This window comes from Rosa chinensis, chromosome 1 (assembly GCF_002994745.2).
Source record: "Rosa chinensis cultivar Old Blush chromosome 1, RchiOBHm-V2, whole genome shotgun sequence".
In the NCBI taxonomy this organism is placed as follows: Eukaryota; Viridiplantae; Streptophyta; class Magnoliopsida; order Rosales; family Rosaceae; genus Rosa; species Rosa chinensis.
Window position 1 is genome coordinate 33,801,648 of NC_037088.1, and position 144,179 is coordinate 33,945,826.

Genomic DNA, 144,179 nt, shown 5'->3' on the forward strand with positions numbered 1-144,179 from the left:
TGAAATTAGAATTTGTATGACAAAAAGAAAGTGAAATGGTTGATTGCATTTTGGGTGTAATAATGAATACAGAAGTCATTGCCTAAGGTAGCTGTTTATGTGAGCGGACAGAATGGGGGGTACAACGTACTGCTTTCTGATGTTTCGGATTGTATAGTAAATATTGTTTCTCTTTCCTAATTGTTAGTTGATTACTTTGAATAAGAACGAAGAGGAAAGTCTCTGATCCTACTGTAAATATTGACATTAAGAAAAGAAACGTTTGTGTGATTCTTTCATATGTTTTTGCTTATTTGAATGCGGTATCATTTTGCCACAATGAACTTGATTTGGTAGTAGCTGATCAAAAGCCTGATCAGGAATGATCATGAATGCAATGATCGAATAGATCGGTTAGTGCCAGGCAAGACAGAATGATACACATACCCATTGATAAGAGCCACATACAAAGTCGGTTATGGAGAGGAAAACCGCTAATAAGTAAAAGAGTAACACTCAAAGAAGCAAGGAAAGAGATGGTACTGAAATTCATGAATAAGAGAAAGTAATCAAATGCATCGCTCACTCCACAGGCTAAAACTGCACTTCCAGCGTAACATATCTCTGACTCGGTTGAGGAAGGACTTCCATAAATATTACCAGAATTCGTATTATCTCCTTGCCTAACATCGCCAGGTGGATTAACTGCAGCTTGGAAAGTCATCGTTGCAATCATGCCGGCCACAACAATAAGCATGCCACGGGTTTCTTCCAGCCAATCAGTTGGGTATTTCAAGTATTTCATTAGCTTGGTCCTCCACCTTGCCTTTGACACTTTTTCCGCTGCATATATCTGTCGTTCATGGTGGTACAGGTGACAATGCTTGCTGATGGTAGGGGTCGTCGTTGTGGCCAATCACAATTTGTTGAAGTTCAAGATTTCTGAAATCTCCCGAGTTGTGCTCCAAGACATAAGACATGATCATTTCATTTGCTTCTCCTCGTATATATAATAGGTATAGAAAGCAGGTATCTTATTGTCTGCACAAGATGTACAGTACTAGTAGTTTGTGAAAATTGGTATGCTGATTTATTGAAAAACGTACAGAGACAAATCAAATTAAACCACCCTAACAGCTTAGCTTCCAATTTTGAGATATAGGACCTTCAGATTAATTTATCCTCTCTAATTGATTATATATGTTTTCAAGAAGACATATCCGGTAAATATAGTTAATATTTAGTAACAAAGAGAACTTCTTTTTAGTCAAAAATCAGAACTTGATTTCCCGAAAAATACGCTATTTAAGTTGTTATAAGTTCTCCATAGTTACATACCTCAGTTTGCTTCAGCACCAAAGCTAAATGCAGGATGGTCTGGCCACCAACAGTGTCTTTTGAGTTGAGGAACTCTGATCTTTGCTAACCCAATTGTTCCACCAATAGTTTCAAGCACTCCAATTGATTATATTTAACACACAAGTGCAGAACTGTTTCTCTTGATCTTTTCAGAACCAGAACAAAAATGGATTCTGTATTCTCAAAAAAATGGATTCTGTATTCTCAAAAAAAAAAAAAAAAAAAGAACAAAAATGGATTCTGGCTTTGCTCGTATTAACTTCTTAAGGACCTCAAGTCGTCCTCTCATGGCTGCATAGTGAAGCGGAATTCTGCCATCTTGATCATGAAACAAGCACACGTCGACATCTGCATGTAACAAAGCTTGAACAATCTCCTCGTGGCCCTCGGCAGAAGCGCAGTGGAGAGGTGAGCTTCTGAAGAGTCCAATTCCTTCGCCAGGTTCGGATTATGGGTGAGAAGGGCTATGGTAAAATCATGGTGGCCGAGCAAAGCAGATACATGCAAAGGAGTTTCAGTGAATGCAGTCAGTGAAAGTTTTCTAAGAATGAGTGGGTTTGTTTCGATCAATTGGTTTAAGGTTGATACGCACCCTGAAACTGATGCCTTGTAGAGTGTAGACTAGCTTTATTATGTTTTCTTCATCTTGTCTAGTTGCCATTCTCTCTCTTTCTAACCCTTATTAACAAGAGTACAAGACGGTTTAACAATTATATAAAGCCGATGGTTCTCCATTGAGAAGCATAACCAGTTTTATATATGTTTCAGAAAATTATGAAGCAATTATAAATTGTACGCGTCAAAAATTAGGATATAATTAACCTTCTCGAAAATTCTTAGGGCTGGCCAATTATACCAATCCAAACCAACCAACCGATTACCACCCGAACCAACAATGTTGGTAACCGACATAGTTGGTTACCGAGATATTGGTACGGTAGTGCCGAACCGATTTCCAGATATTGGTACGGTACTGGTACTGATTTTCAAATAAATACGGTATACCGTACCGTACCGTATATTAAATATATTATTGATTTATTTAAATATATTTTATACCTATCAATCTGAACCGTTTATCATTAATAATTTGATTTCAAATCTTATTACAACCGTTGATTAGACTTGAACTGTCCAAAGTCCAAACCCTAAGTGAGACTACAGAGTACAGAACCTAATCCAGTTCCCATTCCCTACTCACTCCTCAGCCGCTCAGCCCCTCGACTCCTCGAGGACTCGAAGGCTTGAGGCTCGAACCGAGCCCTTTCTCTCAGACTCAATCACTCAAACCCTCTCCTCCTCTCGATTCAATTCAAACACAGAACTCTTCGATTTCATTCGAGGCCTCGAAGGCTTGAAGTTCGATTCGATTCAAAGCTTTAAACCCAGAACTCTTCGATTCGATTCGAGGCATCGACGGCTTGAAGTTCGATTCAATTCAAAGCTTCAAACCCAGAACTCTTCGATTCGATTCGAGGCATCGACGGCTTGAAGTTTGATTCGATTCAAAGCTTCAAACCCAGAAAATCTCGTATCTAATCAGAGATGCATGGCCTACGGCCGAAGTTCGATTAGATTCTAACCCAGAACTCTTCGCCTCTCGACCTCTTCTTTGAAGTTCGTTTCTATTCAAATCTTCAAACCCAGAAATCTCGTATCAATTCATTCGATTCATGGCCTACGGCCGGTGAGTTTTCTCTCTCGTATCAATTTTTGGTAGATTTGAGTTTTCTCTTTGGTTAATCTTTCGATTCTAGACTGAGTAATCTCAAAATTGTAATGGTTTTACTTTTTTGCATCTTGCTGCAGTTAATCACTTAATCTCAAGTGGAATCAGTCTCTTTGAAGTGGAATCTTGATTTTTTACTTGTATATGTGAGTTCTAAACCTGTGAGTTGGGACTCTTTCTTAGTTTCTTAGTTTCTTTACTAATTTATTCTGGGTTTCATGGTTTCTTAGTTTCTTTACCAATTTGTGCTTGCAGGAACAGGAGGACGAGGACTAAGAAGCAAAGTGACTGCACAACTGAAGGTATAATTCATATTATGCAAAGTGACTGTATGAATGTTCATCACTTGTATTTGACTTGAGAGTTTGTTACTGTAATTACTAATTTTCAAGAGGTTTAGGTAATGAAAATGTTATATGTTATTGTTTTCTGTTTTCTGTTTAGGGTATGGTTTTATTGTGTTATTGTTTTCTGTTTTCTGTTTAATGTTTTTGTGAACTGTTTTCTGAACTAAGATGTTTGTTTGTTTCATTTCTTTCTTCTTCTTTTTTGTAGCTATGGGTACTCAAAGTGCTAACCTCAGTCAAGCTAGTAGCTCTAGCCCTTCAATAAGTTCTGCACCTAATATGACGAGTACTGCAGCTTTAGATCATTCCCCTTTAGGACAACCACCCGTAGGTCAAACACTCCCACCTTTAGGTGCTTCTGGTTCAGGTGTTGAATCTGAACCGTCCAACTCACAACCTCAGGGATCAGCTACTGCTGGGCAGAAAAGAAAAGAGCCTGCTAACAAGAGCCCTCTGTGGGCTCATTTTACTAGATGTAAACACCCAACCTCAGACCAAATAGATACTTGTTGGTGCACTTGCAATCATTGCAATGAGAGAGTGTTGTGTGACAGTAAAAAGAATGGGACAAGCTCAATGTGGGCACATACTAGGAAATGCATTAGTTGTCCTCTACATGCAGGAACTGATCCCAAGCAAGCTAAATTGAATAGGGATAATGTGAGTGGAGGAGCCACATACCATAAGTATAGCCGGCCGAGGTGTGATGATAGGTGTATCGATATGATTATCAAGGATGAGCTCCCTTTTAGGCAGGTAGAGAAGGAGGGATTTATAGCTTTTTGCAAAGAGTTACAACCTCAATGGCCAGGATTGAACAGAAAGCAGGTTGCCAAGGGTGTGTTAGATAAGTTCAATTTTGAGAAGGCTGCTTTATTGAGTCAATTGAAGGCAAATGAGACTAGGATTTCCATTACCACCGACACCTGGACATCGATCCAGAATATAAACTATTTGGTACTTACTGCCCACTTTATGGATAATGATTGGAAATTGCACAAAAGGATCATCAACTTTTGTACAATTACTAGTCACAAAGGGGACGAGATTGGAAGGGTAGTAGAGCAATGTTTGAGGCAGTAGGAGATCATTAAAGTGTTTACAATCACAGTAGACAATGCTAGTGCTAATGACTTAGCTGTGGAGTACATGAAGCGAAGGTTGAGGAGTTACAAGACTTTGATGTTTGACGGAGAGTTTATACATTTAAGATGTGCATGCCACATTATAAATTTGGTAGTTAGGGATGGTCTGAAGGAGTTACAAGAAGGGATTGCTGCTATATGGAACTGTGCCAAGTATGTTAGGAGTTCATCAAGTCGTCTTGACAAGTTCAGGGAGTTTGCTGTTTTGGAACAATGCAGGGCAAATGCCAATGTTCCATTAGATGTAGTCACAAGATGGAACAGCACATACCTTATGCTTGAAGCTGCACTCAAGTATGAAGCTGTGTTCGGCAGAATGGCTGATGAAGATTGCCATTTTAAAGCTTATTTCGAAGAAACAGATAGAAATGGTAAAAGCAGGGTTGGACCACCATCTAATGCGGACTGGAGGAATGCAGAAGCGTTTTGTTTGTTTTTGAAGAAGTTTTATGAAGCTACTGTGAAGCTTAGCACTTGGAAAAAGATCACTGCAAATATACTATTGGTTGAAATGGTAACATTGCAGACTGAGATTGACAAGGCTGTCATTGCAGAAGACCCTGTTTTGAAGAGGGTTGCCACTTCAATGAAGACCAAGTTCAACAAATATTGGGGAAGCTTCGAAGTGGTGAACAAGATCATCATGATAGCTAATGTTCTTGACCCAAGATACAAGCTGCAGTGGGCTAAAGTAGCAATGGAAAAGGTCAATGCAAGCTATGAGACAATTCATTCAATACAAGGGAACTTGAAGACAATATTGCTGAAGATGTATGATGAATACAAAGGCAATGAGGCCAGCAACCAAGCTGAACGGTGCATGGGAGAAGATTTTGGATTGGACGGGGATGACATGGAGAGCCTTGATGAAGTCAGCAAGCAAATAGCAAGGGAGAGGATGGCGGAGCAGTCACAATGCATACGAAATGAGGTTGATCAGTATTTATCGGATAGGTATGTTAGCCTCCTTGCAAAGAATTTTGAAATTCATAAGTGGTGGAAGGCCAATGAGTTAACCTATCCAGTCCTATCAAAGTTAGCAAAGGATGTTTTTGCTGTTCCTTGCTCAACAGTGGCCTCGGAGAATGCATTTAGTTTGGGATCAAGAGTGGTGGATCCTTTTAGAGCTTCATTGACACCAAAAATGGTGGAAGCCATTGTTTGCACTTCGGATTGGTTAAAATCTGACCCCCCAAATTTGTACAAAGATCCCACTGAAGATGACCTTGAAATGTACCACACTTTGGAGGAACTTGAGAGGGGTAAGCTACTCATATTTTCTGCTTATTTATTTTATGAATCATGATATTGTTTTTAACCTCCTCTTTGTTATTTTGCAGAGAATGCTTTTAATCAAGGAGTGGCGGGAACAATGACCAATACCAGCTATACACAGTCACAAACTACTGCCTTGCTGCCCTCGCAGCCTACATCTTGAGCTTTCAGCTTTCTTGTTCATTGATTGAAATTGCAGAAACTACCTAAATTCTTCTTCATTGAGTGATGAATGATTGATGAGATGAACTGTGAATTGATGGGATTAATTATTGAACTGTGAATTGATGAGATGAATTATTGAACTGTGAATTATTGAATTATAATTTGTATGAACTATGAAGTGATGATTGATTGATGAGATAAACTGAATTGATGAACTGAAGTTATGTATGACAGGTTTTTTGCTTATTTTTCATTTGCTTATGGTTGGGCCTTTGTTTGGAAATTTCTGACAGGTTTGAGCCTTTACAATTTCAGTTGGGCCATAGCTGAAAGCTGGCCCAATCTTAAACTCGGTTGGAGGCCCAACCAACCGATACCAACCGATACCAACCGATACCGAGAAGTTGGTATACCGACTTTTGTGGCCGGTAATGGTAGCCTATTTTGTGTGCCAAGAGTGTCTGGTACGGTAGATGGTATTGGTCTTGAATGTCCGGTACCGAACCGAACCCACCCCTAAAAATTCTACTGTAAATATCTTGGAGCTGAGAATACGCTTAGGGATCCTATATATGTTTAGCTATCTATAGCACTGTTCATCATAAAAAAGATAAATGTCATATCAATCGTTGAAAATTCTACTTTTTTATTTATTTATCAATTATTGGAATTACTAGTTGAAATAATGGATTCAGGTAAATGCATGCTGTTGAATGAAGAATTTGTGGATTCAGGTACATGCATGCTATTGAATGATGAATTTGTGAATTTAAAAAGTAAAAAAGTAGAACAAAAATTATATTAATTTCTCTTAATTTTTGGGGACGTAGAACAAAAGATTTCTTAAACCAATGTAATTTAATTACAAATAGACTCCACATAACATTTCAAGGATGTACGCGGGACTTAAACATTCAGAAAATACAATACTCTACTCTCCTTTTTTTTCTTTCCTTTCAGTTTCTTTTTTCTTATTGCTAATTAACGAATAAGCACGACCTATACGGGTACAACTATTTTGCGTCTAGCTAGTACCTTTCCTTCCGTCAGAAGTAACTATTATGACATTTCTTATTCCTCTTTCTGCGCTACAACTTCGTTTGATTAGATTCTTAGTCCATGCGGATTGACTTCAACTTTTCTAAGCCTTTTCTAGAACTACACGTTTATAATGAGGGACGTTGTGAAGCGAGAAGAACCAAATTACTGAGGAAATTGAGGACGAAAGAAAACCGAAGAGGGTAAGGCAACTGGAAAAGATTGGATGAGCAATGACTTTGCTACCAGTTTAATTAACATGCAAATCGTATGAGACTAACTGCCATCACTTTCATTGACTAATTTATTTCAAAACCATCGTTAATTAATTGGATTACAACTCTTCCTCAAGCCAGTCATCTTTTGCCAAATCTTAAGATGATGAGGTATTGATGGATCTAAACTTTTAGTTTCAAAATTCTTTTTTTGTTCTTGCTTAGAAAACTTATCCTCTTCGTTACCCCAAGTGGAGCAATATGATAAAATACTTGGCCAAAAATAAATTGGGATCCCATTCAAGTAATGACTTGTATATTCAGTTTAAAGACCACTCCATGTTAATTAAGATAAGCACATTCACTTTGTAGCTAATTAAATGGATCAAAGAAATCAAAATGAATTTGGAAATTTCTAGAGATGTGTATAATTTGATATGAAAACTTACCACCCATAAGCTCCTAGGTTTGAAGTCAACCAAGTTGTGTATGATTTGGTATATACCATATGTTTGCATTTGTAGCTCCTATTATGAATATCCACAGGTAATCCGTTTTCATTATTGCAAGGTCTCAATAATGTCCTATCATTTTAGCTATTTCCCACCTTTTTCTTATCTCTCACATAAGAATCAGAAGCAATGAAAGTTGGTCATAAGCATACAAGTAATATTAGATGCACCGCTAAAACAAGTACGTGGACCAAATATGCATGCATATACAAGTAATTTGACCTATGAACAGTTCATTTTAGTTATCCATGCATACATCGGCATCTGATATTTGTATTCTATACACAAACTGTTTTTTGATATCTTAAATTTTGTTTCTTTGTAAATTTTTTTAACTAAAATTACTGGAAATAATGAGTGTGGTTTACAATTTAGGAGTATGAATTTTATTTTATTATTATTTTTTTCCGATACGTACACAAACTGTTTGCGAACATCAATAATTAAGTGATGATGACAAATTGACAGTTTGTAGCTGCTTCAAAGTTTCGTAAAATGTTGATTGTTGCCTGATGAGGAATGAGTTTTTCAGATCTTCTTCCAATGATAATTCTATCAGTAGTTGTGGTATCAAATTTTGGTACTACAGTAGTGACACCTAATGGTTGGCCTTTTTCCCCTCCCTCGTATTGAAACCGTAGGTAGTAACAAGTTGCCCGGTGGGGTATCACTACAACAGGAAGCATTTTTTCTGATGACTAAATTCAGTCGGAAAATGCATTTTTTGGTCGGAAATACATATTTCCGACCAAAAAGTTCCGTCGGTGGTGGTCGGGAATATTCTCGTCAGAAATGCTCTACTTCCGACCAGTCGTCGGAATAACAAGCATTTTCGACCACATTTTGCCGTCGTTGGTGGTCAGAAAGATTATTTTTTATGTCGAAATATTCAGTCAAAAATATTTTAATACCGTCAAAAATACATTATGTAAACGACGACATCATGTTTCCAACAACATATTTCCGACAACTTACTTCGTCAGAATAATTATTTCTGACTAAAATATTTTATCATTTTTGACCAAAACGTTCGTCAAAAGTAATCATTTTTGCCATCCAAGAAATAATTAATATTTTAACAAAAATAATAATAATAATTCCGATGGGTTGGAAATGAGTTTCTGACCACTCTTGATTGTCAGATTTAATTATTTTTTTTATTTTTACGTCCAACTACCAAAAATAATTTTTGGAAGCATTCTTCTTGAATAAAAATATATATTAAAAAGAGAAATATTTAAAGAGTACAAAATAAAGAAGATTAAGCTACATTTTATTTGAAACAAGATATTCATCATCAAGTCTTACAAAATAGGAAAAGTCATAACAATAAGCGAAAACTAGTAGGGAACTAATAATAGAACATAAGCATACAGTACTTATTTAATATTAGCAAATAACAAGAAAGTAGTATTTCTTGTATTCATCATTTGTCTTCATGATTTGCACCTGAGGTCCCTGTGGTATTTCCCTACCAAAAAAAAAAAGAAGCAACAGAGACAATATAAATTAATGGTTAAATAATTTACAAAGTAATTGAAAAAAAAAAAAAAAAGTACTGGACAGCAGCAACACTATAAGAAGAAAGCAGTAACTAAGAGATCCGAGTGTCTTTACTTACTAGTATTGCATATCTATACCAATCCGTGACCAACCAAATACAATATATATGGTTTCGTTAAAACAAAAACAAAACAGGAAGAAGAATGAACTTAATCAGTTACTTAATCTAATAAAGATCCCTAAAGGGCAATAGGTATTGTTAAACAGTTGCATTAGCTGTAATGTCATTTCCATTTGTATGACGTGCCAGCTCTTTAGAGGCCCACCTGTTTATCATAATGCAGCAACATAAAGCTTTGATCGAGCTTGACATCGATCAAGCTTCCAACACGTTCAACACACTTTTAGCCACGACAGTGGGATCAAAATGATTCTTCTTTTCCATTTTTTTCTTTCTTTCTACATGCATTTGTAAATTGTAATGTGTTAGAATAATGACTGTAACCAAGAAAACCTTTCTCAAACGCATTGTTTAAAGCAAACTAGAATGCTAGCTGTTGCAGATGAGATGTTGCCTCATCGCAAAGAGACACAACTTCTCATTGTATCCCACCCAGAAACTAAGGCAAAATGGACCAGGCAAATGGTTTAGAGCATTATTGTACGAGCTGGGGCATCTATATATCATTTACTAATTTTGAAGTCATAATAATTGAACTCTGATCTTCATTATCACTGCCTTTAAGGAAAACATGCGTCACTAAAACTATAAAGTACGGTGTTCTGCAACCCCATAACCATCTTCTTAAAACAGCTACGACTATCAAAAAGAACCTTGAACAAAAAGCACGAACTACACCCTGAATTCAGGGAAAACAAAAACAATGAAATCCTGAATCCCTTTAATTGGTGATCGATGATCTTATTAACACAGAGGCAAATCTGCAGGCGGAGGCTCTATTGTCTGCAGCTCCCCAACTCCATTGTCCACCAAGAAAACCATGGCCAAACCCCAGTTGATATGTACATCCAAGTGACAATGCATCACCCAAGCACCTATACGTACATTAATATATGTCAAGTACAAATTAATGTCAAGTGCACATGTGTCAGTATTTAGTCAGTGAATTCATATATCAAACTAACCCTAGCTAGCTTATTAGTGATTGTTACCTGGATTGTCAGCTACAAATCTGATGACTGCCCAACCATTTGCGGGCACCGACACAGTATTCCTCAGAGGTGGATCAACAAGATTAAACTTTTTAGTATCAGTCTTGGTATTGAAGTTTCCAAAACCCTCTGCAAGGATGTAGAAATCGTATCCATGAAGATGAATTGGATGGTTCTCTGGTGTGACAATACTTGTGTCTTGTAATACCACCTGCACTCTAGACCCATACTTCAACTTGTATCCCTTTGTTCCAGAACTGGGTTGCCAAAGCGAGCGGCTCACATTCCCAGTGTAATCAAATTTCTGCGGCGGGTTGGCTGGAAAATCACTAGTGTAAACTCCCGGAATGTTTTGCTGGTAAGCTTGGAGAACTGACATGTTGTTTGGAAGCACAAATGAGACATTGTTCATGCTAGCAGTGAAGCGTGTGCCATTGGGGCCTTGGCACCTTCTAGATCGAAAGTGCTTAGGGCATTTGTTGAGTCCGAGACCAATTGTGAAGAAGAGGTTCTCGTCGATTTCAGTTGGGACTTCGACTTTTCTAGGGCTTCTGAAGCTCGTAGTGAAGGCAGATGCAGTGTTTGTGTCATTGAAAACTGGCAGCTTTGGCATTACGGGTTTAATTACTGTTCTACCCTTATTGCAATTAGTAGTGTTGCAACGGACGGACTTGTATTCAAGAATGGCTGTGGTGGTGGTGTTGTCAAATGGAGCGTTTTGTGCACTGAAATAGGCACTTGCCGCCAAGTAGTATCGAGATGGTGGCTGGTCCCCGGTGATTAAAACATCGGTGGTCTGGCCGGGTCCTAGCATGAGAACTTTGGTGGTGAAACGCTTGGTGTAGGAGGCATCAGCACCGACCACAGTCAGCTTGTGGTTGGCAACGGAGAAGAAAAGAGGTTGGTTGAGGGCGGCGTTTATCACTCTCAGTAGGTTGGTCTCACCGGAGTCTATGGGAACTACGACAGTCCCTGCATACGTAGAAATAATCACACCATGGATGAATATTAGTTATTACTTATTACATTCGCAAAATCTGTGTACAAAAATTTATTCCGTAGATGTGTTATAAGTTGTATTTCATTTGTTCGACTTTGATTACTTAATTAGGTAACTCTAGCTAATAAGATTTATTTTAGAGATATATTGAATGGGGATTAAGAACCAAACCTTTGCTGGAGCAATTGTAAAGATCACCAGGTTGACCGTTGATAGTGTATGCATCAGAAACATTCGGAGCTGCTCCTGTGCGAGTTGCTGTCCTCACCACGTCAATAGGGTTAGCGTCCCACCACTCACCGAGAAGAAGTGTTGCTTGACGATTTGGTTTAGGGAATGGATACGAGTCTCCTTGTTTTGGATGAATAATAAGTGCTCCATACACGGTGGCTCTAAGCCATGAGCTATGAGCGTGCCACCACAGAGTACCTTCTTGGCCCTGGACTGTGAACCGGTAGGTGTAACTCCCTCCTGGCCTAATCGGGCATTGAGTTACAAATTCGGGCCCATCCGCCCATCCAGTTCTCATTTGCCGAATACCATGCCTAAAATGTATGTATATATTTCAATAAGTCAATATGTCATGTTGAGTTCTTACGAGAAAATGAAGAAGAGAGATCCAAGAGCAGCATTATTTATGCATGCATGCGGTTTAACCAAACTGTAGTTCGGCCTCAACCATATGGTGATAATTACCAGTGAATTGTGACGTTGTATCGAGCTTTGTTGGTAACTTTGACAACCAGAGTGTCGCCATTGTTTACTACCAGGGTTGGTCCAGGGTACTGTCCATTCACAGTGATGCTGTTGTGGATTTTGCATAGTCTCTTCACTGGTGTTGCTTGGATCTATATCAGTTCCATTCCATAGTTAATTAGATGTTCAGTAACTAATTAATAATAAAAAGAATAGAGTTAACTAAATGATCTCTCTCTCTCTCTCTCTCTCTATATATATATATATATATATATATATATATATAAAACTTACAACAAATTCATGGTGGTGAGCTTTGGGATTGGCCAAGGTCGACATTGCTGATGAAGCAAAGAGGAGGCAAAGGCCGAGTAGGAAAATGCTACTGAGCTCCATTGTATCTCTATGCTTGCTTAAGCTAGCTTTAGTTTGAATATTGAGATGTAATTGGATTAGTGAGTGATAAAGTGATAGATAGGGGATGCTTTATATATAGGAAATAATAGGTTTGTTGTTTGAGGTTGGCATGCAGATTACGTTTTGATTGATGAACTTAGTTCAACCCTACAGGAGTTGTTGCACGGTTGTACCCACTCGCCTATATTTATAACCAATTAAGAATATTAGTTATTTCTATGATAATGAAGGCTTGCTTTATAAGTCTTCTTTCTGATTGAATTAATGAGTTTCTTTTAGGATCTCCTCGAATTTGACCATTATTTATACACACACAAATAAAACATTGGTCAAACCCATTATTCATATTTGTATAAGTTCATTTCCTCAAAACTTTATTTGTACCTCATTTGCACACGAAAGGTTGATAATGTTTGAGCGGAGAGATCAGTGAAAAAATTTTGATTAATTATCTCCACCATGTAATCGAATTTTTTAAGGTTTAAGATTATTTCCTTACTTTTTAATCAGCTTATTTCTTGTGTTATAAAAGCAAAAGAAGTCATGTATATATTGAAACTCTTTTCATGTAAATACATAAATTAATGTGTCAATATTCATCTCTAGAGCTTGCAAGTTGCAATAATATATGCTTGGTCTTGCTTGAGTGGAATTCTATTTAGAGGCACTTTTATTTCTCTAAATAAAATTGTCGCCTTAAAAAGAGAATAAAAAGGCATTGATTTGTCATATACTCAAGCAATGGTTAAGCCTCGTACTTAACTCAAGTGGTAAAGAAAAGTAAGAAATAGAGTTAGAACTAGAATATATTTTCATGTCATTCGATTCTTCCAAGATAACTGAACCGAAACAATCATCAATTTAATAACTTGATTTAAGCAATAAATACTAAGTCGGTAAGGCTATTATTTATATGACTTGATATTTAGTCCACAACATGTGATGGTCACGATCAAAATGACAAACTAGTCTGTTAGAGAAGTAGTGTTAGATGGTTGGGTACAAGGTATTTTTCTATGTTAAATATGGACCAACCTTGACCAAATAAATTAGTTGCCCTTTTGAAAGGAAATTAAGATGATGAGTAGGTTAAATCATCTCAATCTGAAATGAAAGCTATTGATTTGCTCGACCAACCGCAGCATATCTAACATCAATTCCGTTAGTTAAAACACGAGCTGTAGTAATTAAATTCTATTTTATATATGAATTAGGTGGCCAATCAAATACCATATATGGGAACAACGACATTCCTAAGTTATAGATTTAGCCATTTAGGAGAATATGAGATCAAAAGTGAAAGTAAGTTAGTAACTAAATAGTGAAGTAAGAAGCACGTGTTGGGAATGTATGACTCCCACATTGAAATAGTAATTTTTCAAACCAGACTGGTTATTTAGATCGGGTTATCAGAAAAAGCTTTATGTTTACCAATGACCATGAGACTAAAGGCTTGCACCATACCCAAAAATTCCTGCCGAATCACTATAGATCGTAATATATAGAGAAACAAATTAAGTATATGGATTTTATGACACTTTGGATTGTAAATGTATATATAAGGCGGTTTTAGTGTTTATTGTTGTTCTTTCAACAGTCAACAGTGAGACTGTAGGGGCTTTTACGTATTTCGAAATTATCTTTAGCACTTTTGGTGGAAGTGAAGATACTTAGATGAACGTGTTTCTGGGTATCGGGGATTGATAAGTATGTTGCAATCCCTACTAGGCAGATGACAGAAATTCACACAGAAAACAAAAAATTATTTACGCAGTGAAAACCTCAATTTGAGATTAAAAATACTACGGGCTCTTACTCTTGAGAACCTAAAGATGAAATCAATCCATTAGTAGTGAAGAACAAGTTTCTTTACAAACACAATTAATAGCTCTACACTCGGCTATAGTCACTAGACTAACTAGGTGAAGTGTTTGTCTTGAATCTTCTCTTCCTTCTCCACTTGAACGATCTTCTTTAATCACTTCTCTTGCATCAAAAACTCCTCTACTAATCTTGAAATAGAACCATGCAAACGAATGAAAGAATGATGAAACTATTTGACACGGAACAAGAGTTTCAATGATACCTAAAAGACTCTTTCTAAGCAAGCAAGATGCACATAAATCTTGCGTCAATGTCATAACAGAATGAACACTACTTTTCTGAATATATGGAGGAGAAAACAAATCCTCAACAATCAAGACTTTACCCCTAATTGGACTCCTAATAGGAATAGTCTTTTAATAAAAGATTTTCATTAAAATAAACAGATCCTAAATCAATTAGGACTTCAATAATACGATTTTAACAATTGGAAAATATCTTTCTTAAAATAATATTTAAAAAACGAAAGATACTTTCCAAAATCGAATTCCCTAAAAAGTAGGATTGACTCGGGGATTGCAACCTGTGTTGCAATCCCAGTGCATATGCAGAACCATGATATGAGATTACTTGAAGCTTCTCCGAGATCAGTATTTGAGGTCCTTTTTCCAGCTTCTAAGGATGAAATGGGATAAGGTGCTTTCACTTACTTTTGTATGAGAATGCCAACACATAAAACGTACAAACTTTTGTACTTATAGGAAGTTCCTGCTACTAGCAAGTAACAAAAACTTGCACAGTTTAAGCTTGCATCGTGATCGATATGTCATTTACTGAACCTCTAACATTCATGTTCATGAACACATGCTGATAATTAACTGGCTACTATCATTTACATAAACACCCATTGAAGATGCATGTATCAGACATTCAGACCTGTCTGGAGAACTTACATATAAATGCTAGTGTAGAACAATAGTTTCTATGACATAATTTTGCATCGATCGGTGCATTGCCACTAGTCATGGGTTAGTAAGTTGTCTGCTACTATTTTTGTTCTGCAGTTTATTTTCATTTCTGGCTTGAATAAGTAATTTACTTGAGTATTAATTACTAGTGAACCATGACTCATGATATGTACAGAAAGATCGAAAAGACGAAAAGAACGAAAGTCTTCTAAATAAAAACGAGCATGAAGGGAGCATTATATATACTCATGAACAAAACGTACTGCATGTCACTGCCTTTACAATATAAGCCTATATATAAATTAAGTGAGGACTTTGTTAATTACTACCCAAAACAGAGTTTTAAAATCACAATATTAAGCACATGCAAACGATTTTCTGAACAACAGAATCTATCAAATGCATCGAAGTATCGAACTATATTTGTTTTAGTGATTATCGGACAGTGTATATGTACAATTGCATAGGAAGTGACATGCAGCAGTTTTGTTCAGTTCTACTGCATACTTTGTTGGAGACAAACATCCTTAAACGCTGTAGTTGTCTTCCAATCAACTGCACTAGTCCTCTAATCAGATTTCTAAATCTATGGGATACAACTATGAATAAGAAAAGAGCAATCGCTAAAGAAGCGCCACTAATAACGAATAGACCGCGGATGTCGTAGAGGTCAATCGTATTGGGATCTTTGTTATTAATATCCTCATCAGACATGAGAGTTGTTTTTCTAAGAAACCAGGTCTTCTCCATCTCTATAAGCTTTTCTTCCTGTCTCAGACGTTCAATTTGCCTTGACACATCTTGAACCAATTTCGAACCTTTAGGGAAAACCTGGAATGCCAAAAATTGACTACAAATTAATAAGCTGACAAACAAGCTCTATAGATTCAGACTGTGAGTGCTTCAGATGCTCAACCAAACAAGCATGATTATAATCAAATATGCTAAAACTGTTTTGGATTTAGCTCAATTTGTGCACAGTAGATTAGTAGCAAACTAAAGACATGGATGGTCGGTGATTTGGAGACAAAGAAGGCTGGAGCCATAACAGTGTCTCCCATATTTTAGAAGCTGAATAATTTGTAGCATATCTAACGTACTAGAACATTATATGTTGGAACATATTGCATTCCCAATCTGGGATTACCCTCAACATGCCTTTATGTGGCGTCCAAATGAGCCGGATACATGAGTAAATGACACAAAACATGTTTTCCAGTGACCTGTGGAGGCCTGCTCTAATACCATAAGAAATTAGGTCCAACAGAAAACCAAATGGTAATAGATGGACAGGTTGTCTAGGACGTAATATGTTGCAACACAAGGCTTTACATTTTCAGATTCCTGAATCGTGATTAGTCTTACAAAAGCTCCCTTCATATTAGCAGATGCATCAACAAATGAATTAATGTGTTAAAGTGACTAGTAGAGGAGAGGTTACTCACAAAGGCAAAACCATTGGTGATAGACTTGGTTTTAATCATCGAGTAGTCAGCAGAATAGTTTGGGAGGAAGATGTTGATGTATAGAACCTCGTCAATAACCCCAGAAACACCATTATGCTTGCTTCCTTTTGATAAAGCAACAAAATACTCCTCACTTGAACGATATGGCTTAATCCCTTTGAAATTCAAGTTCACTATAACTCCTAAGGAACCCGATTGGTAACCTATATAGTTTCCCCTTGAGTTTAACTGTATCTGTTTGACTGTCATCATTGATGCTAGAGTTGCAGTGTAAGTCGACGTCAATATAAGCACTAAAAACACCCATATGATCACAACAAACTTTGCCAAATTATTTGACAACTTCTCCGCTGCAGAATGAACAAGAAAGTTTATGTGTCATGTTCTTTGCTAGCATCTATAGAACAAATTAATGTCAGAAAACAAGCATAACGTAATTATTGAAGATTACTGAGCACCACGAGAGCAACTAAGAATCAACTTAATCAACTTGCAAACAAGATTTTAATATAAGAACATACAGCAATCACTTGGCACTTGACAGGAAGACTTGTATATAATTGGAATAACTCAGATACAGCACTTACTATAAGTGAACCCAAGAGAAAAGAAGGAGAACCAGAATACTGTTCCAATTTGTTCTGCTGCTGTGCCTCGGAAGTTTTCATTAGTAGGATGCTCAATTATCCAGACAACAAATCCAGTAAGGATAAAGAAAGCAGCAGTTGTTATCCAAAGATATTTTGAAAGTGGTTTAAAGAAAAACCACATGTTTTCCTTGGCATTTGGTACCAACATTCCCACACCTAAGTCAGTATATGGGATTGTAAAATCAACATACTGAGATCTGTTCTCTGTGATAGTAACATCTCCAACAACAGCATCGAATTTCTAGGGTATCGATCCACAGGTACGCCCAATATGCATGTGGCAGGAAAGATCTATAAATTAGAAATTTCTATACAACGAAGTAACTGAAAGAAGACATGCAGTAATGGATAGAGATGATCAAAAATCCTTGATTGGAAGAAAGCATCTAAATCTCAGTGTCAGCATATGTAATATACTACAGATATACTAAATATAGCAAAATAAATTAGCAAGCAATTAAAGAGATCATTTGTATTGGCCAAAAAAATAATGTCTCCTCCTGTTAAGTTTTGTCAATGGATTGTACCGCTTGATATATTTAGATTGCATGGGTATGCAATACATGCATATTAACACGTTAACAAATGAGCTAGTAATAGTAAGTTAAAGCATGTGTACCTTGAGATAAACCTGGTAAACAAGATCATTATAAGTCCCTGCAGAATTTCCATTGGCATCCTCAAATGGAATAAACTCGTATTGCACTTCATACGGCAAAGCTCCAATTGCAGCTTTAAATACATCTATAGAAAAGCCAGTGACATGAGTTGTGTTGATTTCAAGATCATGCTCGACACGAACAAGTTCCTTGAACCCGAATCTCACTGGAACACCAATTCTTAGCTGGAACACCAATTCTTAGTTTAATTGTTTCACTACTACTCAATTCCCTTTTGGATCCTCCAGGCCAGATGACTCTTTCAAGATCAATTGTAGAAGCTAAATTTCTCCTACTATGAATAAGCTGCTGATAGGGTGACCCTTTTCCGGATTTTACTTCTTCTTTGCAAGGCCAAAATCCAATCCTTTTGATCTCACCTTTTCCAATAACATTAACTATCTCAAATGGTTCTGATGGAATCAGTTTCCCATTCACTTATTGAATTTCACCACTTAAACCTTTAAATCTAGTCTGTAACATCTCATTAAGAAGCACAACTCCATCTTTGGAGGATCTAGTTGTAGAATTTTTAAGCCTTGCTTTTTCAACTGCTTTTCCTAGAGCCCAAGTTGCATCATATGCCCAGATCCCATCTGCACTCAACTCCCGAATCGCTTCCATATTTGGATCCTCCATGTAAAACTTCCTCCTCAATCTTGTTGTAAGACTGTGAAGGTTTATTGATGCTGGAATAGACGACTTGAAACCCAGCACTCCTTGCATTGACTCGATAACAGATAAATTCATGGCTTGCAATAAATTCATGCTACTCGAAGTCACAATCCAAGCATACCCTTCACTCCTCATCCCTAACTTATTTGCAATTAAGAAAAGGCGTGGTGCAAGCAAATGTGACACATGCACCACAAATACCTTAATCTTCAATCTCGTCAGCTTTTGGAGCTCTTCAATGATTTCTTCATTTGATGAGGAGGAAGCAATATTGGAACTCTTGTATGAAACACTCCGATGTGTGATCTCTTGGAAAGAGTTGACTAATGATGGAATGAAGTCTTTCTCATATATATTCTTTGTTATCATATAAAATTATAACATCCCTCCATTTGAATACTTCAATAAGCGTACTGATTCCCCTAACTTCGGCAGCTTGATCACTGCGCATGATCTCAACAAAGAGACATTACAGGGAGCTTAGCTGCTTCTCCTAATTCTGCCAAAAGGTCTGCTTCCGCTCTTGTTTGTACACCAATTATTGATTCCACTTTGTGACAAATGGTAATATCAGTTATGTATATTCATCTCCAGTTAGGAGGATTTATAGTATGTTCAGGCCTACAATTACAGTTGGGAGGATAGGAGTTATAGTAACTATTCTAACTATTACAACAGCAAATGACAGAGAAGTCAATAGAGTACAATAACTAAAGGCAGAGAAGTCAATAAAGAATAAAGCCAATGTAGTTGGTCTGCTATGCAGTTGGGATAACTTCATGAATGCTGACACTCCCCCTCAAGTTGGTGCATAAATATCTCGAATCCCAACTTGTTAAGGCATGAATGGAAGCTTTTACTTGACACAGCCTTTGTCAAGATATCTGCCAATTGATCCTCACTTTTCACAATTGGGAAGTCAATAATTCCTCCCTCTAGTTTCTCCTTGATAAAATGTCTATCTACTTCAACATGTTTAGTCCGATCATGTTGAACAGGATTGTGAGAGATACAAATAGCTAATTTGTTATCACAGTGTAAACTCATGGACTTCTTAGGTTTGAAACCCAAATCTCTCAACAAATTTCTCAACCAAAGCATTTCACAAACACCATGGGACATGCCTCTGAATTCAGCTTCGGCACTTGATCTAGCAACAACTTTTTGTTTCTTGCTACGCCAGGTGACTAAATTTCCACCAACAAAAGTGAAATATCCAGAAGTGGATCTTTTATCTGATTTAGAACTAGCCCAATCTGCATCAATATAGCCTTCAATTTCAAGTTGGCCATGCTTAGAGAACATCAACCCTTTACCCGGGGCTGACTTCAAGTATTTGAGAATTCGAACAACAGCATCCATATGATCCTCATTCGGTGAGTGCATGAACTCATGACTTACCACACTCATTGCATATGCAATGTCAGGTCATGTGTGTGATAAGTAGATCAATTTTCCTACCAACCTTTGATATCATTCTTTATTAGTAGGGATCTGATCAAGATACTCTCCTAATTTGTGATTTTGTTCAATAGGAGTATCTGCTGGTTTGCAAGCAAGCATTCCAGTTTCAGTTAGTAAATCTAAAGCATACTTTCTTTGAAATAAGAAGATGCCATGCTTGGATCTAGCTACCTCAATTCCCAAAAAGTTTCATAGACCCCCAAGGTCTTTCATTTCAAACTGTTGGGCTAAGTAATTCTGGAGTAGTTTCATTTCTTCTCCATCATTACCTGTAACCACCATGTCATCCACATAAATAATTAAGGCTGTCACCCTACCTTTCTTATGCTTTAGAAACAATGTGTGATCAGAATTACTTTGCTTGGTCCCGAATTTCCTCATAGACTTACTGAACCTTCCAAACCATGCTCTTGGGGATTGTTTGAGACCATATAAGGACTTCCTAAGTCTACAAACCTTTCCAATGTCGGAATCTGTGGTAAACCCAGGAAGAAGATCCATATACACTTCTTCTTCTAAGTCTCCATGCAGGAAGGCATTTTTCACATCAAATTGATGTAATGGCCAATCCATATTGGCAGCTAGAGATAAGAGAACTCGAATGGTATTGATCTTAGCAACTGGTGCAAAAGTCTCTTGGTAGTCTAGACCATAAGTTTGAGTGTATCCTTTAGCTACTAATCTAGCTTTGTATCTCTCAATTGAGCCATCAGTGTTATGCTTTGCCGTAAATATCCACCTGCAACCTACGGTCTTCTTCCCTTTAGGTAGATCCACCAACTCCCAAGTGGAGTTTTTATTGAGTGCTTCCATCTCTTCAATCATGGCTTTGGTCCATTTTGGATCAGCAAGCGCTTCCTGCAACTTACTTGGAATAGATATAGTGGATAATTGAAGTGCAAAAGACTTATATGACTTAGATAATCTATGAGACGACACAGAATTTGCAATTGGGTATTTGACATTATCTTCTTTGGAAAATCCCAAGCGATCAGGAGGTTGCCCTCGGTTTTTCCGAGGAGGAAGATGGTACCTCTGATTTTCCTTTTCAATTGATGGATGTGTAGGATCAAACAAGTTATTCAGATTACACACTGTATCATGATTAGACTCAACTACAGGTATGTCAGAATAAGAAGGATGAGAGTACGTGTACCTCAGGATTGACCTCAGTGTCGGAAGCCGAGTGGTGTGGTGGTAAATCAGAGAGAGGTGTAGCTACTTGATCTTCTTCATCATTCTCTCGAACTTTGTTTTTCCTTCTCTTGTACACCTTTAACACATTCTCTTCCCAAGCTGGTGCTGTTGGCTCCATCGTTATAATATCAAAATCATAAGACTTCTCTTCCATGTTTATGGACTCCCCCTGAAGAGAAGGAGTAGTGAAATACCTGATATCTTCTCTAAAGGTAACATTCATAGTAACATAAGATTTTATGGTGGGAGGATGATAACATTTATATCCCTTTTGGCTAGGAGAATAGCCCAGAAAGACACATTTAAGGGCACAAGGATCAAGTTTGTCTCGCTGATGTTTATAGACATGAACATAAGCAACACACCAAAAAATGCGGGGAGGAATTTTAAGCATTGATGGCAAGGAATAGTGACTGGAAAGAACCTAGGGAGGAGTTTGAAAATCAAGCACACTGGAAGGGAGTCTATTAATCAAATAGACAGCCAAAAGAAGAGCATCGCCCCAAAAAAATTTAGGCATCTGCATTGTAAGGAGTAAAGATCGAGCCATTTCTAAGAGATGTCGATTTTTACGTTCAGCTATGTCATTTTGTTGAGGGGAGTGTGGACAAGAAGTTTGGTGGAGAATACCATGAGATTGAAAATATGTGTTCATGTCATGATTAAGATATTCTCCCCTATTGTCAGAACGCACCACCTGAATTTAAGCATTGAATTGTGTTCGAATCATAGTATGAAATATAGGGAAGATAGAACACACATCACTTTTATTCCTAAGAAGATATACCCATGACACACCAGTGGAATCATCGATAAAGGAAACAAACCACCGCATGCCAGATGAGGTAGGTATTTTAGATGGGCCCCAGACATCGGAGTGTATGAGTGCAAAAGGTACATCACTTCGACTAGAGCTAGGGGGAAATGAACACGATGACTCTTAGCCAATGTGCAAGTCTCACAATGAAACTTGGACACATTGATTTTGGAAAATAACGATGGAAATAAGTGCTTAAGATAAATAAAGGATGGATGACCTAAACGTCTATGCCATAGCCAAATTTGCTCCTTTGTGCTTAAAACATCTGCACTTGCTTGATGTGCTTGGCTCACCGACATCTCGCTTGCTTCCGAAAAGACCAAGTAGTACAGACCCTCTCTTTCCTCACCACAACCAATCATTTCCTTGCTGAGGAGATCCTGGAAGATGCAATGAGTGGGAAAGAATGTTACGGAACATTTTAAGGTTTTGGTGATATGACTAATTGACAGTAGATTATTGGAAAGAGCAGGAACATGTAACACAGATGAGAGGGATAATGAAGATGTTAATGGGATAGAACCTGCCCCTATAACAGGGGAAGGAATACCATTGGCATTTGCAACACTGTGCTTGGAAGGATGAGTATGTGTATGAAACTGACCGGAATCAAAAGTCATATGATTTGTTGCACCTGAGTCAATTATCCAAGCACTATCACAAGTAGAAGCAGAAATATTTAAAGGATTACCTAAGTTACCTGAGTCAACCAAAGATGTCGATGAAGAATTGTTGGTAGAAGGTTGATCTACCTTTAACACCAAGGATGGTTGCGAGGCAATCTGCAATGCCTTTCCCTTTCTTCCCTTTTCTTTATCCTTCTTTTGAGATTGCTGCTCCTTTTGCTCCAAGCACCAATCTAGGAAGCCGATTAACTTGAAACAAGTCTCTCGGATATGGCCTCTGTCACCACAGTAAGAACACTCTCTTGTTTTAGTGTTCTTCAAACTGGAACCAATTGAGGAAAAGGAAGGTCGAGCAACACCATTTCGCTGAGTTCCGAACACCATCGCAGAGCCCTCATGAACTTCAGGGACATTCATCATTGTAACTTGACGTTGAGCTTCACGTCGAACATGAGCAAAGGAAACTTCAACATCAGGGAAAGGATCCATTCGCATCACATCACTGCAAACTTTATCGAGTTCAGGATCTAGACCAGCCAAGAACACGTACACACGTTGATTCTCAGTTTGTTTCTTCCAAGTAGCAGCATCAGCAGCACATTCCATGTTACTTGGACAACGGTGATCTAACTCTTGCCAAATACCTTGAAGATCAGAGTAATAGGCAGTGATTGGTCTCCCATTTTGACGCATTTGGAAGGCCTTGCAAGTCAACTCATAAACTTGAGACATATCTAAGCCATCATAGTAGGTTTTAGCAACAGCATCCCAAACCGCCTTAGCTGTAGGAAGACGAATGAAGTTGCCCATCAAAGTGGAAGACATTGAATTGATCAGCCAGCCTTTGACTAGAGCATTGTTAGCCCTCCATTTGTTGTAGGTTGGATCTTTTGGTGAAGGTTGTGGGATTTCTCCAGTCAAATATCCAAACTTTTCTCGCCCAACAACATGCATCTCCACAACTTGTGACCAGAGTTGAATAATTGGTATCGTCAAGTTTCATGCCAATATGAGAGGAATTGGAATCGTCACTTTGTACTGTGACAATTTGTGGAAGCTGAGTTGCAGATGAATCACCTTTGTTGGAAACATTGATGTCATGATCAATGAATTAAAAGGCGCGCGTCAGGTGCGCCTTAAGGATTCAAAGGCATGAAGCGTTCTGGAAAAAGCCTCTGTTTTGCAGCTGAGGAGCAGAGGCGGCGAAGGCGTAGAGGAAGGCGCAGAAGGCGGTGAAAACACGCCTTAAGGCGTCGGAAGCGAAAGCCTGATGATTTTTTTTTTTTTTAAGGAAGCCAAAACGACGTCGTTTTGGTTTGTTTGAGAGTTTTGATTATTTAGGTCGTGTTTTGTACAAGAGCCGAACCCCAAATCACTCAAACAGCTTTCCCCGACTCTTCACTCTCAATCCCAATCCCTTAATTGAAAAGTTGATAAAATCATGGAGAGCCCATAACTTTTCTCAAGAATTTGGTTCGAAAGGAGGCTATTTGCAGAATTGGAGCAAGATTTGAAGAGAGTTGGAGAGTTGTAGTTCAAATTGAAGAAAAGGAGTTCAAGGTATGATCATGTTTCGATCAATTTTCCTTGTTTTCTTTGGATGGTTTTGTGTTTCTTTGTTATGTGTTTCTTTGGAATTGGAATTTGGACATCAATCATCTATGTATTCTTAATTTTTTACTGAATAATTGAATATAGTCACTGGCTCACTGCTTTGATGAACCTGCTCTACACTTCCTCTTACAGTAACTATGGCTTGAGTAGTATCTATCTATTACGGTATACCTGGTTGTTTATAGATATGGCTTGAATTTTCTGCATTTGCATTCAAGTTCGTCCTCTGTCTTGCCATTTCTTCAGGGTAAATTTTGCAAGCTGAGTTTGAATCATGAAGTAAAATTTATGTGAAGAATAATGTTATTGTGGGGTATAAATTTAGCATATGCAAAAATTGCAGGTTGGTTTGTAGAACAATGCTTATTGATAGCTTGTTGAATCTGCAGAAATTGCAGGTTGGTTTGTAGAACAATGCTTATTGACAGCTTGTTGAATCTGCAGAAATTGCAGGTTGGTTTGTAGAACAATGCTTATTGTTTTTTGTTACAATACATGTTATATATGTAAGACTAGTTCTATACGTAAATATAGCTAGTTTATACGTAAGGCTTACGCCTTACGCCTCAAGGCAGACGCCTCGCTAAGGCTCTCCCGGCTACGCCTCAGCCTTCTAAAACATTGGTCATGATCATTGACCATTGTTTTTCACAATAACAGGTACGGTAGCAGCGGAAGATTGATTTTGGGATAGTTTGTCGGATTGGGTCGGGGCAGATTTGATAAGTTTCTGATCGAAAAAAAATTGATGGAAAAGCTAAGGTAATCAGCTGGAACAACAAGCTCTGAGATTTCAAAAGCTTGCAGAAGGTAAGGCAACAAATTCTGGGATTACAGAGTTTGCAGGTGAGGTAAGGCAATAAGCTCTGAGATTACAGAAGCTTTGTAGGTAAGGTAAGGCCCAGCAACTCTGAGATTACAGAAGCTGCTGCAAGTGCATATCAGAAATACCTTCTAAATATTTCCTAGGATTGTATATGCTCTGATACCGTGACAAATGGTAATATCAGTTATGTATATTCATCTCCAATTAGGAGGATTTATAGTATGTTCAGGCCTTCAATTACAGTTGGGAGGATAGGAGTTATAGTAACTATTCTAACTATTACAACAGCAAATGACAGAGAAGTCCATAGAGTACAATAACTAATGGCAGAGAAGTCAATAAAGAATAAAGCCAATGTAACAGGTCTGCTATGCAGTTGGGATAACTTCATGAATGCTGACACTTTGATGTTTTCCAAAAGTCCAAGAGCTGAATCGAGTAACAAGTAAAGATTAATCGGAAATTGGCGTATCCGGAAATGGAAAGATATATTTCACTAAAAAGATTGTTGAGCATTTCACACCTACTGTTGTAAAAATACATGTACTTATATAAAATTTTTCGTATGGTTTAGAAGTCGCTCAGGAGATCTCAGAGCTGAGCATACCAAACCCTAGAGGCTTCAGTAGCAGGGCGGCTTCGATCTCCGGATCTCCATTTGCTTTGGGTGACTAGGGCGTCGCAGGCATCGCTCTTTCGTGGCGAAGGTGGTGCAGTCTGGTGGTAGATCAGTTTCAACTTATGATCGGCGCTATCGGGCTTTGGGATTTCAGCCGCATCTGAGGCGGTTTTGTTTGATCGTTAGCACACGGTGTGTAGCTGATGTGCGCGGCGTCGACTTGGGTTGGTAGAGCGGTGAAGCGCTGGTCAGTGCTTTGCCGGAGGCGAAGCAGGCTTCGTATTGGGATCTCCTTTTCCTTCGTTTGCAGGTGCCTCCAAGCTAGAGCTAAAGCAGCTTTCCTTCCAGCTCTCTTGATGGGGGAAAGCCGTGGAAGGCCGCCAGAGGGGTGATGGGTGGAGGCCGCCTCTTCTGAAAGGTCAGAACCGGTCGATCTGGGGGTAGGAGGCGAAGGGTTGGGGTAGTGGGCTTTTGGGCCTCTACCGATCTGGGCTGCAATGCAGGCTGGTGAACTGGGCCTTGTTGGTTCAGTTCCCTTTTCCTCCTACACTTGGGTTGGGCTGGGTTTTGGGATTTCTGGAAGGTGGCCTATCCCATGGCCTGCTCTTTACCTTGTACTGTTCCTCGAATGTTGCTGTGGCTGTGTTGAGTCTTGCGACGTACACCATGAAGGTCTTAGGCGTCAAGATGTTCAATCCAGTGGTTCCATTTTAGGGCAATGTAGGGATAGGGAGTTCTTAATTTCTGCATTTTATATTTGCAGTTCCTTTAGGATTTTAGTTTTTTTTTTTAGGTTCATTTTGGATTTTAGTCGTTTTATTCGAGCACTGATTTGTAATATGAGGTGGTCTTTGGACCTCTGAAGCCTGACCGAGTGAGGTCGTATGATTTTAATATCAATGGATCAGTCTTCCATTCCCCTAAAAAAAAAAATGATTAATTTCAGTTTACCCCCTTGAGGTTTGGGGGTGTCATCAATTCACTCTCTGTACTTTCAATTTTGAATTTTTACCCCCTAAACTTTCCAATTTCAATCAACCGTGTCCAATTTCCACTATTCCGTCCAAATTGGACGTTAAGTTTGACTTTTGAGGGCTAAAATGGTCATTTCAACATAAAAAATTTTTAAAAAAAATTAAAAATTAAAAAAATAATTTATTTATTTATTTTTTTTAAATTTTTTTTCTGTTTCTTCATTTTTTTTATTTTTAATTTTATTTATTTATTTTGTCTTCAACCTATACACCACAAGTTATAATAGGTTTATAAAAACAAAAAAATACTCTACGTGGTTGAAAGCCGCTCGCTGGTCTATGATATTTGTGATATATCTCTGATAAAGTGAAAAATTTTAGGATATATCCCAATAAAGTGAAGACATATTTGTAAAAAATAATTTTACACTTTATCTGTAAATAAATATCTGTATATCCCCAATAAAGTGAAGAAATATCTATGTAAAATCATTTTTGGTCTACGATATTTGTGATATATCTCCAATAAATTGAAGAATTTTATGATATATCCCCAATAAAGTGAAGAAATATCTGTAAAAAATGATTTTACACTTTATCTATAAATATCTGTATATCCCCAGTAAAGTGAAGAAATATCTGTGTAAAATCATTTTTTACAGATATTTATTTACAGATAAAGTGTAAAATTATTTTTTACATATATTTCTTCACTTTATTGGGGATATATCCTAAATTCTTCACTTTATCAGAGATATGTCACAAATATCGTAGACCAGCGAGCAGCTTTCAGGGTGAAATCCGAAGTGGATCTGCGGGGCCCACCTTAGAAGAAATTTTGCCAAAAATTTGGCAGAACTTCCCCTAAAGTGGACAACCCAAAACCTGTAGAAAGAAAATTTACACTTCTAAATCACCCATCCTTATTCTCCTGGAGCCACCCTGCTCCCCCAAACAACATCAACCAAAATCATATGACACAAAACACAACTTAAATAACATTAATTTCCTCAGGTAATCAGAGCAAATCTAATAGCAAGGGTGATCAAGGAAAACCTAAATCAAATAAAAACGCGGAAGCCACGCTGTTGTCTATGCCTCAACTCCAATGTACGCCCGACCTCAACTAATTTTGCCTGCAAACTGGGCATTTGAAACCGAAGGGCCCAGGGGAAAGTAATTGAAAAACACGTTAGCGTGAGTGGACAAAAATAAATAATTTAATATGAATAAAACAAAATAAAACTTCATACTTTCCCACATTTATTTCTTTAAAAAATTCCCGATGCATGCAGCATTTATAAAACACTTAAGAAAATAATCCGAAAAACGTTGAACTCCAGAAAACCGACTAGCCCCGCTAGCCACAACAACAGAGTAAAAGATTGAAATTTCAATACTCGAAAATATAAAACTAGCCCCGCTGGTTAAGAAAACTCAGACTAGTCCCCGCTAGTCAAAAATAGTATAAGTAGGGGAAGATGATAGCCATACGAATGAGCCTCCCAGTCTCAGGTGATAGCCTCCCTGGCTAAAGTTCTCCCATTACTCCCGTAATATACCCTTACGCCACTAAGTGTAGCGATAGGATACCGGGCTACAGAATTACTGTCACAGAGACAATAACCTGCGCCACAAAGGCGGAGGGCTACGGTGATCCCATCACCGCGCCACAAAGGCGGAAAAATCAATGCTAGCATGATAAAATCACCCCTCAGTATGGCACAGGGAAACATAACCGAAAATCCAGTAAATCCAAAATACATAAGGCTTCCCCCATCTCTCGTAAAAGAATTTCCAACGACGTGTCCCACACGCCAAAAGTATCTCCAAATCAATAGCAAAAAGGCGAGAAATAATAATAAATCGTAATCCCCGTAAACCGAAACAAAACCAATTCTAAAATCATCATCAAGGCATTCCCAATGCCAAAATCGAAAGTCGATAAATAAATAGGAAAGATCAATAAATCAACGGCGTGTCCCACACGCCAAAATATTCTCGGGTCAATAATGAATAAGCAAGGAAGTTCAATAATGAACTAATATTCCATTTTGGAAAATACCCTGGAAAATACTTTATTGAAAAACAACATAAATCATAATTTCAAATCCGAGCATAACAAAATTAATATCCGAAAATCACAACCGGAATAATTCATAATCACTTCATGAAAATCGTCAATGAAAGTAATTCCACGAGATAAATCAAAATTTTAAACAATCCTATGCTCAGAAGATAATATGATAATTAAATAGAGCACTAATTCAAGAATTAAATGCATGCATCATTATTTAAAAACAAAAGTCCACTCACAGTACTATTCAGGCGATCACGCATACGAGTTCCTTCGTCGAGCAATAGCTCGGTACATCGCCCTGTACACAATTATATTCCGTGAATAGTTATTCAACAAATTAATACGATTCCTAAATCAATTCCTCATAATTACATCTCCACTTCTCCTCGGATGCAACCCAAATTCGTTTATTTAAAGGTTCCAAGGCAGAACCGAGAGAGATCTGACGCCCGGATTCTCGTAATTCGATAATCGAAACCCTAAACTTCAAAAATTCATAATTAATTCCAAGCTTCTCCAAAATTCACCAAATTTCATATACAAGCTCTACAATATTTATAGGATTTAATGGGCTAAAAACTGGAATTAAAACACAGCCCAACATGCCTCCACGCGCCACCCACAGTGGCGCCGCGTGGGACCCACGCGCCGGCGGCCACCACCTCTGATGGGCACCAAAAATTGACAGTAGCTGCAAAACAACAAACCCAACAAATTTCTCAACTGCAACAAGTCCCAATTTTACCTTTAAGAGCTCGGATTAAGCCGATAAAGAAAACCAGAAATCAAGCTTCGGACCCTAGGATGTTCTTCTTCGATTCGACCTCCACGATGCAAATCGGAGCAAGAGGCCATAGGGGAAACGTTCGCCGGCTCAAGGCGCTCCTACGGTCCCAATTTGGTGGTCGGAAACAGCCGGAAATGGAAGATTTGCCGGAAAAAAAAGCCAAACTGCACCTATGAGGAACTTTGGTTCGATTCAAGGTTTCTCAGCCAAATCGCCACAACCTAAGGCTACTAGGGTGCAGAGGGGAGGGAGGAGCTCTTGTGGTGGCCAGCTGCACGCCGGTTGGTGGCCGGAATGCGTGGAATCGAAGGGAGGAAGAAGGACCCGAAAGGGAAAGAAGAGAGTTCGGGGGAGAGGAGAGAGAAGGAAATGGAAATCTATCACAGTAACTTCCTATATATATAGAAAGTTACCATGAACAGTAACGTTCACATTTTCGCTTATAACTTTCGTATACGAGCTCCGATTTTTACGTACTACATATGCACACGCTTGGTTTAACGTCATCTACAACTTCCGTGAAGAAAACTTTCTCAAATTCTGATCCGAACAAAAAGTCGACTTTTAGGGTCACTAAAGTTACCGAAAAAGAGTAAAAGTAAAACAAATTATCGTTTACTGTCCAAATGACTAGTAAACTGGTAAATTTAGGTTCGGGAAGTTACAATCTCCCCTCCTTATAAAAATTTCTTCGAAATTTCATATTGCCGAAATAGAAGTAGGACGCACATAACAATCCGAAATACAGCATTCTTGAAGAAGATAGTTCGTCGACTATCAAAAATGACGATTATAGTGAACGAAAAAGATGTACAAGCCTGCTCAATTCGTGTAGAAATTAGTTTTAGATCTAGTCCAAGAGTTGGCTAAATAAGATAAAGGAATCAACACTTAAAAAGAACACTCCTAAAGCTGAAATATGACCAGTCATTGTAATCTGATTGATTTCCACCGTCTTAGGAGATAGACTTATTTCCAAACGTCACGGAAAGTCTTCATCAAGTGAGGAATAAAATCGTCAACACCAATTGGTTCAAAATACAACAATCTCAAAACTTATCAATTCTTCCTTAGATTAAACTTTCCTTTCAACCTCAAGTCTAACAACTAACAAAACTCTGATGATCCCCACTACAAAGGCAATGGAAACATGCTCATAATCCAAAATTATCCAAGTCCGAAGTCAAATCCCTTGTCTTCCTAAACCCAATAGCACCATAAACTCACACGTACATGAATTCCGGTGTAAGAGAAAATTCATTTCAATGGTTGGCTTAGATGATACCTGGTAATGATGTCACAAACCACCTATTAAAATTAGCATTCATAAGTTTCTCACAAAAGTCGCTTAGTGACAATCCAACCCATTCACCATCAATATTGTGATAACCGCAAGATGGTCATTGCTAATCGAAAATTCCAAAAGACAGCACTTCCTTAGCTACCATAAAACGTCACTTCCTTCCTTGTTTGTGCTTAAATTCCTAATCGAAGGTCGTTCACGTAAAGGTCCCATAGTTATCAAACATACAATGGTCAGCCTCGAACGAATCCATAAGTTCTTAATCATGTAGGTTATGGGGCCACTACTCTTCCACTGCGCCACTCTGATACCTGACTAAAATCATTGGTCCACCCATGAGATGACATTTTGAGTTGACTAGGAGAACTCATTTAATAGCTGCCCTACTGGCCACACATATAACAGCTTCCTCCACAAACTTTTATAAGCACGATAATGTGGAAAACTTTTCTAAATCAAATGTGTCACAAGAAATTTACTAATTACTAATATCTCCCACAGAACTGCTACTATTTCTCACAAGTCAGTACTCATTTAACTGCCATATCATGTACCACGTCTTCAGAAATCTGGTGCAAGCAAAAATTATAACTATTAGCTCTACTCCAGCTCAACGATTCAAATCCAGAAGAAAAAAGCATCACCCTCAAGTTGTTCTTAGCCGAGGCTACACATCGCTAATAGCCATAGAACTGATATCTAATTGAACGATTCCATAGCAACCCCGTCGAACTCAATCATCCAAAAGAAAGGTTTACCTCCATTCGCGACAGCAAAACCCTATGTTCGAAGCAACCTGTAAACGGCTCGGTAAGTAAGTAAAAGCGCATCGTGTTACGTGAGAGTAAAGCACCTCAAATACTACAGAGAAGAAAATCAACTCTCGAATTTAGGAAAAGAGGTATTGAAGTAACAACGTAATCCATAAGCAAGAAATAAATTATTTCATAGTCCCCAAAAGACTAATCGAGAAATCCCTTATAGAATAGTCCCCAGAAGACAAATCGAAACTCGTTGACTATCGTCGCCCCGCAAGGAAAATTGCCTCCAAACCTTCGCCATAACTCAAAGATTTTAAATTAAGATCATAACCACATCACCTAGCACTTCCACTTGAATTACTATGGACACCCCGTGGGGTCACTACGACCAATTCTTGATTCCAAGTTCAACAATTTCACCCAAATGAATATCCAATGACACTTAATAATACCCTCATGCGCGATAAAAGTGATCGCAACCTTTGTAAGACGATCCGAATGTCCTTGATTTCCAAAACCTTTCAAAACCTCAATTCTCACTTTTGTGCTCTTAATTGGTTTCAAATTCCAAATTATTGCTACAAGGGGCCATTCCCCCTAACCACATCACCAGTTTTAGGATGAAGGACACCCGTCCACATCATGTATCACACCCAGCGATACCAGGATCCGACAGTGGTCCCACCACATTACGATCAAATTCTCAAGTTCAACCCATAAGAAGTTTTACTCAAAATATAACTTAGAACTCTGGTCAAACTATGACCTAGAATACTCCTTGTGTCAACTGGGAAAACCCATGTCCTTAGAGTTACTCTACTTACTACTCTTATAACATCTCAACCACTCCATCTGACAATTGCTCCTTCAAGAACTTACTACATTTCAATTCCTATGACTTCATGATTCAGAAACCAAATCAAACTCCGTATCACATAGTAATTCGTTTGAACCACCATGGATACCCCAACAACGTCACTACCGTCAATCCCCGAAATTGCGTTGAACCATTTCACTTAAAATCAAATGACCAAGACACACACTCTCGTACAATACCATTTACAAAAAGTTGGTTTTATTCCTCCCAATTAAAATACTGCCAAAAATCGTAACTCTAATAAAAAGCTCTACGCATCCAACTAAATACTCAAGTTTCAAATGCAAAACTATTTCAAACTCCATTTCAAAACTTCAAGTGTCCCGCCTACAAAACTTAAAACACAAAATAACTTCAAAAACTCACTTCTCTACATCTCAAAACTCACTACGATCCAAAACTTAAGATGGCCAATTCATAACTCAAAATACCTGAAATTATTCCTGTAGTCCGAACAAAACTAAATCCAAATGTCATGGCTAGGTCAACAATCCAAGATGACTAGTCCAAAGATTTCCGACAACCCCCAAGGACTGCCAATAACGCCCCAAAAATCACCTACAAGACCAATCATGCCATGCAACACATCTCTCGGTAAAAAATCAAAACCACTATTACCACTAGTTCCATTTTCCCAACAGTCCTGATTCCAAAACAATTATCACATCTAGTCATTCGTCTCAAACACTCAAGCATGGAATCGAACTCCGTTCTCGCATCTTAAACCCTGCCCAACAACTTACTGGCACCGAGGAAGAAATAACCACGACATTTCCTCGAATCATACTTCGTAGCACAACTCAAAATTGTAGAGTAGTCTTACTCTACCATCAGCAGGGAAATGTGCAAAACAAGCGAACAATCCGCTACGCAACAAAAACCCTAGGAGGTCGGCGTACAAGAGGCATAGCACCTAAAGGAACACCATCTAGACATGTACCTTACACACTTAATGAGTACATCAGCACCGAAGAGTAAACGATGGGGAACCGAACAAATTCTGATCCGAACAAAAAGTCGACTTTTAGGGTCACTAAAGTTACCGAAAAAGAGTAAAAGTAAAACAAATTATCGTTTACTGTCCAAATGACTAGTAAACTGGTAAATTTAGGTTCGGGAAGTTACATTTCAACTACTTAGAGTATTTTTTTGTTTTCATAAACCTATTATAACTTGTGGTGTATAGGTTGAAGACAAAATAAAATAATAAAATAAATAAAACGAAGAAACAGAAAAAAAAAAACAAAAAAAAAACTAAGAAACAAAAAATAAATAAAAAAGGGAAGAAACCGAAAAAAAAAACTAAAAAACAGAAAATAAATATATTTTTTTATTTTTTTTTTAAATTTTTTATGTTGAAATAACCATTTAGCCCTCAAAAGTCAAACTTAAAATGCAAAATTGGACACGGCTGACGGAATAGTGGAAATTAGACACGGCTGATTGAAATTGGAAAGTTTAGGGGGTAAAAATTCAAAATTGAAAGTACAGGGGGTGAAATGATGACACTTCTAAACCTCAGGAGGGGTAAACTGAAATTAATTCAAAAAAAAAAAAATACATGTGCCTATATAGGTGGTACTAATTACCATTTCCCAACAATATGAATGATTGAATTGACTCCAAAGGTGTTGAAAATTGAAACACAATAAATTGTTAGAAAGAACGAATGGCTCACCAGCTGACATATGTGACTCCAAGTTCTGGCATCAAATTATTGATATGTAACTTATATGACTCCGAGTTTAGACAGCAAAAATTCCCAAAGCTACTACCCAAATAATGGTGAAGAAGACTAGGAGGCTGTCAATGAAAAACTCATCGAGTAGTAAATGACGAGAATGCTCCTGCAAGATTACGCTTGACAAGAGGATTTACACGTCAATGTTTTTAGTACCAGGTAGCAGCCGATTTTTGCTGTAAAAAGTAAATACAGGTGGTCAATTTTTGTACTAACAGCAGAAGAAAATTTACAACAGTATAAAAGTCTCAATGCCTGTCCACAGAAGAAGTTGAAGCAAGACTAAAGTACCAGAGACATTGCCCATTTGTTGAGGTTTGGGGAGTTTTTGTCTGATACACAACTGTAATATATATATATATATATATATATATATATATATATATTCCAAATGATAGTGTTACGAAACAATACAAGCTGGAGCCACTAATAAACTAGTTATAACAAAGTCAACCCAAGAGGCCGAACATAACTTCCACTGTACAGAAGGACAATAAAGGAGCTCTGAAATCCCTGGCACACCTCGAGGTTAGTTCTGCATAAAACATTGTGCATTCAGAAGGTTCGGACTGATATATCCTCCAGAAACCATGCGCAGCTCCTGCAACCTTTTCTATTCTTTACAAGCTGCATTGGCACCCCCTCCCCACTTTCAGAGCTTTACACAATCCGCTAAATTTTACAACTTCAGATTCTTATGCAATTACTACACCAATAAGTTTCACAATGCACAATTCTATGAAATGTGATAAGAATATTATATGAACCAGTTAGAAATACAGAACTTTTGCACAAACAAATGGCCGCAAGTTACAGACCTCTGTAAGTTCCTGTTATGTTCCAGGTAGAAAATGAACCCAACTCACTCATGTTTTCTCACAAATAGCCACAGCTAAAAAAAACAAAAAATGGTGATTTAGTAGGTCTATTCAGATTTGATGCCTTTCACAGTCCTATTTTAGTAGTAAACAGACAAGATTACCCAATTCCTCAGAAACAGTAAACTGAAATAACAAAGATAATTCTAAACAGAGAGCAGAAACAAAATATCCGGCCACACTCTCGGCCCCATCCCATTTGTGCATAAGCCTAGCACCCGCCGAGTCATTAGCCAGGACCAGGATTGTAAACAAGTTACAATCCCAGGTTAGGATCGAACATCCACTTCAATCCTAGCTTAGGATTGAAGTAGCATATGCAATCCCGACCCAGGATCGATAGCACACCTGCAATCCTACACGCCTACATCAATACGAGCGTGTATTGAGAATTTCAAATTCTGAAATTCATGACCCACCTTTCTGTAATGTGGGTTCGATTTGCTAAAAGCGGAATCGTGGGGATTCACGGTATATACGAACTAAGAGCGTTCGTGATCTTCGGACTAAGAGCATCCATGAGCATCGATTTTTACGAACTAGGAGCGTTCGTAGACTACAGACTAAGAGCGTTCGTAAGCATAAAAATTTGACCATATAAACATCATTGGTTTCAATCCAAATCCAAAAAATTTGGAAACTATCAACAGAGACAGTGGTTATAACTCTTTCTCACTAGGTGTACTCAAGAGTAATTGTGATGTCTAGGAAAGGTTTGAACTGAGAGAATGGTTTAAAAGTGAGCAACACTCCACCAAAATCTCGCCTTACCTTACCTGGTCACAACCAAATTGGAATTACCAAACAGATTGAGTCACTACTACTTGTCTATGCTTGATTATCCTTTTTGGATTAAATTTAGAAACTTTGATGTAGTCATTGGCTTTCATTGAAATAAAGTGTCGATTTTGATTCGAACTTTATTCATTCAAGTATGTTTCCCGGAGAGCTAGAATGCCTCGTGGATAGTGCTACCACGCACACCATACTTCAAAATAGGCAGTTATTTCTTGAGATGACGCCTACTCAATCTTTAGTGACTACGATGGCAGGGTCATCTAAATTGATTCATGGTCGAGGACCAGCTCAATTCTTGTTGCCACATGGCACAATCATTAATGTCATTGAAGCTCTCTACGCTCCTAGGGCTGAAAGAACCCTTTTGAGCTTCAAAGATATAAGAGCCAATGATTTTCATGTGGAAACACATTGTGAGAATGGACAAGAGTTCCTTTGCATCACCTCTAATGACTACGGACATAAACGAGTATTAGAGAAACTTATGTGTCGATCTAGTGGGTTGTATGCAACCACTATTCGAGTCATTGAATCCAACCATGTCATGAGAGATGATTTATAGGATTCTGACACATATAGGCTTTGGCATGACCATTTGGGACACCCAGGTCATGATATGATGATCCGTATATTAAAGACTTCACAGGGACATCCATTTTTCAGAACGAAAAGAAGTAAAAATCGATTTTTGGACACCAAAGAGCCCCTGCGCCTCACGGCGCCGTTCACCCCCAAAACTGGCCATCCTTGGCTGGCGCTGCCTTCCCCTTGCGTCCTCAGGGTGGCATTGACGCTACCAATGCTCTTTCTACTCCAAATTTTGCTTCTAAAGTCAATTGTGACTTTGTGGCTCAACCAAAATCATCATTGGTTGTTTCTAAAGCCCATCATTTGTTCTGCAAAGCCTGCTCTTTAGCAAAATTAGGATCGAGACCGTCCTATGCAAAGGACACTAAAGAAAATATACCATTCTTGCAACGAATCCAAGGTGATATTTGTGGACCTATTCAACCACCATGCGGACCATTTAGATATTTTATGGTGTTGGTTGATGCATCGACACGCTGGTCACATGTCATGCTATTGTCCAGTAGGAACGCTGCATTTGCTAAACTCCTAGCCCAAATTATTAAGCTAAGGGCTCACCCCCCTGATCATCCTATTAAGTCTATAAGGTTAGACAATGCTGGAGAGTTTACATCAAAAACTTTTGATGATTATTGCATGTCCATTGGGATTGAAGTTGAACATCCAGTTCCTCATGTTCACACCCAAAATGGTCTCGAAGAAGCCGCCATTAAACGACTACAAATGGTTGCTAGGGCAGTGGTAATGCGCACCAACCTCCCTATTTCTGGTTGAGGCTATGCAATATTGCATGCAGCTGTGCTTATTCGTCTGAGACCCACTGCCACTCAACCCTTCTCTGCGTCCCAGATGGTGACTGGGTATGAGCCGAATGTCTCACACTTACGCATATTTGGGTGTGCAGTTTATGTGCCTACTGCGCCGCCACAGCGCACCAAAATGGGTCCTCAACGACGATTAGGCATTTATGTTGGATATGATTCTCCAACGATTATTCGCTACATAGAACCCTTGACAGGCGATCTCTTTACCACTAGATTTGCGGATTGTCACTTCGATGAGACAGTCTTCCGGTCGTTAGAGGGAGATAAGAACATCAATGTTCAACAGGAACGACAGGAATTGTCGTGGTCTGTCCTCACTCTGTCTCATCTTGATCCCCGAACTGCACAGTCCGAAATTGAAGTGCGGAGAATTCTCGATCTTCAGAACTTAGCATAATCGATGCCTGATGCGTTTTCTGATATCGCTAAAGTGAAGAGATCACATATACCTGCTGCAAACGTGCCTGCAAGGATTGATGTCCCTAGAATTATAGGACATGACGCCACCTCAAGAGTACATGAGTATGGCGCCAACGTCCCTACCCTTGGTGGCATTGTGGCTAGGCCCATGGCTCCTGCCAGGAAGCGCGGGAAGCCCATAGGTTCGATGGATTCTCGCCCAAGAAAGAAAGCGAGTTTGGCACAAAATAATTCATTAATCATCGATGTAAATAATCCATCTCATGAGAATATTCTGGATTATGGTTATGTCCAAGAGACATCATTGAGGGACGCTCCAATGTCAGAACCAATTCCAGAGAATAGAGAAATCTCCATGAATTACACTAGTGTACATGAGATGATGGATAGAAATTCTATGGCAATTAATGATGCATTTGCATATCATGTTGCAAAAGGAATCATAGAATATGATGATATCGAACCTCGCTCTGTCGAAGAATGTCAACGAAGAGCGGATTGGCCTAAATGGAAAGATGCGATCCAGGCTGAATTGGATTCACTAACAAAGAGACAGGTATTTGGGCCTATAACGCAGACACCCCTAGATGTAAAACCTGTTGGCCATAAATAGGTCTTTGTTAGAAAGCGTAATGAGAAAAATGAGGTGGTTAGATATAAAGCCCGCCTCGTGGCGCAAGGTTTCTTACAACGCCCTGGAATCGACTACGAGGAGACATATTCTCCCATAATGGACGTTATAACGTTCTGCTACCTTATCAGTTTGGTAGTTTCCGAAAAACTTGACATGCAGCTTATGGATGTGGTTACAGCATATCTCTATGGGGATCTAGATTCAGAGATATATATGAAGGTTCCAGATGGACTTCAATTACCCAAATCAAGTGGCTCTAAACCATGTAGCGCGTTTTCAATAAGATTAAAACGCTCACTATATGGATTAAAATAATCCAGACGGATGTGGTATAACCGTCTAAGTAACTACTTGATTGGGAATGGATATATTAATAATGAAATATGCCCATGCGTGTTCATTAAAAGAACAAGTTCCGGATTTGCAATCGTAGCAGTTTATGTCGGTGACATGAACCTAATTGGAACTCTATATCAGTTAAAGGAAACTGCTAAATACTTGAAATCCAAATTTGAGATGAAAGATCTTGGGAAGACACGGTTTTGTCTCGGTTTAGAACTCGAGCACCGTAGTGATGGAATTTTGATCCATCAGTCTGCATACACTCAGAAAATCCTAAGGCGCTTTAATGAAGATAAAGCAAAGCCTGTGAGTACTCCCATGATTGGTCGTAGTCTTGAGCCCGGAAAAGATCCGTTTCGTCCAAAGGATGAGGACGAAGAACCATTAGAGGCTGAAGTGCCCTATTTAAGTACAATAGGCGCATTATTGTACTTAGCTCAATGCACAAGACCGGATATCTCATTCGCAGTGAACTTGTTAGCTAGACATAGCTCTGCGCCAACACTCCGCCATTGGATTGGTGTAAAGACAATCTTTCGATACTTAAGAGGTACGATTGATATGGGCCTATTTTATCCCTACAGAGAAAATAGGAATAACGGAAGGATGGGATTGGACCATATTGGATCAAGAACCAACGTCCAAAACGCCATGGTTGGTGACATTGCCGCCACCACCACCAAGGGTGGCCAGCCTCATCCTACTCCCCTCCATCAAAATGATAATGATGTTTTGATGGGTTTTGCTGATACAGGGTACCTCTCTGATCCTCACAAAGGTCGCTCCCAAACAGGTTATGTCTTTACCATGGGAAGCACTGCGATATCTTGGAGGTCTACAAAACAGACCCTTGTTGCTACTTCCTCAAATCATGCAGAGATTATTGCTCTACATGAAGCTGTGCGTGAATGCATATGGCTAAGGTCTGTAATTAGACATATTCAAGGAAGTTGTGGTTTGAAGTCTACCACGGATGAACCTACATGCATTTATGAGGATAATGTAGCTTGTATTGAACAAATGAAGTTAAGTTTCATCAAGGGCGACAACACCAAGCATATATCACCTAAGTTCTTTTATAATCAGTGTCAACAATCACTTCTAAAGATTGAAGTGAATCAAATCCGATCAGAGGATAATGTAGCGGACTTATTCACTAAGTTGTTACCTAAATCCACCTTTGAGAAACATGTAAAGAGCATCGGATTGAGAAAGTTATTCGAACTCCCATGATTGTAGCAATCAGGGGGAGATATCGACATCAGGGGGAGTTATGATGTCTACATGTTTGATCTCGAAGAGTAGAGGACGTGTTGTACTCTTTTTCTCCTCCTCGAGCGTGTTTTGTCCCACAAAGTTTTTCACTCGAGCAAGGTTTTTAATGAGGCAACGGATGAAGCGTCACCACCAAGTTTGGGCGGCACAAGGGGGAGTGTTGAAGGAAAATCAACTTAGTGTGTCTTATCAAACTAGGAGTAGTAATAGGAGAGAAGGTTCTAGAATTCCTAATCCTAGACGGATTAGAATTCCTTGTAACATTAGAATATGTACTTTGTAATCCCTATATATAGGCTCCTATTCTCAATAATAATACACAATTCTCTCATCAATTCTCTCTCGAATCTATTTTACTTAAACAAAAAGGGTGATTTAGTAGGTCTATTCAGATTTGATGCCTTTCACTGTCCTATTTTAGTAGTAAACAGACAAGATTACCCAATTCCTCAGAAACAGTAAACTGAAATAACAAAGATAATTCTAAACAGAGAGCAGAAACAAAATATGTTATCATTTTCAAAACTCTTTCTTTCAGCAAGAAATAGAACCTTTATAGAAAAGGTGGGGATCAAACTATTGCTGCCCCAAAGGGATACGTATTATGCCATTGAAGCTAATAGTCCCCTCAAAGACAAGAGCTCTATGCTGCCCAAAAAGGACACACCACTAAAGAAATAACCAGCAAGCAAACAAATTGCTGCACATACTAGTCCTCATTGTAATCTCTAACGGGTAACCTAATCAGTATACAAAAGAGGCTGTTACTAGGTACCATTAGTTTTCTCCACCTATTTAATCGATGCAATTATTGCAAAATACAAGTATCAATTAAAGAAAGAAACAGAGTCAGACTACTACAAATATAAGTGATGATAAGTCCAAGTAAAGAGCAAAGCACCCACAAACGCAACACAATACAATCTGAGCTTGTTGATTGGTTTCTTCAAGTAAAAATTAATATCATCAAACTTTTGATTTTTCATGTCTCTGAAGTGCTCCCACTAAACATGATTTTATATCCTTAGATAAAACATACTGCAGAAATTCTCAATCACCAAAATTGCTAACAATTAGATGTGAAAATTGATCAAAACAACATTACTATTTCCGATTAGTCTAACTGGCTATCTCATAAATCCTCGTTCGTCTTCTCGGCCTCTTCAATACAGTTTTCCCAAGCTACGAACCTCTCTTTGCATCCGCCGCCTTTCATGTACACAGATTGTCAATGGGAACCAAAAGTGAACACCCAAGAAATTTCAGTTCAGTACATATGCTTTAAGCAACAATACAAGCAGGAGATTAAGATTCCTTGGAACACAATGGCAAGACAACACTACATTATGTTCATTGTCTCCCTTTGTTAGGGGCACACAGTGTGTCTGCAGCAGATTGAAAACCATGGAAAGTTAGTAACTGTTACAAAGGCCGGAAGACTAGGTTTCTGTTGTCTAGAACAACTGATCAACTTCTGCAATAATGGTCCAAGCTTCTTCAATTTCAGGGCCTTCCTTCTGGTTCAACTCTTCTTCCAACTCAGCCTGAACATAAATGCATTACTTAACAAACTGGGGAAGAGAGCTGAAATTTCAAGCAAGCATAATCAGGACCTCTATACATACCAAAGTTCCTTTTAACTCAGCTAGTGAGGCCTCCAGGTGCTTTCGACAATCGGGAATCATCATCCTTGATTCAGCCAGCACATTTTCCTGTAAGCAAATCAAGAACAGAGGAATTTAATTGGAAATCAACACATGGAAACTACATCATGTTGGATCGAAAAAGATGGGAATAGGAAATCTGGAAAAGCATGTTGTTATTGAGACAAAAGGAATTTTGGTTTATGAGTTGCTACTGCAGAACTCTTGAACTGCTATTGATTTTTTTTTTTCATGTTGAAAAGCATTACACCAGCAAAGCTTAATTTATAGCAGCTTAAGACTCTAGACATTTCTATCTAGAAGACAGAAGTGACTCATTGGGACTCTAATACAACATTAACTTAGGCTGTTACAACAACCAACTACTTCATAAAGTTAAATCAAGAGCTAAAGAGAAAGCTCTAGAGTGAAGCAGAATTTTTCCTTTGAAAGTGCTTTGGTAAGTATGTCAGCCAATTGCTCCTCTGACCTGCAATATTGCAGCTGAACTATATCTTTCTCAATTGCTTCTCTAATGAAGTGATATTTGATTGCAATGTGCTTTGTCCGTTCATGATTGACCGGATTCTTTCCAATGGCAATGGCTGATTTGTTGTCACAGTACAAAGTGGTTCCTTTCTCTTGCTTCTCTCCAATGTCTTCAAGAATTCTTCGAAGCCATATCGCTTGAGATGTTGCTTTTGCTGCTGCAATATATTCTGCTTCAGCAGAGGATTGAGCCACAACACTTTGTTTCTTTGAAGCCCATGAACATGCTCCTGAACCAAGAGAGAACATAAGCTGAAGTACTCTTCATGTCATCAAGACAACCAGCCCAATCACTGTCAGTGTATCCAACAAGAGTTGATTTTTCTGCTGCCTTGTATAGAATTCCATAATCAAGAGTGCCCTGCAAGTATCTTAACACTCTTTTTGCAGCTCCATAATGAATTTGACTTGGCTCTTGCATATATCTGGAGAGAAGACTTGCAGCGAACATGATGTCAGGCCTAGTAGCCGTTAGACACAAAAGACCACCAATTAAACTTCTGTACTTTGTAGCATCTGCCTTCTTCGCACCATCCTCCTTCTTCAACTTTTCATTTGCTATCAAAGGAGTAGCCACAAAATTGCACCCAAGCAGATCAAACTTCTTGAGAATGTTCTCTGCATATTTCTTTTGGGAAATAAAAATCTCATCTTTTGATTGAGATACTTCAATCCCCAAAAAATAAAGTAGAAGGCCCATGTCATTCATCTCATAAGTACTCATCATATCTTTCTTGAACTGCTGAATCACATTCTCATCATTGTCGGTGAAAATCAGATCATCAACGTAAAGAGAAACAATGAGAATAGAACCTGCTTTCTTGAACACATAGAGTGTAGGCTCACTTGGACTCTTCTGAAAACCTCTCTTGACATAGTATTTGTCAATTTTAGCATACCATGTCCGAGGAGCTTGCTTAAGCCCGTAAAGAGCATTTTTTAACCTATAAACTTTGTCTTCTCCCCCTTTAACTAGAAACCCTTGAGGCTGCTCTACATAAACTTCATCTTTCAATACTCCATTTAAAAACGCTGACTTCACATCAAGTTGAAATATCAACCAATTCTTTTGAGCAGCAATAGCAATCAAGGTTCTTATAGTTTCAGGTCTTGCAACAGGAGCAAAAGTTTCAGAATAATCAATACCTGCCTGTTGAGTAAATCCCCGAGCCACAAGCCTTGCTTTATGTTTATGGATGCTTCCATCTTGATTGAACTTCGTCTTGAAGATCCATTTTACCCCAATAACTTCTCTGTCTTTTGGAAGATCAACAAGCTCCCAAGTCTTATTTTTTTTCTATCATTCTTATTTCCTCCTCCATTGCTTTCACCCAAACTCCTTCCTTTTGAGCTTCTTCAAAGCTTTCTGGTTCTATTCCAGAAAAGTTGCATGACTCATATAGGTCGCTGAGTCTTCTGGTCCTTAAAATAGGACTCTCTGGTGATGAGTACTCTGGAGTAGAAGGACTTGCATTTGAATTGTTTGCTGGAGTAGTTGGTGACTGAGGAATGATATCATCTTCATGATGCTCCAATGGACTATTTTCTTCTTGTTGAACGGTAGCATATGGCAACTCCTGCACTTTATTTTCTTTCCAATCCCAGCTAGCTTTTTCATTAAAAATCACATCTCTGCTCACAATCAACTTCTTAGTTTCAACATTGAAAAGTCGATATCCTTTTGAGCTAGTACTATACCCAACAAAGATGCATTTTTGGCTTTTTTCATCAAACTTACTTCTCTTTTCAGCAGGGATATGAGCATAACAAATGCAACCAAAGATTTTAAAATGACTTACAGATGGTTTGAATCCGCTCCAAGCTTCAAATGGAGTCATATTCTTCACCGCCTTGGTTGGACATCTATTGAGAATGTAAACAGCCGTATGCACAGCTTCTGCCCAAAAGTCTTTCGGTAAACTCTTCTCATTCATCATTGAAGTTGCCATCTCCACAATTGTGCGATTTTTCCTCTCTGCAATCCATTTTGTTAGGGGCTGTAGCCTATTGTCAACTGCTTCCAAATGCCTTCATCTTTGCAAAAATCTTCAAATTGATGAGAGGTATATTCACCTCCTTTGTCACTTCGAATGACTTTAATTGTGCAGCCACTTTGATTCTCTACAAATGCTTTGAATCTTTTGAAAACCATAAAAGTTTCTGATTTCTCCTTCAAAAAATATACCCAGGTCATCCTCGAAAAATCATCGATAAATGTGAGAAAGTACTTGAATTGATTGAAGGAGGGAGTTCGCATTTTGCCACAGATATCAGTATGCACAAGCTCTAGCGGTGCCTTTGCTCTCCACGAACTTTGTTTTGGGAATAGAAGTCGATGTTGCTTGCCCATGATACATCCTTCACATGAATCTGAGGTTGCTTCAATTTTCGGCAGCCCATTCACCATGCTATTCTGTTGAAGAAGCTTCAGACCTTGGAGATTTAGATGACAAAATCTCTTGTGCCACAGCCAAATGTCTTCAACAACATCTGCCTTGAATGCCTTCATGCCATCATAATGAAATATAAGTGGAAAGTTCCTGTTTTTCTCCATTCTGACATGTGCAATCACCATCTTTGCCTTCTTATCATAAATAGTGCAGTAGTCATCATCAAAAATAAGACGATAACCATTCTCCTGTAGCTGTCCAACACTAAGTAAGTTTTGGCTTAGGTCTGGAACAAACAAGACATCATGAATCTGCTTTACTCCCTTCTTAGTTTTGACTGCAATGCTTCCTTTCCCCTGTGATTTCACAATAGCACCATTGCCGAGCTTTATCTTCGGAGTGACTGAGGTATCCAGATCCACAAATATTTTTTCATAACCTGACATGTGATTACTACAACCACTGTCAAGATACCAGGTCCTTTCTTTTTCTTCAAGGGCTGCTTGATATGCATAGAATAAATTCCCAACTTCTTCATCTTCATTCTTTCTCTCAGAGAAATTTGCTTGATTGGTTTCTTTAAATCTGCAGTTCTTTTCAGTATGCCCAAATAAACTACAATATGTGCATTTAGTCTTTCCACGAAACCAACACTTTGCTGAAGCATGATTAGTTTTATTGCAAATCTTACAAGAAGGCTTAGTTTCAACATTCATCGTACCGTTGTCATTGTTTCTGTTGGATTCCACTTTCTTCCACTTTTTGTCTCCCATCCGTTGATCATCCCTTGGATTGACTCTGCCTTTCTTGATAAACTTCGGTGATTTGAAGGTGAGTTTTGACTGGAAAGCACTCTCAACAGCTTCCTCATTGCGTCCCAGCCTTCTCTGCTCATGAGACTTCAAGGAACCCATCAATTGTTCAATAGATAAGGTGGTGATGTCCTTGGACTCTTCGATTGCAACAACAATAGGATCATATTTCTCCGGCAAGCTGATCAAGATCTTCTCCACTACCTTCTGGTCTGACATGTCTTCACCAAGGGTTCTCATTTGATTGACAACTTCAGTTACTCTAGAAGAGTAATCTTGGATGCATTCAGATTCTTTCATCCTCAAATTGTGAAACTCCCTACGTAAAGACTGAAGCTTGATGGTCCTTGCCTTGCTATCACCTTGAAACTCCCTCTCCAAAATCTCCCAAGCTTCCTTTGCTGTGTTGGCTCTTGTTATTCTTGGAAAGATTGCATTGGTGACTGCATTTTGAATTTTTGAGAGAGCTTTGGCATCTGTCATTGCATTTGCTTCATATTTTTCTCTTTGTGCAGCTGAAAGTTGATTCTCATCTTCTAGTTCAGTGAAGCCCTTCTCAACGATCTTCCAAAGCCCTTCAGACCGAAGCAGAGTTGTCATCTTCACTTTCCAGAAATCATAGTTTTGTCCACCAAATATGGGAAGAAAAGAATATGAAACTGGAGTGGTTTCTTTAGGAGACATCTTGGCAGGTTGATATAGGGAACGCCAATATGAACGAACCCGCTCTGATACCAATTTGTTGGATTGAAAAAGATGGGAATAGGAAATCTGGAATAGCAGAGTGTTTATTGAGACAAAAGGAATTTTAGTTTATGAGTTGCTACTGCAGAGCTATTGAACTGCTATTGATTTTTTTTTTCATGTTGAAAAGCATTACACCAGCAAAGCTTAATTTATAGCAGCTTAAGACTAGACATTTCTATCTAGAAGACAGAAGAGACTCATTGGGACTCTAATACAACATTAACTTAGGCTGTTACAACAACCAACTACTTCATAAAGTTAAATCAAGAGCTAAAGAGAAAACTCTAGAGTGAAGGAGAATTCCAACACATCAATGGAGTCCTTAGTAAGTAGCAAAACTTTCATATTGCAATCAGAGTAAGAATTTGAGTCAATGAACTTTAGCTCCAACAATATACAATCTACTAGGTATTTGTACATTTAAATATTGACCGATTAGAACAGCAATGAATCAAGCAATCAAGGCAGTTTAATTCTGCACTAGTAACAGACTAACAGTGCACCTAATAATAGCCATATCCACATTCCTCAATCCTGAGAGTATATGCTGTGGGCCTGTAGCCTCCTGTGCATTGCATACCCTTATTCTTTAGTAACAGAAACTGTAAATCACTATAGTGTGCACATACTACACACATGCAAGCAAACAAATAGGTCTTCACTTTACATGCATATGTATGTACAGTATACAGGTCAAGTATGTCAATTGACATCTTACTGATTAGCCACAAATGTTTCATACCTGTTGCTTGAGGTCATAAGGATCAGCTCCTTTCCCCTTCATGTCTGCTGTCTTCGCAGCCTCTCCCTCAACCTCTTTCTCACAAGAATGAAACTCCTTAACGAGGCGTTTACAAGTGCCAGTCTTGATTTTCAGTTTCCTTAGAGTTGCCATATCACCCATCAAAACAAACCACTTTCTTGAGAGAAATGAAAACCACAGAACTCAAACTTATCGCAATTGGGTTTTCTTTTCCATCAATACCAAGCGCATAGCAAAGATTCTCATTCGGGAACCACAAAACTCTAAACCAAACTACATCTTTTTGTTTGCAACGAGAAATTTATAGTGAAACATCATCTGTCTTATAAATAGTTCCCACATTTTGAAGCATATTACAAGTTCTAAAACCTATCATCATGTTATGAAGCTGATTAGCAGATGCAACCCAGCCCTAATCATCCTATACTATAACCCATCATCAACGCAATGCAATTCTAACTAGTTTAAACTTGCAAAATTATGTCTCACTTTCACTCCAAATTCGTTTGACTATTGAAGACCCTAAACCAAAATAACCTGTTAAACCCATTCACTGAACTTGGGTACAAGATTAGAAGCTAAAATGGGAGATGCATATCGACTTGAATACCAGTGCAGAGATATCAGTGGATCGTGAAACTAAGTGAGTTAAGATCTAAGATAGAAGTAAGAATTACCTGAGAGTCCTGAAATCGGGATGCGTTGCCGACGACTGTCGCGTCCTCCGTCCTCTTCCCGGCGATGAGAAGTTATGCAACTGCTTTTCTCTGTTCTCTGGGTACTGGAGTTGTTTTGTAATAGTCACTTTACACTGCAGTGGTTAAAATATTCTGTGGTGAAAATAATACGTCCTGGAGATTACTTATGAATCTTTACATTTGCATTGAAATGTATCAAAAAAATGAACCCAGTTTTTTTTTTTGGGTAAGAAACATGTACACACACACCAGTGAATACAACAAATCTATCCAATTTGCAGAAGTAGAATTTTGCGAATAGCTTCTGACCATGGAAAAGGTGATAATGAAGAGAGAATCCACTGCTGATAGTTGATTTGAATTCGATGAGACGCGGCTAATTAAACTGATATTTGAATATATGACTCTAGTACTCTAACTGAAACTTCTCTATCTTTTGACCCTCTATTTACCAGTAAGTATAAATTCTTGGAAATAAAGGAAGTTTAGCTAGTCATCTCACCCATGAAAACTAGGTTTTCATGCCAATTGCCTAGGCCTATATTTATAGTTCCACTTTCAGAGGTCAAAATTCAACCCCTAAACCCTCATAATCTTTCTTACCAGAGAGAAAAGGCTTATAAATTGATCAGACTCAAAATGTAAAACCCTATTGAATCTCATTCATTCTTATATATGTAAAACTCTATATATAAAGCTGACCAAAATATTTCTAAATAGTGTCAGGGCACTCAATCGGGCGTGTGACCAATCAGTCAAAGAAATTGATGAAAATGAAATAAAAGAAAATTATGCACAGAATTTTCCCAAGATAAGAAACTCAATTAGATGGTGGCTATTTCTTTAGTTGGTTGCTTCAGCTAACCGGAATCTTCTGTTGCTGCTTCATGTTTGTTGGATTTCGGTGCTTCCCGTTTCTAGGCTTTGCAGTGGTTGTTTCTTCTTTTTTCTGGTTTGCTTGTAGCTTTATGTTTTCAGCTGTTTGTTTCTTTTCTTTGTTTTCTCTAGTCTTTGCTTTTTTTGGCATTTGACTATGTGAATCATGCGTTTGTTTTGGGCTGTGTCCCTTTGTGCTGTTGTTGCGGCCTTGTGCCTTCTTAATTGATTCTTCCCTTCGACCAAAAAAAAATAAAAATTAGACGTATGCACAGAAAGTTCATGTGGTATTTACAAGAAGTACTTGACGCTTTAATATCAAAGCAATAAGTAACCCTGTACAAATAACACATGATTGAAATAGTGTCCCATTATATATATATATATATATATATATATATATATTTTGAACCAAGGAATATTACTTCATTCGAAGAGGTAAAAACTACCTTAAATGATTACAATCAGTTTTTAGAACTTCCAGAATGAAGTCTGGAGGTTTCACTAACCAAATGGATCCATTACTAGCCTCATAGCTAGGCAGAGTTAGCTAGACAATGAGCTACTCGATTACAAACTCGTGGAGTATGCTGCACTGCAATATCTGCAGGCCTTTGATGAAGTTCCTGACGAATGTCATCTATGATCCCTCATCATTTACATGAGTGAATTGTGTGTCAGCAATACAAGAAACAGCTTCCAAACAATCTGTTTCGCTGATGATATTGCTAATTTGCATAGTTGACCCCATTTTCAAGCCCTCCCGAATAGCACACAGTTCTACCTGTCTTGCAGAAGCTACAGCTGGCACAGGAGTTGCAAAGGCAGCCCTAAAATGTCCTGCATCATCTCTCAAGACACCTCCAACACCTCCATGAGCAATATTAGGAAGGAAACTACCATCAACATTGAGTTTCCATTTCCCTGAAGCTGCTGGTTCCCAAGACTGCTTCTGCTTTGGTGTCCCATTATATATATAATGAGTTCGAATCTAACATATATATTCTTCATTGTAATTTACTATATTCATATTAAAATGAGTTCGAATCTAACATGAATTTAAAATAGTTATCGGTCCCAACATATACGAATCAGTATATATTTTTCTATATTTGAATTCTAACATGCATGCATACACGTCTACACTCTACAGCACTACAATTGATCCGAACTTACACGTACATTTATATTCGATACTGTTAACCATTGAAGTTGATATATATTTGACGATTCTTAACAAATTAATATTAAGCTTCACAAGTCAAGAGCCTAAACAAATGACAAAAAGGAATAATGGAATTCAACGTTGAATCTCTAGCTAATTGAATAATGGAGACAAGAGTCAATAGAGGACCAACAAACACTTCTCATCACATGTTAGATTCATAATATTAATGTTCAGATTCAAAATATATTAAGAGTTAAAAACTATCAACTCATTCTCAACAAGTGAGACGTGTGGAGAATTTTTAAGCTATACATATATATAAGTGGCCTAATCCGCTCTAATCACAAGATAAAATAATAAGAGCGTCACACTCAAAATCAATTTAGAATGGTTGGAGATGCTCATATTTTAAAAACTCTTTTTTTTTTTTTTTTTTTTTTTGAGTATGTGGAATTACCATATTTTTAAAAACTCTTTTTGAATGTCACGAATTTCCAATATGGAGCGACACTCTACAACTCTACATTCTCAATAATGCCTCGATTATTTTATCAGAACCAAGCTTTCCATGAATTTTGCTCTCTACTTGGGAAGCAAGCCTATATTACCTTATTAGAATTGATATTGATACAAATCGTTCTTGATCTTCCGTTTTATCAGTTTTTAAAAAATTCAGTAATGTGATCACAATTGAACTCAACAAGCATATACTTTCATGGTGTCTGCTCTGGAACCCCCGGTCGAATAAACGTAAAGCAAAGAGGCAGCCATTCACATGAATTCTTATATATATTGAAATACAGCATAAGTTATGAACACATTGAAATAATAAATATGTATATTGTATATATTAATTTCTTCGATCTATTACACACCCAGTGGGATTTATTCAGGGAGCACCAGCCACTCCTTTTCGATATGTCTACATATTTGAATAGACTTGTAATATGTACAAAAATTAAGATAATTTGTAAATATAAGTTAAGACTTGCATGCGTATATCTGCAGAGACCGGAACAGAGAAGAGTATCATTGAGCAATTCTTCGCATAACAGTTTTCCTTGTCATTTCGGCCGGCCAAGTACATCTTGAGCAGTCGGTGGCTGAGTGCCACCATTTCCATTAGAACCACCCTGTCCATCTGAACCCTTTCCCAACACTTCCTGAGGAGAAGGCATGCTTGTATTTCTATTTTCTCAAGGATCTTGGCGACGGAGATATGGATCACCTTTGCTTTAAAGAAGAAAAGGAGAAACTTAACTACTAGCAAAAGATCAGCTCAAAAACATGTCAAGTCTTTACCCTCTCAAGTCTTCAGATACATAGCAGCATAAGATGAAAATTCTGCAGCAGCATAAGGTGAAAAATGCTGCAGCAGCAAAAAAAGAGAAAACCAAAATAGCAATAAAAGATGAAAGATGCAGCAGTAGCACTCAAATAATTGATAAGGCCACCCATATACAGAAGCAACCCAGCAAAGAATAGCTTGGCAGCAAACCAAAGAGGAAAGAACAGCCACCAAAAAACAAAATGACATGACATAAACACAGCCACTTAACACGAATATGAATTGCCCTATAGTTGGTTATGTTGCTTTGGTACCAAAGGAATATAGTACATGAGCGATTGATGTCAGAGGGCATGAAGGCTTTCCCATACCACAAGCATATCTATGGTAGTTCTACCATCTTTTTTTTCCCTACAGAATTTGTGGTTATCACAACAAAATCTTGAAGGATGCATCCAGAAACTGACAAGTATATATATGTATATAAAAAGTGTGTGTGTGTGTGTATAAATCAATGATCATCAAGTGTTGGATGCATCCAGAAACTTAAGACTAACTTTCTCGCATTCAATTTCAGAAGCATAAAATGGGGTTGGTTCACACATACCAGGTCACTACAAATTGCAATTGGGAATTTTCAGCAAACACAAAATTGAACATCTTCAACAAAGATGAATCACAACCTTCCCCTTTCATAGACGACTCAGTAACTAAACCCTCATCAATTCACAATAGAGGAATCACAAAAAGAAGACTCACCTAGTTCATAGAAAACAAAAAAAAATCGATAAATTGAATGACCTTACCTGATTGAGAAGAACAGAAATCACCAATTTAGGGCAGCGATAGAGAGACCTGAAAGAAGAGGGGAAAATTAGGGTATGATGAGCAATAATCCTACAATCAATTTAAACCTTCATAAATGCAATAACAAACCTTGCTTGATTCTTTAGTCGTGATAGCAACTGAGGCCAGATTGAGAGGAACAGAAATCACCTGATTGAGACGAACAGAAATCACCAATTTAGGGCCAGCGATAGAGAGACCTGAAAGAAGAGGGGAAAATTAGGGCATAACGAGCAATAATCCTACAATCAATTTAAACCTTCATAAACGCAATAACAAACCTTGCTTGATTCTTTAGTCGTGATAGCAACTGAGGCCGGATTGAGACGAACAGAAATCACCTGATTGAGACGAACAGAAATCACCAATTTAGGGCAGCGATAGAGAGACCTGAGAGGTTACTCATAGACAACAACCTGTAAAATTTGGTCCCCATCAGAAAAGGAATGAGAGATAAGGTCGTCCTCCTCCTTAACCCTACCTCTACAGAAAAAATTTCAGAAGCAATAATCCTAAAATCCCCACAACTGAAATCTATGCAATATATTTTGTTCTCATATATGGGGAAAAATGTAGAGAAGCAGTCCTTTTGAGTCTGTTAAGGGATTAAGGCTACTGTTTAGTCTTTTCGACAGTTTGAGTCTGTCAATGTCACTCCTGGAAGAGGGGAAAATTAGGGCAAAACGAGCAATAATCCTACAATCAATTTAAACCTTCATAAACGCAATAACAAACCTTGCTTGATTCTTTAGTCGTGATAGCAACTGAGGCCGGATTGGTCTTAGCAGCTTTGAGCGAGCGAGCGAGCGAGAGAGAGAGAGAGAGAGAGAGTCGGGGCAAGACTGTCTAACTATAGGAGACCAGTTCCCATTTAGATCGATGTTCAGTTTGTTTTTTTTTTTTGTCTTATACGACGTACTTTGAGTTGTGTCGTAAACACTCCTTATTTTCTGCCTATACACGTCGATAAGTCGGATGTGTGTGTGACCATGATGCTTCCACAAAACTATAGTTGGCATTGGGTTGTAGTTTTATTACCAGCTAGTACGTACTGTTTGGTTCAATTTAACAAAATTCACTTTAGTAAAAGAATTTCGACATTCCATGTTACTTAAACATTAGGGCAACTCGTTATAGTAAAGTTCCCATATCACAATTTCACAAACTAACCCCACGACACCTGCAACCTTCATCTATGTATAAATACACATAGGCAAAGCAAAGGATAACAAGATCCCTAATTAAGACAAAAAAAAAAAGTATTCTTAAGTAGTTGTAAGCATGCCTTCTCCTCAAGAAGTTTTGGGAAAGGGTTCAAATGGACAGAGTAACAGTTCCAAGGGAAACGGTGGCTCTTCTAAGCAACCAACTGCTCTGCCAGCCAAAGCCAAAATAGAAAGGGAAGCAATATGCCAATTAAGTGAAGAACAATTCAGAATGCTATCTTATATATGTTTTAAGGTCTGTGCAGCTTGTTGTTAATTATTAGTACTTCTATCATATTATCATATACATATATTCACATTGATCGATTATGCATTGTAACAAATAAGCTGAATTTACATTTTCATCTCTTTATTTTTTTGATATATTACAATTCGATTAAAGATGTAAAAAATCCAGCAGGTTATATATATTGTAGTATTCTGAATTGGGTGGCTGGTGCCCCTAGAATAAAACTAGTGTAGTAGAGTGTAATAGATTGAAGAAATAAATATACAGTTATTCATCTCAGTTTGTCCATAAGTGTGTTGCTGTTTATGATGTAATGAATTATAGAATGAATCGATGCTTATCTAATTTTTTTGACAGCGCAATCCTAATTAGAGAGCACAATCCATTAAACATCCATTCTAATATCAAATGGGTATGAGATAGATCTGATCAATTCAAGTGCATTTCAGTTATATATGGACACCAATGGCAGCATGCATGCAGCTGATTTATTATCCAAATTGTGTACGTCTAGCTTGTCTCCATTCTTCAATGAGCTCTCAATTATTCAAAACAAAAAATGAAAAAATATATATTAGCCAATTAAACGATAATGTCAACCGTTGCGGTACCAGATAATTATTAATTTGCGTTTTTAAATATAAATGACCTGGCTGAAATGGGAAATGAACTCTTAGTTAGAAAATCGTATAGTTTGCAGATGGGTACAAAGAAAAGCTTTATTATCCGTTTACATTGAGTCCAACTCTTTGCCAAAGAAAAAAAAAACAGAAGAATTTTGAGTGCAAGTAATGAGTAGTCCTTATTGTCTAGCCGGCTAGAAGTAGGGAAGCAGCAGTACGTGGGCATTAGGGTTTGAGTCCTCACTTAATTGCCATGCGGCTGGACAAACCCTAGAGAAGGACCAACAAATTCCTTCCTCGATCTGTTCTCCAGCTCCACGTCCTATACCTATTGTAGCATGGCTACCAAGCAAAGGGCAATGGTCTTCTTCATGGTAAATCAAATTGCAATGATCACACTTACACTTGCCCACCAGATTTTCAAAAAAATATGAAATTTTAACATCAACCCTAGGCGCCAGTTTTAGGGTTTTCTTGAGGACAAATGGTTTCAAAATGTCATGTACCACATGAACCCTAACCTTGCCCATATTTGCAAAGAGTGGTACTTACCAGCCACCGAAGCAATATTTCTGATCATCTCAGGCTCCTCGAACAATAGCGGTATGTTGCTAATTCGAACCCAGAAGAAGAAGATAGTCAGAACAACCTCTTCAATAGCCTTAATGCCATCATACTCTTGAAGCACAACCAGAGCCTGATTAAATCGCCATGGTCCACCCTTCAAAACCTTGTTACGATCCTTGCACTGATCAAAAGGCAGGACAAAACGGTTTGGAACCCTCTCTTGAATCTTGAAATCCTTATTAAGGACCCATACTCGCTGGAAAAAATGTTTCAGATCATTCAAAGAGGCCGGTTTCTTCACTAGGGGTCGTGCCAATAGAAAGGATTGCTTGGCTCGTCGCTGGATTCCATTCGAGGCTTGTGAGACATCCACCACATCACTGCTAGCAAGCGCAAGTGATTCAGCGAAGAATGATGTTACAGCATCAATGTTGGACATGTTGACCGATTTGGGATCAAAGGAATAGCGACGGAGATCGCTTTGTTTGTTTGGTTCGGTGGCTGCACACATAGCGCTGCCCTAGGGTTTTTTTTTAAAGGGTCGTATATGACTCCTCCTTTACTACTACAGTGAGAGTAGCTATTAGTTTGATGAAAGTAGCTTTTAATATTGGTGACAATAGTTTTTTGTTATTCGCCGGAGATCACCAAAATCTCACCGAATGTAGCCAGTGACATTGCTGAAGTTCGCCAGAGACCTCGTTCGAAGTCGCTGAAGACCTTGCCAGAGTTCGCCGAAGACCCACGCTGGAAGTTGTCGGAGACCTCGCCGAAGAGGAGAGATTGGTGACTTTTTACTGTAGTGGTATTTTTGTAAATATGTTGATTTTTAGTATTCAAAAATTAAGACAAATTTTAATTTAGTGACCTTATGAGGAAAAAAAAAGAAGAGTTAGTGGCTATTTGCCTAATAAAACATTTATAAATGGCCTTATAAGTAATTGGTCATTTTAACTTTTAACTATCATGTTCCTCAATATAGAGAGCGAGATGAGGTTCTTTATTATTTTTGTTAATTTAATACATTCATTTTAAGTAATTTTATGTAATTTATAAATACATTTAAACTACATGGATGAGGTTCTCTTTTTTTTTTTTTTTTTTTTTAGAGGAAAAAAAAAAGATTTGGTGGCCATTTGCCTAAAAAAACAATTATAAATGGCCTTATATATAATTGGTCATTTTAACTTTTAGCTATCATATTCCTCAATATAGAGAGCGAGATGAGGTTCTCTATTATTTTTGTTAATTTAATACATTCATTTTAAGTAATTTTAGGTAATTTATAAATACATTTAAACTATTTTTTCTTCATTCAATAAATAATATAAATTCAAAACTAGCTAAAATGGAGAGAACTGGTGCAGACGTATTTTAAAAATGACTACCCAAAATGACTTTTTACCTATTTTGGCTAAAATAACAAAAAAAGGGTTAGCATTGCTAAAGATGCTATTATCTATACTATTATTAAGAGAAGAGGTTTTATTAGCCAAAATCAAAAATTTTGACAGATTTAACTCTGAAAAATTAAAAAATTTTGAAAATAAATTAAATCACAAGGGTAAATATGACAATTACAAAATAGATTTTTATTAAAAAAATAAAAAATAAATTTTCTCATCTCCACTTTTCTCTCCCACTGTTTTCTCTCTGCAATAACTGTATTTTATTTATTTTTTTAATTTTCTTTAAAAAATATATATATATATTACACATGCAGAGCATGTATGAAGAACGCTAGTATCTTATATATTAAGCCAATTCCTCTTAAAATAGTTAATTTTTTGAAAATCCGAAAATATCATTCTCTATATGTCTCTAAATATATATATATATATATATATATATATATATATATATATATATACAGATCCTATCCAAAGCGGAGCTCCGCTTTGAAAATCAACGTGTGAAGTTCTAGTTTTTGGTCACTTTTCGGTCGCGTATCTACATCTCGACCATTCAGTTTTTAGGTATTAGTGCATAGATCGTCTCTGTAAATTTTCAGCCAAAATGATGATCATTAAAGCATTGATAATTGCCTTAAAGCTAGTACGGTTCAGGTTGACAGATTCAGTCCGTCCATTGGTTTAAGCGAGTTAGATACCTTAACGATCATCAGTTTGGCTGAAAATTTTCAGAGATGATCTATACACTAGCACCTAAAAACTGAACGGTCGAGATATGGATATGAGACCGAAAAGTGACCCAAAACTCGAACTTCACACGTTAATATCAAAGCGGAGCTCCGCTCTGGATAGGATCTGTATATATATATATATATATATATTTGAACGTGGGAGAAGGTTCCCAACTTCTCTAACTGCAACTACAGAAGTAATGCAGGGAAAAAAAAATCAAACAATTTCCCTTAATCAAGTAAAAAAAAAAAAGTCAATTGACACACCGCGTTTGTTAAGAGACTATTATATGTTAATTAAAATAAGCACATTCACTCTGTAACTAATTAAAAAATGAATTTGGAAAGAACAATTCTTAGGTTCATCTATAGGGTGAATGAGCATATTCACCCTCATTGTCGATTAACGCATAATAACTTTATAATTTTTTAATCCAACCATTCATTTTGTATAACGTAATATAAAGATTAGCTTTGTAAAAAATCAATCAAATTGAAGTCCTTTCAATTATTCATTTCTATGAAATATATGGACAGTTCATCATAATAGTAGTAAGTGTTGTTAGAACCATCCATTTGTTTGATTCAATTAGATAATTAAACGATTTCTGATTCGATTGATTTTTTATAGAAATGATCTTTAAAGACTAATTTAAGATCTGGACCGTTGGATTATAAATTTATTAAATAAAAATATGTTAATCGACAATATAGGTGGTTCATTTGGAAATTTCTAGAGATATGTATAATATGATATTAAACATCCAACCCCAAGCACCCCCCCCCCCAACAATAAGCCCCTAGGTTTGAAGTCAACTATATCCGTTTGACAATACGGATGAACCTAAGAATTGTTCATTTGGCAATTATTCCCTGATAATCCGTTTTCATTATTGCAGAGTCTCAATAATATCCTTTTAATTTTAGCTATTTCCCTCTCTTTTTTTTTTTTTAAATCTCTCACATAAGGTTAGAAGCAATGAAAGTTGATGCGCAGGTTAAACAATTACCTGCACCAAACATGCATGCATATACACGTAATTTGACCTACGATCAGCTCATTTAAGTTATCCATGCATACATTGGCATCTCATATTTGTATTCTCTACACAAACTGTTTGTTAGTATCTTATATATTATGAATTTCAACTAAAAGAAGAAATGAGTTTAGATTAATTACAACTGTTTGCAAACATCAATATCGATCTATTTTAGACGCTGTTGCTGAATTTAGTGATGATGACAAATTGACAGTTATTTGCTGCTTCAAAGTTTCTGACAATGTGCTTATTGCTTGGTGAGTAATTAGTTTTTCTGATTTTCATCCGATGATAATTCTATCAGTAGTTTGTGGTATCAAATTTTGGTATTACAGTAGTTGATCGAGTGACACCAAGTGGTTGGACTGTTCCCCTCCCACGTACTGAAACCCTAGGTAGTAATAAGTTCGATTGGCTTGCTGAGTTAACTTTTAGTTACCATATATATACGAGCTAGGGATCTATATATCATACACTAATTTTCAAGTCAAAATAATTGAACTCTGATCTTCATTATCACTGCCTTTAAGGAAAACATATGCTTGACTAAAGCTATAAAACGCTGTTCTGCAACCCCATAACCATCTTCTTAAAATAGCTACAATTATCAAAAAGAACATTGAACAAAAAGCACGAACTACTTACACCCTGAAATCCTGAATACAGGAAAACAAAAACAATGACATCCTGAATCCCTTTAATTGATGATTGATGATCCATTTAACACAGAGGCAAATCTGCAGGCGGAGGCTTTATTGTTTTCAGCTCGCCAACTCCATTGTCCACCAAGAAAACCATGGCCAGACCCCAGTTGATATGAACATCCAAGTGACAATGCATCACCCAAGCACCTATACGTACATCAATAAATGTCAAATACATTTTAGTGTCAAGTGAAAATCTGTCAGTATTTAGTCATTGAATTCATATATCAAAGTAACCCTAGCTAGCTTATTAGTAATTGTTACCTGGATTGTCAGCTACAAATCTGATGACTGCCCAACCATTTGCGGGCACTGACACAGTGCTCCTCAGAGGTGGATCAACAAGGTTAAACTTTTTAGTATCCGTCTTGGCATTGAAGTTTCCAAAACCCTCTGCAAGGATGTAGAAATCATATCCATGAAGATGAATTGGATGGTTCTCTGGTGTGACAATACTTGTGTCTTGTAACACCACCTGCACTCTAGACCCATACTTCAACTTGTATCCCTTTGTTCCAGAACTGGGTTGCCAAAGCGAGCTGCTGACATTCCCAGTGTAATCAAATTTCCGTGGTGGGTTGGCTGGAAAATCACTAGTGTAAACTCCAGGAATGTTTTGCTGGTAAGCATGGAGAATTGACATGTTGTTTGGAAGCACAAATGAGACATTGTTCATGCTAGCAGTGAAGCGTGTGCCATTGGGGCCTTGGCACCTTCTAGATCGAAAGTGCTTAGGGCATTTGTTGAGTCCGAGACCAATTGTGAAGAAGAGGTTCTCGTCGATTTCAGTTGGGACTTCGACTTTTCTAGGGCTTCTGAAGCTCTTAGTGAAGGCAGATGCAGTGTTTGTGTCATTGAAAGCTGGCAGCTTTGGCATTATGGGTTTAATTACTGTTTTACCCTTTTTGCAACTAGTAGTGTTGCAACCGACGGACATGTATTCGAGAATGGCTGTGGTGGTGGTGTTGTCAAATGGCGCGTTTTGTGCACTGAAATATGCACGTGCCGCCAAGTAGTATCGAGATGGTGGCTGGTCCCCGGTGATTAAAACATCGGTGGTCTGGCCGGGTCCTAGCATTAGTGTAGGAGGCATCAGCACCGACCACAGTCAGCTTGTGGTTGGCGACGGAGAAGAAAAGAGGTTGGTTGAGGGCGGCGTTTATCACTCTCAAAAGGTTGGTCTTACCGGAGTTTATGGGAACTACGACAGTCCCTGCATACGTAGAAATAGTCACGTACACCATGGATGAATATTAGTTATTACATTCACAAAATCAGTGTACGAAAATTTATTCCGTAGATGTGTTATAAGTTGTATTTCATTTGTTCAACTTTGATTACTTAATTAGGTAACTCTAGCTAATTAATAAGGTTTATTTTAGAGATATATTGAATGGTGGATTAAGAACCAAACCTTTGCTGGAGCAATTGTAAAGATCACCAGGTTGACCGTTGATGGTGTATGCATCAGAAACATTCGGAGCTGCTCCTGTGAGAGTTGCTCTCCTCACCACGTCAATAGGGTTAGCGTCCCACCACTCACCGAGAAGAAGTGTTGCTTGACGATTTGATGTAGGGAATGGATACGAGTCTCCTTGTTTTGGATGAATAATAAGTGCTCCATACACGGTGGCTCTAAGCCATTAGCTATGAGCGTGCCACCAGAGAGTACCTTCTTGGCCCTGGACTGTGAACCGGTAGGTGTAACTCCCTCCTGGCCTAATCGGGCATTGAGTTACAAATTCCGGCCCATCCGCCCATCCAGTTCTCATTTGCCGAATACCATGCCTGAAATGTATGTATATATTTATGCATGTATGTGGTTTAACCAAACTGTAGTTCGGCCTCAACCATGTGGTGGTAATTACCAGTGAATTGTGACTTTGTATCGAGCTTTGTTGGTAACTTTGACAACCAGAGTGTCGCCATTGTTTACTACCAAGGTTGGTCCAGGGTACTGTCCATTCACAGTGATGCTGTTGTGGATTTTGCACAGCCTCTTCACTGGTGTTGCTTGGATCTATATCAGTTCCATTCCATATAGTTAATTAGATGTTCAGTAACTAATTAAGAATAAAAAGAATAGAGTTAACTAAATGATCTATATATATATATATATATAACTTACAACAAATTCATGGTGGTGAGCTTTGGGATTGGCCAAGGTCGACATTGCTGATGAAGCAAAGAGGAGGCAAAGGCCGAGTAGGAAAATGCTACTGAGCTCCATTGTATCTCTATGCTTGCTTAAGCGAGCTTTAGGTTGAATATTGAGATGTAATTGGATTAGTGAGTGACAAAGTGATAGATAGGGGGTGCTTTAGATATAGGAAATAATAGGTTTGTTGTTTGAGGTTGGCATGCAGATTACGTTTTGATTGATGAACTTAGTTCAACCCTATAGGAGTTGTTGCACGGTTGTACCCACTCGCCTATATTTATAACCAATTAAGAATATTAGTTATTTCTATGATAATGAAGGCTTGCTTTACAAGTCTTCTTTCTGATTGAATTAATGAGTTTTTTTTAGGATCTCCTTGAATTTGACCATTATTTATACACACACAAATAAAACATTGGTCAAACCCATTATTCATATTTGTATAAGTTCATTTCCTCAAAACTTTATTTGTACCTTATTTGCACACGAAAGGTTGATAATGTTTGAGCGGAGAGATCAGTGAGAAAAATTTCGATTAATTATCTCCACCATGTAATCGAATTTTTTAAGGTTTAAGATTTTTTCCTTACTTTTTAATCTTATTTCTTGTGTTATAAAAGCAAAAGAAGTCATGTATATATTGAAACTCTTTTTCATGTAAATACATAAATTAATGTGTCAATATTCATCTCTAGAGCTTGCAAGTTGCAATAATATATGCTTGGTCTTGCTTGAGTGCAATTCTATCTAGAGGCACTTTTATTTCTCTAAATAAAATTGTCGCCTTAAAAAGAGAATAAAAAGGCATTGATTTGTCATATACTAAAGCAATGGTTAAGCCTTGTACTTAACCCAAGTGGTAAAGAAAAGTAAGAAATAGAGTTAGAACTAGAATATATTTTCATGTCATTCGATTCTTCCAAGATAACTAAAAACCGAAACAATCATCAATTTAATAACTTGATTTAAGCAATAAATACTAAGTCCGTAAGGCTATTTTTATATGACTTGATATTTAGTCCACAACATGTGATGGTCACGATCAAAATGATAAACTAGTCTGTTAGAGAAGTAGTGTTAGATAGTTGGGTACAAGGTATTTTTCTATGTTAAATATGGACCAACCTTGACCAAATAAATTTGTTGCCCTTTTGAAAGGAAATTAAGATGATGAGTAGGTTAAATCATCTCAATCTGAAATGAAAGCTATTGATTTGCTCGACCAACCCCAGCATATCTAACATCAATTCCGTTAGTTAAAACTCAAGCTGTAGTAATTAAATTCTATTTTATATATGAATTAGGTGGCCAATCAAATACCATATACGGGAACAACGACATTCCTAAGTTATAGATTTAGGAGAATATGAGATCAAAAGTGAAAGTAAGTTAGTAACTAAATAATGAAGTTAGAAGCACGTGTTGGGAATGTATGACTCCCACATTGAAATAGTAATTTTTCAAACCAGACTGGTTATTTAGATCGGGTTATCAGAAAAAGCTTTATGTTTACCAATGACCATGAGACTAAAGGCTTGCACCATACCCAAAAATTCCTGCTGAATCACTATAGATCATAATATATATAGAGAAACAAATTAAGTATGTGGATTTTATGACACTTTGGATTGTAAATGTATACTGCGGTTTCAGTGTTTATATATTGTTGAGACTTTCTCTCAACAGTCAACAGTGAGACTGTAGTAATGGCTTACGTATTTAGAAATTATCTTTAGCACTTTTGGTGGAAGTGAAAATACTTAGATGAACGTGTTTCTGGGTATCGGCGATTGATAAGTATATTGCAATCCCTACTGAGAACCTAAAGATTATTTATGCAGTGAAAACCTCAATTTGAGATTAAAAAATTATTTACACAATGAAAACCTCAATTTGAGATTAAAAATACTGCAGGGCTAGCTCTTACTCTTGAGAACCTAAAGATGAAATCAATGCACTAGTAGTGAAGAACAAGTTTCTTTACAGACACAAATAGCTCTACACTCGGCTATAGTCACTAGACTAACTAGGTGAAGTGTTTGTCTTGAATCTCTTCCTTCTCCACTTGAATGATCTTCTTTAATCACTTCTCTTGCATCAAAGACTCCTCTACTGATCTTGAAAGAGAACCATGAAAACGAATGAAAGAATGATGAAACTATTTGACACGGAACAAGAGTTTCAATGATACCTAAAAGACTCTTTCTAATCAAGTAAGATGCACATTTACCCCTAATTGGACTCCTAATAGGAATAGTCTTTTAATAAAAGATTTTCATTAAAATAAACAGATCCTAAATCAATTACGACTTCAATGGTACGATTTTAACAATTGGAAAATATCTTTCTTAAAATAATATTTAAAAAACGAAAGATACTTTCCAAAATCGAATTCCCTAAAAAGTAGGATTGACTTGGGGATTGCAATCTCAGTGCATATGCAGAACCATGATATGAGATTACCTGATGCTTCTCCGAGATCAGTATTTGAGGTCCTTTTTCCAGCTTCTAAGGATGAAATGGGATAAGGTGATTCACTTGCTTTTGTATGAGAATGCCAACACATAAAACATACAAACTTTTGTACTTACAGGAAGTTCCTGCTACCAGCAAGTAACAAAAACTTGCACTGTTTAAGCTTGCATCGTGATCGATATGTCATTTACTGAACCTCTAACATTCATGTTCATGAACACATGCTGATAATTAACTGGCTCCTATCATTTCCATAAACACCCATTGAAGATGTATCAGACATTCAGACCTTTCTGGAGAACTTACATATAAATGCTAGTGTAGAACAATAGTTTCTATGACATAATTTTGCATCGATCGGTGCATTGCCACTAGTCATGGATTAGTACGTTATCTGCTACTATTTCTGTTCTGCAGTTTATTTTCATTTCTGGCTTGAGTAAGTAATTTACTTGAGTATTAATTACTAGTGAACCATGAGTCATGATATGTACAGAAAGAAAAGTCGAAAAGAACGAAAGTCTTCTAAATAAAAATGAGCATGAAGGGAGCATTATATATACTCATGAACAAAACGTACTGCATGTCACTGCCTTTACAATATAAGCCTATATATAAATTAAGTGAGGACTTTGTTAATTACTACCCAAAACAGAGTTTTAAAATCACAATATTAAGCACATGCAAACGATTTTCTGAACAACAGAATCTATCAAATGCATCGAAGTATCGAACTATATTTGTTTTAGTGATTATCGGACAGTGTATATGTACAATTGCATAGGAAGTGACATGCAGCAGTTTTGTTCAGTTCTACTGCATACTTTGTTGGAGACAAACATCCTTAAACGCTGTAGTTGTCTTCCAATCAACTGCACTAGTCCTCTAATCAGATTTCTAAATCTATGGGATACAACTATGAATAAGAAAAGAGCAATCGCTAAAGAAGCGCCACTAATAACGAATAGACCGCGGATGTCGTAGAGGTCAATCGTATTGGGATCTTTGTTATTAATATCCTCATCAGACATGAGAGTTGTTTTTCGAAGAAACCAGGTCTTCTCCATCTCTATAAGCTTTTCTTCCTGTCTCAGACGTTCAATTTTCCTTGACACATCTTGAACCAGTTTCGAACCTTTAGGGAAAACCTGGAATGCCAAAAATTGACTACAAATTAATAAGCTGATAAACAAGCTCTATAGATTCAGACTGTGAGTGCTTCAGATGCTCAACCAAACAAGCATAATTATAATCAAATATGCTAAAACTGTTTTGGATTTAGCTCAATTTGTGCACAGTAGATTAGTAGAAAACTAAAGACATGGATGGTCGGTGATTTGAAGACAAAGAAGGCTGGAGCCATAACAGTGTCTCCCATATTTTAGAAGCTGAATAATTTGTAGCATCCGATCTAACGTACTAGAACATTATATGTTGGAACATATTGCATTCCCAATCTGGGATTACCCTCAACATGCCTTCATGTGGCGGCCAAATGAGCCGGATACATGAGTAAATGACACAAAACATGTTTTCCAGTGACCTGTGGAGGCCTGCTCTAATACCATAAGAAATTAGGTCCAACAGAAAACCAAATGGTAATAGATGGACAGGTTGTCTAGGACGTAATATGTTGCAACACAAGGCTTTACATTTTCAGATTCCTGAATCGAGATTAGTCTTACAAAAGCTCCGTTCATATTAGCAGATGCATCAACAAATGAATTTATGTGTTAAAGTGACTAGTAGGGGAGGGGTTACTCACAAAGGCAAAACCATTGGTGATAGACTTGGTTTTAATCATCGAGTAGTCAGCAGAATAGTTTGCGAGGAAGATGTTGATGTATGGAACCTCGTCAATAACCCCAGAAACACCATTATGCTTGCTTCCTTTTGATAAAGCAACAAAATACTCCTCACTTGAACGATATGGCTTAATCCCTTTGAAATTCAAGTTCACTATAACTCCTAAGGAACCCGATTGGTAACCTATATAGTTTCCCCTTGAGTTTAACTGTATCTGTTTGACTGTCATCATTGATGCTAGAGTTGCAGTGTAAGTCGACGACAATATAAGCACTAAAAACACCCATATGATCACTACAAACTTTGCCAAATTATTTGACAACTTCTCCGCTGCAGAATGAACAAGAAAGTTTATGTGTCATGTTCTTTGCTAGCATCTATAGAACAAATGTTAGAAAACAAGCATAACGTAATTATTGAAGCTTACTGAGCACCACGAGAGCAACTAAGAATCAACTTAATCAACTTGCAAACAAGATTTTAATATAAGAACATACATCAATCACTTGACACTTGACAGGAAGACTTGTATATAATTGGAATAACTCAGATACAGCACTTACTATAAGTGAACCCAAGAGAAGAGAAGGTGAACCAGAATACTGTTCCAATTTGTTCTGCTGCTGTGCCTCGGAAGTTTTCATTAGTAGGATGCTCAATTATCCAGACAACAAAGCCAGTAAGGATAAAGAAAGCAGCAGTTGTTATCCAAAGATATTTTGAAAGTGGTTTAAAGAAAATCCACATGTTTTCCTTGGCATTTGGTACCAACATTCCCACACCTAAGTCAGTATATGGGATTGTAAAATCAACATACTGAGATCTGTTCTCTGTGATAGTAACATCTCCAACAACAGCATCGAATTTCTAGGGTATCGATCCACAGGTACGCCCAATATGCATGTGGCAGGAAAGATCTATAAATTAGAAATTTCTATACAACGAAGTAACTGAAAGAAGACATGCAGTAATGGATAGAGATGATCAAAAATCCTTGATTGGAAGAGAGCATCTAAATCTGAGTGTCAGCATATGTAATATACTACAGATATACTAAATATAGCAAAATAAATTAGCAAGCAATTAAAGAGATCATTTGTATTGGCCAAAAAAATAATGTCTCCTCCTGTTAAGTTTTGTCAATGGATTGTACCGCTTGATATATTTAGATTGCATGGGTATGCAATACATGCATATTAACACGTTAACAAATGAGCTAGTAATAGTAAGTTAAAGCATGTGTACCTTGAGATAAACCTGGTAAACAAGATCATTATAAGTCCCTGCAGAATTTCCATTGGCATCCTCAAATGGAATAAACTCGTATTGCACTTCATACGGCAAAGCTCCAATTGCAGCTTTAAATACATCTATAGAAAAGCCAGTGACATGAGTTGTGTTGGTTTCAAGATCATGCTCAACACGAACAAGTTCCTTGAACCCGAATCTCACTGGAACACCAATTCTTAGTTTAATTGTTTCACTACTACTCAATTCCCTTTTGGATCCTCCAGGCCAGATGACTCTTTCAAGATCAATTGTAGAAGCTAAATTTCTCCTACTATGAATAAGCTGCTGATAGGGTGACCCTTTTCTGGATTTTACTTCTTCTTTGCAAGGCCAAAATCCAATCCTTTTGATCTCACCTTTTCCAATAACATTAACTATCCCAAATGGTTCTGATGGAATCAGTTTCCCATTCACATATTGAATTTCACCACTTAAACCTTTAAATCTAGTCTGCAACATCTCATTAAGAAGCACAGCTCCATCTTTGGAGGATCTAGTTGTAGAATTTTTAAGCCTTGCTCTTTCAACTGCTTCTGCTAGAGCCCAAGTTGCATCATATGCCCAGATCCCATCTGCACTCAACTCCCGAATCGCTTCCATATTTGGATCCTCCATGTAAAACTTCCTCCTCAATCTTGTTGTAAGACTGTGAAGGTTTATTGATGCTGGAATAGACGACTTGAAACCCAGCACTCCTTGCATTGACTCGATAACAGATAAATTCATGGCTTGCAATAAATTCATGCTACTCGAAGTCACAATCCAAGCATACCCTTCACTCATCATCCCTAACTTATTTGCAATTAAGAAAAGGCGTGGTGCAAGCAAATGTGACACATGCACCACAAATACCTTAATCTTCAATCTCGTCAGCTTTTGGAGCTCTTCAATGATTTCTTCATTTGATGAGGAGGAAGCAATATTGGAACTCTTGTATGAAACACTCCGATGTGTGATCTCTTGGAAAGAGTTGACTAATGATGGAATGAAGTCTTTCTCATATTCTTTGTTATCATATAAAATTATAACATCCCTCCATTTGAATACTTCAATAAGTGCACTGATTCCCCTAACTTCAGCAGCTTGATCACTGCGCATAATCTCAACGAGGAAAGGATATTTATTGTCAGTCAGAGGACGAGAAAGAGACATTACAGGCAGTTTGGCCGCTTCTCCTAATTCTGCCAAAAGGTTTGCTTCTGCTCTTGTCTGTGCACCAATTATTGATTCCACTTTGATGTTTTCCAAAAGACCAAGGGCTGAATCAAGTAACAAGTAAAGATTAATTAGAAATAGGTGAATCCGGAAATGGAAAGATATATTTCGCTAACAACTTTGTACTGAATAAAGATGTTGAGCATTTTACACCTACTGTTGTACAAATACATATGATTATATAGGTGGTAGTAATTAAAATTTCCCAGCAATATAAAGGATTGAATTAACACCAAAGGTGTTGAAACACAATAAATTGTTGGAAAGAATCAATTGCTCACCAGCTGACAGAGCAGGCAGAGGTTCACCTTTGGAATCCTTACTGTGGAGAACTACTCTTGTACTGTAGTTATCATGCAGATGGTAAAAATCAGAGAGGGCCATTGATATGCAGCTGAGAATAATCTTTCCTTCCCTTGATCCCATATCGAGAATGACACCGACATGAACCTGATCTTCAACAACAACAGGACTAGTATCACTGTTTGTTTTTTCAATATCAGCACACAAGTGACCAATGAGGCAACAGAAAGTCACAAAGGCCAGGATGACTGTTTGCCTCAACTCTTGAAACTCCATATTGATCACCAACTTAATGTATTAGCAGCTCTGGATATATACATATCCTCCTGCTTAATTGTATAGTTAAATTTATATGATCATTCGAGGAAGCTACTTTGAAAGGTTGACCAAGGCTTGTTGATATAATTAAAATGCAGATATAACAAGGAAAAAGTCAATACCTTGTTTTGCAAGCATGTTCTGGCATCATGTTATTAATAAGACTAGGGGGCTGTCAGTGAAAAACTCATCGAGTAGTAAATGACAAGAATGCTCCTACAAGATTACGCTTGACAAGAGGATTTACACTTTCAATTTCGTTAGTACCAGGCAGCAGTCGATTTTTGCTGTAAAAACAGGCGGTCAATTTTTGTATTAACAGTAGAAGAAAATTTACAACAGTATAAAAGTCCCAATGCCTGTCCACATAAGAAGTTGGAGCCACGGTGCAAGACTAAAATACCAGAAATACTGCCGATTTGTTGAGGTTGGTGAGTTTTTGTCTGATACACAACTGTATTTTTTTTTTTTTAAAGTGATAGTGTTACAAAGAGTCAAAAACAATACAAGCTGGAACCACTAATCAACTACTTATAACGAAGTCAACCCAAGAGGTTGAACATAACTTCCACTGTCCAGAAGAGCTCTGAAATCTCTGGCACATCTCGAGGTTAGTTCTGCATATTCAAAAGGGTTCAAACTGCTATATAACATGACCTGCTAGACCAGTTGCAAAATCATGTTCAAGAAATATCCTCCAGAAATCATGGCAGCTCCCCCAACCTAAACCATAAACCCCCTCCCCACTTTTAGAGTTTTACAGAATCCGCTAAATTTTACAACGTTAGATTCTTATGCAGTTACTACACCAATAAGTTTCACAGTGCACAATTCTATGGAAAGTTATAAGAATATTATATGAACCAGTTAGTAATACAGAACTTATGCACAAACAAATGGCCACAAGTTACAGACCTCTGTAAGTTCCTGTTATGTTCCAGGTAGAAATGAACCCAACTCATTCATCTTTTCTTACAAATAGCCACAGCTAAAAAATATGGTGATTTAGTAGGTTTATTCAGATTTGATGCCTTTCACTGTCCTATTTTAGTAGTAAACAGACAAGATTACCCAATTCCTCAGAAACAGTAAACTGAAATAACAAAGAGCAGAACCGAATCATGTTTTCTTTTTCAAAACTCATTCTTTCAGCAAGAAATAGAACAAAGCGTGTATACTGTATATATGTCAGGTTTCTTAATCAAAGTACGGGTAAAAGGTGAGGATCAAACTCTTGCTGCCCAAAGGGATACGTATTATGCCATTGAAGCTATAAGCTCCCTCAAAGACAAGAGCTCCATCCTGCCCAAAAATAGACACCAACAAAGAAATAACCAGCAAGCAAACAAATTGCTGCAGATACTAATCCTCATTGTAATCTCTAACGGGTAACCTAATGCGTATGCAAAAGAGGCTGTTACTAGGTACGATTAGTTTTCTCCACCTATTCAATCGATGCAATTATTGCAAATTACAAGTATGAATTACAGAAAGAAACAGAGTCACACTTGATACACATAATCAGCAAGTAAATCATGTGGTAATGCGATCAAGCTACTACTGCATAGCAAACATCAGTAATGATGAGTCCAAGTAAAGAGCGAAGCACCCACAAACACAACACAATGCAATCTGAGCTTGTCAATTGGTTTCTCCAAGTAAAAATTATTATCATCGAACTTTTGATTTTTCATGTCTCTGAATTGCTCCCACTAAACAACATGATTTTATATCCTCAGCTAAAACAAGACTACCGAAATTCTCAATCACCAAAATTGCTAACAATTAGATGTGAAAATTGATCAAAACAACATTACTATTTTCCGATTAGTCTAACCGGCTATTGCTTCCCACCGGAACTCTCCTCCACCTTAGAAGCTGGAGCCTTTTCGTTCTCCAATTCTATAACCACCTCCTTCTCCTTCTCCTTCTCCTTCTCTTCCTTCTTTTCCTTGTCCAATTCCTTGATGGCTTCCTCCTCGGCGGCCTTCTCCGCCCTGAGAATGGGCTCGTAGTAATCGGAATGTTCCAGCATACACGTCCTGAGAGCGGAGGTGAGGTCGAAGCACTTCTGAGCAATGTCCTCGTTCGTCTTCTCCGCCTCTTCAATGCAGTTTTCCCAAGCTACAAAGCTCTCTTTGCACCCGCCGCCTTTCATGTACAAGCAGAACCCGCACTCCCCCTTCTCCTCCTCATCTTCCTCCTCCTCCTCCTCCGATTGGACTGCATCGTCTCCCTTGGGCTTCGCCGCCGCCGCTTCTTCTTCGGAGGGTTTTGTGTCCGATTGGGGCTGCGGCGGAGGTTGGTCTTCCGATTGGGGTTTGGAAGCCGAATCGGACATGGAGACGGAGACGGAGGAGGGAATTGAATCGGTCTTTGGTGGGGGAGACGCCTCTGATGAGTCTGGTGCTGGTCTGTCGATGGAGTTGGAAGCACCCATGGCTGGCTGCTCTAAAACCTAAGGTTAGGGGTTTGGGAGATTTGCCGGGTCGGGTCAGGTTTGAGGTGCAGGCCTTGTTTGGGCCTAAGATGGGTTTAACCCAACTGGGATTTCAAAGCTCTAATTCCAGGGGTTGCTGATGGCAGAAAATCAAAGCCTTCTGGTTCAATCGCGCTGCGACCGTCGCTTTTTTGTTTCTGGTTGGGTCCAAAGAGGTTCCTTCTTGGTTGAAGGTGTTTAAATTGATCTGGGTTTTTTTCTTGTTGATCAAGCCAGTTTCTTTTTTTTTTTTAATCAAGGTGACATGCATCAAAATCAATGTCGGAAGCAAAGACCGACTTGTTTTACAAGTAATCGTTTACTCGATACAAATGTTTCATTTGATTTTTTATTTTTTTTGGAGTAATGTTTCATTTGATTTTTCATTAAAAAAAAAACATATATATATATAATTTTATTTTTAATAAAAAAAACGCCGACAAAAAAACATCGACTTGTGTAATGCATGTAAAACAGATGTGGACTAACTGATTCTGGTAGCATGTACAAAATAATATAGACATTTTATTCAAAATTAATTGATAATGGGTGGAGAAAGAAAAACAATATATCATTATTTTGCATGTAAACATGTCAAAATTCCATTAGAGCCGCTCCCGAAAATGTGGAGCTGAGAAAACCAAAATTCTAGGGCCTCGTGCAATAGGGTGACGACGACCTCTGAGTATTTGCCTACTTTGGGTGTCCTCTGGTGGCACTCTCTTCGGTGTGAGGCTAGGGGTGAGTCGAGGCAGCTTCCTTCTTGTGTGGGATCGGTTTCATGTTGGCGTTAGCTCTGGTTTGTGCAGTGCTAGTCACAGAGGCGGAGCCACGTTGGGGCACGGTGGGTCCCGTGCCCTAGTAAGATTTAGTATAAAATCTTTCTAGTTTGATATTACCATTGATAGCTTGTTTGCTGTAGTTGTAGCTAGAAGCCTTTTTGCATGTGGATGTGGTCCTAGGTTCGAGTATCGCTAGCAACATTAGTATTATTCTTTCTTCTTTTTTTCTTCAAACAATAATATTATTCTTTCTACTGACCATTAAAACTATTCTTTATTATGATTTTAAATTCATAGATAAATTATACTTCCATTATGAAAAATTGTCTCAAATCTAAAAATTATATGTTTGATTAATAAAATATGTAATTTAAAAAAAGAATATTGTTCGTAATATTATTTTAATTTTTTTATCTTTATTAAAATTTTGATATATTTTAAATTTTGATTTTTTTTTTTAAACTTTAGAGTGCCCCACTGATCTTAAAGTTCTGGCTCCGCCACAGGCTAGTCATCGCAGTCGAGGACTAGGCATTGCAGGCGTCTGGTTTTGATTTGAGGACTCGGCATTGCAGGCGTCTAGCTTTGATCTCTCGACAGTGTAGAGATCAGCACCATTTGATCAAGTTGCCAGATGAGGCTTTTGGTTTGTGATCGAAGGCTCGGGTTGTTGTAGGGATGGCCACCATGGTTTCCCGTGTAGGGAGACCACCGGACTGATCAGGTGATGGCAAGCGGCTTCTCTCAAGGATCAAATCTGGTTGGCTTGGGTGTTGGGGCCGAAGGATTTGGGCAGTGGGTGTTTGGGCCTCTACCTTTCTAGGCTACAATTCTGTAGTCTAGTGAGCTGGGCCTACGCTGGTCTAGTTCCCCTTTGTTCTCTCTCACTTGGGTTGAGCGTGGTTTGGGCCTTTCAAGATGCGGCATGTCCTACTCTTAGCCATGTTCTTGTTCCTAGCTAGAATGTTGTTGTGGCTGTATTGACTATTGCAACATACACCAAGAGGATCTTAGGCGTCAAGATGTTCATGACAATAGTTTCATTTTAGGGCAGTGTAGGAATCGGGAGTTTTTACTTTCTGCATTTTCCTTTATGATTTTAATCTTTTTAGAGTTTCCGTTCTGGATTTTAGTCGTTTTAATAATTGAGCATCGATTTGTAATATAAGAGGTCTTCGCACTCCTCAAGCTTGACTGAGTGAAGTTGTATATATGATTTATATCAATAGATATGTCTTCCGTTGCCCTAAAAAAAAATGACATTTGGTGGAGAGGATCTAAATGTCGTATGCAAGATGCCAATTATTCGTTGTGGGAGAATACTCCACATTCTCGACAGAGATAGCATCCCTCTCTCTGTTTTGCTGGCGACGTTCGTTGACTCCGATCATCATGGGGAAGACACGTTGTATGGAAGCTGCCCGCAAGCTGAAGAACCACCGTAGAAGGCAAAAATGAGTTGACAAGTCATACAAGAAGTCACATCTTGGAAATGAGTGGAAGAAACCATTTGCTGGATCTTCCCATTTAAAAGGCATTGTTCTTGATAAAATTGGTATAGAAGCTAAGCAGCCTAACTCTATCATCAGAAAGTGTGCTCGAGTTCAGCTTATCTAAAACGTAAAGAAGATTGCTGCCTTTGTGCCAAATGATGGTTGCCTGAACTACATTGAAGAGAATGACGAGGTGCTCATTGTTGGATTTGGTCGTAAGGGGCATGCTGTTGGTACTGATATTCTTGGAGTTCGTTTCAAGGTCGTGAAGGTTTCTGCGATATCACTTTTGGCACTCTTTAAGGAGAAAAAGGAGAAGCCAAGATCTTGAGCTTCCCATTAGATGTTCCATCTGTTTATCACTTTTGGCTCTCTTCATTTAGTTTGGATCTTCGGAATTTTGAGTACATATATTTGTCCTACATGCTTGTGCTCAATTGTCTCATGTTTTACGACAAACCAAAATCAGTCTATTTTAGTAGTTATTTCTTAACTAAGGGATGATGACAGTTATTTTCTCCCAAGTTCCCTAAAATGTCGATTAGTGCTTGATTAAGTATGAGACTTTTTCTTATTACTTAATCAAGTATTAATCGACATTTTAGGGAACTCAATTTTGGTTGAGTGACATGGAGTGGTTGGCCTTTTTTTCTCCACGAACTGAAGCCCAGTCACCCTGTGGATACGTAGGCTTGATGTTTAATTACCAGTTATGTACGAGCTACCAACTAGGGCATCTATATATTTGACTATTTATCGTACTAATTTTCAAGTCATAATATCATTGAACTCGATCTGATCTTCATTATCACTGCCCTTGAAGGGAAACATCTATGAATCAAAACTCACACATCTGTGTTCGACATCTAAAGTGAAGTACGGAGTTCTGCAACCCCATGACTATCTTCTTAAAACAGCTACAAGCTAGTATCAAAAACAAAACTGAGCAAAAACCACGAACTGCGTAAACCCTGAATTTAGGGGGAACAAAAGAATGAAATCCTGACTCCCTTTAATTGATGATCGTTGATCTTAGGAACACAGAGGATAATCCACCGGCGGTGGCTCTATTGATTGCAGCTCCCCAACTCCATTGTCCACCAAGAAAACCATGGCCAAACCCCAGTTGATATGAACATCCAAGTGACAATGCATCATCCAAGCACCTATATATTTGGGTTAAATAGGCATGTGTGAGTACTAAGTCATTGAATTCATATATTTATGTAACCCAAGACTGTTAGGAATTGTTACCTGGATTGTCAGCTACAAATCTGATGACTGCCCAACCATTTACGGGCACCGCGACCGTGTTCCTTAGAGGTGGATCAACAAGATTAAACATTTTAGTATCCGTCTTGGGGTTGAAATTTCCAAAACCCTCTGCAAGGATGTAGAAATCATAACCGTGGAGATGAATGGGATGGTTCTCGGGTGTGACAATACTTGTGTCTTGTAACACCACCTGCACCCTAGACCCGTACTTCAACTTGTATGCCTTTGTTCCAGAACTGGGTTGCCAAAGCGAGCGGCTGACATTCCCAGTGTAATCAAACTTCCGTGGTGGGTTGGCTGGAAAATCGCTAGTGTAAACTCCAGGAATGTTTTGCTGGTAAGCTTGGAGAATTGACATGTTGTTTGGAAGCACAAATGAGACATTGTTCATGCTAGCAGTGAAGCGTGTGCCATTGGGGCCTTGGCACCTTCTAGATCGAAAGTGCTTGGGGCATTTGTTGAGTCCGAGGCCGATTGTGAAGAAGAGGTTCTCGTCGATTTCAGTTGGGACTTCGACTTTTCTAGGGCTTCTGAAGCTCTTAGTGAAGGCAGATGCAGTGTTTGTGTCATTGAAAGCTGGCAGCTGTGGCATTGTGGGTTTAATTACTCTTTTACCCTTTTTGCAACTCGTTGTGTTGCAACGAACGGACTTGTATTCAAGAATGGCTGTGGTGGTGGTGTTATCAAATGCAGCATTTTGTGCACTGAAATAGGCACTCGCCGCCAAGTAGTATCGAGATGGTGGCTGGTCCCCGGTGATTAAAACATCAGTAGTCTGGCCTGGGCCTAGCATGAGAACTTTGGTGGTGAAAGGCTTGGTGTACGAGGCATCAGCACCAACCACAGTCAGTTTATGGTTGGCGACGGAGAAGAAAAGAGGTTGGTTGAGGGCGGCGTTTATCACTCTCAGTAGGTTGGTCTCACCAGAGTCTATTGGAACAATGACGGTGCCTGCATGCATAGAAATAATAAGTTAAGAATTATAATGAGTTGCATTTCATCTGTTAAACTTTCTAGTACTTGATTGCGTAACTCTATCATGATTTATTTAGAATATAATGGGAGTTTGAATCAAACCTTTGCTGGAGCAACTGTAAAGATCTCCGGGTTGACCGTTAATGGTATATGCGTTAGAAACATTTGGAGCTGCTCCTGTGCGAGTCGCCCTCCTCACCACGTCAATAGGGTTACCATCCCACCACTCACCAAGAAGAAGTGTTGCTTGACGATTCGGTTTAGTGAATGGATACGAGTCTCCTTGTTTCGGATGAATAATAAGTGCTCCATACACGGTGGCTCTAAGCCATGAGCTATGAGCGTGCCACCACAGAGTACCTTCTTGACCTTGGACTGTAAACCGGTAGGTGTAACTCCTACCTGGTCTAATAGGACATTGAGTAACAAACTCGGGCCCATCCGCCCATCCGGTTCTCATTTGCCGAATGCCATGCCTGAAGTGTATACATTTTCATGTCAATAACTGATAATGTCATGCAAATATATTATGTGGTTATTAACCGAACTCGTTACTGTAATTCGGGTTCGATCAGATATATTTACCAGTGAATAGTGACATTATATCGAGCTTTGTTAGTGACTTTGACGACCAGAGTGTCGCCATTGTTTACTTCCAAGGTCGGTCCAGGGAACTGTCCATTCACTGTGATGGTGTTGTGGGTCTTGCACAGCCTCTTCACTGGTGTTGCTTGGATCTATATTAGTTCCATTGCACGGTTAATTAGTATCTGAATAAGAAGGAAAAGAATAGAATGAACTAAATCATAGAAAAAGAACTTACAACAAATTCATGGTGGTGAGCTTTGGGATCGGCCAAGGTCGACATTGCCGATGAAGCAAAGAGAAGGCAAAGGCCTAGTAGGAAAATGCTACTGCGTGCCTCCATTGAGAACTAGCTGGCTTCGTATGCTTTGCTTAAGCTTTAGCTTGAATATCGAGATATTGGATTAGTGAGTGACAAAGTGATAGATGGGGGATGCTTTTATATATGGGAAAATACAGGTTTGTTGTTTGAGGTTGGAATGCAGATTACGTTTTTGATTGATGATCTTAATTAGTTCAACTCTTTATGAGTAGTTGTTGCACGGTTGCACCCACTCGCCTATGCTACCGATTAAGATCGATCAATAATGAAGGTTTGCTTTACAAGTCTTCTTTCTGATTGAATTAATGAAGTTCTTTAGGATTTTCCCGTATTTGACCGCTGTTCGTTTACACGCACAAATCAATCATCCATTAATTCTTCTTATATTATTCATTTTTTATGGAATTGTTCTTGCATGTTTATTTATTTAAAATAGAAATATAACCTACAAGTTCATGGTGTTATTCATGAATTAATTATATTATCATAATCATGTTCTTGTTGTCAGTATGCTGACTAGTGTATTTGCAAGTGCTTCGTTAGCTTTGATACTTTTGAGAAATTGTGCGGATCGGAAGATGGCGTAGTATTTCATGCTGATTATGAGTATTTGTTGAGACTACCGAGAACACTTGAACTTAATAGCCAGTAAAAATGGGTAATTCTCGTGGTTATGACCTTTTTAGCTCATATGTATGTAACTATTAATTTTCTCAGGAATTAATTGTTGTCTCCCTTAATGTATTCTTTCTAAATGGTTGAATAGTGAAAGTTTTTATCTCTCTCAAAAGAAAAACAAAAAACAAATTAAAATCTCTTGTCGGTCCAAAAAGGAAAAGGAATTGAAATGGCTGAATTAATGGTTTTGGTTTGTCATAAAGTAACATCTGAACCCTTACAGTTAAACCAAATAATAAAGAACTAGAACATATAAAGAGTTGGATCGATCTCGTTAAGTAACTATAAACTAAAATAATGGTCAATTTAACAACCTAATTTACCGTTAAGGTACAGTGTTTATGTAGTCCACAACCTATGAAGGTCACGATCGAAATGGTAGTCTAGTCGGTAGACAGTATTGTTAGATGGTTGGTTTAAGTCACCTCGATCTAAAATGGAAGGTTTGATTCGTCCACCAATAACACCAGCATCTCTAACTGCTATTCTGTTAGAACTTACCTAAACAGGTAGCTTAACTCGAGTTGTAGTAGTAATTCTGTTATATATGAATTAGGTAACCAGTCACTGGGATACTCACCCATATTTTTGTAATGTTCTTTTCTTTCTCTCCTCTTTTTCCTTTAATTCAAAGAATACACGGAAGACTAGAGATCAAAAGTCATAGTTAGATAGTTAGTGACCAAGACTACATTTTAGGAAACTATAGAAGCATATGTTGGGAATTTGCAAAATGATTATGTCGGGATATTATGTAAATCCAGCAAACAAGATCTCTGCCCCTCATTAATTGTTTGGAAAAAAAAAAAAAAAAAGTTTGACATGATTATGTGACACAAAGCTTCCATAATCATTTTCTTTCTACTCCATCATTTTTCTTGCCCAAGTGTGGTAATAAACAGTACAAGGCTAAGAATAAATAAAAACAAGTGCGACACTATTTTCTTCGAATTCAAATTTTCTCACCACTTTTATTTTGCGGTGATATCACCACCCTATGAAAACTTATCACGTCATATAGAATTAATTGAAATTATTTTTTAATAAAACATCATGATTAACTAGGGCTGCCACTTGGTTTGGTAATTACCAAACCGATAGAATACCAACCGATACTTTAGATTTGGTAAACTGACTTTTTGGTAACCGAGACCGATAAAACCAAAATTGAAAATTACCGAAAAAGTTGGTTTGGTTTTGGTAAATACCGAATCTACCAATTATCTAAATATTAGCTTTATATACTATGGTTTTCAATACACATACATGTATATTAAGAAATAAACATAAAAGTTTTCATAATAGTATGAACATTACTCAATATACTACATAATTAATAGTACATGTATTTTGAGTAACCTAGTCCAAGATGGTTAAATAACCTAGTTTTATTGAAAATAGATAAAATTTGATGTCATATATACAAAAGAAAGCTATGATTAGTAGATGAATATGAAGTTTACGGTTATAAAATTAAAAAACCTAATTTTGTTCATTCTAATTTATATTACAAAGAATTAGTTATTCTAAAATTGGTAATACTGAAAACCAAAATACCGAATTTGGTAGATATGATTAAAAACCGAAAATTTTGGTTGGTAAATGGTAGCTCAATTTTGAAACCGAAAGCTTTAGTTTTGAAGTTGGTAATATTTATAACTGATTCGAACCAACTGAGTGACAGCCTTGTGATTAACCATAATTGTGTTTTATAACACATGAAAGTTTGTATTGAGTGGTGGAATCACCACCAAAGTATTGGTGGTGAGCAAATTTGAATCCCTTTTCTTCTTCAAACTTGCCTCGTCATAGGATTTGTAGGATAGGAACCGACGTCAGTTCAGAACCCCTATTAGCTTCTTTTAAGATGAACTTCAAACTACTATTTAACTAAGGGTGATATTTTCTGACTTTTGCACTTGTTTTGGAGATTAATGAAGGGAAACCTCAGAAAAATCGAATTTCCAAGTTTCCAACATATGGTGATATATAAACCCTGCAAGTTTCAAGGGCTGCGGATCTAATGCCGCACCCTTTAGCACCATGCATGCCGATTGAAAAAGTGGTTGGTTTCATTTCATTAAGTACATGTCATGACTCCAACATCCTAGCCGTGATGTGCAAGGACAGAAAAATATGAGACAACTGTACTAGTGGTACTACAAGTGAAATGAATTTGTGAATCTCCATGATATCAGTTTTTTGAAGCTGAACATGGCTAATTAGGTAACTTGGGAAATTAACATACATGTTATTAATTACAAGCAAAATTTATAAATAAGTGATAACTTTGTCAATTACTGTTGGAGAGGAAATATTCCACATTGAAATAGTGACAAAGATAATATAACTTACAAGTGAGTGACTCTTACCAAATTGTACCAAGACTTTTTATGATCAAAACTCAACACCTAACGGGTAGTTAAGTCGGGACATTATCAATATAATGGTGGGCCACGGGCCACACTTATCGCTGTTTAACATGGTATCAGAACGGGTCGCTCTTCAATTATGTCACCATCATAGACCTAGATTTGGGTTCATTCATTAATTGATTCACCAATCTTTTCTCCAATCATGGACTCAGTTTGGGTTCATTAAATTGGTCATCAAAAGTTTCCGATTAGATTATTGTCAAGTGTTCAATGTGGGTCTTGGATTATTATGTGATTGGTCTAGTCTCTAATATGGGACTTGTGACCCGATTTTCAAGTGAAATTGGGTTTGTCAATTAATTCCACGTGCATACCTAGAGCTAGGTTACACGCATGAGGGGGCATCTTGGAGAGGAAGGATCCCACATTGAAATAGTGACAAAAGTTATATTATCTATAAGTCGGTTCTTACCAAATTGTACTGAGGCCTTTTATGATCAAAACCAAATACCTAACCGGTGATTAAGTTATGATAGTATCAGTATAATGGTGGGCCACGGGCCACGTTTGTCGCTATTCAACAATTACAACCCAAAATCCCAATCTAATTAGTGTCAAAAATTTACCACGAATGACTTTCTAGACAATAGAATCTGTCAGAGGAGCCCTTAATATTTTTACCAGTGGTTAGTGGACAGCATATATGACAATGAATTGCATCTTGCATGCAGTTTTGCACAATTCCATATTGCATACTACGTAGGAGAGGAACATCCTTAAACACTGCAGTTCTATACAAATCTGCTGCATTAGTCCTCGAACCAGATTTCTAAATCTAATGGATAAAAATATGAATAAGAAAAGAGCAATAGCTAAAGAAGCTCCACTAATTAATAAGGAACAGACCATGAAAGACATAGAGGTTAATCGTATTGGGATCACTTTGGATTCTATCCTCATCAGACATGAGACTTGTGTTTTCACGAAACCAGGTATTTTCCATCTATATAAAACTTTCTTGCCTGTCTCAGACGTTCAATTTTCCTTGACAGATCTTGAACCAATTTCGAACTTTTAGGGAAACCTGCATCCAAAAATGGACAAAATATTAATCAGCTTAAGAGTAAAACTCTACAGTGCTTCAGACAATCAAATTATAGAGGCAAACTATCTACACACATTCCAGGAAATAGGAACATAGAGAATTGCCGTGTGGGACTACTCCATACACGTAGGGATCAATTGAACCAGAAATGTAGGTACAGAACATGTCTGTCATCACCTGGGATTTGTTAGAACTTTGTTTTGAGTTTATGATTCCACATTGGAAACAAGTCTCATGTTAGAGTACCTTATAAGTGTGCACACAATACCCATATTAAATGGACAAGTTCAAAGGCAAGACCCATATCTTCACAGAAATTACCAAACTGTGTGAGTTATACTCACCACCACGGTCATGTCTTAGTTTCTTGATCTGTAGGCCACTTTGCTTCTCCACCATTATTTTAAATTTCTTGAACACATTAATATCTCTGATTTGTGCCTCAGGAAATATAACCAGACTATTCTTGAATAATCATCCACAAATATCAGAAAGTACTTGCTGCCGGGACGAGTTGTTGCCTTCATAGGACGACACACATCAGAGTGGATGATCTCAAAGCGTTTGGAAGCTCTCCATGCCTTCTCTTTTAATTCACTGTGTTGTTTTTCAATTGCACAACCATCACATACTTCTCCAGCTTCTTGAATAGATGGCAGACTGAAAATCATATCTCGCTGCTGTAATTTCTTTAAGTGCTGAAAATTTAAAGGACCAAGCTGTCTCCTGTGTCATAACCATGATGATTCCATCACATCCACTTTCACTGCTATGAAAGTTGAATATTTCATAATGAGGGGAAATGTCTATTCCCTTGCACTCTCACTCTCGCAGGAGGATTCTTGAAGTTCATGTCTGCTGCATATATACTGACTATACTTAATTCATTTCTAAAATTGACATATGAGCCATTCTCTATCATCTGACCAACATTGAATAAATTTTGATCAAAACGTGAAACTAGCATCACTTCTTTGATAAGTCTTCTCCCCTTCTTGGTCTCAAGAAGAGTACATTTCCCACATGTTTTAACCAATTCTTCACTTTTGAAGTCATGGAAGGATCAAAATCAATTAGGATAGACATGTTTGTTGTTGTGTGGTTTCTGCAGCCGCTATCAATGTACCACACATTGTCATTCTGTTCAACAGTTGTTGTATGACAAGCATAAAAAGTGTGCCATAACCATCTACTTGTTCTGAGTAATTGGCTCGTTGATTATTGTTGAAGTTATAGTGTTTTTGTATATGCCCAAACCTTTCACACTTTGAGCATTTAGGCTTTCCTTTGAACCAATAGATACCACTGTGGTATTTTCTACAAACCTTGCACTCTGGCAGAGGAGAACTACTAATGTTAATGCTGTCAGTATTCTTTATTGACATATTAGTCTTTCTATCCCATTTTTTTCCTTTTCCTTTCCAGTTCTTTTTAAACTTGGAAAAAGCTACTTATATCTTGATTAGAACCACTTTGATTCTCTCTCAAACCAATGTTAAGATATTGAAAAGTACTCTTTGTTTTATTCTTAGCATGTGTTTCTAATCTTTGATCAAAAGTTTTGAGAGATGTTATAACAACCTCTTCACTCAAGGTCTTCATATCTTTTGTTTCTTTAATTAATGATTGCAACTATTGTTTCATACTTTTTAGTCAAACTGAGAAGAATTTTTTGAACTATCCTTTTCTCTAGGATAACTTCACCGTATGATTTCATTTAATTTACAACAAAACTGAGCCTAGTCAAATAATCTTTAAGAAATTCATCCTTTTTCATTTGGGTATATTCAAAATTCCTTCTTAAAAACTGAAATTTTATTTCTCTAACCTTTGTTGTACCTCTGGATTCTTCTTGCACGTAGTGTTTGCTGCCTCCTCATTTGAAATGCGGAATGCATCATTTGTTACTACACCTTGAATCACAGTGAGGGCTTTAGCATCCCTTTTCAGATGTTGCTCTTCAAAACCAATTACTCTGCTGTGGTAAGAGCATCCACGCCTATAGGCACAATGTAGTCTTCTTTGACAAAACTCTAAAGATCATGTGAGATGAAAATTGTTCTCATCTTGATTCTCCAGAAGTCATAGTTCTCACTGTTGAAGATCATATTACTTATATCACGTACTGCTACTTGTGTCAGCCATGATTTTGATGAAATTGATTCTAGAACTTCACTATTTGAAATCTCCCTAATTGAATCAAAATAAGCCCCAAACTCTTAGATCATATTAGAGCTATGATACCATGTTGGTGCTTGATGGATCCTATGCACTCACACAATTTCACAACAGCAAATATGATTACTACAGTAGCAGATAATTGCAGTGTAGTAGATGAAGAAAGGCAAAGAGAATGAAGGAGTCATGCTCACACTGTAGCTACAACCTATTTTCTGTACTCACATAATTTCACAACAACAAATTTGATTAATGTGGTAGTAAATAATTGCTGTGATAGCAGATGAAGAAAGGCAGAGAGAATGAAGGAGTCGTGCTCACACTGTAATTACGATATACTTTTCTTAACTCAACAACTGATTTGTGAGGCTTCGGACATCTCTCTAAGTCAACACTGAAGATGATCAGAGCCATACATGAGGCAGATAATCTGACCGTACAAAACAAACTGCAGTAAAACATTTAAAAGTATAATTTTACCAACATATATAAACCATTCATTAGCTAGAACGGGCCTCTATATGGAGGAGGATCTAGAGAGAGCCTCCTTAAACTTGAAATGTGGGATGTTTTTATTTTTAGCATGTAATTTAATAATCTAAATCATTCGTTCTCTAGTTACATACACACATATGAATCCTACCCAAATCGGAAAACTTTTAACCATTTGATTAGCACAGTGTTTGTTTTAATTTTATCTAACGAACCACATTTGTTTATACAATTTTGATCGACCATATAATTATGGCTTTGGTTGATTTTTTGTATACACAATTCTTGCATGAAAATCTAAAGGATCAACAATTAAAAGCATTGAATTAGGTCATATACTACTGTAAAATAATCAAAATCCTCAAATTCTTAAAGTAAGGAGGTCATTTTTGTGTGTGTGTGTGCGCGCATGCGCGCGCGTTCCTGTGTGTGTTCTGAAATAGTATTGTGTCCGACAGGATCGGCCCGTGGGTAAGACAACTAAGGCTATCGCCTTGGGCCTCACTCTTGAGAATGCTATCACGCCCCTGATTTTTAACTCAAATAAAAATCGATATATAATCTCATAATTATACATGCGCGATCGTTCAACCATCAATACAAAATATATGAAGACATCTTCCCTTTACAGCAAGTACATATTATGCCATGAACCCACAATTTCAAATATTGACCCGCTCCACAGAGTCATATATTACAAAACTTACGAATTAAATTATCATCACAAAATAAAACATAAATGCTTCTCAGAGCTTACTACATAGCGGAAGTCATAACAATGGCAAAGCCAACAAAATTTTCTTCCTACCCGTTTAGCTGCCAACAAGCTACCTCAACTTCAGCCACGATTACCCTGACATGCAGGATTAACCCTTACACCATAGAATGGTGCACCGGGTTTCCACATAACAAAACCAAGAAAGCTTATGAAAGCTCGTATGAGTATCTCATGAACATCAATCAACAACTCACACACATCAGCTAAAGGAAACCATGCAACCATGATTCCTTCTAACACTCCATAACCTTTCCATCGAAAGAACAACATAATCACCGTTGTGACAATGTTCTATTTGCTAACTTAACCATCAAGAAGCAATTCAAGTCTCATTTGGACAATAAAAGAAGAATACTCTCGAAACTCTCCTTTAAACTACATACTTATGAGTCTCCAGCAACCTTGACCTTTACCCCCATAAGCTATAATGGCAGGCAAACTATAGCTCTACTGAAATCATAACCACTCGTCCGGCCACGAACGTGATTACCTATTTCTTGCCTTGGTCACCATCTGCGACCTGTCACCATCTGTGACATGTGATGTTCAGACCCCGTCTGGTTTTAGAATCAACATCAAGGTCACCATCTGCGACCTATCACCATCTGTGACATAAGATCTTCAGACCCCGTCTGGTCATAAAATCAAACATCAAGGTCACCATCTGCGACCTGTCATCATCTGTGACACATAATCTTTTTAGACCCTGTCTGGTCTTAAAGACAAACGTTAAGAAGTCGCACCCGACCTAAAACGTTACAAACATCTAGTTTCGGCTTTCCCAATCCCTGCTCACCATCTGTGACCTTTGGTACAAAGACCAATACATCTAAAATGAGTCACACTTGACTCAAAAATGTAACATCAAGCTCAATACTTTTCAAACAATAGAAAACATCTTTTTCCACAATATTGTTTCCTGAAAAGTCACATTCAACAATAATATGAACACTATCATGCATATTATTCATCACAATCATCCACAAGGATATATATATATATATTTCACGTAAATATATATATACGTAGTCATTCACTCAAGAATGCCCACTAATACCAACTATAGTTTGCAATTAAATGATTAGCGCCAAAACAATAATGGTAATTCTGTTAATAATGAACCTTGTGAGATTACTCACCTCGAAACTCCCGTTGTGTCTTCAATAAAGCACAAAGCCGCCAATCCACAAAATAACCGTCCAAAGTGCTTCGCCAAGTACCTAATCACATACGGTTCAACTTAGTAACGATTCACATTTGATTTAAGTCCAAAACCCCTGTTTTGAATTAAAATCCCCAAAGTGGTGCCAATCGAGGCAAAACCACATCCGAGACCTCCCAAAGTCTCCGAAATATTTCCACAATCGATGTGTCCAAACCACAAGTCGATCGGAAGCTCGAATCCTCACGGATCAAATAAATCGATCGGTATGAAATTGTAAAAATCGTAACAATTCCTTACGAACTCCAAAATTTGCATATTATATATCAAAACGCTCGTATCAACGAGTAGAACATATATAATACCAAAACCAGTTCCCTACATGGCCGGAAAGCCACCAGAACGCCGCAACAGGTGGTGGTGCACCTCCGCTCGTCAAAACTCAATATTTCACAAAACTCCCACCATCAAAGCTGTTCATCTAAGCATGCTTGTGAATTTTCATAACTAGCTTGAACTCAGAAAACAAGCATAAAGGGTCGAGAACTACCTCACAAGCTTTGGATTATTGCTCAAACTGAGTTGAACCGATTTCCACGTAAATCGATCAAAACAAACACCATAGATCAATCAAAGAGCCTTCTCTAAACTCAACCAAGGAAGAATGAAGCCACGAAGTCGCCGGACCTGCGTTTTCCGGTCGGGTCCGAAAACACCAACTTCGCCACCTTGCTGCACCGTACACGGTGGATATCGCCGCTAGAGGATGCCACAGAGACGACCAGACGGAGGAGACGAACCAGCTGACCAAGTTTCACGGCCAGAGATCACCGGACCTGCAAGTTCAGGCCGGGTCGGATCCCCAGGTTTGGGTCGGGTCAGGCGAAAAACTTTGATTTTGAAGGTGTTGACTGAGAGAAAAGAGAGAGAAAAGATATTTCCGGAAATGGAAATATGAAATAATGAATTCATTTTCTGATTTTCTCTATTTATACTAAAACGGAAACTTCTTCTGATAGCCATAACTTTCTCATACGAACTCCAATTCCCGCGTTTCACATGTCCATGAACTCGTATCGACGCACTCTAGAACTTTCGTGAATGAAGTTTTCCGAGAATCCCAACGTATAAAAAGTCAAACATCACACGACCCCCTAAACTGTGAAATTCGAATAATTACACGTACGAAAACCATTCCACTGCACATACAACCTACGAATAAAGCACAATAACAATTATTCGTACAACTGATCCATTATTAATTACCAAAATTAAATAATAGAAATCCAGGTCATCACAAATGCCTCACTTAATCTAGATGCTTATGAACTATTTATGTCCAAAATGCCTGGTATATGACTTTATGGCCCAATGTTTAATTAAAGACTTAAAAAAACTTGAGGCCTCTTAGTCCAAAGTTTGAGCCTAGTGAAATTGAGGGCTTTTTTGTCCAAATCAACTTTGTTCACTTAAACTTTTGGCTTTCTGACTTTGTTGGGCATGTTTTGTCAATAAAATTGAGGCTTCTAGTTAATGTAATTATAAGTTTTTTTTTTGTCATAATGTAATTATTGTTGAAAGAAATTGACTTATATGTGCCTATTCAAACTAGGATTAGTTTCATGATTGTAATAGGAGAGAATATTGTTCTGGAATTCCTAGTCCTATTCATAATAATTTTCCTTGTAACATTAGAACATGTACTTTGTAATCCCTATATATAGGGCTCCTATTCTCAATATTGAATACACAATTCTCTCATCAATCTCTCTCGAAATCCCTCATTCTAAAACACGTTATCAACACGAGTTCTAACCACAAAACAGAAAACCAAAACCGAAACCAACTCCTTCACAAAGCAGCCCCTAGCCCGAGCTAGCCTAACCATCATCGCAGCTTGCCCCGGGCACGCCCCTACGTCCGCCGCTTCCTGCTTGAGTGCCTGTGTGCTGCAGCCTTGCACCGCAGCCCCTCCTGCCCATGTACTCTGCTGCCCCTGCAACGTCCGTGTCCTCTAGCTAGCTTGGTTAGCTTTTCTGCCCTGTGCTATCAACTAGCAGCAACTGCAACCTACAGCCCAAAACCGGCTGCACATCACCACCGAACCACCTAAAGCTTCCTAACTCGACCTACATTATCTCAAGGTTTCAAGAATTCAAGACTCAAGGTTTCAAGCTTCAAATTAACAAGTAAGTTTTAAATTAAAGTTACTGCTTTTGAAATTTAAATTCCTCCTTCTCTTCTTTTTCTTCGGGGACTTGCAACCTCCTTTCTTCTACATCCCACCTTTCTTATAACGTGGATTCGATTCTTGAAAAGCAGAATCGTGGGGATTCACGCTATTAGCGAACTAAGAGTGTTCATAAGACTTAGGACTAAGAGCGCCGTAAGCATCGATTTATGACCATCTAAACATCATTGTTTCGGTCTAATCTAAAATTTCTTGAAAATCGATTTCTTGGTAGCATAGCTCAGAAATCTTATTATTTATTAGTTGTCGTGGAAGTTTTAACTCCAAAACTAATATTCTTCTTCTTCTTGTTTTCAGGATGTCGAAGTCGAAGCTTGACTTTCCTATACTTGACTCAACTGGCTCAGAATATCATAGTTGGGTCACGAATGTTGAGAACCATCTTATTTCAAAAGGGATCCTCCCCGTAATTTAGGCACTAAACCCTGCGCTTAATTTTGAGCGTATGACTACAAATAATGCCACCGCTCTCATCTTGATGAGACGCCACATGGAAAATTCACTCCGATTGGAGTACATGGCAATCAAGGATGCTAGAGAATTATGGGTTGCACTAGAAGAGCGATTTGGTAATGTCAAGGGCTTCCTCCTCCTAGACTTAAAAGTTCAATGGTGTAATCTACAATTCGCTGACTTCAAGTCTGTAGCTGAATATAATTCAGAAGCTCTACGCCTCAAAACCATGTTGGGGTTCTGTGGACAACCTGTTATGGAGCAAGAGCTAATTGAGAAAACTCTCTCCACCTTCCCCATCTCAGCAATTTTAGTGTCAAAGCAATACAGAGGAGAGTACAATGCTAGATGGATCACGAGGTTTCATAAGCTAATTAATGTCTGTAGCTGAAAAACATGATAATATCCTTGTGAAGAATTATAATTCAAGGCCTATCGGAACTTAGAACGTTCAAGAGGCGAATTATAATAATGCACCCAAAAGAGGACGCAAGGAGCGGAACCCTAAAATTAAGGGACAAAATGGACGTTTTGGTCCATATAACTGCCCTACAAAGGAAGGAAACCTCCAAAATGGAGCGGGAGCACGTGGCAACAAAGGCCAACGTGGTAGAGGAGGACACAAGACAGCCGGCCATAGGCGTGGCGCCATAGTCCAAAAAGGACATCAATCTCATCCTCATGCACAAGATGCATCTCAATTCAAGGGAGGAAATCATAATGATGCATGCCATAGATGTGGATCTATTGAACATTGGTTCAAACAATGCAATGCAAGCAACAAATTGGCTGCACATTATAAAAAGCATATAGAGAAGCAAGAGATTAAGAGGCACATTTTGCCGATGAAGAAGAAGATGATGGTGATGATGCCAACGTCAATCTCATCATAGAGGACTTCAAATCTGCCAAAGAATTGCACAAGGATGATGCAGATTTTGATTAATATAGTCCTTTATTTTTCCAAAATTTATGTAATGGCAATTATGCCCTAATCAATAAAATGACTTATTGTATTAACTCTTTCTCACTAGGCGTACTCAAGAGTAATTGTGATGTCTAGGAAATGTTTGAACTAAGAGAACGATTTTAAAAGTGAGCAATGCTGCACCAAAATCTCGCCTTGCCTTACCTTACCTGGTCTCAACCAAATTGGAATTACCAAACGGATTGAGTAACTACAATTTGTCTAAAGTTTGACTTTTCATTTGGATTAGATTTTGGTCACGAAACTTTGATGTAATCATTGGCTATTATTAATAAAGTCTCGATTTATTTATTCAATGTCTTGGACATATTTTAATTTCGAACTTTATTATTTTTCAGTATGTTTTCCAGAGAGATAGAATGCCTCGTGGATAGTGCAACTACACATACTATCCTTTGAAATAGGCAATTATTTCTATGGATGACGCCTACTCGATCTTCTGTGACTACGATGGCTGGATCATCTTAATTGATTCATGGTAGAGGACCAACCCAATTTATGTTGCCAAATGGCACAACTTTAAATGTCACCGAAGCTCTTTATGCTCCTAGGGTAGGAAGAACCTTATTGAGCTTCAAAGATATAAGAGCCAATGATTTTCTTGTGGAATCACATTATGAAAATAGACAAGAGTTCCTTTGTATCACCTCTAATGACTATGGACATAAAAGAGTCTTAGAAAAACTTATGTGTCGATCTAGTGGGTTGTATGCAACCACTATTCGAATAATTGAATCCAATCATGTTATGAGAGATGATTTATGGGATTCCGACACATATAGGCTTTGGCATGACCGTTTGGGACACCCAAGTTGTGATATGATGATCTGTATATTAAGGACTTCACATGGACATCCATTTTTCAAAAAAAAAAGAAGTACAAATCAGATTTTGGACACTGAAGGAGCCCCTGAGCCTCACGGCGTCGTTCACCCCCAAAACTGGCCATCCATGGCCGGCGCAGCCGTCCCTCTGTGGCCCAAAGGTGGCCTTGGGGAATGCTCCAATGTCAGAACCAATTCCAGAGAATAGGGAGATCTCCATGAATTACACTAGTGTACATGAGATGATGGATTGAAATTCTATGGCTATTTGTGATGCATTTGCATGTCATGTTGCAAAAGGAATCACAAAATATGATGATATTGAACCACGCTCCATCGAAGAATGTCAACGAAGAGCGGATTGGCCTAAATGGAAATATGCGATCCAAGCTGAATTGGATTCACTAGCAAAGAGATAGGTATTGGCCTATAATGTAGACACCCCCAGATGTAAAACCTGTTGGCCATAAATGGGTCTTTGTTAGAAAGCATAATGAGAAAAATGAGATGGTTAGTTATAAAATCCCCCTCGTGGCGCAAGGTTTCTCTCAACGCCCTGGAATCGACTATGAGGAGACGTATTCTCCCGTAATTGACGTTATAATGTTCCGCTACCTTGTCAGTTTGGTAGTTTTTAAAAAACTTGACATGAAGCTTATGGATGTGGTTACAACATATCTCTGTGGGGATTTAGATTCAAAGATATACATGAAGGTTCCAGATGGACTTCAATTACCCAAATCAAGTGGCTTTAAACCACGGAGCGTGTTTTCAATAAGATTAAAGCGCTCACTATATGGACTAAAACAATCCGGACGAATGTGGTATAACCGTCTAAGTGACTATTTGATTGAGAAGGGATATATTAATAATGAAATATGCCCATGTATGTTCATTAAAAGGACAAGTTTCGGATTTGCAATCGTAGCAGTTTATGTCGATGACATGAACCTCTTTGGAACTCTAGATGAGTTAAAGGAAACTGCTAAATACTTGAAATCTGAATTTAAGATGAAAGATCTTGGAAGAACACAATTTTGTCTAGGTTTAGAACTCGAGCACCTTAGTGATGGGATTTTGATCCATCAGTCTGCATATACTCAGAAAATCTTAAGGCGCTTTAATGAAGATAAAGCAAAGCCTGTGAGTACTCCCATAATTGGCCATAGTCTTGAGCCCGGAAAAGATCTGATTCGTCCAAAGGATGAGGACGAAGAATTATTAGAGGCCGAAGTGCCATATTTAAGTGCAATAGGCACATTATTGTACTTAGCTCATTGCACAAGACCGAACATTTTATTTGCAGTGAACTTGTTAGCTCGACATAGCTTTGCGCCAACACGCTGCCATTGGATTGGTGTAAAGATAATCTTTCGATACCTAAGAGGTACGATAGATATGCGCCTATTCTATCCCTACAGAGAGAAAAGGAATGATGGAAATTTGGGATCGGATCCCAAGTGGCAAAATGCTGCTGTCTAAGTATTTGCCACAGGCTTTGTTGCTGCCGCAGGCACCGCCGCCGTCCATGGTGGTAGGCGTCCCGCTACTTTCCTCCATCAAAATGACAATGATATTTTGTTGGGGTTTGCTGATGCAAGGTACCTCTCTGACCCTCACAAAAGTCGCTCCTAAAAGGGTTATGTCTTTACCATGGGAAGCACCACGATATCTTGGAGGTCTACAAAACAGACCCTTATTACTACTTCCTCAAATCATGCAGAGATTATTGCTCTACATGAAGCCGTGCGTGAATGCATATGGCTAAGATCTATAATTAGACATATTCGAGGAAGTTGTGGTTTGAAGTCTATCAAGGATGAACCTACATGAATTTATGAGGACAATGCAGCCTGTATTGAACAAATGAAGTTAGGTTTCATCAATGGCGACAACACCAAGCATATATCGCCTAAGTTCTTTTATACTCAGCAACAACAATCACTTCTAAAAATTAAAGTGAATCAAATCCGATCAGAGGATAATGTAACGGACTTATTCACTAAGTCGTTACCTAAATCCACCTTCGAGAAACATGTGAAGAGCATCAGATTGAGAAAGTTATCCGAACTCCCACGATTGTAGCAATCAGGGAGAGATGTCGACATCAGGGGGAGTTATGATGTCTACATGTTCGATCTCGAAGAGTAAAGGACGTGTTGTACTCTTTTTGTCCTCCTCGAGCTTGTTTTTGTCCCACAAGGTTTTTCACTCAAGCAAGGTTTTTAACAAGGCAACGGATAAAGCGTCACCACCAAGTTTGAGCGGCACAAGGGAGAGTGTTGAAGGAAATTGACTTATATGTGCCTATTCAAACTAGGATTAGTTTCATGATTGTAATAGGAGAGAATGTTCTAGAATTCCTAGTCCTATTCGGAATAGTTTTCCTTGTAACATTAGAACATGTACTTTGTAATCCCTATATATAGGGCTCCTATTCTCAATATTATTGAATACACAATTCTCTCATCCATCTCTCTCGAAATCCCTCATTCTAAAACAATTATAAGTTACGTTTAACAATAACTGAAGACATCAGAAATAGAAAATGCATGTTGAACTAAGTTATGAAAAGAAGAGTAATTTCTTCCGAAAATTTATCACAGTCTATCTTTTGTGGTTACTTTATACTATTTGAGTGATTCCTACTGTTAACTATGCGGAGGCTGCCAATGCTATATCAATTTCTGATTTTAGCAGAACTCTATTGTTCGGAAATTATAATATTGTTGGTAGCTTGTGTCTAAACTCTATTTCTTACATATACTTGTTTTATATGATTGGTATATGTATATGAGCTTATACTGTTCTTGGATTTTCTGAACAGCCACCATGTCTAATGGACTTGTCTTCAAAACCTAAGATCCTTTAAAGAGTTGATAATTACAGACCAAAATAGCATCTCATCCAGTCATCGATACTAGCTGAGAGACTTTTAAACACTTGAAAATTCAGTATTTGGTTATATATCATTGTCACTTCAAGAGCTGTCCAGTATTTATAAATAAAACACCAACAAAAAAGGTCATCATCAGAAACACAAAGGAACTACTACATTTGAGATACAATACTCCTCTCCAGGAGAAACAGTAGGAAATGGGTTCAGATTTTCAAAACCAAATTCCAAGCATAGTGATAGCTAAATTTAAAGCTATTGATTTTTCTTATTCTCTTGCAAATATGTCGATTGTAATATAGGGAAATAAGGGTCTCTCGCAGAGGATTAAGTTAAACTAAAAGCTTCAACAAAAGTCACAAAACGTGACTGCAGTTCCTACTGAACTGCAGTCGAAAAACAAACTAAGAATCTAAGCAAAACAACCCATAAAAATACTAAAATTTACAGAGACGTACTAAACACAAAAACCGTCTAGCACACAAAATTTGGTGAATTTTGGAGTTGATTTGCTATGGGAATAAAATACAGAAAAACAGAGAACAGAAAGAAAAACTAAATTGAACCAGATTTGAAGTTGGTTGATATTAAGATAATGAAACTAGCTAGGAAGGAAGTATCCACCCCCAACAATCACACACAACAGACTTTGTCCAATTTACTACCAATTAACTTAGTTGAAGACGCTCAGATTGGCTCAGTACGCTTGAACACAACCTATTACTCTTTCTTACTTTGTACGCTAGGCAGGAAGTGCTCTACACCTAGACTATTCACAAGCAATGCAACCTAAAGGTACGTTTATTTGATTTAACATGCAGAGATCATTAAGTTTGGAAAGAGTTTGAGCAATCACTAGGCATCACAATTGATTTAGAGCCTTGCTAAACCTAGGGTTTTGTTTACTTGCTAGTGAAAACTACCAATTACTTCTGTAGACAATTTGAGGAATCCAACTATTGATCCAGGCATCAAAAAATCAAAGTATTAGAACCCTAGCATGCATACTAAGTAGGCCTCCAAAGCATACAAACATAGAATTCATCAATGAGAAATCGGTAAACAAAACCTCAACTTTATTAATTGGAAAACAAATTGAATGTCAAAGCATGTTATGGATCATGTCTAGGGCTTCAACTGCCCTCTAACTGGAAATTTAGTTACACATAATGGGAATCAAAGCCACAAAGGAGTTCATGGAGAGAGAAGACAACAAAAATCAGAAAATTGGAAAATACAGATCAGCGATCGATCTCGGAAATTCCAACGATCGATCGTTTCTGGTGTGGTTTTGCAGTCTTGCTTCTTCTTAAGCTCTGGTACGTCTCCACTTCTTCGTATGTGAGATCTCCTTTTCTTGAACGTCCAAGGAGAGATTTTATTCAGTTTGTAACTCTTTCCTTCTTTCCTTTTAGGACTCTATCTCCTTGATTAATGTTCTGATTGATTTAGGATTCATTGACATCCTTCTACCCAATAGGAGCAGCCAAGAGAATTAATTGCTGAATATCTTTTTCTTCATCTTGCCTTAAGCTTCCTTGATTCATCAAGAGTCCACAATTCTCCATTATTTGCACATATCTCCTTCCTTTTGCTCTTATTTCTTTCCTTGCTTTGGAAAACCTAATAAACATAAGAACAACTAAATTAACCAGAAAATAAGATAAACTAACAAAGTAAATATGGGAATTATCAACATTATTATCGCATAATTATGCTCCTATCACATAGAGTTCTCACTCAATTCATTAGAAATAGACCGAGGAACTGACAAGTGGTATCAATTGTGCAAGAGGGTTGGAGAGGCATGTAAATGTTATGGTTGTTTTGAAATAGTGCATGATAAGATACCTTTGCAGTTAAGAGCTGATACTTTCTCTATGAAAGGCACCTTTTTAGCCTTCTGGTTCAGATCAAGCAAAAGAATATGAATCCAAAGCCTTACCATGGTTACTTTGGGCAGTATATGCAAGTATTCGCTTGTTGGAGAGCTTTGGACTTGAAGATGCCTCCAACTATGACTCTGAGAAACTTCACAGAACTAATGTGGCCAAATGGTCATGACCAGTTTTGGTAATTGCATGTATAATGTTTTCATTGTTTAACCTATTTCCACATCTATAATCTTGAATTTGTCATTCGATTTTTGGTTAATACTATATATTTCTTTCTTGTTGATGCAGTTAGACTGTAGTTAATATGATAAAGCAGCTGGATGAGCTTAAGGATATGATTGAACTGATGATTCTTGATAGATATGGTTTAGGAAAGAAATCGAATTCAATCATCGCATGTAAAACACTGCTTCAAATAATGAAATATAGCTAATCTCCATCTGGGGAGTACATGCAGGGGCTTCATGCTCACATTGACAAATTATTAAGCACAATCATTTGTGATGATCAAGTTTCAGGACTTGAATTTCAAACCAAGGATGGACAATGGATCAAGTTTTCTCTATCTCCTAACTCCTTTGTATTTATTGTTGGAGATCCTCTTATGGTACAGATTACAATTAAATGATTTATAACTTGGGTAAATTAATTAGACCAAACGTGTATACAAGACCTTGAGTAGTCATGTGTTATTGTCCAATGTCCATGGTGGCTTAGAGGCATGGAGCAATGGGAGAATGCATCCGGTGAATCATCGAGTCATGATGTGTGGAGAAAACGAAAGATATACTCTAGGAGCATTTGCAGTTCCAGTAGAGGGTACCATCATCAAGGCATCAAAGGAGTTGGTAGATGAAGAACATCCCCAAATTCTCAAGGACTTTGACTATATGGAATTTTCTGATTTCTCCTACTCAGCCGAAGGAAGGGTCATAGACTCAGCAAAACAAGTGTTTGTATTTGCTGGACTTAGCACTTGATAGCATAAGTTCACACCCTAGTAAAGGAGGATCAATTTTTTTTTCTCCCATTTTTTTCCTTACTGCTAAAAACTTTGTATCTGCCATTTCCCTTTTATGGTGAATAAAAGATTTTCCAGTGCCAGGATTTAGACCTGGTAACTGATTATCCATATGTTTACCTCTGTTATTATTATTATTCTTCTTCTCCAGGGGCAAAAACCTAGGAGAGGTAGAAATGAGAACTGAACTCTAGCTATTGTTGAGTTATTGCTGTACTACTGGAACTAAATAAGTAAATATCGCAACATATATTTACCTCTTTAACTTAACGTGCAAGGAATGTAACAAAGTGAAACAAAGAAAGAGCAAAACAATATTAACGGCTGTTAATTTGTATTGAAACAACTTTCCGGTAGCATAATTATCTATTGTATTTGTTATTGATAGCTAGTGCTGAAATTTGAACCTCCTCTATACATTTTTCATCTGTTTGTGGTGTATCCTAAACACTTTGTTGTAATTTTTCAACCTTAATACCTGGAATATAAGTTGAGCTGTAGTGTGATAGGAGCAAAAAGTGTGACGATATTAATGAGTATATGCCCCATTTTAGCCTTGTTTCTCCCATAAGTTTCGTGTTTTGAGTCATCGAGTCAGTTTAAGAGTCTTGTAGAGTGTTTGACGTGAAATAAGCGGAAAAAGAAAAATTCATGAAAAATCCTAGTTGGATCAGGATTCCTCACCGTTGACGTTTTTGCGGTCTTTACATTTTCATTCCCTTTTATTTTCTCTAAAAAAAATCTGATATTCTCCTACTTGTTGTAGGAAACCTTGCCTGATGGAACTCTTGGAAACAACAACGATGGAGTCATAAAATAAAGCATTTAAGATATTTGACCAAGCAATGAAGAAGGAAAACAAAGGAGAAAGACGTTTTCAGTTGGGGAATAAAGGAGAAAGATGTTTTTCAGTTGGGGAATAAAGGAGAAAGATGTTTCAACTGGAAAATAAATAAGAGAAAGACGTTTCAGCTTATTAAAAGACTCCATTATGAGAGGAATTAAGGCCATAAAGGAGACATTTCAGTTGGAAAATTAAAGGAATTATGATGCAATCCCATCTGTCCAATGATGAAGGGTACGATCGACAAAAGCCAACCAATGCTCCCCTATAAATAGGCAACGTCCAGAATAGAATTTGCATCGCTTCTTGACCGATCATCACTTCCTTGCCTATCACTTCCCAGCCAAGATCGCTTCTTGGCCTATCACTTCCTGGCCAAAAACTTTTCCGAGACTCTGCCCAATTCACTCCTCAAACCTCCATCTCCTACAAGACCGTGACCACCATCCATCCATCAATCTACAAAGCTCTTAGGCGCTGAGTCAAGGACGCTCCACCTCCATAGTAGAGATGAGTTCATCACCTTGTTGCCAAGCCGCTGAGGAAAGCTTCAAAGTGTAACTATGACTCTATTTATAATTTTTGTTTTGGTTTTGTGTGTTTGGATTTGCGAGTTGTGTAATTGGAGACATGAAATTTTCAAAATATTTTTATTAATATTTTTGAGATTTCAGTTTATTATTGAGTTGATTTCGAGAATTCTTTTATGATGCATGTTACAATCTTGTGCCCTTTTATGTGTTTAGGTAATTTTTAGAGTTAGGTTCATAAGTTTGCATGCTAGAATAACGGTGAGAGTTCTTGTGTGTTTGCTTAATTTGCCAAGAGTAATTGTTATTTATTAAGACGCTGAGTTAAACAAGTAGTAATTAGTTCTAACGAGTGGTAAAAATCATGCTTTAATGATTAAGCGATTCTGGAAATTACGTGTTAAATTCTACGTGTAATGGTTAATTTGCTCGTGTAAGTTGATTCGAGGGTTAGATAATACTACTAGTTAAGAGAACTACGCTGAGTGTTTTCAAAAATTAGTAGTATTAAGCTTGGTAAGGATTTTTCCGATGCAAGCCCACATTAGAACGAATTAGATAAATGGATTGATCCGCTAAGGCTTTTCATTTGGGCTCTTATCTAGGCATTTAAGATGGGCACGTTTTTGTAGCATGTTGAAATGAATTTTCTGTTTTCTACACTTAGTAATTTCCGAGTGGTATTGGTCTAGGTTAGAGAAGTCGATCATTGTATATAGTTTTATTTGTTTTGTTTTTATTTTAAGTAGATTAGGGACCAACTTTCAAAACCCCCCATTTTATTCTTTTATTTGTTAATTGACTTTTTTGTGTAGGTGCACCCTACAATCCCCAGACTGAACGATCCCTGCTTATCCTATACTGACAACTACATTTTGCAGGGTTAAATTGTGAAGCTATTTCAGCCGCATCATAGTGCAGCTGTGGGAGTAACTTTCTCTACTTCACTGATCGTCATTACAAGGCAAGTCCATTCTACATTATTCTACAGAGTGTTGTAAAATGAAAGCAAAAGTGTTTCAGAAAAAGAGAGTTTGGGCGCATGGAGATAGAGTGTGTCTATTCATCTCACCATGAGGGTGTTTATATAGGAGTACATAAAGTATACAAATAGGCAATGTTTAATAGCAACGTCAATTACTCCTATTCACAATCCTATCAATCACTAATCTATAGTGAAAGACATATATGACTCTCCATCTATTTGCATGATATTAGCCATAACTATTTACAACACTCCCCCTTGGATGTTTCATGTCAATAGTGTTGCCTAGGCTGAGCGCTTCTAAGTTGCCTCGTCAAAAACCTTGCCAAGTAATAAAAACCCTGTGGGAGAAAAACAACCTTGGTCGAAGGAGAAAAAGAGCACAACGCTCGTGAATGTGGAATAGTCGTATCACAATAGAGATAGGTGAAGTCTTCTTATCAGCATCATAACTAGATAGTATGTCTACGAGAGGGATGCATTAGAGTTGCTACACCAAAACCTTGCCTGGTAAAACAAGTGTGAGAAACCCGTGGTCGAAGGGAAAAGATGAGCAAATGCATATATGTCAAATCAAAGCATCTTCAGGATGTACTATAATTGGGGTGACCATAATAAAGATGTGCCTCGTTAAAACCTTGCCAGGTAACAAAACCCAGTGGGACAAAATAACCTTGGATGAAGGACAAAAACAGTACATGATGGTCACTTGGGTATGCTTCAGGATACTCCCCCTGAAAATTACATGTTAGGTAATTCAAATAGTTTACGTAGACTAATATCTTGAACATACTTCTTGAATGTATACTTTGGTAGTGACTTTGTGAAGAGGTCTGAATGATTGTCTTCAGATCAAATCTGCTTAACTTCAATCTTCTGATGCTCCTGTTGTTGCTAATTGAAGGAGAACTTCGGTGCAATATGTTTGGTGTTATCTCCTTTGATGAAACTCGTCTTTATCTACTCTATGTAAGCAGCATTATCCTAATAGATAATGGTTGGTTCATCAGTGGTGGAATGCAGTCCACATGTGCTTCGAACATACTTTGTAACGGCTCTTAGCCATGTACATTCACATACTGCTTCGTGAAGAGCTAGTATCTCAGCATGATTCGAAGAGGTAGCAACAAGTGTCTATTTCGTAGACCTCCAAGAAATTGTAGTATTCCCAATGGTAAAAACATAACCAGTTTGGGAACGTGCCTTGTGCGGGTCTGATAGATAGTCAATATCAGCTTATCCAACAAGGCGAGCATCATTCCGAGGATTAAGGGGGTTTGATCCATTCCTTGATGCGTAGGGATAGAATAAGCCCATATCCACTGTACCTCTAAGGTAGCGAAAAATGTCTTTTATGCCATTCGGCGCAGAGCTATATCTAGCTAACAAGTTCACATCGAATGTGATGTCCTATCTAGGGCATTGAGCCAAGTACAATAACGCGCTTATTGCACTTAAATATGGGACTTCTGGTGACAGGACCCGACCCAAGAATCACCCTGAAACCTGGATACAAGCTTGTGGGGCCCATGTTAGGTGAAATCCTACCGAAAAATCGGTAGAACCTCCCCTAAATTTGGGCTACCCAAATAGTTCACAAACCTGGACATGATTAATATTTACCTCCTAATCAAATATACATTCCAGTATCTACATTCCAAGTGTATATGTTACATTTAGAAAGTACGAAACTCCATCACAACCTCAGTACGATAAACATCAACTCAAACAAAAGCATCCTCCAAATTTAAAAGGGTTATCAGAGCAACACTAATAGCTAAGCCGATATCATACAAGGTAGGTTAAGTAATAACCTACGGACAAAACGGAAGCGCTGATTCCTAAAGTCTCTAGTTCCTGGACGCGATCTTGGCCAATCTGAAATCTGGGCATTTGAAAAAGAAGGGCCCAGGGGAAAACATATAAAATCCATTAGAGTGAGTGGACAAAACTGAACAAAATCTGAACAATTAATGGAATGCTTCCCTATTTCTCTTTTCAACAAAACCAACATGCAGCGAGATTCCATAATATTTCCAACTCAATCCTTTTCAAGAAAACTCATTTGATGATTAGGAAGGACTGCTTCCTAATCATCTCATGCCATCTGGGAGGGACTGCCACCCAGATGACGCATCGGAAGGGACTGCCAACCGGAATAGGAGGCGGTGATTAGATGGGACTGCCAACTAGCCACAGGTAGTTAGAATGGACTGCCAACTAACTACCTCATGTCATCTGGAAGGGACTGCCAACCAGATGACGCATCGGATGGGACTACCAACCGGGCTGTAGTCTGGAAGGGACTGCCAACCAGACTATTACCTAGAAGGGACTGCCAACTAGGTAAGATACGCATGCGCCAAAACTAGCCTCCTTGTCAACTGCTTTCTTTTTAAATCCTTTACTTTCCACAAAATCACATTTACTCAAAATAGTATGCCAACTGAAAACTTAATACCATGCTGCGTGCATTATTTAAACAAAATAAAAGTCCACTCACTAGTGAGTCCCGCAGCTAATCCTGCTGCCTGCCCGTGTCCTCCTCTCTCAAGGGCTCAGTACGTCCTGTAATAATTGGGCATGATAAAATTAACCTCACAAAGGAAATCATTAAAGAATTAAAACTCATTCCCTTGAAAAAAATTGAAGTAACTCGTTACTCAACAATTCCTCTACAAATTTCGAATCTTTCCAGTTTGGATATTTAACATCCGACAACAGAAATCCTAACATTCTCAACATCCTCTAATTTCTTTTTAGCCTTCAAAAGTGTCTTGTAACTTCTCAAACAATTAATTTCAATATCTTAACTACAATTTTAACCAATAAATAAAGAATAAATTCTCCCTTTCAAGTTCTTCAAATTCTCTCTTAACTTCCTTTGATCCATTTCATTTTCCGAATGTTCCCACAATTGCAACTACCACAAAACCACAACACCGATTGCCATGACCAACTTAACCAAATCTCTTGAGACAAAAATCCAAATCCAACCACTATAACTAATTAAAACAATTCCCAAAAGCTCAAACTTAATATCCAAATCATAAAAATAAATTGGACTTCTCCAATAACACACAAATTAAATGTTTTCATAGAGCTGCCGGCGCCATCGCCCATGGCGGTGCGCCACCGCACAACCCACCACAACCGGTCAAGCTATTTTTACAAAACAACCTCCAAAACCAGCCAAGAATCAAAAATATACCTGCAACAGCCAACAATTTCCAATGATTTTGGCCGGAAAATTCAAAACAAAAACCAAGAATTCGCGGTTACTGTTCACACCAATGTTCATAGTCTCAAACACCTTCAATTCTTCCTCCACCGGCCATGAGAAGCTGCAAAAGGTTAGGGATGAAGATTAGCATCCCCCCAGCACCCAAAACCCCAAAGAAATCAGGCTGGAAAACGACCAGAAAACTGAAGATCGGAGCCAAACTCCGGTTTTCCCCATTTTGCAATTCTCTTCGAAACTCAAAAACCAATGATATCCAAGGTGAAAAACTTACATATCTAGGAAAAGGAGGGAGGGAGGATCATGCCATGGTGAGCGGTGCGCACTGGGGTGGCCGAACGACGTCAATTTTTGTGGAAGAAGGCCGGCGGCGAAAGAAAAAGAAAGGGGAAGGGAGAGCTCGGGCTTGTCTCGATTTTTTCCTCAATCTGTCACTTTCTCTCTCTTCCCAACAAAAGAAACTCATTTAAAAAAAAACTCCACCAACAAAAATAGTAATTTCCATTTTAGTCACAACTTTCCCGATATAACACCAATTTAAACAGACTATGTGTCCACGAACTCAATTTTTCGTAACCTACGACGTACTCAAGGAATATTCCAACGTAATAGACAAATTAGAAAGTCAACTCCTCGGTTCAAAACCGATAAAAACGTAACTCATAAAGATTTTAAGGTGCGGGGCCTTACATCTGGCGCCAATATCTCTTCATTATCATCTGCAGGACAATACGGTTCTTTCTAGACTTCGGACGACCATGAGTGTGCTTGCTTTTATCCTCATTAAGGTGTCTTAACATCTTCTAGATGTAATTTGGTCGATGGACCAAAATTTCATATGCACTTTTCCTCAGGCTTCAGGTCGAGACAATAATTTGTTTTCCCAAGGCCTTTCATCTCAAATTCTGACTTCAGGTGCTTTGCAGTTTCCTTGATTTCTTCAGGAATATCAATCAAATTCATGTCTTTGACATAGACCGCACAATTGCAAGCCCGAAACTTGGTTCCTTAATAAACACACAAGGGCATAGTTTATTATTCACATATCCCTTCCTGATCAAATATTCACGTAGACAGTTATACCACCTTCGTCTAGATTTTTTCAATCTATAAAATAAACACCTCAAAACTATTGGAGAGCGTGTTCCATGGTCTAGAACTATTTGCATCGGGTATCATAAATCCTTCAAGAACTTTCATGTATATCTCTGTATTGTGATCCACATAGAGATAAGCTGTGACCACATTCATAAGCTGCATATTCAGTTTTTTGGAAACTACCAAACTGATAAGGTAGCGGAACGTTATGACATCCATTACTGGAGAATATGCCTCCTCGTAATCAATCACAGGGCGTTGAGAAAATTCTTGCGCCACCAGACGAGCCTTGTGTATCACAATCTCGTTTTTCTTATTATGCTTCCTTACAAATACCCATTTAAATTCTACGGGTTTAACATGGGGAGGTGTAGGAACAACAGGTCCAAACACCTTTCTCTTTGTCATGAAATCTAATTTGACCTGGATTGCTTATTTCCTTGTTAGCCAGTCATCTTTTCATTGATATTGATCAACAAAGCAAGGTTCGAGGTCATCGCATATTATAGATTAAGTGGCCACCACAAATACTATTATATCATCGATGATAATCTCAATCCGATTCTAAATCTCACTAAATTTACCGAGTTTCTCTATTCTCGGGAGTGGGTTCAAATGTTGGAGCGTCCCCCAACATCGTCTCTTCTAGGACAAACCCATAATTCGGATTTATCTCATGACATGGATCGGTTTGAGATTGCGATGTTAAGAGGATTCGTTTGTCCAAGTTTACCCTCTTCTGGGGATAAGAATCCTTCGAACCTGTTGGTCTACCTCGCTTCTGGGCAGGGACATATGACTGGTTAGCCGCCATTGTCATTCCTCGTCCATCTGGGACGACACATCCTACAGGGACGTCTATCCTTGCAGGCACATTTGCAGCAGGTATACATGATCTCGTCACTTTAGCTAGATCAAAGAAACTGTCTGATATATTGTATTCTATACTCTATAGATCTAGAATTGTCTGCACTTCAGTACTTTCGTACTGTTCGGGGATCATGATGAAACATAGTAGGGACATTTCATGCTAGTTCACGCCGTTCATCAGGAATGGTGACGTTCTTATCTCCCCCTAACGGTGGGAAGACTGTCTCATCAAAGTGACAATCCGCAAATTTAGCGATAAAGAGATCGTCTGTCAAGGGCTCTAAAGAGCACATAACGGATGGGATTCATAATCAACATACACGCCCATCCTTTGTTGAGGACCCAATTTTGTACGTTGTGACGGCACAATTGGCACGTGGACTGCATGCCCAACTGCGCGTAAGTGCGAAACATCAGGTTCGTAGCCAGTCACCAGCTGTAAAGCGGAGTAAGGTTGGGTGGCAGTGGGCCTCAACAGGACCAACATAGCTGCATGCAAGATTGTATAGCCCCACACAAAAACTAGAAGCTTGGTGCGCATTACCAAGATTCTATTTGCGAGACCATCTTGGATGTGAACATAGGGAACTATATGTTCAGCATCAATCCCAAGGGATATGCAATAATCATCAAAAGAATTTGATGTAAACTCTCCAGTATTATCAAGTCTTATAGACTTTATGGGATAATCCGAGTGGTGAACCCTCAATTTCATGATCTGGGTGAGAGTTTAGCAAAAGCAGCGTTTTCTTGCGGACAATAGTGTAACATGTGATCACTTTGTCGATACATCAACCAAAATCATTAATTTTTAACTTGTCCACATGATGGTTGGATATGTCCACAAATTTCCCTTGCATTCTGTGCAGAAAAATGATGGTGTATGTACTAGTCTTCACATATAATGGTCTAGTATTAAATATTCTTAACGAGTATGGCATAACGTGTCATTATATACAAAACCCTTATTCAGAAGGGGATGCACCTGCGATGAATTGAGGATACGATGCATCATACTTTGACCTGGGTGTCCCAAACGGTCATGCCAAAGCAAGTAGTTGCTTGAATTAGTTAGCTTCTAGCTAACAGATTCCAATTTCTCCAATGTACGCTTCTGGCCACACACTTTGGAGGTCATGCAAAGATATTACACTCATTTTTCTCAGTGGTTTCAGCGTAATAACTGTTGGTTCGAATATCCTTAATACTCAATAACGTTCTTCTGGAACGTGGAGATTATAAGGCCTCATTAATGGTAGGTTCAGTACCATTAGACAACATATAGTGGGTTTTGCCATAACCCTCAATCAGATTGGATTGGCTTGATACGGTTGTCACTGAGGTATGAATAGACAATAAGTTTGAAAAATATCTCCGATCTAGGAGTATGGTGTGCGTAATAGCACTTTTTACCAGATAACAAACTCCCCCACAGAATATGCCTATTCATTTATTTAATTCAATGGATCACATGTATGAATAAGTTTATTGAATTAAATATATTCGAACATAACCACATTTCTATAATCCAAAATAATTGAAAACATAAATCAACTAAATCCGAAAATGTTTCATTCATTAAGATGAAATAGATATGGCACAAAGGGCCAATTATACCAATGTCTTCGAGTTCTAATCCTCAGTATGTTCAGTAACTGCCTGAAAATCCGTGATCTCTTGTGTGGAATCAATAGAAAATGACCCCTTAATTAAGTTGGTATTTCGAGTTCCGCGACTGGCGTAATACTCATCTATTGCTTAGGCTATCGCACAATAGGTGTGGGACCAGCAGTCAATTCCTCCACATTGATAACAAAGATCATGCTGATTTTGGTGGCGGCGGGCCGAACTAGTGTTCCTTTCCACTTTGGCTTGTTAGGCAGGGGCACTATAACATGGGGCCATGTTTTGGGCCGGTTATATGGGCCATTTATGGGCCCACCTCTCTTTACTTGTCTCAAAAGATCAGACTCTTTGTCCCTTCCACGTCATAATCTCTCCTTTCGAGATTAGGTTTGCGATGAGCAACATCAATTCCTTCAAGCAAAAGTGCTGCTCGGGTACCGATGGGCTTGGCTTGATCATTCCTCAACAGGAGATTGTTGTTCATTTCAGTGAGCAACAAGATAGTGATCAATTCTGAGAATTAATAAAGTGCCTCTCCTTGTATTGTTTTTTTGGGCAAATGAGCTTGTTCAATATTTTGCTAATCATGTTTTGCTTCAGGCAAGAAAACATGCCAACTTTAGATAATTTCTTCCAAAAACTTTCAATTGCTAAAATTTGATATTAAAGAACAAATAATCGTGGTAAGTGCTTTTTTGGAAAAATCCATGAGCAACAAATGGAAACTTCGAGTTCTTACAACATGGTATGACAAATCAGATTAAACATGTAAAATCTACTGGTTTTATCATGTGTGGTGAATTTATGAAGAAAACTTCAAGTTTCTTAAACAGCATTATCGAAACTACAAGTTCGATTTATGTATGAACTACTGGTTCATTTATGAACTTCTAGTTCATTAGGTACCTACATTTTCTACACATATATTCTAGTTCAAAAATTTAGACAAGTAACACAATAATATTGAATATAGCAAATAATATCTCAAAAATTGCATAAGCCATAATGACAAAGTAGTTAGAGTGCCTTATTGACTGGGTTCAAACCCCAGTGTAATTAAATCATTTTTCCTTTTATTTGATTCTGCTAGATCAAAGAAGGAGTGAGCTTGATAGTGAAGCCTATCGGGCTTAGTCTGCGGGCTCGTGACCTATGCTTTCATGCGCTAATCAAAGAGTATGTGAGACTTGCTGGGCTGCTAGGTCCAGCGGAGGGAGAGTGGGCATGTTGGGCTGAAACTGGTCTGCCAAGGAATGAAATGTTATTAGTCGACTCTTTTGGTAACTCCAATTGAATACGACCAGGTAAGGAAGGATGAGGTTTAGATGGAGCGAGGCTCACTTAAGTACACATCCTCTTCTAAACCTTGCCTAGACATCGCATCCAACTGGATTAGCCTAGTTGGAGAAGATTCATAACCATTGTCATGGCAACACGTGGCGAGTTTCTGTGCTAGCCGTGCACCTTGGGCCTGAGCTTCTGGCTCAGATTTGTTGTTGTGACTTTTGGCTTGATTTTAGCTTCTGACTCAGCGACATTTAATATTCTCAATTATAACATAACCAAATTCAATATATGTTATTAAATCGTAACGTAAATAAATTAATGCAGCGGTTATGTACCTAAGGAAATGGGTTCAAATCCCATTAATGCTTCTGGCATTTCGTATAGGTAATAAATTCGGCAAATGCTTCTGGCATAATGTTTATGTAATAATCGCGTAATAATTTAGCCCATAATGCTTCTAGCATAAAGAATTATAATGGCAAATTCAAATTTGTGTAACTAAAAATTAAGCCCATAATTCACGCAATATACAATATTCAGATGTAGTAATAAAAGATACATTGTGAAATTATTATGGCAATTGTTTTGGATAAATGTCAATCAAAACCAAAACATGAATTGAATCAATTGATCAATCACCAATTAAATGGAGTTGAATCTGCTTCTGGCAGTATTAATATTAAATGGTGGTGATAATTACCAATTGGCCATAATTGCACAGTGGACAACATGCTGGGCTGGTACACAGTGTGGCTGGGTTCGAATCCCAGAAATAGCAGATTTAATAGCATATTTTATTTTTGCATGATTGATTGATACTCTCTAGTTGTGAATTGGTGCTACTGGACCAAGTGCTAGAAATAGCTACAGCCAAAGTATCCTAATTTTTTTCTTTTCCAATCAAACATTCCCAAACACATGAACAAATATATACAAATACGTATACTAAGTAAATAAATCATGTAGGATTTGCTAGGGTTCATGCATTATGGTGATTTTTCATATTCAATCAATAGGCTCAATAAGCAAGAATATAAAATTAGATTTTGGAAAACATTACTTGATAAAGAACGGATGAATCTTCAGTTTATGTGTGCAAAACTGAGAAGGTTGTCTTCTCAGCCAATCCTCTTCTGGACAGCTCCCACTTCGAATGGTGTACAGGTCTTAAAACGACTCTAATAGGGCTGAAATTTGGAGAGCAGATAGAAGAGGCAGAGACGAACAACTTTGATGAAGGAAAGATTTTGATCTGAGGTCCCGATCAAGAGATTTTGGGGCGTGTAAATAGGATGATCTGCACAGGAACTAACGTGTTGTTGTTCTGCAGGGGCAGCAGACATGCGACGATGCTGCAGGGGCAGTGGGGGCTGCAGGGAGACTGCGGTATGGGCAGTAGGGACTGCATGGAGGCTACAGTAGGGGTTTTTTTTTCCTAGCTAGAGTTTGGATTAGAGTATCGTGCTGATAACATGTTGTAAAATGAAAGCAAAAGTGTTTCAAAAAAAGAGAGAGTTTGGGCTCATGGAGATAGAGTGTGTCTATTTATCTCACCATGAGGGGCTTTATATAGGAGTACATGATGTATACAAATAGGCAACGTTTAATAGCAACGTCAATTACTCCTATTCACAATCCTATCAATCACTAATCTATAGTGAAAGACATATATGACTCTCCATCTATTTACATGATATTAGCCATAACTATTTACAACACAGAGCCCTTTTTTTATACAATTTCGTTTACTATATTTTTAGTTGGGATGTTGCAACAGTAATTGCTTCTTATCCTGTCGTTTTCAATAAAATTTGATGCCAGCTTGCTTCGATTTTTGATAACAAGGATATAAATGATGTTGTTGTAGTTATAATATCCGCAAAAACTGACCTGTATTAGTGTTAATGTTGTCGTATGCTTGTCACAAATTACTGAAATAGTAAATCTTGGAAAGTGAAAATCTGGCTCTAGTGAAGAGTGAAGATTGCTCTAATCTTCTCTGATGAGTAATAAAAGTCTATATCTTTGTGGTTTACAATTTGAATGATTCCAGTTGATAAATATGCGCTGGCCTGGCATTTATATATGTCACTACTGATGTAAGCTTATTTAAATACTAGATAGCATATTATCTATTTGATTCTATATATTCTACAATATATTTTTAATTACATGCTTGTGTAAGCTGATGCATATATAATTGGTTATCTAGTACACATCGTATTATCTAAGCTTTTAGTGTTCTTGGATCTTCCAAACAGCCTCCAAGTCTAATGTCCTTTTGTTCATCAGAACCCAAGATCATAGTATATTGGTAGATATAATGATCTAAGCTTCCAGCTCTCCCTATCAATTTTAATTTTGAACACTATTCAGACGGCCTCTGATTTGGTCCTTGATTCCAGTTTGGGATGTTTTAGACAACTTGGAAATGGGATGTTTGGTTGTATATCATTGTTACTTCAAGAACTATGCAATATAAATAAAACTCTCTAACAAAAAAGCAATCAGTCACCAGAAAATGGGTTCAGACTCTCATTACCGGATTCCAGCCATGGAATTCTCAACCAGTTCAGCTAAATTGGACCCGGTTCAATTTGTGCAAGAGGGTTAGAGAGGCTAGTGAAAATTATGGCTTTTTTGAAATAGTATATGATAAGATACCTCTGGGGTTAAGAGCAGAGTTCTTCTCAGCGACAAGGCAACTTTTCGGTCTTCCACTTGAGACACAGAAGAAAAGTATCAATCCAAAGCCTTACCATTGTTATTACGGACAGTTCCCCCATGCTCCCTTGTACGAGAGCATTGGCGTTGAAGATGCCTCCAACTATGAATCCCTTACAAGCTTCGCACATATAATGTGGCCTGATGGTCATGACCAGTTCTGGTAATGTTCTGTTGTAGTTTTCTCTCTTACTTTATGCATTAGCAAAATAGCTAGCATTACGTTTATTCTCATTTTGTGATTTAAAGTATTGATGCTTCCGATGTTGATTTGTTTCATTACGCCAGTAACATTGTGATTGCCATGGTGAAGATGCTGGATGAGCTTAAGGAAATGATTGAAATGATGATTCTTGATAGCTATGGTTTTGGAGAGAACTGATCAGATTCAATCATGGCATGTAAGACGCTGCTACGAGTACAGAAGTACAGTGCACCTCCATTAGGGGAGTATGTGACTGGGCTCAATGCTCACACTGACAAAGCATTGACCGCAATACTTTGTGATGATCAAGTTTCAGGGCTTGAATTTGAAACTAAAGACGGACAATGGATCAATTTGTCTCTGCCTTCTAGTTCCTTTGTCTTTATTGTTGGAGATCCTCTTATGGTACATACTCTAGATAACTTCTTTCTAACATCTAACTTAGATATGAACATATTGAAAGCTAGAATTTTATTCATTGAACCAACAAGACTATGCTTTTGCAGCAAACATTCAACTTGTTAAACTAAACACTTTTAAGTAGGCTGAACTTGAAGCTTAGTTAAGGCGTCTCCCTGTTTGTGCACGAAATTTATAATTTGACGGTGATAATAAAAACTGACGAAACATTAATTAGCACAAATGAAGACTAATTGGGTCTCTGGACGGATATTGTCTTATTTACTTGCAGGCATGGAGTAATGGAAGAATGCATTCTGTAAAGCATCGAGTGATGATGTGTGGAGAAAAAGAACGATATTCGTTAGGAGCATTTGGAGTTCCAGTAGAGGGTACCATCATCAAGGCACCAAAGGAGTTGGTAGATGAAGAACATCCACAACTCTTTAAAGACTTTGACTATATGGATTTTAGTATGTTTGCCTGTCAGCGGAAGCAATGGCCATGGACTCAGCAATGCAAATTTCGGCTTTTGCAGGAATCAGTAGCTGACTAGCTAGTTGTTATGTACTATATATCTTGCTCTTTACAACTTGTATCTGAAACTAATCATGGTGCATAATGTAACACCGTGGTGATAAATGTGGAAAACTAGGAGATAGACCATTTTATGTTTAATATATCCAGCAATTCTTACCCACTCGGTTTGAACTCAAAGGTATAGTCTCAACAGAAATCTCAGTATGGTTTAAAAATAAAAACGTTTGGGCATCTTTGACCTCTTTTAGCTTGACGTGCAAGGAAAGGAACAAAGGGACATCAATATTGGTTGAATGACTTGAATCAAAGGTTGTGAATAGAAAGAATAATCAAATAGTCACAAGGACCATGCAATAGTTTGTTTAAGTGCAGAGTGAAGACTGGATAGAGGTGAAATTTTCTCCGAAATCTGATAAACTAATCAAATTCTACCATCTCTGTAGTTTACTATTTGAATGATCCCAATTGAAAAATGTTTCCATGCCTTTGTTATGTCATCAGTGATGTTAATTCTCCATTTTATCCGGAAAAAAAGTCCAAGAGTTTTGGTTGCCTATTATATCTGTTCTACAATTTCTAAAGACAAGATTATGTAACATTGTAGACTTATAGTAATTCTCGGATGTTCTGAACAGCCACTAGTCCAATTAATAACCTCAAAACCCAAGATCAGATATTCAAAATACAACAGTAGTTGTCAATAATTTAAGCTTCCATCTATCTCATCAAGTTTGAAACTTTAACCTCTAGATTTCGTTCGTCATTGATTCTAGAGAGCTTGAAAAACCGGTATTTTTGGTCGTATAAAAACAGGATTTCTATCATTATAACTCAAGAACTGTGCAATATAAATAGAACCGTAGCCCCTTCGATAGATAACAAACAAGCAACTCATCAAAAAAACAAAAAGCTTGGAACTCTAGAATACAAAGGGATAAGTAGGAGAAAATGGGTTCCGATTCTCATTACCAGATTCCGGCCATTGATTTCTCAATCAATTCTACGGAACTGGATCGAGGAACTGATAAGTGGTACAATTTGTGCAAGAGGGTTAGAGAGGCTTGTGAAAATTATGGTTGCTTTGAAATAGTGTATGATAAGATACCCCTGCAGTTAAAAGCAGATACCTTCTCTATGATAAGGCAACTTTTTAACCTTCCAGTGGAGACAAAAGAGAAGAATGTTAATCCAAAGCCTTTCCATGGTTATTATGGACAGTATCCCACTACTCCCTTCTATGAGAGCTTTGGCATTGAAGATTCCTCCAACTATGAGTCCTTTAAAAGCTTCACTGAGTTGATGTGGCCAGATGGTCATGAGCAGTTTTGGTAAATTAGTTTTTATTTACTTCCATAGTCGTCTCTTTCGTTTTTCTTCAATAGGCCCATACATATACATATATATATATATATATAATTTACTTCCATAGTCTCTTTCGTTTTTTTTTCAATAGGCCCATATATATATATATATATATATATATATATATATATATATATATATATATATATACAGATCCTATCCAGAGCGGAGCTCCGCTTTGAAAATTAACGTGTGAAGTTCGAGTTTTCGATCACTTTTCGGTCGCATATCCACATCTCGACTGTTCAGTTTTTAGGTACTAGTGTATAGATCGTCTCTGAAAATTTTCAACTAAAATGATGATCGTTAAGGCATTGATAAGTGCCTTAAAGCTAGTACGGTTCAGGTTGACAGATTCAGTCCTTCCATTGGTTTAAACGAGTTAGATGCCTTAATGATCATCAATTTGGCTGAAAATTTGCAGAGATGATCTATACAGTAGTACATAAAAACTGAACGGTTGAGATGTGGATATGCGACCGAAAAGTGACCGAAAACTCGAACTTCACACGTTAATTTCAAAGCGGAGCTCCGCTCTGGATTGGATCTGATATATATATATATATATATATATATATATATATATATATATCACGGCCCTTCTACTGAGAGATCTTCTTTTTGCTCATTTTGAAGAATCGCTCATCAAACCCACTTTTCAATCACATATTCACATCTTAATTGTTTAGTTTCTAATTATATCAAGACTCTTCTAGTGAGAGATCCCTCTTTTTTTGGCCATTTTAAGGGATCGCTCATTAGACCCACTTTTCAATCACATATTTACATTGTAACCGTTTAGTTTTTAGGCATATATAAGTAGATCATCTCTGTAAATTTTTAAACAAATTGATAATTATTAAGGCATTTATAACTGTGATTTACAATTATAAACACTAACGGTTCAGGTTGGACATATTCAATTCGTCCTACCTGAACCATTCGTGTTCATATATACGGCATTTTAACGAGAAAAACGGTTCAAGTTGGACAGATTCATGTTCATATACTAAACCTTATTGAGTGTAGTCGCTGGACCATTTGTTGAAGATAAAAGTACATCAAATCCATATGCAGTTTTACCATGACTAGATTGTATCTATTCGTATTCATATATAGGGCCCCTCCACTAAACCATAGTGTTCATATATAACATGTCAAATCTTTATGCCATTATGTATTCTTCTTTCATTTTGTTTTGATGATGATGTCGTTGTGTTCCCACAGCAACACTGTAGTTACCATGGTGAAGAAGATGGATGAGCTGAAGGAAATGATCGAAATGATGATCCTTGATAGTTATGGGTTGGGAGAGAAACTGAATTCGATCATTGCTTGTAATAAGACGTTGCTACGTGTGATGAAATACGATGCACCTCCATCGGGACAGTACGCAAATGGGCACTATGGGCTCACTCCTCACACTGACAAACTAGTGAGCACAATCCTTTGTGATGATCAAGTTTCAGGGCTTGAATTTGAAACCAAGGATGGCCAATGGGTCAAGTTGTCTCTATCTCCCACCTCCTACCTCTTTATTGTTGGAGATCCTCTTATGGTACATATTATATATAGTTAGCTTCTTAAATCATAACTGATACAACTTGAATGATGAACATTAATGTCTCAATGACGTGCAGGCATGGAGTAATGGAAGAATGCATCGCCTTAAGCACAGGGTGATGATTTCAGGAGGAAAAGAGCGATATTCTTTGGGAGCATTTGGAAGTCCATTAGAGGGTACCATCATCAAGGCAGCAAAGGAGCTAGTGGATGATGAACATCCCCGAATTCTGAAAGACTTTGACTATAAGGACTTCAGTAAGTTCACCTTCACACAGGAAGGAAGCGCCATAGACTCGGAAATGCAAGTTTTCGCATTTGCTGGAATTAGCACTTGAGACTTGAGAGAATGGACCAGCAGCTCTTCACCCAATAATGTATAAATGTCTTATTAAAAATAAATAAAGTTTAGAGCAAATTTGATTATTTGAATAGTGGTGCATTTTACTTTTCTTTTGCTATTTTTTTATAGTTCTTTTTTGCTTAAGTCTCATTTATGTCTTATTTGTTATGTCTCTCTCTAAAATTTTGTTAGTGTTCTTTTATTCTTATTAATGAGCCGTCTTTAATTTCAAAAAACAAACAGAATCGCAATGAGACCACAACAACCATAGTTGTTACGTACTTGTGAGCTGGCAGCAAAAAAGGACTAGTTGGTTTTCATCATGATCATTTTCTTTCACCTTACTTGCTTATTACACCCTGCATTTTAATTTCAATTATTAAATTTACTTATCTAACCAAATTCTCTTTCTAGAAATGTCCTTTTATATGACATTATCTAACTAAAAAAGAAATTTAAAAAATAAAATAAATCTCTCATTTAATTTGTACCAATAAAAAAAATAAAATCTATTAAAGTTTCCTAATAAATCCTAATAAAAACATAATCTGATTTACTTCCATTTTTTTTCTTTCAGTTTCAATATTTGTCTATTTCAATCGATGCATGTCAAAATATTAGTAAGTTCACAAACGGTATTGCAAAGATTTTGATGAAATTAACACTAATGATTTTGTTAATTGAATAATAAATTAACGATGAAAAAGCAACAAGAGACTAAAAAATTAGTAATAAATTCAAATTTGGGTGGAGAAGATGAAGATTATTGTTACATAATGAGAAATTAATTAGTCTTTGTATTTAATTAAGGGCGGTGCTATTCACACACCCATTTTCTCTATTAACACACCCATTCTATTTTTCTATTACTTTAATTCAATTCTTTTTTACAAATTACCCTAACTACCCTCCCTTGTAGTTCTTTTTCTTTTTTTTCTTTTTATCTATTTAGCAAGTCAATCATGAATCAAACATTATTATGCAATAAATCAATTTTCTTCTACCTATAAACGGAGGAAAAATAATATGTTCATTAAGTAGAATGACCTGTATTATTAGAAGAGCAATATGCTTCCCAAGTAATTACGCGCATCCAACTAAATCTAAATTACAAAATTTATCCTCATACAAATAGGAGGGGTAAGACACATGCTTTACTCCCTTGTTGTCTCAAGTACCAATATTGCACCTAGCTTACTACAGTTTCTCGTCTCTTATAGATTGGCAATAAGCCATTTTTAAACGCAATCTGCAAATTTAAGGAACTTCTAGGTACCAAAAAAAAAAAAAATGGAGTGTAGTTCAAAATTAATTGTTTGAATAAGACTAACCTGAGGGGTTAGACAAATATAGACACACGCATAATCAATGGTATGAACTCTTAATATAATGTATTTTAGATAACTATATTGAAAGAACACTCACCTATAAATAATAAGAATGTATTATGCAAGGCTGAGGACACAGTTTGCAATTTAGATTTAGTTGGATAAACTTAATTAACTGGAAAGCATATTCATTGTCTAATCATACAGGTTATTCCACTTAGAGCATCTTTAGCAATGCTAGTCATTTTTGAGTCAAATTTTAGCTAAAGTAACTAAAAAGTCATTTTAGCTAGCCACTTTAGAATTACGTCTGTATCAATGCTATCTATTTTAGCTATTTTTGAATTTATATTATTTTTAAATGAATATTAAATAGTTTAAATGTATTTATAAATTACATAAAATGACTTAAAATGAATGTTTTAAATTATAGAGAGCCTCATCCCACTCTCTATATTTAGGAGCGAGATAGCTAAAAGTTATAATGGAGAGCCACTTAAGAGTCTGGTGTAGCTGCTAAAATAGATAAAATGCTAAACATACTCTCCAAAATAGCTAAGTAGCCACAATAGAGAGTCTGCTAAAGATGCTCTTAATGAACGTATTATTTTTCCTTCATTTATAGGTAAAAAAAAATTGATTTATTGTATAATGATGTATTGATGTTTGATTCATGATTAATTTGCCAAATAGAAAAAAGAAAAAAGAAAAAAGAAACAAGATTACAAGGGAGGATAGTTAGGGTAATTTGTAAAAAATAATTAAATTAAAATAATAGAAAAATAGAGGGGACGTGTGAATAGAGAAAATGGGTGTGTGTGTGTGTGAATAGCACCACCCTTAATTAACTGATTATGTATTTAGTTTTCCTTACAGATTTGGGTTTGAGTGTTTCTATTGAGACCTCCAAATCTGCTCACTTGACCTCACTCATAATCGAATTATTAAATTACATATATAACCTACTATAAAATGACTATTAAGGACAATAATTATATCAAAAAATATTATTTTTATTTCTCTAGACTTTCCAATTCAATAATAATCAGATTGCATACTTTATTATTTTCCTTATCTATTTTCATTTTCTAATTTCACTACATACTCATTAAAGCATTCATATATATTTAATAAGAACTAAAACTATGATTAAGATCATGTGACATAAAAATATATGATATACATGTTGAACACAGATTGTGAGGGAGAGCAAAATAAGTCATATTATAACCTAAATCTAAGACTATCTATTATATTTGTATAAAAAAAAATAAATAAATAAAAAAAGAGCTAGCATTTATAGGAAAACTATAAAAAAATTTAAATAATTAATCATGAGGTGCAGAAAATAGAGAAAAAAACATTAAGAAAAAAATTATTACACATTTTTTTTTTTTTTGCACAACTAAAAGAAAAAAAAAGTTTTAAAAAAAAATCACACAATAGTTCATGTTATTTTCTTGTTGATTAGAAATTATTTTTGATTTTTTTTATTGGATAAGAGATTTATGTTGTTTGATTAAGGAATATACATGTAATTAAGATTATAGAGTAATTAATCATTGAAATGACTAAGTTTTTTTTTATTTTAAAGATAATAGTTTGTTTGCAAATTATATGAGTGAGGTTATTTAAGGAACTTTAGTGAGGTGTAGTGAGTAAATTTAGTATTTGAAAATTTGATAGGAGGTGCAAAAAGCATAGAGGTCAAGTGAGCAAATTTGGAGGTTCCAATAGAAAAACTCTTTGGGTTTTAGAAAATTAGTGTACTTATTAGTCATTTTGTAATTGGGTAATATAGTTTTTTAATAATTCAAATATTTGTAGGGTGAACTAAGAAAATTGTAAGGTGACAATAGCCGCACCCATTTATCAATTAGGTCAACTTTGTAAAATAAATGACTTTCTCGATTAGATTCCTAATATCCACTATCTGTCATTTAAAGAAAAATTATAATAACTCTTAGTGTTCACCTAGTCACCGGTCTACTATGGGATTTAAATTCAATGTTCAAGATTAAAACGTTCTACATACATTCATTAATTTCAACCAATAAATTTAAATCCAATGATATGTGGCCATAAAATTTATTATCATGGGTGTTCATTTCTAATTTTTTCATTTTGTCCAAAGAGAATTTCTATTGGGACCTCTAAATTTGCTCATTTGACCTCTATATCTTTTAAATTATTGAATTACATATATATCCTTTTGTAAAATGACAATTATAGACAATTAAATATAATCAACTAGAATTTTCATTACAAACCTCTCCGCTTAGTTTTAGCACAAATTAAAGGCTAAGAAATTGTTCCAGAACTTTTATTGAGTTCCTAGTCTAGACTTCGTTCAACGTTTGGTTGGAGGATGAGAGTTTTGAGTGGGAGACGGTGGTTTTTTTTTTTATATCAATTTCTGTAACCTTTCATTTTTTATAAGGGTTAGAAACATAGGAATCATTGTTTAACCATTTGATTTATGACCGCTTGATCAATTTCTGTGTTATGACGTTTGATTCATGATTTAGAGTTGTATAAATTTATTTTGGGCATTTTTTAGGTTTGCTTGCAAAAAAAAAAAAAAAGGAATAGAGGTGTAGTTAGTGAATTAGAGGTTTAATGAGTATTTTATTGTTTTGTATGTGAATAATATAACTAAGGTCATTTGAGGAATTCAAAAAGTGGTTTAGTGAGAAAATGTTTGTATTTAAAAGCACAAAGGAGGTGTAGAGAGTATGAGAGGTCAAATAAGCAAATTTGGAGGTCTTAATAGAAACTTTTGCCCTTGACCTATATTTGTTATATGTCTCTTTTTAATTTAATTAAACTTATGATTTTTTTTTTTTTTTAAAAAGACAAAAATTGATATGTTGGAAACACCACTCATGACCTCAAATTCATGCACTGTAGAGGTAAATTTATAAATTTTATGTATCTTTTAAAGATAAATTTAAACAAATACTTTGAGTGCTTTTAAGGAGTTGTTTTTTTTTTTTTTTCAACTAATCTGTAGAATTGATATACTTAAACAACAAAAGCAAATGCTTTCTCGTCATCTAAGAATCATGAAAACCACAAAATTTAGTCTATAACTGTTGCCCATAATACAGTTTGAACAATATTCATATGTCGTTCTAAAGTGTTGCAAACAATATATAATTACAATATATTCTTCAAAGTGGGCTACTTCATACGACAGTTTCTTAAACTGCATATATTGTTTGAAATTGATCCATCGATGGGGATTGTCGGTCGTCTGAGTGGCTAAGAAATGGCAGCCACCAAGATAACAGAAATTTAATACATCAGACGACAGAGCTCGTCCGTCATCTGATGAGTTCGTTGGCATAGTGCTTGTAGGGGCTGTGCGAACTCAAACCCCCGTGCAAAACTAAAGTCGATGATCACCCATCAACTCCCAATAAATCATATTATCACAATTCATACCATAATATAGAAATCAAGTCCCTTCTCGGACAACAAAAGAAAGCACACACTTGAAACTCTCTTTTAAAAACATGGACTCTTGAGTGCCATAACACAAAGTTATCCCCCAAGAAGTACAACTGCAGACAGACTAGAGCTCTAATTGTATCGTAACCTGCCCCCTTGACCAAGGTGCAAGCATCCGATAACTGAATCGTAACCTGCCCCTTTGACCAAGGTGCAAGCATCTGATAACTGTATCGTAACATGCCCCTTGACCAAGGTACAAGCATCTGATAACTTAACAATAAGTTACCACTGTAACCGTCAGACTTCGGACCACTTGGCCCTCAGAACAAAACTTTTTAAGGAAATCCCACACGACTTACAATGTCACATCACAGTTTCAATTCATCTTTCAACAATATAATCATCAAACATATACATATCACAATGCCACACCATCCAGATATATATATTTCACGTAAATATATATATATATATATATATATACGTAGTCATTCACGCAGGAATGACCAATAATACAAACTATAGTTCATACGTATTAAAACCAAGAAATTCATTTTTTTACCTGTGAGCCCTAGCCCTATGAACCGTAGTCGATCGAGTTCATATTATTTCAAACAAATCTTTATTTTCGAAAACGATTTATAGTTATCAATCAATTCCAACATTAAATAACTCGGTTCGTAAATGAACCACGTGATATTTACTCATCTCAAATCCAGTTGCATCTTCTATATAGCTCAAAACCGCAATCACAACTGTCCGCCCAAACAAAACCGTCAATCACCTAATCACATACGATCCTAACTTAGCAATTGATTCAGATTCTCACGGATCGCCCTTGGGATCATCCCATCAAAATTATACGAAGATCCAATGCTCGGATGCTCGCGGATTGCAAACCGAAGATAACACGTAAAACCAAAACCCTAGCATGCATCAACTTTCTCCAAAATGACCTTATAATATATCCAAACAACCGTATCGATGCGTAGATGAATAAACTTAAAACAGAACCCAAAAAAGATACCGGGCACGCTGCCACGCTCCGCCACAAGCGGCGGGTCAGTGGATGGTCAACGGTGGCGGTCAACGCCCGGTCAACCATCTCCGATGCAAAAGTCCTTAACTAAAACCTTGTTCATATTGAAGAGATGAGTAACTTTCATACCTGGAGCTAAACGAGATTCGGTCTAGATCGTCCTAGATCAAGTTTGGAAGTTGAATTAATCTCGGTCGTCTGATCACATTTCCAGATTCAACCAGAGCCGTCAAAATCTTCAAACCTTGATCTTTCACTCTACACTTTGAATCGTCCTTCAAGGTGGGTATGGGCGTGATCTAGAGGAGAAGACGTTTCCAAAAAGCGGACGATATGATTGAGGGGATGCCGGAATCTGGAATTTTGGTCGGATCTCGAAATCGTAAACTTTGGGCGCTCCGATGTGCTACTTCCGGCAAGGCACCGAGCTACCCACCACCACAGGGAAGTCAGCAAGGCAAGTCTGAGTGGTCCTTGGCTTATCCCTTCGCCGGAGGTGGCTAGAGTTGCAAGATTGAATCGAGTCGGATCACCGGATATCGTCTCGGGTCGAGTCGCACGGAGGAGAGAGAACAGAGAGAATTCTGGGGGAGAAAATGGAAAAAGGGAAATTTTGGGGTTTTATGAAAAATCTCAGAATTTTTGCTATTTATAGAAATTTCCCAACTTTTCAATCGATCATAACTTTCTCATAAAACTCTGATTTCCGTGATTCACATATCCACGAACTCATATCGACGCGCTCTACAACTTTTGTGAAGGATATTTTTGGATAAACCCAACGTATAAAAAGTCAACCTTTGCGCCCCCCTAAAGTCATACTTTCAGAATAAAAATTCGTCTGAAACACTTCCGCAACACCCTCGAATCACGAACTCGTACAAATGAACACTTTATTAATTCCCGAAAACCATTAGGAATTAATAACGAATTTCCGGGGTATTACAAATGGACACTGAAATGACGAGATTTCTCCATCTGCACCTTCAACCTTTCCTCCATTTTGGGAGTTAGTTCTGTGGTCCAATGTTGTGCCTCATCCTTCCTTTCACCCATCAGCTCCATTTGTTTTATTCTGGTCTCATCCAACATACAATATACTGGCATCAAACACTCAATTGCAATCCAAGAGTTAAATGATTCCGCAATCCTATTAGCCATAATTCCATATCGGCAGCTAGTATAAAATGCATGGCACCAATTTTCCACAGGGATTTCAGCAAGAAAATGGTCAATAATATTGGCACCACCAATTGCTCTAAGCAACCGCAAATTGAAACAGAATTCCATCTCAGTAGAGGAATATGCAACCTTAAAAAACTTCTGCTTAACATCTTCTATCAAGACAGAATTACCTTTACCCCTATATTTACTGGCAAGGTTCGCCACCAAATGCTTGTAACAAAACAGATGAGGATGACTAGCAAATAACTTATCGAAAGCACTCAACAGTCCAGTACCCCGATCACTAATAAATGTGAGGACTCTTCCTTGAGGTTCAAGCAAACTCTTCAAATGCTTGAAAAAGAATGTCCAATTTGCATCTGTCTTATAATCACAAAAACATATGGCTCGAGGGTAGAAACCTGCAAAAACCAGAGCACAAAAAAATCAGTCTACTGGGGGCCAATAATGTTTTTATTGTAGGGCAATAAACTACTGCAGCGTCCCACTGCACAACAAAAATGATATCAATAACAATAAAAGAAACTAAAACAAGAAATATTAAACACACAGATGAAGAAACAAAAACGAAAGCCAATATTACTGGGGGCCAATAATAAAATTATGGGAGGGGGGGGAGGGGAGTAAACTATACAACTGCCTTGATTTCGATTCCTTCCAGTTGCAGAAAAAATCTGACCCTTGTAAATGCTTTTACCAAACAGTCCATCAACATACAACACAGGCAAACAGAATTGGAAGCCTTCAACACAACCTCCGTAAGCTATGAAAAGACTTTGAAAATGATTAGTAGATGGGTTAACTTCCAACACAAAAGAAGAGCCGGGCTTACTCTGCAAAACAGCTTCCTTGTACCAAGATAACTTGCTGAATGAATCTGCATCGGAACCATAAATCACTTCCTTAGCCCTATGCTTTGCTTTCAAGGCAACCTTGTAGGAAATATCAAACCCATATGTTGACTTGAACTTACTCATAATCTCCGTTGGCTTCAATGAAAGATTATAGCTAACATCGGCAACAATGCAAGTCTTGACAACCCTGGATCCCAAAAACTTGTGCTTTTGAGTCCTAACTACACCCTTGCAAGTGTGAATATTATTCAACTCTGTTATATAAAGGAAACCATTGGCAGATGATGAAAGAGCGTGAAGATGCCAATCACAACTTTCGGTTCCAACATTTGTACAAACTGCATGAATACGGTCCAAATCATTTCTCAAAAATACAAACTCGAACCCAACTGCAATTGCATACTTCCTGAGCATCTCACGGAGCTCAGCTGCACCATGAAACTTCTCCCCAACATGGTGAATATAAGAACTCCACCCATCAGACAAATACGTCTTGTGAACTTCAATCCTAAAGGCCTCCCCCAAATAATCGTCTTCATCAATAACAGTCGAACAACTATCCACTGAACAAGTTCTACTGCAGCTTACACTAATCTTTAAAACAGAAATCTCAACACAATCTAACTTATGTATTCTAGCAGCGCGGAACAGCATTTGGAAATCACGATCGTTACGAAGGAAACAAACTTCACAACCAGGAACTGAATACTGAAGCTCAATAACATCACTTGGCAAAAACTGGAATGTACAAAAAATGTCTTCATACAAGTCAGAATAGCTCATACATTGATTCAAAGGAATCATATAACCTTTGCTAGAGTAAATGCACCTAGCAACCAGAGGATCAACCATAATCCTGGGAAGAAAAAAGGAGAATGAATCTATTATTGCCCCCCAATAAAGAGATTATTGCCACCCAATAATGTAAATAAAACTACCTAAACAAATCAGAATCAGTAGCAAATTGCTTTTAAAATAACCAAAAAAAAAAAAAAAAAACTAGACAACAATTACAACAACATACTAACACATAATACATATTACTGCCCCCCAATATAGACATTCTTGGGCCTAATAATATAGTCAAAACAACAAAAACACTGCGGAAAATGTAACAAATCACAATTCAAACAAATAAAAAGATCATTACACAACAAATAGATAGTCTAACTACCGATTAAAACACATTATTGGTCCCCAATGGAATGATTATTGCCCCCCAATAATATAATCAGAATGACAAAAACACTACAGAACCAGCTCAAAACCAACACGAAGCTTGAATTCACCAAAAACAGCATGAACTTAACACAAAAATTCAAAACTAACACAATGCAATCAAGAAGACCTGGAAATTTAAAATCAGAACTGCAAAAACAATTCAAAACCAGTACAAACATAACACAAAGCTCAGATTCAGCAAAATCAGTTCAAAGTTAAAACAACAATTCATACACAAAAGGACCTAAAATCAAACAGATTAAACCGAGCTAAAATCAAACAGTAAAAGATCGATGAGGAAAATAAACAAACCACAATGGAAGAACATGTAGAGGATCTCCATCTCGCTCCATGTGAAAATCGGGTACCGCAGCAGATCTTCTCTCTCTAGGAAACGCAGGTCTTCTCTCATTAGCTCTAACTACAAATCGCAGAGCTTCACACAATGAAATCGTACGGCTCCTCTCTCTTATCTGTAGAAATAGCACAGCTCCCCTCTCTCTCTCTAAAATGGCAGAGCTTCACTCTCAAAGCCCAGGGAGCTTCTCTTTCTCTATAAATCGAGCCGATCGTCTCTCTCTCTAAAATTGGAGAGCTTCTCTCCCTAAATCTCGTTTCTGTTACAATTTGAAAGCTTTTAGTTATAAAAGGGCAAAACGATCAGAAATTTTATATAAAACAGAAACATTTTGAAACAATTGGGTAATTAGGGTTTAAAAATGAAAACTGTTATTTAAGTGAGCAATCTCTTAGAGTGTTTGGGTAAGTGGGGTTAATTAACCCCAAAATTGGGTAAATGATCATTTTCCCAATACTATATAGTTGGCCACTTGGCCTTTGGGTGGCTGCCGGGGAAGTGACTTGATGAACATTTACACAAACATATGTATCGTTGTCAAGATAGGGAAGTATTGTACCCAAGATTATCGTACCACGGGGATTAGTGGCTAACCCACAATCCTTAGGTGGTCGGAACTAAAGTCACTAAGCAAACAAAAGAAAAATATAGTAAATAAAATAAAAATACTAGTCTAAGGCACCAAGCCTTAGCAATGCTCGGCTTTGATTTTCACCAAAGCCTAATCAAAACTAAGAGCCTAGTGGTTGATATGTACAAATGAGTGAGAAATTGTCATTCAAAATTGTGTTTGTAATTTTCTAATAACTAAATTGCAAGAATTTAAATGAAAGCTTTAGCTAATAACTAAATTAAATAAAGAAAAGAAAAGTAAGAAATGGAAATTAGGTCACTAGGGTATCCTCCTAACCAAATTCAATGCACAAATATACTCCAACAATGGCCAAACAATTCATAATAGCATCAAGAACCATACCCAAGGCTTTTCAAGGCTCATGGGTCATTAGATTCCTTAAAGGATATTCCTACTCCGGATTAAGGGTCGTAGAAACTCAATTGAGACAATCTAGAGCCTTGTTAGGGCCTCTAGTTGCACCAAAAGGTGAAGAGTCCTAGAATCAAGGTTCCCAAGCTAGCCAATACGGCAATCGAAATTGGTATTGTAACTAACCATGTTCTAAACAAGTGTCCTAGCCATAAATTAGAGAAGTGATTGGGTCCCCTAATTTGTTCTAGACATGCTCATCTACACATTCAAGAGTTAATCAAGCTCATAAGCATGCATTTAAGCCAAATATTATAGAATAGAACATATGCCAAACACAAAATTGAAAACCATTAAATCAAAACATATTTATTACATAAAATCCATGCTAGGGTTCAAACCCTAGTTTCCTAATAGACTACTCACAATCCATCAACAAACCCACAACAAAATTCATCAAATTACAATAAATTAAGAGAGTATAGAGTTGAGAAAAGAGAGAAACAAACACTAGTCACAACAACACTAGAGAGTGAGCATGACTAGCTTGGAATTATACTTGCTCTATACCTAACCCAAATCCTTGGAGAAGATGATGAAAATTGGTTGGGTGTGAGGTTGTGGTCTTGGTGGGTATAGGAGAAGAGAAAGAATGGTGGTTGTCTGTTGTGTGAAGAAGGGATGGATCTGATGGGAAAGGCAAAGCCCTTCCCTTTGCGTTGCGGCGCTGCAGCTCTAAGGTTGAATCTCCCTTGATCTGATGGTTTGATTGGGTTTCGGTGGTGTGTGGTTGCAAGAAGAGAAAGAGAGAAGGTAGGACACGTGGCATCCAGTGATAGGAAGAAAGCAAAAAAAATAAAAAGAAAAGAAAAGGCAAGAAATGGTGAAGGACATGCACGTTGGGGGGGGGGGGGGGGTATTCTGATGCTGACGTCATGAGACGTCAGCAAAGTCATTTTTTTTTCCTTTTCTTTTCTCTTTTTCCTGTCTTTTCTTTTTTTTCTTTTCTTCTTCCTTCTTTTTGCTTTCTTCTTCTCTCTTCTCAATGCACTTCCGCATATGTTATCAGAGACAATTGGATTCCACTCCCTTGATGGAGTTGACCATGCTGACCCGCATTGACTATTTCGTCCTTTTCTCAGAAACTCCAATTTGCTCCAATTTGGGGTCATTTTCTCTCGATTTCCTCAATTCCACTTATTTCCTACAAAATAAATAAAAATGAATTAATTACATAGTAATTAACTTGAGATTAACTTATTTCTAGTGTTTTTGATACAATTACATGCATAGAAATGCGTGTAATCAGGAAGCATTAAGCTGTCCAGCTTTGTACCTTCGCCATCCGTCTATGAATGGACAATTTGAGATTAGGAAGACGTCGGAGTCAAGGATTCGAAACTAACGCCGGTGTTCTGCCACCGGTAGATGGCCTGACGACGAGAATATGACCGGGTCTTGCCCTCGGGTAATCGGGTCGGAATACCCAGTCAGACCCTGGAACTCTCTCGATCCCTCTACATCGTTGATCTAATCGAAGGTTGATATATAGTCTCTCTTTAATTAATTTTTAACGGTCCTAATAAAGCGGTAGCATATCGACGGTTCACATTGCACCACGTGATTTTCAATTTTTTTAATAATTTCTCAAAATACTAAAATTTTTGAAAATCACAATAAATAGATCGGGTGTCCAAAAAATTCTCCCAAAATACCCAAGGACTCATGACATCGTGTACTTTATCATCAAACCCCTAAATTAAGGAATTCACTGCATGCAAATTTTTGAAAAATATTTTCGAGCACCTTCACAATTTCCAAGATCAATAAGTAATTTTCGCACTATCTCACTTCAACTCGATAAATTTTTCGAGGCTCACATATTAATATGCTATAAATATATGGGTAATATCAAATTTATTGATTTTCAATTTCGATTGTTCAAATCGCAAAAAATTCTTATATGTCAACTGATGTGGTCTAATTTGTTTATTAGTTGTAACAAATATTTACCTTCCATGAGGATCAATGTGGAGGAAATAGACTTTATCAAAATCGGCCATTGGATATCATCATGATAAGAATATATAATTATTGTTAAAATTTCAGCTATTTTCGTTGTTGTTTGGGTCTCGATCTACTAGGTCACCCCCTAAACGCTAAATACCACATAAAACTAATATGCTTATAACCGTTTATTCGCAACTTATTTTTCAATCTGTCAGCTCTCACACTCTCGTGGGTATGAGCTATATCAACTAATGTAAAAATTTTGAGAAGTTTATCTCCTCGTGGTGCAGCTCCCCTTAGGGACGTATAAGTTTGTTAAGGGTTGACCGCTTTATTTGATGTAGAAATAACGACGGATTGGGTTAATTTTTTTGTACAGTACCTATTAATACGCTGTAAATAGATGAGTAATGTCAAATTTATCAATTTTAAGTTTTCACCCTATGCCTACTAATGTGGTCCAACTTGTTTATTAGCTGTATTGAAAAGTATATCTTCCATAAGTAATAAGGTGGAGGAAATATAATTTATCAAAATCAATCATAGGATGTTATCATGATAAGAAGAAATGGTTATGGTTAAAATTTCAACTATTTTCATCGTCGTTTGGGTCTCGATTTAGTATGTCAACTCTAAACCTTCAATACCACATAAAGCTAATATGCTCATAACCGCTCACTCGTAACTTATTTTTTCAATATGTCAGCTATCACGCTCTTGTGGGTAGGAGCTATATCAAATAATTTAACAATTTTGGGAATTTTATCTCCTCAATGGTCGACTCCCCTTAGGGAAGTAGAAGCTTTTAAAGGGTTGACCGGTTTATTTCATGTCAAAATGACAGCGGATGGGGTTAATTTTTTTACATAATACCTATTAATCCGCTATAAATATACGGGTAATTTAAAATTTATCAATTTCCAATTTCGATTGTTTAGATCGCACAAAATCCTTATATATGTCTACTAATGTGAGATAACTTGTTTATTAGTTGTATCAAATACCATACCTTCCTTGAGGAACAATGTGGAGAAAATAGAAATCGACCGTAGGTTGTTATCAACATGAGAAGATATAGTTATGGTCAAAATTTCAGCTATTTTCGTCGTCGTTTGGGTCTTGATCTAGTATATCAACCCTAACTTAAATACCACATAAAACTAAGATGCTCATAACCGCTCACTCACAACTTATTTTTTCGATCTGTCAGCTCTCACGCTCTCGTGTGTTGGAGCTATATCAACCAATGTGAAAATTTCAGGAATTTTATCTCCTTAAGGGTCGGCTCCCCTCAGGGAAGTAGAAACTTTTAAAGGGTTGACCGGTTTATTTCATGTCAATATGACGGCGGATGTGAGCCCCGGAAAAATGTATCGAGCTTAGTGGAGATCGTACGAGAAAATTTAACGATCTCGATAAATGTCAAAGTGCTTGAGAATATTTTCATAAATTTTCATAAAGTGAAATCCTTGATTTAAGGATTAAATAATAAAGTACACAACACAACAAGTTCGCGAAAATTTTTGGGGAATTTTTAGGATACCCGAACTGTTTATCGTGATTTTCTGAAGTGTGAGATATTAGAAAATAATAGAAAATCAACGGTGCGATCGTGGCCTTCAATTCCACCACCGCTTCGTCCAAGCCATTTAAATAGATTGAACTTGGGGTTATAAATACCCTTGATCAGATCAAGGATTGAGATCATGTCCAGAGGGTTTGAGGTCTCCCGACTCGAAACTGAGAACCAGCGACTTGATCCCCTAACCCGACCGGCGCTCCACCGTCAGGCCGCCTTCGGCCGACGCACGAGCACCATCTTCTTCGTCCCACTGTTGCCTACATTCCTGTGGCCTCGGATCATACATGCAGCGACTGTGAATAGAGAATTAAAGATCCAAAATTTGAAGAACCTCCGGCGAGTTTCAACGAATTCCGGCGACTCCGGCCACTGTTTGGAGTGCATGTGGTATGAAAATCACTCCTTTCATCATGCTCTACACGTTGGTGTAATTAGTTTTCGAATTAGATTAAGTTTTGATGATTTTCATTTCTGGGTTACTTTCGGCTCCGGCACTGTTCTCTGACATTGGCGATTTTCCGACACTTCTTGGATGGGTTTCTAGTTCAACTGCATCTATAGGCGTGGACTGACCTTGATTGAAGTTAAAGTCTGGAACTTTCGAGTTGGTGACTGTCATATCGTACTTCTTCAGGAGATGACAAAATAAATATTTTTTTCAGGTGGCTTTTTTTTGTGAGCTCGGAAAATGTCCAAGCAAATTTGTATCCATAGAGAGCAGGTCACCCGGTTAGCATTTTCAACCATCAAATTTCAGATTTGATATCCAGCGGTCCATATTATGCTGATGTGCCCATGCATGGCAAGCTCGGAGCATTGTAGAATTTTCGCAACCAACACAATTGGCTGGCCTTGAAAACGACTAAATTGGCAAATATTTATGGTAATAAATATTCTGAACTATATCCCCACATGTATGTACAAATTCAGAAACTTTAAGTTGTGTCCTATATTGAAACAAGTCCCTATACAAAACGGGCCCTATGGACCCCTATGCCCTATGACTTCCAACTGAAACGAAACCACAGCCCATTATATATACGGTGCACAATTCTAAAGTGGTCCTAGTTCGTCCATACATCATGTGGGTCAGTGAGTAGAAGAAATTTCCGTATGGTGCATACGGTTATATTTAGTAAAATTGCACACAATACTAACACAAATGAAATTATAAAGATTTGGTCCGGAGTTTATTAGTTTGGTTCCATATAGGGTCACAATAAGAAAAACACAAATTTAGTGGTTACGTTTAGTGTCATTCATTAACACGACACGATAAGAACCATTCACATATTCTTGTGAATTTTGAGTTTTTCTGTCTAATATACATTAAGAACCCTAATGCATCTCTCTAATTTATCGTAACCCCTTTCTCAATATTCATGACAACCGCCTAAACTCTTAACGTTCGGAAAAAAAAAAAAAAAAAGATATCTTGATGTGTAAGATTTATGTGTGCGTCTTATGTAGTTATGTTACTTAAAGTTTATAAGATATTGTGAGTAAACATTTAGTTATCTGCTTAACTGGTCTTAATGGGTTTTAACGGTTAACGAGAAATTTGATGGTTTTGTTTTGGTTTGATCATCCTCCACACGTTAGAATAAAAATCTTTCCATCACCCAAAAAAAAAGATTCTAGTTCAATGAAACTGAATAACTGTAGAAAAAGGGTACCAACCAACTCATTTGATACGCTTTGAAAATGACTAAACTGACACATATTTACAGTCGAGAACATGATGTGCAATTTATTTCACTCTGAATTTACTTTAATGGTAATAACTCACCCATGTCTGTGTATGCTATAGGGCAACGATGTACTCATTCATGGTTATAGTATGCAATTTATTTCTATCTGAAATATGCACCATGGATGTACTCATTCATGGTTTATAGTTGCTGGCTTACCACGTGAGTTGTGTCCCACTTTGAAATAAATGGCTATACAGATTAAAAAAACGTGCCCTACGGACAATTTCTTTAATTGTTTTGGTCCCTAAAGTCCTACGGACCTTACAGCCTTACTGCAGTGATAACAAATGCGAATAGATGTGGTCCTAGTGCTCTGATGGGTGAAATTTATTATTAAGGATAGTGTTTACACATCTCAATTCTAAACTTTTTTAAAGTAATGTGTCTTTTATAAGCCTATAATCCAAAAGATAAGTTCTATAATATTTGTTATTTAATCTATTATGACAATAATATTATAATTATTTATTATTAATGTATATATTGTAGTCATGTGATTTTGTAGGAAAATCAAAATATGGTGACGGATTACTTCCATCAACTAAATTTCCAACATATTTTAGTCAAGTTGAGATCATGCACCCGTAAACAATCAACCACACTTAATATTTTCTTATCTGTACGTGAGAGTGGCCATCAAGTCGATTCAATTTGTTTTGCTATCGATTGCAATCGCTATTAGAAAGAGTTGTTAATAATCCACTAGACCATTTTTGGAAGAGATGAGCCCATGCGCTTAAGCTTTATTAGCTGATGAGAAATGAGACGCTACTTGCATATTTAGTCATGCAATCCTAAATATAATCCCATTACCAAAAGGAGGCATTTCCAAACACTCGTAAGAAGGCCCGTTACATGACCAAGATAACTTGGTTAAGGATTTTCTTCATGTTGTGGAGATCTCATAATGATGTCGTTCAAGTTGAAATTAAGTTTGTCTTACACTGTTTCTGTGTTTAAAACCGTGTACAGGACAATCACGCCGCGGTGGACTTCGAGTTTTCAATCAAGATTATTGGGCAGCACCTTCTTTATCAGTATTGCTGCAATATGTTGGTGCTTATATGATGACCAAGTTTGTTCATTGTGCATAACACATCCAGCTCTAGACTTACATACATGTAAAACACAAGAATTACACTATTTGATTCCAACTCCATCCTTTAATTAGTTGCATCCCCTTTTGTGGAGATCTTATACGTTTGGATTGAGACCATGTAAGCTTTATTCATCTTTTCGATCTTTTATGTCATTTAGCAATGTGGATTTTTTGCCAATTTTTTTTTATGTACTAAGCTTATTTGGTTCTGAATTTGCAGAGTGATTCACCATGAATATAGGCTTGCTTCTGCTTTTTTTGGTTTTCTGTCAGGGTTCTCATGCTAGTGGACTCATTACTAATGTCACTACAAGACCTGATGTATTGAACATTGGTTCGATGTTCACTTTCGATTCTGTCATTGGGAAAATCGCAAAACTTGCCATAACACTTGCGGTTGAAGATGTCAATTCCAATCCCAACATTCTCAATGGCACAAAGCTCTCACTCAAAATGCATAACACCAAATCGAGTGACTTCCTCGGAATCGTGGAAGGTATGAGAAATATTCTTTAGTCTTTCAACTTGTCATGTATTAGAATGACTGCATGTTTAACTTCTCATGTTTTGCTTGCAGCTTTGCAGTTTATGGAGAATGACACAGTGGCCATAATTGGCCCCCAAAGCTCAGCTACAGCTCATGTTATCTCACACATAGCAAATGAGCTCCAAGTGCCTTTGTTATCATTTGCAGCAACAGACCCTACTCTATCTCCTGTTCAGTTCCCTTTCTTTGTTCGAACAACGCAAAGCGATCTCTTTCAGATGACAGCAGTGGTAGACCTTGTTGTTCACTACCAGTGGAGAGATGTCATAGCAATATATGTAGATGACGATTTTGGAAGAAATGCTATTGCTTCCTTGGGTGATAAGCTAGCCGAAAAGCGCTGCAAGATTTCATACAAAGTGCCTTTGACTCCCACAGCAACAAAAGATGAGATCAGAAAGGCACTGATCAGTGTGTCTACAATGGAATCTAGGATTCTGATCCTGCACATTTATACTAGTTGGGGTCTGCAAGTACTTGAAGAAGCGCAGGAGCAGAAGATGATGGATAGTGGATATGTGTGGATTGCTACTGATTGGTTCTCCACCATTTTAGATACTGATCCTTCTCTCCCTCTAGTGCAAACAAACAACATCCAAGGCGTTCTCACATTGCGAATGTACACACCTGATTCACAACTGAAGACTGAATTCAAGTCGAGATGGAGCAACTTGACTAGGGCAAGAAGATTACTTAATAACACTTCTTTTGGGTTAAATACATATGGCCTATACGCGTATGATTCGGTGTTGCTTCTTGCTCAAGCAATCGAATCATTTTTCGCTATTGGGTGGAATATTTCCTTTTCAAATGACACAAATTTGAGGGAGTTAAGTGGTGGGAAGTTGAATCTTGATGCTTTGAACATTTTCAATGGAGGCAGGCAATTGCTCAAAAGCATTTTAGAGGTTAACACAACTGGCTTAACAGGGCCAATTAAGTTTGATGCAGATGGGAACTTACTCAATCCTGCATTTGAAGTCATCAATGTGATTGGCAGAGGGACTAGAACTATTGGCTATTGGTCTAACTCCTCGGGTTTAAATGTTCTTCCTCCAGAAAAGCTCCAAATGAAGATGCAGACTAATGGCTCCAGCGCCGGTACTCAAAAACTGTACAGTGTGATCTGGCCTGGACAAACAACTGAGAAGCCTCGCGGATGGGTTTTCCCTTACAATGGCAGAAAGCTCAGGATTGGAGTCCCCCATGGAGTTAGCTACCCCGAGTTTGTGGGTATAAAAGGCACTGATTTCAGTGGTTACTGCATTGAGGTCTTTCAGGCTGCACTAAATGAGTTACCATATGGTGTGCCATACGAGTATGTCCCTTTTGGAGATGGTATCAAAAACCCAGAAAGCAATGACCTTCTGCACAGAGTCCAAATTGGGGTCGGTATAAATAGTGCCTAGACTTTTTGCTTAACATGGTATGTTTCTTTGAACTCGATTTACATATCTTTGTGCAGGAGTTTGATGGTGTAGTAGGAGCTATTACAATCACTACTAACAGAACAAAGATGGTGGATTTTACTCAACCTTATATTGAGTCTGGGCTAGTTGTGGTTGCTCCAATAAGGAAGATGGACTCCAGTGCTTGGGCTTTTCTGAGACCCTTTACTCCAATGATGTGGGGTGTTACTGGTGTTTTCTTCCTAGTTGTGGGAACAGTTGTTTGGATTTTGGAGCGCAGGACTAATGAGGATTTTAGGGGGCCTCCAAAGAGACAATTTGTCACAATTGTTTGGTAAGTGGTTAATTCCATATGCCCAAATACAACATGTCAGATGCAAATCTTGGGTTTTGTGAGCTTGAATCTATCTAATTCTTGTTTTTCTTTTGGGGTTTCGCAGGTTTAGCTTTTCGACTTTGTTCTTCTCCCAGAGTAAGTGAAATGGCTTGTACTATAGTTAATTATGTAGCCATACCACTTGATTCGAATAATATATGTTTTCTTTCCAGATATTCGACATCAAATTATATTGTGGGATTGACAATCTGTCAATCTGTCACATAATTAATTAATGGTTAGATTGACAGTTTAGACGGTCTGGCAACAAACCATTTTGTATATGGGTAAATCTTGTTTATATAACATCCCTTTTTCATGGTGTTTATGCAGAAGAGCAAACTGGCAGCACACTTGGTCGCTTTGTGGTAATCATATGGCTATTTGTGGTATTAATACTCAACTCCAGCTACACTGCAAGCTTGACTTCGATCCTCACAGTGGAGCAACTTTCTTCACCTGTGAAAGGGATTGAAAGTTTAGTGACAGGCACTGAGCCCATTGGTTATCAAAGGGGTACCTTTGCTGAAGCTTACTTAACCGACGAGCTAAACATACATCATAGCAGACTTGTTGCCCTTGACTCGGCGGAAGATTATGAGAAGGCCTTGAAGAAAGGTCCTAGTGCAGGTGGTGTTGCTGCGGTGATTGATAAGCGTGCTTACATGGAGCTCTTCCTCTCTAGTCGATGTGGATATAGTATTGTTGGTCAAGAGTTCACTAAAATGGGTTGGGGATTTGTAAGTATCTTCATGTAAACTTTCATGTGCTTTGTTTATATTATTTTTGATCAAACCTCGTACGTAGGCAGTGCTTTTAAGTGAAGCGATCTTATCTAATGCACCAACTAATTTTTGTTACAAAAAATATGTGTGTGTAGTAAATGGATTTTGTTTGAGGCGTCTTATTTAGCCTTAAAAAATGCTTCTATAACTCATAAAACACTTTAACTACTTTTGTTAAATTTTTCAAAAAACTCCTTCAATATTTTTAAAAGACACTATCAAACAACCTTTATGAACAATTATCCGTATAACCTAAAGAAAACATAGTGTGCTTGTATGAGAGCCAAGGTTAAAATAGAAAATGCATCTTTGAAGCTCATGGGAACTATGTTGTATCTTCCTTAGGCCCCTTTTGACACATTAAAACTAGGAATGCCTCATTTGTAATTCTTGTCTTTAAGTTTCATTTGCGACAAACAGATCTTGGTGCCATACATTGTGTATCTAAATCTTTAGTCGTATAATCAAACTATCTCAGAAGAGAGCATTACCCATTTTATAAGAATGCTAGACTGAATGCGTGTTTTGGGTTTCATTAGGCCTTTGCGAGGGACTCCCCGTTGGCAATCGACATGTCGACCGCCATATTGATGCTATCGGAGAACGGAAACCTCCAAAAGATCCATGACAAGTGGCTAATGAAAAGTGCTTGCAGTGTAGAAGGAGCAAAGCAAGCAGTAGACCGCCTTCACCTAAAGAGCTTTTGGGGCCTCTTTCTACTAAGCGGCATTGCTTGCTTTCTTGCTCTTCTTCTTTATGTTCTTCACATGGTTCGACAGTACTACAGGCATGCAGATTCTGACATCGAGTGCTCGCAATCAACAAGACGAGTGAAGTCGTTTGTTTCATTTGTAAATAAGAGGGAACAAGAAGTTAAAAGCGTGAAAAGCAGTTCCAAGAGAAGAAGGACTGATAGAAAATCCTCAAATAAGAAAGTGCATCGTCAAGAATGCAGTAGTGATGGTTTGGATGAAAGTTAAGCTTGACTAGCTAGACTTGTTCTCTACTGCTTAGCAGTAAAGCCTGAATATGTATACCTTAAATTTCATGCAACTTTTATCAAACAGTTAGGTGATCAGAGAATAATATAGGGAGAACGACCACTTACCCATAATTGGACCATAATTTCCCCAATCACTCCACCTTCAACTGTTTGTGCCCACTTACCCAATTCAACAATGTCATGACTCATCTAGGCTCCGAAAAAAATGATATTACGGTAGTTGATGTGCTCATATTTTCCTATATTTCTATGCCTCTTAATCTTGATATTTATGTTTAGTTCTCCTTATTTATGATTCATTTACATCTTTTAGTGTTTTTGTAGGTTTGTTTCAAAGAAAGAAGAAAAGAAGCCAAAATGAGCTAACTAGGATTGAAAAGGCAATGTGCAATCTGAGACTGGGAATCTGCCTGTGCAGAACGTCCAATTTCGCCGAATTACTGGGACATACTCAGATTGAATTAGACAATTTTCCTTATATGCACGAAAAGCTACGGATGTCTACTTTCTGTAGAATTTTACGGATCTCGATTTCGATACTTCTGGAGAAAGTTATGATTATTTGAGTGAAGATAGGTTGGACAGGAATCTGCTCGAGAATTTACAACCACTCGTGGAGAGCTCAAGTTTCGCGGCACAAGATCATCAATTCTAATGTTTCAAGGAAATTAATTCAGATGAGAATTCAATGATGAGATTATTCCTACTTTTACAACTCGTTTTCCCATTCCAAATTAAGAAAGGAATCTAAACCTAAGTTTTGCAAGGAAACATGAAGCCAACACTACTAGAATTATGCCATCAGACATCACCACTATTAAATCGGTCGGAATTGCACGCGATGTAAAAAATACATCCTAACATCGGTTTATGAAATATCGATTTCTATTGTGATTATTAACATCGGTCTTTAAATTAACCGATATGTAAACTTTCATCTGAAAATTTTGAAAAAAACGCGGAGGGACTAACTTAAAAAGTTTGAGAAACGCGGGGGCTAAATTTGAATTCCCCCAACACTTGGTCACTTTGTCTGAAAACTTTCGAACCCTAATTGATAGACTCAGTGTTGACTTCCTCCTTCTTCGCGTCCCTGACCTTAGCTCCTTCTCCAACCTGAGCTCGTTCTCCGGGTTCAGCCTTTTCTTTCTCGCTGTTCCCTGAAACCCTAGCGCTCTCCTCCTTCCTCTCCTGCTCCCACAGCTACTGTCTCTCTCTCATTGAACTACTGCCTCCGTCCCCTCACCGGCACCATCGCCTCTGCCTGTACTTCTAGTCCAATGCCACCACGTCGTTGCTCTGAGATCCGAACCCCAACTGGTCCAACCGGCCTCCAAGGACTATCCTCCTCGATTGGTGCGACTTTGAGCACCAAATGCCAGCGACGGAGGAACTGAACACAACCACAATGACGACGGCGCGACCGGCATCAGGTACTCTGTTAATTTCCACAGTGTATTTCAAGTAACTTTGATTGCTAATACTCACTCATGCACACTCTGTTCTTTATTTTTGGGTTTGCAGATTCTGGGTTCTTCTTGCTCTCTCTCCGTGTCTACCCATCTTTCTTTCGCATAAAGATAAAATCGCAGATTTGCAGCAGCCATGGCCACCGCGCCTCCCTTGGATCCTCCGAAGATCGACTCAGAAGCCACTGACACGAAGACAAAACCTAACCCTAATCCTTCAAATTTTGGTGGATAAATGTCAGAGAGGGAAAACCAAGAAGCAAATCAATTTGGGTAATGATTTTTCGTATTTGATGAGCTGCAGAGTTTGTTTGATAATCTGGGTAGTTCTATTTTTGTATGATTGAGCTGATTTTGAGGTTTCTTGTTGTTGTAGTTGATAATTGGTGGAGAAATGTCAGAGAGGGAAAACCAAGAAGCAAATCAATTTGGGTAGTGATTTTTCATATTTGAGAGTTTGTTTGATAATCTGGGTAGTCTTATTTTCGTATGATGGTTCTGATTTTAAGGTTCTAATAGTGTGATGTGCTTAGGAATTGGGTATTTGGTTGTTCTTGTTGTGTGAGCTTTTTTCTTTGTTTGATGTGTTTTATGAAGTGGTGTGTAGAACTAGATGAGTATTTGACAGTATTCGTAGTTTCGGTCTTGATTACATTACTTTGATTAGGAATTTGGGTATGAACTGGAGGTGGTATTTCTTCTTCTTGGTATTGGTTTGAGGTTTTTGAGCTGGGGAGAGTATATGATACAATTGGTAGTTTTGGGTCTTCAAAAATTTGGTGTTTGGATTCCATACAGTGCATTTGCTCTGTGAGGTTGTATTCCTTTTGTTCATTGATCAAACTTGGCTGTGCAAAGTTTGTACTTTTGCATTATTTGAAGTTTTCTATGTTTTAATTGAGGTACCGAACAAGAACAAGCAGTGTATGCACTGATAGTTCAATTTCTTCCTCTTATTTTTCTCTGCCAACATCTTATTATTACTATGGTTTGATTTCTTGTAGGGAGAGATGGTTTGACTCACAATATACTGAATGATATTCATAACCATTGGAAACATGAAGAAGCAGTGAGGATGAAATGTCAAGGTGTTCCAACTGTTGACATGAGAAATATTTGCACCCAGCTCGAGGTATGTTATGTTCTAATCATGGCTCTAAATCTGACCTTTACTGGATCTATCTTTCTTTATATTTCTCTTTGCTCCCTTATTTGTTTCAATTAGTTTCTATATCCAGAGAAGCAAGAATTTAGTCAAAGCTTTGTTCATTCATGGTTCAAGAGCTTTGTTTTTGTAACTATTGGAACAATTAAGGTTTAGATAAGAGAGCTTGTTCTTGTCTTGGCTTTTAAGATTCTGGAAGTTACTTTTTTACTTGTTGCTGTAATTTAGCTCAGCAAATCTTTATGGTTTTGAGCTAAAAATGGAGAGGGCTTTCTTGGGTTTGAGTTCAAATAAGAGCTGTGTGAACGTGAAAGATGAAGCCAATGATGAACTCAAGAATTCAGGTTTGCTTTATTTTTTATTTTGTTTACTTTACTTCTTGCTTGAAGTACTGTTGCTATATCAATTGAATTAAGGCTTGCTGAAATTCTTGCACTTTGTGATGAAAATCATTGTTTTGTGATTGGGTTTTTGAGCTTGTGCTCTGTTTGGTCAGTGTAAAACTGAGAGGAAAGAAACATATTAACAAGTTTTGACCAGCATAATCTTTGCTTAATGCTTACTTAGCTGAAACAAGTAGTCACGTAAATGATTATAGTTTATAAGTGATCAGTTCCATCTGAATTTGGATTCTGTTTGGGAAGCAATTTTCATAAAAAGGCCTTAGAACACAGTTGTATAGAATTGAAGCATATAATTGCATCATGCAGAGGAAGTATATGTCTGCAAGTATAGGGCTTCACTGTACTGTACAGACTAATGGTAGATGCAAACCTAAAGATTAATTGGGGCTGCTGGCACTGTTGACTTGTGGGTCTATTAGTTAGTCAGATAAAATTGCTGAGTTTGTTTTGCTGGTGGCAGGAACGTGGTTTCAGATGTCTTTTAATTTTACAAACTACACTTCCCTCCACGCACATGTCCATCGGAAAATTACTCAGCAATTTTATACTAGATTTCACATTGAAAATGTGCCTTGTTTCTTTCCAGAATTGTTTGTGTTATCTAATTTTATGCTAGTTTGTAGGCTTAGGCAAGATGATGTATTTATTCCATAACATGAGCAAGAAATTCTATGTATTAAAGCAAAAGTGTCATGTTCACTTTGCATGCATATGAAAACTGTGATAAATTAAACTAAGCCCGACCTACCAAGCAAGGTGCTATAGCTACAACATTATAATTAAAAAAAACATGAGCAATATTGCAATGAGCTTCATTATAGATTTAAGTACAATAAGAAAAAGAACAGCGCAATTTAATAACAAGGACATAGAGATTCAAATTATAAGTTACTACTTATTTGCTTCTTATTGCTGGTCTTGTCTTTTCTGCACCTGTGTCTATACCTTTGTGGCTTCTTATATTTGTCATGTATGCTATATTTCCCTTTCAACTGTTATATTTTTCAGAGTCTATCATAACCAGGCTAAACATAATTGTTTATGCAATAGGTAGTTTTCCATGCTAATAAATCGGAAGTATACTACACTTTTATATTTTAAAACTTCAGTTAATGAGTCGGTCAATTTCTTCTGCTGCTTTGTGTGGTACTGTCATGACTTACATTGTTATATATATTTGTAGTGGGCGGTAAAGGATCGAAAAGTGTATACCCAACAACAACTTGACGAGGTGCGCATTGAAGTAGCCGACTACTTACAGACTCTGCTGTAGATTCTGACCAGTTTCTTGATTTTGAGTTAGGCTAGCTTTTGATTAACATTTTGTAGCAATTATGAACAAAAATGAATACTAATTGCTAGGCTAGCCTTGTAGTAGGTGAATTGGGGTTTTATTCTGCCCATTTTGTAAATTGTTAAGGATGATGATTTCAGATAAAATACCCCAATATTTCAAATCACTCTTGTCAATTGTCGAAATTGCAATTTATAGCAGCAGCTACATATTTTGTGGATATCATCCTTTTTATAGAATCTGATGTCTAGATATAAAGTTGAAATCAGTTTTAACCATAACAACTGATGTCCAGTAATAGAGATACATCAGTTTCAAAATGAAAATCGATATTACTAAAATATATAGACATCTATTTTTTGTTAAAAAATGATATATTATTGAGTACCAGACATCGTTTTTTCAATGGAAACGATGTGCTATAGATAATTGACATCGTTTTTCCCTTACACACTGATGTTAAATAAGTAAATATATCGGTTCATACAATACTAGACTATGTATATTGAATCTAAAATTTTGGTATATGTTGCAAATTACACTTCAAAATCATGAACAAGAAGAAATGTTTATGGGAACCAATGTCTGTAACAGTGTTAGTCAACGTTTCTTAAATCAATAATGATGTTAAAATGTAGAGTTGTGCTATATGATCTATATTTCTTTAAGCATTAAATACAATAAAATAAGGGTTTAACAATAGTAAAATATGCAAGTTTGTTATCATTTAAACGTATTTACATCGATATATAATGAGAACCGATTTCTACACTAATACTAGACATCGGCTCAAAACCGATGTCTAGATTTTCTAGATCTTTCTCATCAGCCACTAAGACATCGATCGAGTTTTTGTTTCTCATCGATTTTTGGCCGATGTCTGAGGACATAATTCTAGTAGTGCAAACATGAGCAGAAATCTTCCCTATATAAGGGAGCACGAATTTCACATAAGGAGGGGGAGTCTCGGAGGACATTGAAGATGCCTAAGGAGCGGAGACGACTCATCCATCTTCCCTTTCTTTTCCCCTTCCATTCTTTTTATGTTTTTCCTATGTTTTACTTAGTTATCTTTTGTTAAACCTTTTCTAGGGTTAGGATGAATCCCTATCATGATTGTTTATGTACTTTGATGTTTTATTGATGGATTTATAGTTTCTTTATGATGAATGCTAAATCACTATTTGAATTGATGCTTTATGTTTAAGTTCTTTGATTGATCACCTTAGGGCTTTGTATTTAGTAATTGGAAGACAAGTTTGAAGCAGAGATGCAATATAATTTGATTAGTTTCTTGTGAAATCCAAAAACTTGTTGTGAAATTTTAATTAAAACTCGCAAGCGCACGAATCGTCGTTAGTATAGTGTGCAAGTACGAGGTCGTTCCAATTGAAGATTGATAATCAATTTAAATCCTAACCTAATTAATCCAAAAACAAAAACACATAAACAACCAAACTAAAAAAGATATGGTTTTAAGGGTTTCGACTAAACAAATAATGTGAAAATTAAAGAAAGAAAGAAAGAAACAAATAATGATAAAACCTAGGGTTTCGGAATCAATCACTAACAATCCTATTTATGTTTCGATGCAATTAACATATTCTTTTGTTTATTTTGATGACAATTCCCATATCAAAGTCCAGGTACGGCACTTAGACCATAGTTTTCCTTAAGTGTATGATTCACTCCATGTACGGCAGAGGTCGTATATCCTAACATGCAGTTTATCCAGGTACGGCATAAATTTAACATATAGGACTCATTACGCTCTAGAAAATAAGAGAATCATGCAAACCTTTACTTCAGGTACGATAATAATGTAATTCACAACTCTTAATCACAAGAAGCTAATTTGAATTACATTGCAGGTACGCTTCAAATTTGTCTTCCAATTACTAAATACAAAGCCCTAAGGTGATCAATCAAAATACTTAAACATAAAGCATCAATTCAAATAGTGATTAAGCATTCATCATAAAGAAACTACAAATCCATCAATAAAACATCAAAGTACATAAACAATCATGATAGGGCATCACCCTAACCCTAGAAAAGGTTTAACAAAAGATAACTAAGTAAAACATAGGAAAAACATAAAAAGAATGGAAGGGAAAAAGAAAGGGAAGATGGATGAGTCGTCTCCGCTCCTTAGGCATCTTCAATGTGCTCCGAGACTCCCCCTCCTTATGTGAAATTCGTGCTCCCTTATATAGGGAAGATTTATGCTCATCTTAGGCTTCATGTGTCCTTGTAAAACTTGGGTTTAGATTCCTTTCTTCATTTGGAATGGGAAAACGAGTTGTAGAAGTAGGAAATCTCATCATTGAATCCTCATCTGAATTAACTTCCTTGAAACATTAGGATTGATGATCTTGTGCCTCGAAACTTGAGTTCTCCATGAATGGTTGTAAATTCTCGAGCAGATTCATGTCCGACCTATTTTCACTTAAATAATCATAACATTCTCCAAAAGTATCGAAATAGATATCCGTAAAATTCTACATAAAGTAGACATCCATAGCTTTCCATGCATATAATGCTCATTGTCTGATTCGATCTGAGTATTTCCCAATAATTCAGCAAAATTGGATATTCTGCACAGGCAGATTCCCGTCTCAAATTGCACATTGCCTTTTCAATCCTAGTTAGCTCATTTTGGCTTCTTTTCTTCTTTCTATGAAACAAACTTACAAAAACACTAAAAGATGTAAATGAATCATAAATAAGGAGAACTAAACATAAATATCAAGATTAAGAGGCATAGAAATATAGGAAAATATGAGCACATCAAATACCCCCACACTTAGACTTTGCTAGTCCTCGAGCAAAACAACGAAAACTAAAAACACAAAAATGCAAAAACACAAAACAAAACTAACAAAAACACACTAAGCCTTTCAACGTTAGTCTCAAAAATATCATACTTTCATGGCATCAAGATTAGCACAATAACTAAGAATCAATCCAACATTTATTCATGAGTCAACAAAAACATATAACTTAACATATAAACATGTAGGACACGGGGCAACATTAGTGATATTAATCTCAGCATGCTTCAAACAAGTTATGACTCAAATCCTCACCGGTTTACCCTCTTTCTTCTCTCAGATTCATTGGCTCATGCATAAGTATATATTCACTCAAGTTATATGTGAGAGAGATAAAATATAAGACAAACAAATAGCTCACATATAATAGAAAGAAAAGTTTTTTCTAAAAATATTTTTTTCAAGTATGATCTCATGAAAGATATCATCTACTTGCACAAATAGACCCAAGCATAGGTTCAACTCTTATAACTCATCTCCACAGATTAAAGGCTGCTCTTTTCAAGGATCAAAGAGGTCTTATAATTAAGGTTGTAATTGGGCCAAGGCTTAAGGTTTATAGAAATGAAGGGATAGGAAAATCACAAAGTATCCTAAAAATCTAATAGAGCTCTTATTAATGTAGAGAGACAATTTTGAAATTCCACCAAGTAAAAACATCATAGACTCCTTCAAAGTCTTCATAAAGGGTCAAATATCATCATGTAGGGCTCATGCTTCATTCTAAACATCTTTTGAACACTTATGAATTGGACAAAAATCAAATTTTCTTGAATGGGCCTTCACTTCAAAGTAAACTCCAAATCCACAATGGGGGGACTAAAATCCATACACTTACTCCTTTTTCTTTTCCCATCACATATAATTTTTTCAATTTTTTTTCTTTTCACGACACATACATACAATTTTTTTTTTCTATGGACAAGTCTTACCCCTGCACTTGAACTTCCTTCTCTTCTCTATCTTCATTCTTGACACAAAAAAAAAAAAAACTCTTGTATGTCTCAAAAATTAGCTCCACTAAGTCTTTAGAACAAGGGATAAAGTTGTAACTATACTAAGGTTTAGGGGTTAAAGATTATGAGGGTGATGAAAGAAAAGGTTTAATGTAGGCTCAAAGGGGTTTATCTAAGGGGTTACACATCTTGTACACACAAATAGGGACACATGGCTATTCGGTAATGGTGATAATTTTCTAGCGTGCCTTTATCCTTTCCAAGGTCCAAGCATATATTGATAAAAGTCTCAACAAGTATAAGAGTGAATTCTAACATTCTATAGTCCATTAAACTTAATCTATGGCAAGCAATCAATCAAGATGAAAGAATAATGAGATCAACAAAATCATCGCCAAGAAAATAAGATGACATATATTTTTTTCATTTAACACTCAACAAAGAAAAGGCAAATAGGCTCAAATATCTCACATAGGTTATGTATGAATCAAAAACTTATCTTAACATGCTCTTTTCTATACCATGTAAGCAAGACCACATCCACTACACATACATATTACAATCATACATCCTTATTAACCAAAGAATAAAGTCAAACATCATCTCAATTTTATGATCCTCTTAAGCCATAATTTCTGAAATATATATTCATCATAGTTGTTGAAAGGCATCTTAAGACTCAAGAAAACAAAAACAAAAAATAATGACTCACAAATAACAAAGAAAACACAATTTTTTAATTTTTCTTTTTTCATTTTTTTAATAAACCCACAAAACTAACAACCTAATAGAAACAAAAATCAAAATCTCTTCCCCCACACTTAAATCTAACATTGTCCTCAATGGTGAAAGAATTAAAGCATGCAATACACATAAAAGCATGGAGAAGACATAAGTGAAAAATAAAAACAAGAAAGTAAAGAGAAGAGTTTAGAGCTCCCTGGGATTTATTGAAGAATAGCACAAAGCCGATGTTGAAGTCAAAAAAGATTGCAGAAGTCATCAGGAAAAATTTCCACGCTGATTGAGCACTGTTTGGTATTTCTCAAATATCTCTTAGCTCATAGCTTCTTATGATGATCTGCTTTCTTCGTTGGAAACTAGACTCGTGTAGCTTTCAGGTGATATGCAATATGCCTATAAAACTTCCAGGAAGATATCCAGAATCTACGTCGAAAAGAAGGTACAGAACCTGAAACACAAAAAGATAAATATTTAGCAAACTTAAAACTAAAAATTGTAGAAACTAAATAAACAAAATATAAAATCAGATTGGTAATCAAGTTAGAATCAAAATCAATCATCAATACCTGGCAACGGCGCAAAAAACTTGTTGTGAAATTTTAATTAAAACTCGCAAGCGCACAAATCGTCGTTAGTATAGTGTGCAAATATGAGGTCGTTCCAACTGAGGATTGATAATCAATTTAAATCATAACCTAATTAATCCAAACACAAAAACACATAAACAATCAAACTAAAGAAGATATGGTTTTAAGGTTTTCGACTAAACAAATAATGTGAAAATTAAAGAAAGAAAGAAAGAAAGAAATAATGATAAAAACTAGGGTTTCAGAATCAACCACTAACAATCCTATTTATGTTTCAATGTAATTAACAAAATCTTTTTTTCTCTAGATGATAATTCTCGTATCTAAGTCCTTCTCAGGTACTCCTAGACCATAGTTTTCCTTGAGTGTATGATGCTCTCCCTCGCGGGTAAAGTTCTTATATCCTAACTATGCAGTTTATCTTTCTCAGGTATAAATTTAACATGCAAGACTCATTACACTTTAGAAAACAAAGGAATCAAGTAAACCATTAGTCTTTCTCAAGTAATAATATAATTTACCACACTTAATCACAAGAAGCTAATCAAATTATATATATTGCATCTCTGCTTCAAATTTGTCTTCCAATTACTAAATACAAAGCCCTAAGGTGATCAATCAAAGAACTTAAACATAAAGCATCAATTCAAATAATGATTAAGCATTCATCATATAGAGACTATAAATTCATCAATAAAACATCAAAGTACATAAACAATCATGATAGGGCATCATCCTAACCCTAGAAAAGGTTTTACAAAAGATAACTAAGTAAAACATAGGAAAAACATAAAAAGAATGGAAGGGGAAAAGAAAGGGAAGATGGATGAGTCGTCTCGCTCCTTGGGCATCTTCAATGTGCTCCGAGACTCCCTTTCTCATGTAAATTTGTGCTCCCATATATAGGGAAGATTTCTGCTCATCTTTGGCTTCATGTTTCCTTGTAAAACTTGTGTTTAGATTCCTTTCTTCATTTGGAATGGAAAAA

The 144,179-nt window shown here is 37.3% G+C and overlaps 9 protein-coding genes, 2 long non-coding RNA genes and 4 pseudogenes across 18 annotated transcripts; 6 read left to right on the top strand and 9 right to left on the bottom strand.

Moving 5' to 3' along the window:
* Positions 1-9,970: 9,970 nt before the first annotated feature.
* Positions 9,971-12,603, bottom strand: LOC112180954 (laccase-12). Its single transcript, XM_024319545.2, has 5 exons — positions 12,431-12,603; positions 12,137-12,288; positions 11,612-11,985; positions 10,441-11,412; positions 9,971-10,323 (listed from the first exon to the last, which is right to left on the bottom strand). Exons 1-5 carry the CDS (start codon positions 12,530-12,532, stop codon positions 10,193-10,195), a joined length of 1,731 nt encoding a protein of 576 aa, XP_024175313.1. The 5' UTR covers positions 12,533-12,603; the 3' UTR covers positions 9,971-10,192.
* A 3,135-nt stretch (positions 12,604-15,738) lies between these two features.
* LOC112184938 (glutamate receptor 1.2) lies at positions 15,739-19,318 on the bottom strand. 2 transcript variants are annotated; one of them, XM_024323164.2, is made up of 4 exons: positions 18,081-19,318; positions 17,399-17,702; positions 16,791-17,161; positions 15,739-16,176 (listed from the first exon to the last, which is right to left on the bottom strand). In XM_024323164.2, exons 2-4 carry the CDS (start codon positions 17,607-17,609, stop codon positions 15,781-15,783), a joined length of 978 nt encoding a protein of 325 aa, XP_024178932.2. In that variant the 5' UTR covers positions 17,610-17,702; positions 18,081-19,318; the 3' UTR covers positions 15,739-15,780. The 2 variants fall into 2 exon arrangements, with proteins under 2 accessions (XP_024178932.2, XP_040368801.1); XM_040512867.1 differs by having other exon boundaries at positions 17,399-17,752.
* Positions 19,319-41,292: 21,974 nt separating this feature from the next.
* Positions 41,293-47,362, bottom strand: LOC112181927 (tubulin-folding cofactor A). Its single transcript, XM_024320339.2, has 3 exons — positions 47,127-47,362; positions 41,869-41,955; positions 41,293-41,787 (listed from the first exon to the last, which is right to left on the bottom strand). Exons 1-3 carry the CDS (start codon positions 47,286-47,288, stop codon positions 41,698-41,700), a joined length of 339 nt encoding a protein of 112 aa, XP_024176107.1. The 5' UTR covers positions 47,289-47,362; the 3' UTR covers positions 41,293-41,697.
* Positions 47,363-50,721: 3,359 nt separating this feature from the next.
* On the bottom strand, positions 50,722-52,887 carry LOC121052210. 2 transcript variants are annotated; one of them, XR_005808467.1, is made up of 5 exons: positions 52,759-52,887; positions 52,305-52,439; positions 52,114-52,223; positions 51,984-52,032; positions 50,722-51,117 (listed from the first exon to the last, which is right to left on the bottom strand). It is a non-coding gene; the product is annotated as an uncharacterized LOC121052210 (long non-coding RNA). The 2 variants fall into 2 exon arrangements; XR_005808460.1 differs by having other exon boundaries at positions 50,722-51,122.
* Positions 52,888-58,425: 5,538 nt separating this feature from the next.
* LOC112182546 lies at positions 58,426-60,802 on the bottom strand (annotated as a pseudogene).
* A 3,099-nt stretch (positions 60,803-63,901) lies between these two features.
* On the bottom strand, positions 63,902-69,604 carry LOC112181633 (glutamate receptor 1.4). Of its 3 annotated transcripts, none has more exons than XM_040512994.1 (6): positions 68,246-69,604; positions 67,784-67,952; positions 66,243-67,546; positions 65,561-65,864; positions 64,957-65,327; positions 63,902-64,339 (listed from the first exon to the last, which is right to left on the bottom strand). In XM_040512994.1, exons 2-6 carry the CDS (start codon positions 67,926-67,928, stop codon positions 63,944-63,946), a joined length of 2,520 nt encoding a protein of 839 aa, XP_040368928.1. In that variant the 5' UTR covers positions 67,929-67,952; positions 68,246-69,604; the 3' UTR covers positions 63,902-63,943. The 3 variants fall into 3 exon arrangements, with proteins under 3 accessions (XP_040368928.1, XP_024175781.1, XP_040368927.1); XM_024320013.2 differs by having other exon boundaries at positions 67,784-67,957; XM_040512993.1 differs by lacking the exon at positions 68,246-69,604 and having other exon boundaries at positions 67,784-68,224.
* A 152-nt stretch (positions 69,605-69,756) lies between these two features.
* On the bottom strand, positions 69,757-70,777 carry LOC112196447 (protein SCARECROW 2). The gene has a single exon (XM_024336798.2). The coding sequence runs from the start codon at positions 70,561-70,563 to the stop codon at positions 69,964-69,966; it is 600 nt and encodes a 199-aa protein (XP_024192566.1). The 5' UTR covers positions 70,564-70,777; the 3' UTR covers positions 69,757-69,963.
* A 1,999-nt stretch (positions 70,778-72,776) lies between these two features.
* Positions 72,777-73,208, top strand: LOC112183059 (annotated as a pseudogene).
* Positions 73,209-73,658: 450 nt separating this feature from the next.
* LOC112176824 (laccase-12) lies at positions 73,659-76,127 on the bottom strand. The gene is made up of 5 exons (XM_024314917.2): positions 75,951-76,127; positions 75,713-75,864; positions 75,230-75,603; positions 74,132-75,103; positions 73,659-74,043 (listed from the first exon to the last, which is right to left on the bottom strand). Exons 1-5 carry the CDS (start codon positions 76,053-76,055, stop codon positions 73,910-73,912), a joined length of 1,737 nt encoding a protein of 578 aa, XP_024170685.1. The 5' UTR covers positions 76,056-76,127; the 3' UTR covers positions 73,659-73,909.
* A 16,287-nt stretch (positions 76,128-92,414) lies between these two features.
* On the top strand, positions 92,415-95,089 carry LOC112165439 (annotated as a pseudogene).
* A 12,787-nt stretch (positions 95,090-107,876) lies between these two features.
* LOC112181870 lies at positions 107,877-109,581 on the top strand (annotated as a pseudogene).
* Positions 109,582-110,334: 753 nt separating this feature from the next.
* Positions 110,335-112,836, top strand: LOC112180908 (probable 2-oxoglutarate-dependent dioxygenase AOP1). The gene is made up of 3 exons (XM_024319490.2): positions 110,335-110,807; positions 112,069-112,399; positions 112,482-112,836. The coding sequence occupies exons 1-3, from the start codon at positions 110,428-110,430 to the stop codon at positions 112,740-112,742; spliced, it is 972 nt and encodes a 323-aa protein (XP_024175258.1). The 5' UTR covers positions 110,335-110,427; the 3' UTR covers positions 112,743-112,836.
* Positions 112,837-119,512: 6,676 nt separating this feature from the next.
* Positions 119,513-121,461, bottom strand: LOC112165449. The gene is made up of 2 exons (XM_024301957.1): positions 120,435-121,461; positions 119,513-120,156 (listed from the first exon to the last, which is right to left on the bottom strand). The coding sequence occupies exons 1-2, from the start codon at positions 121,459-121,461 to the stop codon at positions 119,513-119,515; spliced, it is 1,671 nt and encodes a 556-aa protein (XP_024157725.1).
* Positions 121,462-129,111: 7,650 nt separating this feature from the next.
* On the top strand, positions 129,112-134,320 carry LOC112189465 (glutamate receptor 3.6). 4 transcript variants are annotated; one of them, XR_005806445.1, is made up of 8 exons: positions 129,112-129,736; positions 129,839-130,114; positions 130,196-131,553; positions 131,631-131,908; positions 132,015-132,046; positions 132,284-132,690; positions 133,275-133,954; positions 134,063-134,320. XR_005806445.1 is itself a non-coding variant. In XM_040514556.1 (8 exons), exons 3-8 carry the CDS (start codon positions 129,850-129,852, stop codon positions 133,713-133,715), a joined length of 2,781 nt encoding a protein of 926 aa, XP_040370490.1. In that variant the 5' UTR covers positions 129,112-129,391; positions 129,492-129,736; positions 129,839-129,849; the 3' UTR covers positions 133,716-133,972. The 4 variants fall into 4 exon arrangements, 3 of the variants coding, with proteins under 3 accessions (XP_040370490.1, XP_024184575.1, XP_040370486.1); XM_040514556.1 differs by lacking the exon at positions 134,063-134,320 and having other exon boundaries at positions 129,112-129,391; positions 129,492-129,736; positions 133,275-133,972; XM_024328807.2 differs by lacking the exon at positions 134,063-134,320 and having other exon boundaries at positions 129,112-129,357; positions 129,492-129,736; positions 133,275-133,972.
* A 1,034-nt stretch (positions 134,321-135,354) lies between these two features.
* Positions 135,355-138,252, top strand: LOC112200692. The gene is made up of 5 exons (XR_002936438.2): positions 135,355-135,480; positions 135,584-135,639; positions 136,212-136,339; positions 136,601-136,716; positions 137,960-138,252. It is a non-coding gene; the product is annotated as an uncharacterized LOC112200692 (long non-coding RNA).
* The last annotated feature ends 5,927 nt before the right edge of the window (positions 138,253-144,179 follow it).

Coding starts and splice junctions, on each gene's coding strand:
- LOC112189465 (XM_040514552.1), top strand. CDS start 129,850: ATGAATATAGGCTTGCTTCTGCTTTTTTTGGTTTTCTGTCAGGGTTCT. Junction 130,115..130,195: donor CTTCCTCGGAATCGTGGAAG/GTATGAGAAATA, acceptor TTTTGCTTGCAG/CTTTGCAGTTTATGGAGAAT. Junction 132,691..133,274: donor CTAAAATGGGTTGGGGATTT/GTAAGTATCTTC, acceptor GGGTTTCATTAG/GCCTTTGCGAGGGACTCCCC.
- LOC112180908 (XM_024319490.2), top strand. CDS start 110,428: ATGGGTTCCGATTCTCATTACCAGATTCCGGCCATTGATTTCTCAATC. Junction 110,808..112,068: donor GATGGTCATGAGCAGTTTTG/GTAAATTAGTTT, acceptor GTGTTCCCACAG/CAACACTGTAGTTACCATGG. Junction 112,400..112,481: donor TTGTTGGAGATCCTCTTATG/GTACATATTATA, acceptor AATGACGTGCAG/GCATGGAGTAATGGAAGAAT.
- LOC112165449 (XM_024301957.1), bottom strand. CDS start 121,461: ATGGTTGATCCTCTGGTTGCTAGGTGCATTTACTCTAGCAAAGGTTAT. Junction 120,157..120,434: donor TGGTAAAAGCATTTACAAGG/GTCAGATTTTTT, acceptor TGGTTTTTGCAG/GTTTCTACCCTCGAGCCATA.
- LOC112180954 (XM_024319545.2), bottom strand. CDS start 12,532: ATGGAGCTCAGTAGCATTTTCCTACTCGGCCTTTGCCTCCTCTTTGCT. Junction 11,413..11,611: donor TTACAATTGCTCCAGCAAAG/GTTTGGTTCTTA, acceptor CTACGTATGCAG/GGACTGTCGTAGTTCCCATA. Junction 10,324..10,440: donor ATTTGTAGCTGACAATCCAG/GTAACAATCACT, acceptor ATGTACGTATAG/GTGCTTGGGTGATGCATTGT.
- LOC112181633 (XM_040512993.1), bottom strand. CDS start 68,081: ATGGAGTTTCAAGAGTTGAGGCAAACAGTCATCCTGGCCTTTGTGACT. Junction 65,865..66,242: donor TTTACCAGGTTTATCTCAAG/GTACACATGCTT, acceptor TCGATACCCTAG/AAATTCGATGCTGTTGTTGG. Junction 64,340..64,956: donor TCACCAATGGTTTTGCCTTT/GTGAGTAACCCC, acceptor TTGGCATTCCAG/GTTTTCCCTAAAGGTTCGAA.
- LOC112181927 (XM_024320339.2), bottom strand. CDS start 47,288: ATGGGTGATATGGCAACTCTAAGGAAACTGAAAATCAAGACTGGCACT. Junction 41,956..47,126: donor CTTATGACCTCAAGCAACAG/GTATGAAACATT, acceptor ATTTGCTTACAG/GAAAATGTGCTGGCTGAATC. Junction 41,788..41,868: donor CTGAGTTAAAAGGAACTTTG/GTATGTATAGAG, acceptor ATTTATGTTCAG/GCTGAGTTGGAAGAAGAGTT.
- LOC112176824 (XM_024314917.2), bottom strand. CDS start 76,055: ATGGAGGCACGCAGTAGCATTTTCCTACTAGGCCTTTGCCTTCTCTTT. Junction 75,604..75,712: donor TATAATGTCACTATTCACTG/GTAAATATATCT, acceptor TATACACTTCAG/GCATGGCATTCGGCAAATGA. Junction 74,044..74,131: donor ATTTGTAGCTGACAATCCAG/GTAACAATTCCT, acceptor CCAAATATATAG/GTGCTTGGATGATGCATTGT.
- LOC112184938 (XM_024323164.2), bottom strand. CDS start 17,609: ATGTTGGTACCAAATGCCAAGGAAAACATGTGGTTTTTCTTTAAACCA. Junction 17,162..17,398: donor TTCTCTTGGGTTCACTTATA/GTAAGTGCTGTA, acceptor TTCATTCTGCAG/CGGAGAAGTTGTCAAATAAT. Junction 16,177..16,790: donor TCACCAATGGTTTTGCCTTT/GTGAGTAACCTC, acceptor TTGGCATTCCAG/GTTTTCCCTAAAGGTTCGAA.
- LOC112196447 (XM_024336798.2), bottom strand. CDS start 70,563: ATGGGTGCTTCCAACTCCATCGACAGACCAGCACCAGACTCATCAGAG.